The sequence below is a fragment of the Bos grunniens genome, chromosome 2 (assembly GCF_055505025.1).
Source record: "Bos grunniens cultivar Pamir isolate PY7600 chromosome 2, Bosgru_T2T1.0, whole genome shotgun sequence".
In the NCBI taxonomy this organism is placed as follows: domain Eukaryota; kingdom Metazoa; phylum Chordata; class Mammalia; order Artiodactyla; family Bovidae; genus Bos; species Bos grunniens.
In genome coordinates, this window is record NC_141166.1 from 109,646,877 (window position 1) to 109,791,055 (window position 144,179).

General features: G+C 39.7%; 2 protein-coding genes across 5 annotated transcripts; one reads left to right on the forward strand and one right to left on the reverse strand.

The window, feature by feature from the left end:
- The first annotated feature begins 8,564 nt into the window (after nucleotides 1-8,564).
- On the forward strand, nucleotides 8,565-15,278 carry G6PC2 (glucose-6-phosphatase catalytic subunit 2). The gene is made up of 5 exons (XM_086363727.1): nucleotides 8,565-8,782; nucleotides 9,355-9,464; nucleotides 11,594-11,705; nucleotides 13,698-13,813; nucleotides 14,767-15,278. The coding sequence occupies exons 1-5, from the start codon at nucleotides 8,565-8,567 to the stop codon at nucleotides 15,276-15,278; spliced, it is 1,068 nt and encodes a 355-aa protein (XP_086219853.1).
- Nucleotides 15,279-28,901: 13,623 nt separating this feature from the next.
- ABCB11 (ATP binding cassette subfamily B member 11) lies at nucleotides 28,902-113,097 on the reverse strand. 4 transcript variants are annotated; one of them, XM_086370828.1, is made up of 27 exons: nucleotides 112,976-113,097; nucleotides 111,467-111,488; nucleotides 108,203-108,254; nucleotides 107,186-107,424; nucleotides 96,215-96,302; nucleotides 94,819-94,952; nucleotides 91,797-91,968; nucleotides 88,013-88,137; nucleotides 85,629-85,803; nucleotides 77,845-77,958; nucleotides 75,289-75,399; nucleotides 72,924-73,049; nucleotides 71,012-71,215; nucleotides 68,997-69,167; nucleotides 68,312-68,513; nucleotides 67,053-67,128; nucleotides 62,855-62,957; nucleotides 55,355-55,519; nucleotides 48,975-49,079; nucleotides 48,726-48,887; nucleotides 45,331-45,534; nucleotides 43,358-43,599; nucleotides 39,481-39,637; nucleotides 38,177-38,374; nucleotides 34,092-34,298; nucleotides 32,177-32,323; nucleotides 28,902-31,343 (listed from the first exon to the last, which is right to left on the reverse strand). In XM_086370828.1, the coding sequence occupies exons 1-27, from the start codon at nucleotides 113,049-113,051 to the stop codon at nucleotides 31,143-31,145; spliced, it is 3,978 nt and encodes a 1,325-aa protein (XP_086226954.1). In that variant the 5' UTR covers nucleotides 113,052-113,097; the 3' UTR covers nucleotides 28,902-31,142. The 4 variants fall into 4 exon arrangements, with proteins under 4 accessions (XP_086226954.1, XP_086226962.1, XP_086226973.1 ...); XM_086370836.1 differs by lacking the exon at nucleotides 111,467-111,488 and having other exon boundaries at nucleotides 112,976-113,085; XM_086370847.1 differs by lacking the exons at nucleotides 111,467-111,488; nucleotides 112,976-113,097 and having other exon boundaries at nucleotides 107,186-107,452.
- Between the last annotated feature and the right edge of the window lie 31,082 nt (nucleotides 113,098-144,179).

Below are 144,179 nucleotides of genomic sequence, written 5' to 3' on the forward strand. Positions count from 1 at the left end.
TCTTTTTCATTATAGGTGATTACAAACTACTGAGTTTAGTTCCCTGTACTATACAATTTGTTTATCCTTATTTATCCCTGTACTATACAATTTGTTTATCCTTGTTTATCCCTGTACTATACAGTTTGTTTATCCTTGTTGTCTATTTTTTTATATACAGTATTGTGTATATGTTCGGAGAAGGCGATGGCACCCCACTCCAGTACTCTTGCCTGGAAGATCCCATGGACGGGGGAGCCGGGTGGGCTGCAGTCCATGGGGTCGCTAAGGGTCGGACACGACTGAGCGACTTCACTTTCACTTTTCACTTTCATGCATTGGAGAAGGAAATGGCAACCCACTCCAGTGTTCTTGCCTGGAGAATCCCAGGGACGGGGGAGCCTGGTGGGCTGCCGTCTATGGGGTCGCACAGAGTCGGACACAACTGAAGCGACTTAGCAGCAGCAGCATTGTGTATATGTTAATCCCAAACTTGTAATTTATCTCTGCCCCCAACAAAAAGAAATGTTTTCAATCTAGACATTAAGAGGAAAAATGTTATCAGGACAAATTGTGCTAAGGAGACTGAAAGATTGACGATAACTCTGAAGAGACGGAGGAAATGAAGGGTCCTGGGCATAAGCACCATGGACAGCCACAGGATGGGATTCCTGTGAATTGTCTTAGAAATGGCTTTTCTGGGCTTCACTGATGGCTCAGTGGTAAAAAATTTTCCTGCCAATGTGAGAGACACAGGTTCGATTCCCAATTTGGATTCCAAATGCCATGGAGCAACTAAGCCTGGGGGCCACAACTATTGAGCCTGTGCTCTAGAGCTCTGGAGCTGCAACTACTGAAGCCTTGGAGCCCATGCTCTGCAACAAGAGAAGCAACTGCAACGAGAAGCTCTCATACCACAACGAAGAGGAGCCCTAGATCACCTAGAGAAAAGTCCATGCAGCAATGAAGACCCAACACAGCCAAAAATAAGTAAACAAACAAACAAACAAATAAATAATGTGAATCTTATTTGGTGAATCAATTTGGGAGAAGCCTTGAACTCTACTATCTTTGACTTTGAAATGACCCAGTTTATCAAGAAGACTCTGTTATTGGTGGGAAAAGATACATTTGAAGATCATTAGTAGTGAAAAGAACCAACCTCCTGCATCTCCCTCCTGCTATGACCCACACGGGGTAAGTTCTGGGGAGCATCTCCACCCCAAGCAACTGGTGGCAGATGGCAAACTGAGGAGGACTAAGGAAATGCTTGAAAAGAGATTTCCCATAGGAACAAAATCATAAATACATATACGTGCTGTACAGCTGGAAGCAAATGCTTTACAGGTATAACGGGTCAAGCAAGCATTGTTTTCCTTTTCATCATTTGTCCCATTTGAAATTTTTTTGCAAGAACTGGTTTTAAAATTCCATTAAATTTTATAATTACGTAAGCTATTTACATGATTTCAAATTCAAATCTAAAAAATAAGAGTATTTAAAGAAATCAAGTGTTTCCCACTCCCTACACTGTATTCCCTTCGTTTCTTTATAGATAACCTTAAAACATTTTAAACTGCTTATTTTCCTATTATCTTTAAGCATAAGCAGATGCGTACGTATATTACTTTTTTCTTAGATAAACATTGTCTGTAATTTTCTTTACCTTAAAGAAGCTTTCTTGATCTGGCAACTTTATAATATCATCTCTAAGAAAATGTATTTGGGTTTAGATTAACTGCCTCTTTATAAGTTAGCAGTCACATCAAGTTTTGTTCAATAATCTATTCATTTAAGAAACGTTTGCATGCATGCTTAGCCACTCAGTTGTGTCTGACTCTTTGCAACCCTATGGACGTAGCCTGCTGGTTTCCTCTGTCCATGGGATTTTCCAGGAAAGAATACTGAGGTGGGTTGCCCTTTCCTCCTTGAAGGGATCTTCCTGATTCAGGAATCGAATCTTCATCTCCTGAATTGGCAGGCAGGTTCTTTACCACTGAGTCACTTGAGAAGCCCCAAAAAATATTTACTAAATAACAATAATAGACCTAGGATTAGTTCCAGATTTTGTGGGCTTTAAAACTCCTGTAATGTTGGATCCTCTCTTTGAGAAAAAGAATAAAAAATTGGTATTATTACAACTCGCATCATCACTCAGTAATAAACTGCCATGGCAGGGACCCATGCAAGCTTCTCCAGCATCATGGAAAATCAGATCCTGCATGGGTTTGTGCTAGGGACTGTATTGGTGGTTCACACACACAGAAAACATGATCCCTTATTTTATGGAACTTGTACTGTGCAAGAGGTGCCGGAGAGAGAGATTAAACACAGACGCTCAAGACGAATATACAGTCACACATTGTAATCATGTCTCTGTTAATGGGCTGAATTGCATCCCCCACCCCCACCTCTCTGAAGTCTTATGTTGAATTCCTAAACCACTATAACTAGCAAATGTGACTGTTTCGGAATTAGGGTCTTTAAAGTGGTAAGTAACTAAGTTAAAATGAGGACATTAGAGTTGGGCATTAATGCATTGTGACTCATGTCCTTATAAAAAGAGATTAGGACAGAGTTTCACAGCAGGAAGACCATGTGAGCACACAAGGAGAAGACGCCACCTGCAAGCCAAGGACGGAGGCCACTGAAGAAACCAACCCTGTGACACCTTTATCTTGGACTGGCGGACTCCAATTTCTGTTATCTAAACCACCCAGTCTGATACTGCATATATTAGCTCTAGCAGAGGAATAAAATCCCTACAAGAAAAGAGCGTTGGAGAGAAAGCACTATTAAAGGAATGGTGAGGGAGCTGGTTGGAGAAGCCAATGCCGAGACGTATATATAAGCTAAAATAAGAAAAGATAAAAAGTGATGAACTATGGGAAAGAAACAGATTTAGCAGTTCCTGTTAAGAGGTGAAAGACATCAAGGTGTTTTGCTGTGGTTAATTATCCCATAGTCTACAGAAGCAGAGAGTCCTCAGGAGACAGTCTTTTTAAATTATCCACCTAAGATGAAAAGCTAATGTGCAACCAACTTCCTTACAGTCCACAGACTCTGAAGTACTGAATGAGTAAAGTTAAATTTTTAATTGTAAGACAAAATGTATTTGATATCATTCACATTATAATTTAAGGAAGTTTCTGAAGAAAGAATATGATAAAATTTATGGCTCAAACACATCTTAGAAAAAGAATAAAGCAAAGTAATGTCTTTCTTCATGGTTCATTAAAGAGATTATGGGAATTATAGAAAGTGATTATGCAAAAACAAAAAGGCCAAGAGTACAGACTCTGATTAGTCAAGGCCAATGCCTCACAGAGTCATGATATACCTGAATAAATTGATTTGTCCTTGGCAAGCAAGCACATATCCTCATTTTAACTCAATTAATAATAAGAATTATAGGGACTTTCCTGGTGGTCCAGTGGCTAGAACTTTGCACTCTCAATGCAGGGGGCCCAGGTTCCATCCTTGGTCAAGGAACTAGATCCCACATGCCACAACTAAGTTTGCAACTAAGAATCTCACATGTCACAACTGATGATCCTCCAAACTGCAACGAAGATAGAAGATCCCAAGTACCGCAACTGAGACCCAGCACAGCCAAAGAAATAAATATTAATAAATAAGAATTACAGACTCAGAATCACAGGGAGTCCCTTATTTCTTGGTGGGATGCTGCATAAATTGCTTCTGACATATGCTTATTCAATTTGTCTTGTGAAAGACAGAGTATACAAATGGACAATGGCCAGACCAAATGTAACAACAGAACTCTGATCCATAACATCTGAAGCAAAATGCCCAGAGTGCTCAGAACTTGGTCAATGACGGCCAGTTTTTTTGCCCCTGCCTTCAACTCAGGACCAACCAGAGAAAGCCAAATGGTTTCCCAAACCGATCACCTAAGATGCTCTACTTCTAGAAGCTCATCTCCAGATTACACACGCCACCAACCACCTTTTATCAGAGCAACCCTGAGGCCTGCCTTCCTTTTTTTTTTATAAAGTGTTTCCAATCCTCTGTCCACTTTTGTGTTTTTGTCAGATGCATGAGATGGTGGCTGGTCCTTGCTATAGCAAGCAGAATAAATAATCTCTGTTTGCTCTCATCTGAGTAAATTTAATTTATTTGGTGGTGCTAGTCTTAAAGATGGAGAAGGCAATGGCACCCCACTCCAGTACTCTTGCCTGGAAAATCCCATGGATGGAGGAGCCTGGTAGGCTGTGGTCCACGGGGTCGTTAAGAGTTGGACACAATTGAGCGAATTCACTTTCATGTTTCACTTTCATGCGTTGGAGAAGGAAATGGCAACCCACTCCAGTGTTCTTGCCTGGAGAATCCCAGGGATGGGGGAGCCTGGTGGGTTGCAGTCTATGGGGTCGCACAGAGTTGGACATGACTGAAGTGACTTAGCAGTCTTAAAGAACCTGCCTGGCAATGCAGGAGACATAAGAGATACAGGTTTGATTCCTGGGTCAGAAAGATCCCCTGGAGATGGAAATGGCAACCCACTCCTGTATTCTTGCCTGGAGAATCCAATGGACAGTGGAGCCTGGCAGGCTGTGGTCCATAGGGTCACAACGAGTCAGACACGACTGAAGCAACTTAGCACAGCACAATTTATTTCAATGCATGACTATTCCCAGAGAAGAAAACATATGCTGGGTCCCAGGACCATCAGCAGCAGATGGGCATCAGCGCTCCCCATAAGCTCTGGAGGGACCCATCTTTGTGCCACTTTATATTTTCTCCAGGGAAGATGTCAGCAACTGGGAAGTTAACAGTAGCCACTGAGTACCCACAACTGTGTCCCTGTTGTCAAATGATGGGATGAGCCATCCAACAATTCCAAGTGGTGACTGTATCTGTGAAGTCCTCTTAGTGATCAAGCAGCTGACCAGATGTGGTTCAGTGCCAACAAATCAGGATACAGGGAAACTGGAGGTCTGGGTGGTTGAAAACATTTGAAACGAGCTGGTTATAGCATTCAGTTCAGTTGCTCAGTCGTGTCTGACTCTTTGTGACCCCATGAATCGCAGCATTCCAGGCCTCCCTGTCCCTCACCAACTCCCGGAGTTCACTCAGACTCACGTTCATCGAGTCAGTGATGCCATCCAGCCATCTCATCCTCTGTCGTCCACTTTTCCTCCTGCCCCCAATCCCTCCCAGCATCAGAGTCTTTTCCAATGAGTCAACTCTTCACATGAGGTGGCCAAAGTACTGGAGTTTCAGCTTTAGCATCATTCCTTCCAAAGAAATCCCAGAGCTGATCTTCTTCAGAATGGACTAGTTGGATCTCCTTGCAGTCTAAGGGACTCTCAAGAGTCTTCTCCAACACCACAGTTCAAAAGCATCAATTCTTCGGCGCTCAGCCTTCTTCACAGTCCAATTCTCACATCCATACATGACCACTGGAAAAACCATAGCCTTGACTAGACGGACCTTTGTTGGCAAAGTAATGTCTCTGCTTTTGAATATGCTATCTAGGTTGGTCATAACTTTCCTTCCAAAGAGTAAGCATCTTTTAATTTCATGGCTGCAATCACCATCTGCAGTGATTTTGGAGCCCCCAAAATAAAGTCTGACACTATTTCCACTGTTTCCCCATCTATTTCCCATAAAGTGATGGGACCAGATGCCCAATAGCATTAGCTATTATTTATTTTGCAGCTGTTTAAAAATTTCATCAATATTGGCCTTAAGAAGCCAAGACAAGGCTTAGATTGAGAAAAATATTGCTCTGGAAACAAAATTTCATTTCCAAGCAGGCCTCCCATACTAAAAAAATTGACCTGGGCAGTTACTTGTTCATTTCCTCATCCCTAAAATGAAGACCTCTGTGAAGTTAAAATTGGGTAATAAGATGGAGTAGTTTTTTTATTATGATTTTTTATTAATTTGGCTGTGCCAGGTCTTAGTTGCAGCATGTGGGATCTAGTTCACTGACCAGAGATTGAACCAGGCCCCCTGCCTCGGGAGCACAGAGTCTTGGCCACTGGATCACCAGCAAAGTCCCCAGATGGAGTATTTTTAAAGGTAAATAACTGGCAGATCATAAATGCAAGACATTCTAAAGCACAACTGAGTTTTCAGCACAATTAATTGTATCCCAAACATCCCTCAGATCAGATTAGCACAGTAGTGGGAGAATGAGAGTGAATATAATTCATAGTCTGTAGTCTGCCCGAGGGGAGAGCAAAACCTGGGGAGAGCCAGTGCTGGCAGACTACTTCCTGGCTCTCCTCCCACTGCAGTAGAAATATTAAAGGAGACTGTGAGGTTCTCACCATGGACAGAGATTAATACTCATTTCCTGGAAGACATTTAAAGACACTTTCTGAAAAGTGATCTGATGCCATTTGCAGTCCTGCTTAGTGACTGTCAGACCCAAGTTCTCACACATAGAAGCCAGGCTGTATTTTAAGCTCTTTTTGGGAGAGAAGCACAGAAAACCCAGTGAGCAAAGTTGCCATTACTATGCCCTATTTCATGAGAAGTGCGCTTCAATTACCTCCACTGCTTTACCTCTTCTGGAGATTAGGGTTTTCTTTCATTCTAGAGATAGAGTCTCCGAAGACTTGACAAGATACATCACTTAGTGCAAAAATCTAATGTAATGGGAAATCCAATTAAGCCCAATAGTTGACATATTAAATGTCAGTGCAGCTTCTTTCAGGTAGACTTTTGGCAGAGGGAGGGGTTTAAGGCCAAAAGGAGAACAAGCTATGTATGAATTGCTTTATATCAGTGATTTCAACCCTAACTGCACATTGCAATCATTTGGAAAGTATTTTTAAAATGCTAATGCCTAACTTCCATAACCAGAAATTTAATTTATCTGGGAAAGGCATAGAATTTTTTAAAAAGCACCCCAAAAGACTGGTCAGTCAAAACATTTCCTCCAAGAGAAGCAAAGAGTCTAGGGAGGTACCTGTAGACACTGGATCCCCATAATAAGGTGCCATTAAATGATGGGGCCAGTCCTGGGGCCACGGCTGAGTTTTCTAAATTTGCTGGCGTATTGAATGCTTATTTAACTTTTATGCAGAGTTGCTGCTGCTAAGTCACTTCAGTTGTGTCTGACTCTGTGCGACTCCATAGATGGCAGCCCACCAGGCTCCCCCGTCCCTGGGATTGTCCAGGCAAGAACACTTGAGTGGGTTGCCATCTCCTTCTCCAATGCACGAAAGTGAAAAGTGAAAGTGAAGTCACCGTCACTGTCACACGCTCAGTTTTGTCCAACTCAGGCTCCTCCATCTGTGGGATTTTCCAGGCAAGAGTACTGGAGTGGGATGGAGTACATCATGTGAAATGGTAGGCTGGATGAAGCACAAACTGGAATCAAGATTACCAGGAGAGATATCAATTACCTCAGATATGCAGGGCTTCCCTGATAGCTCAGTTGGTAAAGAATCTGCCTGCAATGCAGGAGACCTGGGTTCAATCCCTGGGTTGGGAGGATCCCCTGGAGAAGGGAAGGCTACCCACTCCAGTATTCTGGCCTGGAGAATTCCATGGACTATATAGTCCATGGGGTTGTAAAGAGTCGGACATGACTGAGCAACTTTCACTTTCACTTTTCAGATATGCAGATGACACCATCCTTATGGCAGAAAGTGAAGAGGAACTAAAGAGCCTCTTCATGAAGGTAAAAGAGGGGAGTGAAAAAGCTGGCTTCAAACTCAACATTCAAAAACTAAAATCATGGCATGCAGTCCCATCACTTCATGGCATATAGATGGGAAAACAATGGAAACAGTGACTGACTTTATTTTCTTGGGCTCTGTCATACGAGCAACTCTCCCATGCTCTCAATTGTTTTTGCTAGCCAATAAAAATATGCCTCATTCCTAACAGTTCTACCATCTAGTAGACCTACTACTCAGTAATCTCCATATCTGCTTTCTGGCCTCACAGTCGAAAAATAACACATTTCCTTCCAGATTTCATAAACTCCATGTATTTTCTTCTCTGTTCCACATCTCTCATATTATTCTCTTTGCTAATAAGGAAATAGTAAAATATTTTTATTTAAACATCTGCAATCAGAAAATACTGTCATATCATATAAACTTTTCATGCCTAGATATTTACTCATCTGTTTTCCTGAAAGACCCAATAAAATAGTCAAAGAGCCACAGTCTATTTTAAATTAAAATGCATTGCTTTAAGGGCTATTTGACATGCAGTAATTATTTACATAGTCTTCTAGTGAAGCACAGAAATTGCTAATGTCTCTGCCCTTGAAGGAAATGAACCGTGCAAAAATTTCAAGCAAACATGATCCAACTGTTCACACAAAAGACAGACTGCATAAGAAATGCATTGTGTCTCTACCCAAATTTCCCCTCGACTTGCCACCGATCCGCATTTACTTCACCTCTTTAGCATCAATTAAAATCATAAAGTAGTTGAACTTTTCAGCAGAGGACAGACATGCCCTCTCCACAGATGGTCAGTATCACATGTCACAGTAATGGCTGGACACGCCAAGAGAGAAACGCATAAAAATGGTAGAACTCAGAGCACTTCAGCTCCGCTCACTCTATGTTTAGAACTGCCTCTCTTTCAAGATGGATTTCCTTCATAGGAATGGAGTGCTCGTTATTCAGCATTTGCAGAAGGACTACCGAGCTTACTACAATTTTCTAAATTTTATGTCCAATGTTGGAGATCCCCGGAATATCTTTTCTATTTATTTTCCACTTTGGTTTCAACTTAATCAGACAGTTGGAACTAAGATGATATGGGTAGCAGTCATTGGGGATTGGTTCAATCTTATTTTTAAATGGTAAGCCTTCTGTTTTGTTTCATTCTTCATAAAGCTTCTTCTTAAATTTGTAGCTTTGGCTTAATGATCACATTTCAGATGTGTACAGTTTTACTTGGATGATCTTTCAAACATACTGGTTAACTTGAAACACCTATTCGTAAACAGAACTTACAAAAAAGCATAGAAGTCTATACTTTATCTGACTTAGAAGTAAATTCCAAAAGCCTATAACATATATGGTATGATTAACCAAGAAGTGAATTAAACGAATTGCACCATAATGAACAGATTAATAATTCCAAGGACCACTTTGATATTTTCAGTCTAAGTATCCAAAGCACTGAAAGACTTCCCTTGCAAGGAAGAAAGTCCCTGTTTTTATTGGAAACTAGGATCCCAAACTCCATATGACTCATCCTCTATAATGAGACACAGACCAGAACTTAAATTCTTTCAAAGTCTCTCAATAATGAGCTTTCCTCATCAACAGTCTGCTTGAGTCATTTTTATAGGAGAGAATAGCTAGTCTCCAATTAAGTAACAACTGTGTGTTTAAATATATATGCATATTTATATTTCTTTAAATACAGGATATTATTTGGTCATCGGCCTTACTGGTGGGTCCAAGAAACTCAGATTTACCCAAATCACTCAAGTCCATGCCTTGAACAGTTCCCCACTACATGCGAAACAGGTCCAGGTAAGCTGTTAAAGCAGCCTCAGGTTACTAAAGATATTCCAACAGATAGCCATTGTACATGATTATCATCTAATAACTGTACAATATCATAGAGGGTTTTAAAGAAAATGGCATGGGTGAGGATGCTAAAAGTTCATAAACAAAAATTGCTAGTGAAAAGGGTAAAACTTTTATGAGTAAGAAAATTTCATTTTTAAAAAATTTGTAAAAGGATAAGTTAAAAGAATATTCCCCAAATGATTTTATTCTTGGCATTTTTTTTTTTTTTTTGGAAGGAGGTCATGGTCTGATATAGAAACAAACAAAAGACAATTAACTAGAACACATTTTTTAAAAACTATATTAAAATACTGGAAATGCTGATTTATCTGCTGCTGTGCACCTTTCAAAGTTATTGTAGATCTGAGAATCACATAAATGAGACAACAGACAGGGTTTCTGTAAGAAAGGTAAGGACTTCCTGGTATTACTATTGCCTGCCGAAATTCTCTTTAATCGTAGAGTTACTTCTTTCCACTTTGCTTTTTCTCTTGTGTATACAGTACATCAGTAGACTTCTGGGTCCACTCTCTCATAAGTAAGATTTTGTATGAGTATAAAATCTTTACTATGAGAGTTGAATTTAAGATTATAAAAAGTTTTAAATATATATATATAAGGTAAATTGCATATTGTTTTACTTTGTAAGATTGTGTTATATTGTACCTCCACACAGTTTTGTTACATAGCCTCAAATTATTGGCATTTGACATCCTGAGACTAACCTTGAATACAGTGAATGTGTAAGTTCCTAATAAGTTTTTGGAATATCTTTTTTTTTTTTTTAACTACCAAAAAAGTAGGCATCCATCTGTTATAGTACTTATCACTCTATAGTATTATTAATATTATTATTAATACTACTAATATTACATAATTATTATGGTATTATTGGTATTAGTAGTAGTAGTAGTAGTAGTAGTTATTTAATATCTGACTCCTCCAATAGACTGTGCATTCCATCATGTCAGGGATGCTATGTATTTTATCTTTGTGAAAACAATGCAGGATGGATGGATGGATGGATAGTATCTGGGACAATTGAAATGCTGCTGCTGCTGCTAAGTCACTTCAGTCGTGTCCAACTCTGTGTGACTCCATAGACGGCAGCCCATCAGGCTCCCCCATCCCTGGGATTCTCCAGGCAAGAACACTGGAGTGGGTTGCCATTCAATTGAAATGCTACTTTGGTTTATCCCAGAACGTCCCAGCACATGCTCTGTCTTATGAGACATTTTCTGGAAAAGAAAAAAAGAAATACTACATTTTACATTCATTCCTTGAAGTTTTCCAATACATGAAACATATAAAAAGCCCTGATAATTTCTGTTTAAGAAATCAATTTGAAAGAAAGAGATCCATAAGTCATAGATTTGTCTTTATTTAAACTGGTGTTTTTCAAAAAGAGACTCAATGAATTAAGCTCAATGAATCTCCACTTGGTAAAAACTCAAGGAGTACATCAAAACAAAGTGATTTTTTAAAAAAAGATCTAGTGACATGGGAAAGACATTCTGGGAGTAGAAAGGCTTTCTGTCTGCAGATTTATTCTGCCAGGATTGATGCCACTTTGTAGCTTCCCTTTTCCATTTAATGACAAAGACTCCTAGTGCAGCAACCAGTCACAAGATGGGCATGGGGCTAGCTAGTACATAGCAGTTAGTTGGGAAATCAGACACAGCAGTGATAGCTTTAATATGTTTGACTTTTCAGCCCAAAGAAAATAAGCTGATTCAAGATTCAATCCAAGTACTTCAATTTTGTCATCAGTTAAAAACAATTAGATATGAAGAATGACTAAGGATGTGGCAGATTTTTTGATGCAACAGCCCGAGTTCTTAATTAGACTTGAACATTTTGATTTCTGGACTTCAATGAACTTGAATAACCTGGGGAAATTTTTTGAAATGGTATTTGACTCAATTTTCTTTATTTCTACCCATTACTAAACAGTACATACAGCCTATGTCCTATGGCTTTTTTCTGAGTTATTTGTAATATTCATGGCTAATATGCTATTCTATTGTCCATTTCTGATAGTTGTACTCTATTAACCACCTTTCAAATGGATTGCCACTTTCTTGTTGCAGGAAGTCCATCTGGCCATGCGATGGGTTCATCATGTGTCTGGTATGTCATGGTGACAGCGGCCCTGAGCCACACCGACAGTCAGATGGATAAGTCTTTTATCACTCTGCACAGGTCAGCTTTGCTCCAATCTCTGTAGCCCTGGAACATGACAGTTTTAAACACAGAAAGTCTTTTTAAAAATTCAGTTTAGTGTAATTTTAGTTATTAAAATGTGCTTATTCAATTCTATCATAGCCAACTTAGCAAAATGAATAGGAGATTAATATTTTGCTTTTAAGATAATATCCTAATTAGCTCACAATGATTACCACATTACAGGGTTGGAAATGTTTAATTGATTAATGACTTTTTAAATGTGCTTTTGGGGTCCCCATAATACTATACTCACTTTAGTAGTTCATAAATAAGTCATCTGAAATTATATAAGGAAGTATTTTTCCATGCACATTCCCTTACTTTAAACAAATTTTTGAGAAGCCTCATTCCCCTCGAATACATTGGTTACTTTAGTATAATTATGCTTTCTTCTTTGACTAACTAGTGATTTTGACATAAATAACATATATTCTAGCTTTAAATATTATGCAATCTTTTAATTTAAAACATCCAGAAGCAAACTTAAATTCTAATGTTAGTAGATTTAATGTTAGTAGATTCATAACATTCTGAAAGGCCTAGACCTTTAAATTATTCAAAATTTTTATACTTTTTCCTTCTTTTCTTTCCTGATATACTTTAACTATCATTAAAATAATTTTGAGCATCACTTTAATCATAAATTATTAGGCAGTCTGAGATAAGATTCTCCAGTTAATTGCATAAAAGCTACTATAAGATACACCATTACATTAAAGTTCTTTATAATAAAGAATTTCCAAGTTCCATCTCATATTCCACTTTTCAGAGTAATATTGGGTAATATACAAAACAAATAACCAAAGGAATTTGGGCATCTTTAAAGTTTATCCTAATGAGACTGTGACCTGTATGCCTTAAGGTATTCATTATCCAATCCAAAACAACAATGGTAAAAAACGTGTTGTCATCTTTAAAAATTAGCATTTTCTATCCATAGACAATTTTTCAAAGTAGGAATCTAGATAAGCCTTTCCTTTTCTCTGTAGCTCATTTTCTCCTCCAGTTCCTGGAAAATTATTTGTTTGTTCTCAAAAAAAAAATTCTCAACTCTTCTTTGATTCTTATAACTGCATCATTTCGTTGATCCATCAAAACATACTGAGTGCCCACACCTTACCTAAATATTACTACATCCTTGTTGATTCTTCTTCCATGTGGATACACCCTGCTTATTTTCTCTTTGAAAGTCTTGTTTCTCTCTATTCCTTAACTTTTCAATATCCAAAATTTAGTCCAATTATCAGGGACAAATCATTCAGAACCATCAAGGATTCCTAGAACTCATTATTGCTAATATTTTTTATTAAAATGATGAACATTGCTTGGACTTAAATATTTTTATAAGTTTTCTGCATACTACTGCTTCTAACTCAACATATATAACCCATAGGTCACTTTCTGTTTATTATTTTCTACGTGTCAAAAACCAAGGAACCAGGACTCTTGAGAGCTTGAGAGTCTTGAAATTAAACCCAATGAAAACTTGCCCTTGATGGAATGCCTGTGTGCTTTTCATCAGATTGGCAGCTGCCTCTTCTGTGAGTTTTCTTCAAGCAAAGAGACGTTGAGAGAGGAAAGAGGAGGCACATATGACAGGGAGTAAAAATATATATAATTTATTCTAGACCACTGTAAATATTAATAATTCCCCCAAGCTTGAATTTCCCTTCATTAGAATAATTATCAGGATGCCAAGTCGGTTTCTTTTTACAGCATTTATTAAAATTTCACAATATAGCCTAGCACTGGTTCAGTTTAATGCATCAATAAATATAGAAACATCTGTTAAAACATTTGAAATCCTATGGAGTGCAAACAAAATTGAAAGACCCTCTAGAATTATGATATTACATCACAGCTAGAAGATTCCTCTATGAAAGATCATCTGGTGTCAACCCCCCGCCCATTTTTATGAGTGATACAATTTCTTTGCTTTTTATGCTTGTCTCTATTTTTCCATCGTAGACTGACTTGGTCATTTCTTTGGAGTCTCTTTTGGTTGATTCAAATCAGTGTCTGCATCTCCAGAGTATTCATAGCAACACATTTTCCTCATCAAGTTATTCTTGGAGTAATTGGTGGTAAATATGGTCACCTACCTTTTGTTGTATCATTGAAAGCTTTAGTGTCCTTTGTTTTATGTTGTCAGATTCTCCCTGCTAACTGATTCCCCAAACTCAGGTAATTCTATCAAGCCACTGATATTTAATGCTGCCCTAGGAGCTTAAGTGGTTCTTCATATCTCTCAAATTCTCCATACAGGCAATGGTACACATTCTCACTCAAAAGTATAAGCACATAATCTCTTGGTGACACGGTTGGGTTTCTCTAAAGTGTGACTAGTGCTGAGTCCAACTCCCGAACCACCACGAAGGACAGTGTGCTTGTGTCTTGGTTTGGGAGACTTAATAATGGCCTTCCAACCTGCACACCGTGTCACTCCCTCAGAAACACCTGCAGTGATTATTACCTAACTGTGGACTTCATTCAGCAGCTGCTTTGTATTTCCACCAGCATTCACAATGATCGAGTTTCCGCTTTTCAACTCCACATATCTTTCAAAGGCTCTCTACATTAACTGGCTGTGGCAATTGAAATATTAATTGCAAGCACCTAGATCAGTTCTCCAGAGAAGGCAATGGCAACCTACTCCAGTGTTCTTGCCTGGAGAATCCCATGGACAGGGGAGCCTGGTGGGCTGCTGTCTATGGGGTCAGACAGAGTCGGACATGACTGAAGTGACTTAGCAGCAGCAGCAGCAGATCAGTGCTCTGCCTATAAAGTGGGTTGTCACTCAGTGCCCTGGACTCCTGAAAATCCCCCCTGTGCTAATGCGGTTGGGTAAAAGACCATGGGAAAAGTGAGGTTTCAGTTACTGCCTTAAAAAAACAGGTTTTGGAAAATAGATAGAATCTAGGTTTCTACAGCCCTTTATCATTGAAAACTGTGGCTAAATTCTTTAACGCAGAGAGGAATGATTCCTGAGAGTCTCAAAGGCACACAGTTCTGCTCAGTGTTGCTTTCCAATCCCCAGGCGTCCTGGTAGCGGAGGTCTTTGAATACACTCCAGGTATCCAAACAGCCAGCCTGAGCGTATACCTGAAGACCAACCTGTTCCTCTTCCTGTTTACACTTGGCTTTTACCTGCTGCTCAGACGTCTTGACATTGACCTGCTGTGGTCCGTGCCCATAGCCAAGAAGTGGTGCGCCAACCCCGACTGGATCCACATTGACACCACACCTTTTGCCGGACTTGTGAGAAACCTCGGGGTCCTCTTTGGCCTGGGCTTTGCAATTAACTCAGAGATGTTCCTCAGGAGCTGTCGAGGAGAAAACGGCTACAGGCTGAGCTTCCGGCTGCTCTGTGCCCTGGTCTCGCTGACCACCCTGCAGCTCTACCACTTCATCAAGATCCCCACTGACACCGAGTATTTGTTTTACGTGCTGTCTTTCTGTAAAAGTGCGTCCATCCCACTGACCGTGGTTGCCCTGATTCCCTACTGTATTCATATGTTAATGAAACCAAGTGCCAAAAAGCTTAATTAGAATTGTGTGGAGGGCTGGTGCCTGTGGCCCCAGGATGACACTACCCATGCTCACATAGGACCAGCAGAGCAGAGAGAAACTGGAGGCTTCCAGCTGGAGGTCACAAATGGCAGCCATAAGACCCAGTCCATTCACATATATGTTTAGTCTGGCCTTCAGAGTTACCTGTGTTCCCCCGTCTTTTAGAGTGTATGTTAGTCAATCATTCCTGTTTGGCTTTTTGTGACCCCTACATCCCCCACAGGGATGGTAGCCTGCTAGGCTCCTCTGTCCATGGAATTCTTCAGGCAAGAATACTGGAGTGGGTAGCCATTCCCTTCTCCAGGGGATCTTCCCCACCTAGGGTTTAAACCCTGGAACTCCTGCACTGCAAGCAGATCCTTTACCCCTGAGCCCCCAGAGAAGCCCTAAATTTAGATTAGCTGCCAATATTTTAAAACCAGGATATTTGACATAAAAGTTTGAATTTCTGTATTTTCCTGAATAATATGACTGTCTGGTCACACAGGGCCTGCATTCCCACCCGGAGACAGTCCACTGCAGCTGACTGTCACCAGAAGGAGACATGCACTCTGCATGCTGTCACTGTTTTCAGTACCTTAGAGAACCACCAGTATCTGAAAACTATCATCGTAAAGTCAGGTTGCTTCTGGCTCCTGTGGGCATTTTAATGGCAGTCAGATCTGATCCCCTCAGTGATTAGATAAGGAAATGGAGATTCATTCAGGTGAAAAAACTCACTGGTATCACACCACCATCAGAACATTAGAACCCAATCTTCTGACACGTATTTACATGACACTGTATTTTGTTTCTTCAAGAGGTAAAAATCTATAGGAATGAATGCTTTTACATAGGTTCTATGATGTTTGCCATGCAAGTTGGTAATTTTTCCAGAAATGACCTTAAAATATCGTATCCTGTTTGACTTATATCAGGTATGCTGGGTACGGATGGGGCCAGCAGTAGCTCTAGTTATGGTTACATATCCACAGGGAAGGAAATAGGCTGGGTTACTTTCTGGACTTGAATCTCTTCTTAACTCTTGGTCTCTGTTTTATGGGAGTACTTTCCAACATTTTAATAAACTCTTCTGAAGACTCTCTGCTGAGAACATTATTTACTCCACCCCAAAGGTTTATCTCTTCATTACATCATCCTTATATGTTATTTTTAGGAGCTAATCTTTCAAAACCAGGGAAATCGAGTGCCTTCCTGTAGGTCATGCTCTAACCCAGGAAAATTGTGAAATGCTTATATTTATTAGTTGAGTTCTGCATATACTGAACTGTGATGAAAATATACAGCTTTACTTTAGAAAGTTATTATTGATGGAATGCTAACATACTAAAAGTTTTTCAGTAAATTTGTTTCCCCTTCATTGGACCTAGTAATTCTAAACTTTAAGTTGATAACTATTTCATTTCAATCAAGTACATTCTGAGTCAGATTTTGCTACATATTGTAGTGACCTGTGATCTGCCACAATGCTTTATGTAACTCTTCTGAAGAATACCAATATATGAATTATTTTAGATATTATATTAAATAATCCATAAATATGTATGAAAACACCAGTTCCAGCAAGTGCTATTTGACAAAATATTATTTGAGGCTAACAAAACCTCTCAAAATCAAAGTAATTATTTGTCCCTTTCTAAGTGTGAAGATCCAACCAGTCCATTCTGAAGGAGATCAGCCCTGGGATTTCTTTGGAAGGAATGATGCTAAAGCTGAAACTCCAGTACTTTGGCCACCTCATGTGAAGAGTTGACTCATTGGAAAAGACTCTGATGCTGGGAGGGATTGGGGGCAGGAGGAAAAGGGGACGACAGAGGATGAGACGGCTGGATGGCGTCACTGACTCGATGGACGTGAGTCTGAGTGAACTCCGGGAGTTGGTGATGGACAGGGAGGCCTGGCGTGCTGCGATTCATGGGGTCGCAAAGAGTCGGACACGACTGAGCGACTGATCTGATCTGATCTGAAGTGTACTTACAAAGTATAAGCTGTTACTTTTACAAGACACAATTTGTGATAGCTTTTGTTAAAAAAGGTAACTGAACTTGGTTTCGGAGGTTGAGTGATTCCTAAGCAAGAAGGTGAGGATGATGAATGATTATGTTAAGAATGAAATTTTTCTCATGTCTATGGGGCCTTTGGATGAAAGAGATATGATACTAAAGGTGTTGCCCCTTGTTCATTAGTTCAATCCCTCCCACCTCACCCCACACTTGGTCAGTAGAAAGTCACACCAATCCTTTAATCCTTTATGAAGCACAGGTTCAATCCCTGAGTCAGTAAGATTTCCTGGAGAAGGAATTGGCAACCGACTCCAGTATTCTTGCCTGGAGAATCTCATGGACAGAGGAGCCTGGCAGACTGCAGTCCATGGGTAGTGCACAGTCAGACACGACTGAAGTGACTAAGCACAAATGCCTCATTCCCTATACCTCTGCACTTGTCAGAGATCTCATTCCTGTCTGAGAGCCCTCTATCAAAGTTTCATTTGAAATTAGTAATGTTTGTTTTGAAGAATCACCCATCCCGACACAGCATCAGCCTGCTGTCACCAAGGCCTGAGGAAAGTGGGATGCTGATACCCAGTGGGATTCTGCTGCAATGTTTGACTCCACCGTAAATCCCTTCTTGATTCTCACAGAGAAGTTCTCTTCAGCCACCACATTCCAAGTCCTGTCTGTGGGGTGATGCATGATCCTCAGAAGGGGAATAGGATGAGGTATGGGCTCATTTTCTATAATTAATCCCCAACAACTCAAACCCCATCTGCCGTAAAGTCCTAAAGTCCCCATGTGATGAAATTCCCCTCTTTGCTCTAGTTGAGGTCTCCTGGAGGGATTCATATGGTGGCGAGCTGTTTTTGCAAATTGAAACTGCTTAGACAGCTAGAGGAAGAGCTTCTCACCGCCTTGGAGAAAATGCCTGCCTTTAATCCTGATGGAAAAGACTCTACTGGTTCCAAATTATTTGCTGAAAGTAAGGGAAATTGAGTGCATTTGACTTACTGTATAACCATATATTCAAAATGTCTACATAGCTACATTTTCAGAAGAAAAGTGTCAATATGAGTTTTCAAGATGAGAAATCTAGACAGGGGACTTAAGAAACTGTCTAATCAAGAATACATTTGAGAGGAATGCAAATTAATTTATTATTGCTGAAACTAGCTACCAAGAAGAGTGTTGAATCTCTTTCCTTTGACAACCCATTGAAAGGATGTCTGCCTCATAGGGTTAAGTTGGTGTATTCTCTATGCCTATTTCAGTATAACAGATGGATAATTTTTAAAATTCTTATAAGATGCCCTTGAAGCTCAAAGTTGTATCTCTCAATGCTTTATATTTATTCACACCCTGTAAATAAGTTTGGTGCATAAAAAAAAAACAAACACCAAAATACCTTGGTATAAGAGAAAGTCAAAAGACTTGTTTTTTAAGAAGTAATTCATTTCTTAAGGATATGAAGTCTGTATATTCCATATTCCAGCACTTCAATTGAACTTTATACAGTAATGGAAATGTTCTATGTCTGTACTGTCCAATGTTGTAGCCACTAGCCATGTATGGCTATTAAAATGCATTTCATTACTTTCTTAAAATGCAGCTAACATAACTGAGAAATTGCATTTTAAAATTTTATTTATTTTTAATTAAAGTTAAATAGTTATGTGCATCTGTGGCTACTGAATTGGATAACACAGATCAAATCACACAGTGCTTTTCCCTGAAAAAAAAAAAATTTTGTTTTTTCTTTTTAATTTATTTTTTAATTGAAGGATAGTTGCTTTACAGAATTTTGTTGTTTTCTGTCATACCTCAACATGAATCAGCCATCGGTTCGGTTCGGTTCAGTCACTCAGTCGTGTCTGACTCTTTGCAACCCCATGAATCGCAGCACACCATGCCTCCCTGTCCATCACCAACTCCCGGAGTTCACTCAAATTCATGTCTATCGAGTCGGTGATGCCATCCAGCCATCTCATCCTCTGTCGTCCCCTTCTCCTCCTGCCCCTAATCCCTCCCAGCATCAGAGTCTTTTCCAATGAGTCAACTCTTCGCATGAGGTGGCCAGAGTACTGGAGTTTCAGCCTTAGCATCATTCCTTCCAAAGAAATCCTAGGGCTGATCTCCTTCAGAATGGACTGGTTGGATCTCCTTGCAGTCCAAGGGACTCTCAAGAGTCTTCTCCAACACCACAGTTCAAAAGCATCAATTCTTCAGCACTCGGTTTTCTTCACAGTCCTAGGTATACATATACCCTCCCTTTTGAACCTCCCTCCCATCTCCCTCCCCAGCCCATTCCTCTAGGTTGATAGAGAGCCCCTGTTTGAGTTTCCTGAGCCATATAGCAAATTCTCATTGGCTATCTATTTTATATGTGGTAATGTAAGTTTCCATGTTACTCTTTCCATACATCTCACCCTCTCCTCCCCTCTCCCCATGTCCATAAGTCTATTCTCTATGTCTGTTTCTCCATTGCTGCCCTGTAAATAAGTTCTTCAGCACCAGTCTTCTAGATTCCTTAAATATGTGTTAGAATATGATATTTACCTTTCTTTTTTTGACTTGCTTCATTCTGTATAATAGGTTCTGGGTTCATCCACCTCATCAGAACTGATTCAAAGGCGTTCCTTTTTTTGGCCTAGTAATATTCCACTGTGTATATGTATCACAACTTCTTTATCCATTCATCTGTCGATGGACATCTAGGTTGCTTCCATGTTCTAGCTATTGTAAATAGTGCTTCAATGAACAATGGGATACATGTGTCCTTTTCAATTTTGGTTTCCTCAGGGTATACACATAGGAGTGGGATTGCTGGGTCATATGGTGGTTTTATTCCTAGTTTTTAAAGGAATCTCCATACCGTCTTCCATTGTGGCTGTATCAATTTACATTCCCACCAACAGTGCAAGAGCATTCCCTTTTCTCCACACCCTCTCCAGCATTTATTGTTTGTAGACTTTTTGATAATGGCCATTCTGACTGTTGTGAGGTACTATCTCATTGTGGTTTTGATTTGCATTTCTCTAATAATAAGCGATGTTGAGCATCTTTTCATGTGTTTGTTAGCCATCTGTATGTCTTCTTTGGAGAAATTTCTGTTTAGGTCTTTTCCCCACTTTTTGATGGGTTGTTTGTTTTCCTGGCATTGAGTTGTATGAACTGCTTGTGTATTTTGGAAATGAATCCTTTGTCAGTTGTTTCATTTGCTATTATTTTCTCCCAGTCCAAGGGTTGTCTTTTCACCTTGCTTATAGTTTCCTTTGCTGTGAAGAAGCTTTTAAGTTTAATCAGGTCCCACTTATTTACTTTTGTTTTTATTTCTGTTACTTTAGGAGGTAGGTCATAGGGGATCTTGCTTTGATTTATGTCATCGAGAGTTCTGCCTATGTTTTCCTCTAAGAGTTTTATAGTTTCTGGTCTTACATTTAGTTCTTTAATCCATTCTGAGTTTATCTTTGTGTATGGTGTTAGGAAGTGTTCTAACTTCGTTCTTTCACATGTAGCTGTCCAATTTTCCCAGCACCATTTATTGAAGAGGCTGCCTTTGCCCCATTGTATATTCTTGCCTCCTTTGTCAAAAATAAGGTACCCATAGGTGCATGGATTTATTCCTGGGCTTTCTATCTTGTTCCATTGGTCTATATTTCTGTTTTTGTGCCAGTACCATACTGTCTTGATGACTGTAGCTTTGTAGTATAACCTGAAGTCAGGAAGGTTGATTCTTCTAGCTCCATTCTTCTTTCTCAGGACTACTTTGGCTATTCAGGGTCTTATGTGTTTCCATGTGAATTGTGAAATTTTTTTGTTCTAGTTCTGTGAAAAATGCCATTGGTAATTTGATAGGGATCACAATGAATCTCTAGATTGCATTTGGTAGTACAGTCATTTTCACAATATTGTTTCTTCCTACCCAGGAACATGGAATATCTCTCCATCTGTTTATGTCATCTTTGATTTCTTTCATTAGTGTCTTATAATTTTCTGTGTACAGTTCTTTTGTCTCCTTAGGTAAGTTTATTGCTAGATATTTAATTCTTTTTGTTGCCATGGTGAATGGGATTGATTTCTTAACTTTTCTAATTTTTCATTGTTAGCATATAGAAATGCAAGTGATTTCTGTGTATTGATTGTGTATCTTGCAACTTTGCTGAATTCACTGATTAGCTTTAGTAATTTTCTGATACTATCTTTAGGATTTTCTATGTACAGTATCATGTCATCTGCAAACACTGAGAGCTTTACTTCTTTTCCAATTTGGATTCCTTTCATTTCCTTTTTTTCTCTGATTGCTGTATCTAGGACTTCCAAAACTATGTTGAATATTAGTGGTGAAAGTGGACACAGTTGTCTTGTTCCTGATCTCAGGGGGAATGCTTTCAGTTTTTCACCATTGAGAATAATGTTTGCTGTAGGCTTATCATATATGGCCTTTACTATGTTGAGGTAGGTTCCTTCTATGCCCATTTTTTGAAGAGTTTTAGTTATAAATGGGTGCTGAATTTTGTCAGAGGCTTTTTCTGTATCTATTGAGATTATCATATGATTTTTATCTTTCAGTTTGTTAATATGGTGTATCACATTGATTAATTTGCATGTATTGAAGAATCCTTGTATTCTAGGAATAAACCCAACTTGATCATGGTGTATGAGCTTTTTGATGTGTTTGCTAAAATTTTGAGGATTTTTGCATCTATGTTCATCAGTGATATTGGTGTTCTTTTTTTGTGTTGTGGTTGTCTGGTTTTGGTACCAGGGTGATGGTAGCCTCATAGAATGAGTTTGGAGGTGTTCCTTCCTCTGCAATTTTTTTAGAGTTTTAGAAGGATAGGCATTAGCTCTTCTCCAAATGTTTGATGGAATTCTCCTGTGAAGTCAAAAATAGTTTTTTATATTGTCACCTGTACCACATGCCTGTGAGACAATGTAAATTGATATTAACTGCTTTATTTCATGTAGAAAAATTTGCTGGTGGAACATGGACAAGGTGTGTTTATTCCAGTCTGGAGATCTTCTGATTAGCTCAGGGATGTTACTTTTCAGATGAAAAAAAAAAAAAATAGCTACTGTCAACAAGGTATAAAACATGTATGTGTATGCATGCTAAATTGCTTCAGTCATGTCTGACTCTGTGACCTCATGGATTGTAGCCCACTAGGCTCCTCTGTCTATGGGGATTCTTAAGGCAAGATATCGGAGTGGGTTGCCATGCCCTTCTCCAGGGGATCTTCCCAACCCAGGGGTCAAACACACATCTCTTAAGTCTCCTGCATTGTCAGGCAGGTTCTTTACCGCTAGCGCCACCTGTGAAGCCCACAAAACGTGCATGGTGATAAGTAAATCCCATTGTGATATTTACACATTTGAAAGGAAATTTTTAAAAGCTAATAGTAAATTGCTGTGATTTTGAGGAAAATCCTCTGCAGATCTGAAAGTCTCTCTGTGGAGCTCTCTTGTCTTACTCTGTTCTATGGACTGGAACCACCTTGGTCTCCCAGGACTCTTAGCTCTGTTGCCTCAGACCAGAGAGTCTGGGTTTTTCCTCGCTCTGTGCCCCAGAAACCTTTGAAGGGTCACAAAACTGAGTGGAGCTTTATCCAATATTCCTATGGATGGATGACATCCTGACCAAGTTTTCCTGCTTGGCTGGGTCTGTCATACCTATACTCTGGATACCAGTACTTCTGAAGACATTCAGAAACTGTTTAAAAAGAATCGCCAATGTCTAGTTGCACCTGAGGATTTGGCCCTCATTGACTGACTGTCCAAGCCTCTCTGGAAATTGCAAACAGCCTCCTGGAAAAATGGACCTCAAAGTTTCCAAGAAACTAAGGTAGTGTTCCTAATTTTTCCTTCCCCTTGTAATGCTTTCTGAGGCTGATTCCATACTGAAGGTAAAGCAGTGGTACTTGTTTTTTTAAATCTTCATTTTGTTTTTTCTTTTAAAAAATGCTAATGGCAAGCAAGGTCTATAAGAAGCAATATTTCAGAAACTTCTGCCAAATGACAGCAACTCATTAGAAAACTCTAAGAAATATAAGTGCTTCCTTTTAGTTCTGCAGAGGACAAATGCAATTTATGTCAAATCTGTGGCTGATTTGGTGTGGAGTACTAATTATTGTCTTTGCTATTCTTTGATGGTGATCACAGTGATGACCTGGAAGAAATTACGTCTTGTTTCTTTTGGCAGCACAGATGTGATTGCACTCAAAGAGGGAAGAAAATCAAAGATTGAGGTTATAAAGGTTAATGTAAGACCGATTAATTATTTTCTGTTTGAATTTTTAAATTTCTTCGAATCTTTTTTTGAAGATTTTGCCACAAGATTTCTGAATTTGTCTGCAGCTCAAAACCTGTGATATTTTCCCTGAAGACCACTGTGTTCTAAAGAAGCTGCTGGGGACCAGGGACGGTAAGGAGAGAAGGGTGGCAGCTGTGTTCCTGCCTAGCGGGGTTTGTGGCACAGACCAGGGGCTGCCCCCAGGAGCGATCAGTCCCACCCTCCTCGGCCCATCTCCAGTGCTGGCGCACGTGGGAGCCGCAACCTCTGCCCTTGGACAGCCTGGGCACTCTTCAGGAGGAGCAGGCTCATGTGTGCTGAGAAAGAAACCCAGAGCTGGTTAAGAGGAAGAGCTTCCTTTCTCCTCCAGCTCCCTGCTGCCCTTCATATCAAGTGGGCCAATCACACCCCAACTTCTGGTCAAGGACTTGACTTCTCCTTGGATTCAGTCTGTATCTGAGGAACAGTACAGGCCAGAATGTGATGTCTCCTCACATACCCTGCCATGGATGGAAGAGGTTTTCTAAAGGTACACATTGCATTCACCCATCACTGCCTTTCTTAGACACCACCATTGCCCTCAAGCTCAACAATTGTGCATTGAAAGCATCTGATCCTTGAGATCTCTTTTTCTTCAGAATCATTCCGAACTCTGCCTTTTTATAATTTCTTTTTGAGTGAAAGAAATCATAGAGGCCTTGCTGTCTTTATATTTAAAGATTGCATTGACTTAACAAGGGGGAAGTAAATATTCCTGTCTGAGTTTGTGAAATTTTTGTGTGAGTCTAACTCTTTTAGCATTGAGGTGTTGACGCCCTGCTCCTGCTGGCCAATCAAAAAGTGGTACCACATGTCCCTGTATAAATCCCCAAAGGTGTCAGAACTCAAGAAGGCAGGTGTTAGCAGATTCACAGACAGATAGATGTACGAAAGACTTTGTGGAGCTTGGCAGCAAGTACCCTGGATCAAGTTCTTTGACTAGGTTCTAACATGTCTCTGTGTTTAACTCCTGGGATGCTGGGAGTCCTTTTAATGTTGGTGGATTCAATTGACCAGTTTCTCAAATGAGAGACTTAAAATGGACTTAGGATGAAAGGTTCCTTCTAGTTCTGAAATTCTGCAACTCTAAGGATCTCATTCCATAAAACTGGAAGAAGAGGCAATTACATTAAATGTTGTGTGTGTGCTGCCGCTCAGTCGTATCTGACTTTTTGTGGCCCTATGGTAGTCCACCAGGCTCCTCTGTCAGTGGAATTTTCCAGGCGAGTGTACTGGAGTCGGTTGCCATTTCCTGCTCTAGGACATCTTCCCCATCCAAGGATCACCTGTGTCTCCTGCATTACAGGCAGATTCTTTACCACTGAGCCATCTGGGAAGCCCTCACATTAAATTTTACTTACTTGCAATGAACAAGGCTGTAAATTCTAAAATGTGCTCCATTTTGTAATATGATACTTTAATAAACAGGTTTAGATTTATATAATACATTTTGGTCTTTAAAACATCCTATTCCAATTAGAATCTGAACTGTATCACTAAGAAAAGAGATGCATAGAGATGTGAAATAATGTAACTGATGTTTGAGGCCAAAAATAGTCACATGAAAATATTCACAGACTTCCTACTTGCTTATCTTACATAAGGAAGAAAGTATTAGTCTCTCAGTTCTGTCTGACTCTCTGTGACCCCATGGACTATAACCCACCAGGCTCCTCTGTCCATGGAATTCTCCAGGCATGAATACTAGAATGGGTAGCCATTCCCTTCTCCAGGGGATCTTCCCAACCCAGGGATCAAACCTGGGTCTCCTTCATTGCAGGCAGATTTTTTATCATCTGAACCACCAGGAAAGCCCCTTTCTCTCTGTATCAACCTAGTGGGGTAGGATGGGGGGAGAGATAGGAGGGAGGGTCAAAAGGGAGGGGATATATGTACACCTATGGTTGATTCATGTTGGGGTTTGACAGAAAACAACAAAATTCTGCAAAGCAATTATCTTTCAATAAAAAATAAATTAATTAACAAAAAAGAAAAGAAAGAAAGAAAGCCCCTATCTTACAAAAGAGATTCTGTAACTAAATCACCAGCTCCATTTCCCTTTCCTTAACATCCTAAAGAGGATATTCTACTTGCTGGAAGAAATCCTAGTGGGATGTGTATGGTAACAGGCTGACTGAGAAGAAGGGGAAGGACAAAAAAAGTCTGCTTTGTGTGAAGAAGGCTTGGAAGTACTTAACCAACTCTGCTATATGAGGAAAGTGATTAGAACTTTGAAATAGCATTTTAGTAAGTTTGTTGTGAACTAATTATGGTTCTCTCAAAGACATAAGGGGCTTCCCTGGTAACTCAGCTGGTGAAGAATCCACCTGTACTGCAGGAGACCCTGGTTTGATTCCTGGGTCAGGAAGTTTCCCTGAAGAAGGGATAGGCTACCCACTCCAGTATTCTTAGGATTCCCTGGGGGCTCAGATGGTAAAGAATCCACCTGCAATGCAGGAGGCCTGGGTTCTATCCCTGGGTTGGGAAGATCCCCTGGAGGAGGGCATGGCCCAACTCACCCCAGTATTATTGCCTGGAGAATCCCCATGGACAGAGGAGCTTGGTGGGCTCCAGTCCATAGGGTCACAGAGTCAGATGACTGAGTGACTAAGCACAGCACAGCATAAAAACAAAAAGATAATGTTTACTTTATAATTCTTTATGGCTGTTGAAATGTACTTCTTGACTACAACACAACTCTAACATCAAATTATATGATGTCAAGACTTTTGAGGATGACCACACTAATTTAAATTAGAGGTTCAGTTCCACATAGCTTCAAAAATCTTCTCAAGCTCAAACAGGGCTCCTTCTGTCTTTTTTTTTTTCCTAACTTCCCCACCCACCCCCAACATCTGACAAACACTTATTAAATTCCTTTCAGTGATAGAGATACAAAGTTGAGTTCAATATAGGCCTTTCCTGGGGGCAATTCCAGGGGGTCCAGGCTCGGAATAGCCTGGACTATGTCCAGCCTGTGGGCTTGGAAGAATTGGGTTGAGACTGTCTCCAGCTACAAATTAGCTGGTGACTTGATTCCCCATCTATTCTAGTCCATTCTGTTTCAAATTCATCCTCTTCTTGAATTACTTTCTTTTCAAGTCTGGCTATATCCCGCCCATGGAAGCCAGGCCATTCCCAGTCTGGCACCAATTTTATATTAATAATGTGAGAGGATGAGAAAGCATAGTCACAAAGCACCAAGTGTTTAAGTAAATGTCTCCTTTGCTTTAAGCGTAATGAAGCAGGGTACGTGAAATGTTTCTAGAAAACAACTAGAATGAGCTGCAAAGGACATCCATCCAGTGACATTTCCTTCTCATAGCAGTGACATTTGCAAAAAGACATATTAATTCTTTCTTTCACTTAATGTTTGTGGAATACCTCTGGATTTAAAGGTCATATTTTGAGGTCATCTGTGAATACATCAATATTTCAACATTGCTTTATTTATTTAAATGTATGTTCCAACATTTTTTATTAATAAAAATCTTACTCTATCTACTGAGTGTGTTACTCTATAATTGACAACAACAATTACAACTACAACAAACCATTTCAGTGCTTAAACAAGTGAAAGGTGTTTTGTGTGTGTTTAACAGGATGGCTGGGGGTAGGCAGTCTAGGTTGCAATAGCTACTCAACGGTGTCCAAGAATCAGGCTCAGTCTGTCTTCCTGCTCTGCCATCCACAGTGTATGGCTTCTGTCCAGGTGGCCACAGCATGGTCACTGTGCATCCAGGAAAGAAGAAAGGGGGAAAGCAAATGTGTTTTCTTCAACCCAGGCTTTATTCCAGAAGGGAAAGCCTCCACAGAGACTTGTGCCTGAATTTCATTGACCACAGCAGTCACATGGTCTCCTCTAGCTGCAAGAGTCTGGGAAGGTAAGTATTTTACTTTCCAACCTCTGAAACAAGCATGCAAGGGGAGAGGGTGTAGGATTGGGTGTCAACTTAACTCCCTATGTATATAACAACGAATGCAACTTAGAGCTGCCTTCCTCCTCTGCAACCTATGAAATGGTTTCACAATAACAAAAATTATGAAGGCAACGTGGCTTCTAAATTATGAAATGCTTTGTGAATGTTATTACAGGGTATATTTACATAATCCATTGAATTTTGAACTTCTAAGGAATTTTATGAAAATATTGTTCATCTGTTATGTTGATTCCATACTTGATCTATCAGAAGTATATACTCTCATACCTATGATATAATCTCATAGCCTGATTCATGTTGATGTCTGGCAGAAATCAACAAAATTCCATAAAGCAATTATCCTTCAATTAAAAAATAAATAAATATTATAAGAAGAAAAGAAAAGAAATACATACTCTCAACCAATAAGATAGCACAACTTTCTTTCTTGTCTATAATCATTCTTAATTATTATATACTCATTTGGGGTCACCTTGAGTGAACAGTTCCCTTTCTATTCCCAGCTGCTCTGTTGTCCTCCCGTTTATCTCTTTGTATCTGAGAGTAGAGGCTATCCTTGTATTATAGGAAGAAAGAAATTGCCGACTCACTGTCTGGCTGTGTATTCTTCTTGCTTTTCCTACTGCACATTCTGTCTTAGTGATGGTTTATGGAGTTTAGTAGCTGCATCCAGACAGCTACATGCCAGTCACGTGTACCCTGATGACTCATTATGAGCCTTAGGATCCCATATAACTCACTAATGAGCACATTATAATGCTGGCCAGTTCTAATTAGATGATAATCATGTGCATTGCTTTATTTACAGTCTATCCATTTAAATTAATTGGGTATTTAACTGAACACAGTGTGAAAGAAATTGGAATTGGATTTCAGTTAATTTCACCTGCCATCTCTTATAGGCAGGTGAGATTGTTCATTTGACTTGGAAAGTTACAGCAATACAAATGGACATAATGCTTATTTTATAATGGTACACACGCATATGTAAATATATCTCAAAACATGTTTGGAAAGAGCAGCCAAATTTGCAATTTTTTATCTTCACTAATATCCTTATTGATCTGATTGCAGAGAGATTCTACATGCATAAGACATATTAATAAATCCAACTCATTAGCTGGAAATATAATGTGTGATCCTGAAACAGACTGATGAGAATATTCTGATATTTTCTTAGGATAGGAAACTTACCTTTAATGCATTAAAAAATATGTGGTGAACTATATCTAATTATGATCCTATGTATTTTCCTCTTTAAGAACATAACATCAAAATATTACTGGATTTACATTTTTAAATGAGTGTACGATTGCCAAAAATTGTATGCATGTCTGCATTATTAAATTCAAAGTGTCTTTTTATTGAAATAATTTCCCAAGAGCACAGGTAGAATAGACCGAGAGTAACTACACGAAAAAGTGTTTCTAGACAAAAAGTTGGAGGTCAACTCTTCTATTTTTTTTCTCAAATAGTAACATTTCTGGTTTATAGGCACCTGCTTCCATACAATTTTGAAAATCTTACACGGCAGAATTTCTTTAGGTGTCTCTCATTCTTGAGACTAGCTTGCTGGGAATAAAATTCCAGAACAGAAATAATTTTCCCCTCAGAATTCTGAAGGCAAATTTTTATGTCTTCTCACTTTCAGTGTCACAGTCAAGAGGTCCTATGTCATTATGCTTCTTTATTACATGTTCCCCTTCTCTCGCAAGCTTTTAGTATCTTCTCCTTTGCCTCAGTTTTCCAAAATTGCATAATGGTGTGCCCAGGTAAGATCTTTATTTATTATATTTGACACTTTGTGAACGCTTTCAAGTTGGAAATTCATATCCTTCAACTATAGGACATATTCTTGGACTATTTAATCATGTTTCCCATCAGTTTTCTCTGAATTTTCTTTCCGGAACTGCTGTTAGCTAATTATTGCATCTCCTGAATTGTTCCTCTAAGTCTTTTTATACTTTTCAGGTCTTTTTGTCCTACCCTCAGAAAAATTTTCCCAACTTTATCTTCCAATCCTTGTATTTTTTTCTTCCATAAAGTTTTATTAACTGGGGTTATGGAAAAAGTTTGAACACAGCAGAACCCATCCTGAAAACATTAGAAATTACAGAAAGACTTGAGATCGTGTCAGTCACAACAGATTAAGCAAGTCTTTCCATCATCTGAGAAACAATAATATAAAATTTTAGAAACCAAATCTTCATGAGTGGTACAGGATACATGACAAAAATGAAGACATTGGCAGTCCCTGACATTGTAAAATAAACTTGCAACTTTATTTACTTCTGTATTTTTGAAGTTGTAATTCAAGTGTTTTCCCAAATCATTTCAAACCCTCTCCAGTCAAGCTCTTCCCTCTCATCAAAAACTTCCAAGTATCTTATTTAAAAAATAATTTAATCATCCATTCTATTCCAGGAAACTGGCATCCTCCCAGCACATAGCTTATGTTCTTCCTCTGAAACAAAAACTTAAAACAAATGGATGTTGGTCTTTTTTCTTTAGTATTACAGGATAAGCACGTGTTTCCTACAAAGCTTAATTCCTTCTCAAAGGCATCTTTATTCTGCAACTTATCACTGCCATTTGTCATAAGTAGAATGCTGCCCTCTACCCTCTCCCTTTTTGACTTCACAACCATCAGTTCTTCTGTTGTAACTAGTTAACCTGCTAAACCACCTGCGTGGTTATTCACCAGGAAACACTAGACCAGAGACAGACATAATATACCTTGATATAATAGCCCAGGCTTACTTTGTAGGCAGAATTTCATTTGTTGTCCATGGGAAGAAAAGACTTACACAAGGTAAAATCCACTATTTTCACTTCATGCTGGGACTTGGGGAAACAAAGGACAGCAACCAATGTGGACAGGGGTGAAGAGGAGTACAAGGCCCAGGATAGAGTGCCCTGCTCCAGCCACACGGCAGAACCTAGTCCAGAAAATGAGGACTTCACCACCCACGTTCTACACCTTGAATCTATAAATCAACATTCCTGACTGGTAAACCCTTTTTAATACCTGTCTTTTTCTGCCCCTTTCAGTCTGAGAGTGTCCTCCTTTCTCTCCTCATCCTTAGAGATGGATGAATCTGCTTTCACATGCAAGAAAACTTTAATCAAAAAACAGCCGGTCTTCAGTCCTTCTGTTCTTCTCCATATGACCTTGGTCCAGCTCAGTAGATATTTGTCAAGTGTCTAGTCTAGACCAGGCTCTGTGTACCTCAAGCGTTCAAAATGCAAGGGATGGTTCTCTGCCCCTGGGGAACTCCAAGTCTTATTTTCTCCACATCACGACGTCTCGCTAATTCCCATGGAGTAACTGGGACTGGTGAAAGCACCGGATGATGGCTGCTTGACATTGAATTCTTACCGCCAATGACCCTGGTTTCTTTCATTTTCTATATACAGACATTTAAAACTAAATTATTGTTGAAGGTAAACTAGCTCAGGTCCAATGTATGTCTGTAAAAGTAAAATATCATTATTTCTGCTTAAAGAAAAAAAAAAAAAAACAGTCCGTGGCACTCCCTGTAATTGGTGTACCATCTGTGCATGAATCTCACAAGTCAGGTCAGCTGATGGGCGCTCCTGTGGTAACAAGTTTGTAATAGGCCCCTTTCTGAGCCATCAGTTCTTCATGGGTCCCCTTTTCAATTACTATCCCCTGTGACATGACAGCAATGATATCTGAGTTCCGGATGGTGGACAAACGATGGGCAATGACAATGCAGGTTCGACCTTCTCTGGCTTTGTCCAGGGCAACTTGCACTGTCTACAAAGAGAAGATGGAAAGTTGGTGCAAAGACATATGTTTGTTCTGTAGTCCACTACTGTCTGAGTTCTGCTTCATACCACCTGAGTAAATCACTATATTCAGGGCTTGATATGAGAGAGAGGTTTAAAGAAATACTTGCTGAATGCAATGCATCAATGACTTAAATTGCAGTCCACAGGCTGAAAAATTTCACTGAACCTGTAATGAACCAAACTACAAGACCATGAAGTAGTTTTACATTACTCAATGGTCTAGTTTACTATTAATAAAATAAAACCAGGGAAACAATGTAAGATAGCAGTTAGGTGGTCATTCCCTACCATTCTTCATTGAGGACAATTTAGCTGTCTCCAAAATGGAATCCTAATTTTTAAGGAGTTAATTATAAATGGTAAATTTCATAATTGTGTTTTGCCCAATTGCATCTACTTTTATGCAAAATGCATGTCAGAAACCACCTCTTACTTTGTTTTGTATGCTTCCCATCTGCTCTGCCACAGAACTTTAGAACTGTAAAATATGAAATGCCTAACAGATGGCCAGGATTATTTTATTTTACTTAAGATAGCTAATCATTTGCCCTTGAAAAAAAAGTCACCTAACCTAAACAATTTAAAAACAATTCTTATTTTAAAGTTAAATTTTTTTTTATTTGAAGCAATCCTATTTTAAATCCTTTCTCTAAACTATTGTCTTTTGGTTCCGCAAAGGAGTAGCCATTTCTATGGTTAATGAATCAGAAAATTAACAATACTACCATTTTATAAGGACAAATATTACAGCAAGAGACTCATTCACAATGGTCTAAGGCTTAGAAAATCAATACCTACCTTTTCACTTTCTGTGTCTAAGGCAGAAGTGGCTTCATCTAGTAGCAAGATTTTCGGATCCCGTACGATGGCCCGAGCAATAGCAATGCGTTGTTTCTCTCCTCGAGAGAGTTGAGACCCCTGGGACCCAACATTAGTTTCATATTTCTGGAAAACATATGGTAAATTTGAGAACCAGAAGCATGCTCCTGTGCTTTACGGAGCCCCCATCAATGACTCCTCAGGATTGAAACAATTTGTTGTTTTATGAAATTGTGAATCATTTCTATAAAGGACTTCAAATCCATCTAGGATCTAAAAAAAAAATATGGCATTTGTAACCTTTCATGCTGGAAAACAAGGGGACTTTGTATGCTTTTCTGTGTATTTATTTTTTAATCTCTTTCTCCTTAGTATGAGATCCTCCCTGATGTAAGATTCCCTGATTTCCAATCTCCTGTCTGGAAGATCTTTCCAAGACAGAATCGTCCTAGAATGTCAGGACCTTTGGGAGATCTTCTCATCCATTCCCTTGTTGAGGTGGCATTGTTCTGGAATGCAAGCCTTGCTTTGAATTTTACTCTTGCTGTATACTAGCTCTGTGATCATAAACAAATTATTTAAATTTCTGTGAGCTGCAAACTCACCTGAAAATGCAGATATTAATAACCTATTCACATATTTGTCACTTTTATGACATTATGGAACAGCATCCCTCGCTGAATGCTTGTGTAAAAAAAGTTACATTCACAGAATATTTCCTGTGTATCAGGTATGGTGCTAACTACTCTAGCCAGATTATTATTTAATGTTCACAGAAATCATTTTCTCCCTATTACCTATTTTTCAGTTTCTTTTTTGAAAATTTTTCAGTTTCCATGTTTTCATTTTTTTGTGCGATCAAACACCAAGAAAGACCATTGGTGGATGGAAAAATTTAGGGTCAATGTTACACTGCATTCAGACTTGGCTCTGGAAAGTAAGACTTACTCCAAACCAAGTGCAACTTACTCTACATGTATAATAGTTGCTGCCAAGAAATGGAATGACAATGACAGTAACAACAGAAGCAGCTTTCTTTGTGTGGCTATTTTGTATACTCTTTCATTCTAAGTTACCTTTTACCTTTTTGTAGATGACTGAGTCTCAGAAAAGAAAAGTAGTTATCCTACAGTTACAGAAGTAACTTTACACTAGAAAGTGACCTCACTTGGATTCAAATCAACGTCTGCTCCAAATCTCAGGATTTTTTTTTTTTTTCAATTATGCTAAGCTGATACACAGGGCTTTCCTAGTGGTTCAGACTATAAAGAATCTGCCTGCAATGCAGGAGATCTGGGTTCAATCCCTGGGTCAGAAAGATCCCTTGGAGAAGGGAACAGCCACCCACTCCAGTATTCTTGCCCGAAGAATTCCATGAACAGAGCCTGGAAGTCTACAGTCCATGGAGTCGCAAAGAGCTGGACACAAACAAGTGACTAAGCACACACATGCAAGCTGATGCTCAATGTGGTATTACTTTTTGTACAACGAGTTCTATAACATACCTTGCATTGGATAATATAATACTGTTCAAAACTAATGATCAGGGACTTTCCTGGCAATTCAGTGGTTAAGACTTCACTTTCCAATAAAGGGATTGTGGGTTCGGTCAAGGTCAAAAAACCAGAACACAAACAACAGAAGCAATATTGTAACAAATTCAATAAAGACTTTAAAAATGGTCCACATCAAAAAAAATTGCATAAAGCCCTAAAGATTATGTTGATGGAGGACATTTATTTTGCTTAAAAGGCTGAGACAATCCCAGGGCACTGGGGAATAAGTTGCATTGCCTTTGACCTTCTCCTTGAGCCACAGTCATAATGACTTTCTGGTCGTTCTACCTGTCTCCCTCCCTGTCTCCCATCAGGAATGACTCTGACTGTGTACCTACCTCTGGGAGGGACATGACAAAGTCATGCAGCTGAGCCTGCTTCGCAGCTTCTATAACCTTTTCCATAGGGATTTCTTTGGTGTTGTCTCCATACTTGATGTTGTCCATTATGCTACAGGCAAACAACACTGGTTCCTGGGAAACGATTCCAATGTTTGAGCGGAGGAAGTGGATGTTTACATTTTTGCTGTCATGCCCATCTATCATCTGCCAACAGAGGTGACAACCAGGGCACTGAATTTTAGAATTTCAGCAGTGAGGAAAGTTCATATTCTAGAGTTAGTGTTATGCAAGATGCGTGCTTTGCTTAAGAGACAACAAGCTCAGGATTCTTGGAAATAAATTATGCTGCCTTTGACCTCTGGAGATGGTGTCTGCCAGAAGCGGTGTCAAAGCTGTGATCAGACATGGTTTTGTTTGTTTGTTTCCCAAACTCTAGCTCTACAGGTGGTATCAAACAAGAAAGGCACTCAAGACATTTTCTAGTTTAAAAAACAAAAACTTCCCTTATCATCCTCTCCAAGTACACATAATTGCTCAACTTTGAGACTCCATGGGTTATGAAATGGGGTTTCCTATGTAAAGCTACTGGACAATATAAGAATCAAACCCGTTGATTTCAATGATACTAACCTCTGAATGATTGAAGATAATGAATCCCAATAAGAAAGGTGTATATTTATTCACTTGGTCAACCAACAGACATATACAGAATAACCTGCCACAAAGGCACCATGCTAGGCAGTCTTTGGTATGCTATAGAAAAAAAAAATTCTATTTTCTAGGAACTCATGATCTATTTTTATGATTGCATAGCATCATGGACTCAATGGACATGAACTTGGGCAAACTCCAGGAGATAATGAGGGGCAGGGGGGCCTGGTGAGCTGCAGTTCATGTGGTTGCAAAGAGTAGGACACAACTTAGTGACTGAACAACAACAACACGATTTATTTAGGCAGTTGAGTACAGGAATTCAAATATCTACCATTTGAGCTCTTTCACTTAAACGACCTAGAACAGTAAAAGGACAGTATGTCTAACATACTACTATAAAGTATTTGGCCCCATGATTTCAGAAAAAGACTATGTTAAGTGGTATGGATAGACTATATTTTAGATAATTTTTTGACAGCATAAAACACAAACACTACTAGAAAAAGTATATGGCATTCCTCAACAATTAGCCCTTGCTCCTCTTCCTTCATGCATTTTCCATAGTACTTATACACTGCTGCTGCTGCTGCTAAGTCGCTTCAGTCGTGTCCGACTCTGTGCGACCCCATAGACAGCAGCCCACCAGGCTCCCCCGTCCCTAGGATTCTCCAGGCAAGAACACTGGAGTGGGTTGCCATTTCCTCCTCCAATGCATGAAAGTGAAAAGTGAAAGTGAAGTTGTTCAGTCGTGTCCGACTCTTCTCGACCCCACAGACTGCAGCCCACCAGGCTCCTCCATCCATGGGATTTTCCAGGCAAGAGTACTGGAGTGGGGTGCCATTGCCTTCTCTGACTTATACACTGCAAAGCACTAATACTTAATTAAGTACTGGAACTGTTTGCTAATTGTTGTCTATGTGCGAGTATTGTAAGCTCCCAGAAGACAGAAGACAGGCTTCATGCTCCTTAGAATTTCCCACAGGAACTAATCTGGGCACATCACAGGCACCCAATTAAACACTAAAAACATTGAATGCCTGCATTTGTTAGCTTCCTTAAGAGCAAAGAGGATTTTTAAAAATTGCATTAAAGGTGGTATTTTTCTAAATGAAAAATGTCTGTAATAACATTTTACAATGATATAATAAAATACATTGTGTTTATGAAATGCAAGGAAACATATTGATTTTTTCCATAGGCATTGCTTTTTGCCTGTGACCAGAACATTCACTGAGTACATTCAGAGAAATATGCTTAATATGCATGTTAATGTTAAAGAAGTTGAACATGAAGAATTCGAATTCCTGTATGTCATGTAGTTAGTTCACAGTCTACACAGGTGATAGTCATGAAAGATCTGACGTTTGGTTAAACTGGATCCTCTCCTTTGCAGAGATCAGACCCCCCAGTGCCATGTACTTCTAGAGCCATCAATCACCAAATAATTTCAAACAAATAAAATCTCTATACCTAAAATTAATAAGTGATTATAATCTTCAGATAATCAACTCTTACTCCTTATTTTCATAATTTCCTGGATTTTACCACTATCGGTTTGCTTGTTTCCCTGTTTTGCTTTATGCAAAGGAAACTTTAGTTACCTCTTTCAAATTTCCCTCAGCATTTCTCCTCATCATGTTATCTATCCTCAATTGCAATGACAATTATGTTATTCAGGGATATCAGAAAGTCCTTTTTCAAAATATGTGGATTCAATCAGACCCACACCTCTGAATCATTTCTTAGAAAAATGCTTACAGATGCACTCCAACAAAATAAGAGGGGAAACTAAAGAAAGAGGAAAATACATGAATTAGGAAATAATGGACCGAATCCAAAAGCTACTGCAGGAAACTCATAGACTGACAATTGCTTAACAGATACAGGATGCAATTAGTCCAGGCTGTGGCAGAAATAAAGGAAAGAAGCAGGCTCCTCAGAATAAGTATCGATATAGAACATGGGAAGAACCTAAAGATTTTATAAAGGCAGAGAATACAAGAAAAAAAGAAAGTCTTTCAGAAAAGCAAGAAAGGAAACTGTGATGCTAATGTACCTCACTCCTTAACTATGAGATGAACAATATTTCCATAGCCATAATAAAAGTTAATAGATTTTCAACTTTTAGAATCAGCCTAGAGGAAAAGCATGGAAGACAGTAAATAGTATAAACAAAATGCAAGCATTTTATATTCTTGATAAAGTAAAAGTGTAGCTATTAGGGATTGAGAGGCAAAAAAAAAAAAAAAAAGGGAGGGGGAGGAAAAAGTGAAAATAGAGGTAGAATTGCTAATCTCATCTTAGAAAATGAGGATTCAAGAGATGTTATCTGCAGGTGATGGAAAAGAAACAGAGCTGTATTGATTAAATTTCCAAAAAGAGAAGCTTTTAAAAGTAATATAACCATATTGGGAGGAGGTGGGTCAAAGGAGGGGGGAGGAGGAGGGGAATCTAAATTTCCATCTCTTGCGAATAAATCAACAGAGGGTCTAAATTTCTTAAGTAATGAAATAGTAACATGAGCATATTACTTAGGGACACTGAGGTAATTGTTGGGAGATCTAAAAACATCAAGCGATTAAAAATAGTTGCCTTTGAACAGAAAAAGGGGGGTGGGGTAGAAATGGTGGAATAAAAGGTTGATTTTGTTTTGTTTTGCTTTAACAAATATTTCTTATTTTACTTTGTACTCCTCTGCATATATTATTTGGAAAGATAGAAAGGAAAAAGAAAAGAGAAATAAATTCTGTGGAAAATAAGCAACAAAGCAAGCCACCAATTTTTCAAATATCTTTACCAAAGATGTAAGGCACATGACTTACATTATTATTTAGACTTTAGCTTCTTGAACCAGGATTGTCTCCGATTTTTCATATTAAATTCCCTTTCTGGGGAGGGAGGAGGGAGGAGGGTTCAGGATGGGGAACACATGTATACCTGTGGCGGATTCATTTTGATATTTGGCAAAACTAATACAATTATGTAAAGTTTAAAAATAAAATCAATCAATGCAAAAAAAAATAATAAAACAAAGAAAAAAAAGAAAAATTCCCTTTCTTACTCATTTATCATTGTGTTTCTCATCGCCCCCACTTTTTCTGTTCCCACTCATTAGTCTCCTGATTAGTCTGCACTTTCTGCCCCATTTACAGGTAAGTGAATGCTTCTATTAAGTACACTCATCTCCAGCTTTGCAGTTTTCTTTGCCTATCTGGTCAGGAGACCATCTGGAACTGGGAAGAATGAATCTAACATTAGAAATTGTGAGGTAGAATCCGGTCAAGCAGCAAATGACTGGACCTAGAGAATAGAGACCAAGGCAAGCGCTGCAGAATGAGAATGGTAAGGCACAACCTTAAAGACCCCCTTTAAGAAGTTGGAGATCCTCTGCAGAAAGCTGAATTCTCAAAGGCATTTGCATTGCTTACCACCTTCCCTTGGTCAGGATCATAGAAACGTTCCAACAGCTGAATGCTGGTGCTTTTACCACATCCACTGCTCCCAACAAATGCCAGGGTTTTCCCTGGACCAACAGACACTGAAAGACCATTCAGAACTTGTACATCAGGGCGGGAAGGATATGTAAATTTACAGTCAACAAAGTCAATCTGTCCCCGGAAGTTGTCCTGTGGATGGAGAGATTAGAATTATATATTCTCCTACTAGAATCTAGACTGTTGAGAATGCACCTGAGTTTTAAATCCTTGCTTAAGATACCTTCAACACCAAGCTGCCAAAATGTAAAGTATAAAGACAGCAACTTAATGAAACAGCATTCTATTCCCTATTTTAACAGATGTAGAATAAACGGAGGGTGGGGCATTGAGTTTAAAGATATTTGATTCCTGTTATAACCTAAGGGGACTTCTTTTCAGTCATTCTGCATGGAAGAGAAGAAATGATTATATCACAGAAGCCAGTAACTATGCAAACTCCTACAGTTCTGTTCCCCCAAAGATTTAAAATAATAACTTTACACTTGAAATGACCTCCACAGAAAGTTACTTGAACCCTGAATTGCAAAGGTGAAAACCTTCAGTTGTACTATCTGACATGTGAACTCTAGAAATGGATAGACATTTAATAAACCACACAGAGACTTGCCTTTTACTGAGCTGGAGGAGAAATGGGGCATTTGACCAATTTCAAGATTTCTGAATTTAGTTAACTTTACTGGAGTTTAGGTTGTTTTCCTCTCTTGAACATACTGGGATATTAAAAATCAAGCAAGGAAGATTTAAAAAGACACCTGTAGGGACTATCAATTAGAAAAAGTGATATTTCATTGAGATCAAATTGATTTTCTGAGAGTCCACATGAAGGCATGTGGAACTAAGATAAACATGAAATAAGTCAGTATTACTGGACAGGAGAAACTGGTTTTTCTACATTCCATAGCAGAACATCAGTAAAATCACGGTGATTGAGCAAGTCTCAAAGACTTATAGCTTCATTCATTCTGGAACTAAGTGTGTTTTATAGTAACTGTGTATTATAAAACAAGTATTCACTGAATAGAATTGCCTTATTCAAATGCCAGCTCCATGAATAATTTTAATGCTAATGTACATCATTCTTTTACATTGGTAAATCTACTATCTGCTCATTCTGAGTGCCTATGAATGCACCCATATACTGCAGAATTTCAAAACTAACTGGTCTTAAATAACCAGCCCCAATGGCTGTCCAGCAGACACACCCTGCACTCCTTACCCCCACCTCCAATACCTACCCATCTTTCACCTGCACTGCTGTACACATTGATTGCGGGTCGTCGGTCCAGCAGTTGGAAAAAGCGTGCAGCTGAGATTTTGGCTTTGGCATAACTTGGTGTGTAAGAGGAGGCTCTCCCAAGAGCTGTTGCACTCAGTACAACTGAAGAGATCACCCTGCAATCAGACAGACACCCAGCTAGAAAGGGGGCAGTGTGGTTGGTGTGGTGGCCTAAGAGGCCAGAGTTTGGGGGGTCTAGCCTTGGCAATGGCACCCCACTCCAGTACTCCTGCCTGGAAAATCCCATGGACAGAGGGCCTGGTGGGCTGTAGTCCATGGGGTCGCTAAGAGTCGGACAGGACTGAGCCACTTCACTTTCACTTTTCACTTTCATGCATTGGAGAGGGAAATGGCAACCCACTCCAGTGTTCTTGCCTGGAGAATCCCAAGGACAGGGGAGCCTCGTGGGCTGCCATCTATGGGGTTGCACAGAGTCAGACATGACTGAAGCAACTTAGCAGCAGCAGCCTCAGCCTTGGAAAGGACCGAACAGCCTTGAACAGGTCTCTTTAGACTTATCTGGGAATGGGAAGATGGGGAGATGAATGGTGTTTAAGTTGTGTTCTAACAAGAAAGCGTGAGGGGAGGATTGCACAAGGGGCTTCAAATCTCCAAACCCAGCTTCAAGTAGAGCGGCCTTTAAAAAAAAGTTGTTTGAGAAAAAGACTTCTTGGGGGAAAAAAGAGAGTAGTTGAAAGATCACCAGATTGCCTTGGACTTTTTTACTGGGGGTGGTGAAAAAGTTCATTGGAACATTTTCAAAGTTGTTATGGAAAAACCCAAATGAACCTTTTGGTCAGTCCAATCCAATGTTAACATTCTATGAATCTATACATCAGTGTGTGAAAGACAATGATTGGTGATATAAGCATCAATTCTGTACCAAGCAGGCATGTAATTCATGCTTCAGAGAAGCATGAGGAAGATGTGATTGCCTGAATCCTTCTACTCGTCCCAGCTTATGCACATTGTGTGTGCTTGTGCTCAGCTGCTTAGTCGCTCAGTTGCATCCGACTCTTTGTATGTTTTACTGCTCAGTTTATAAGCAGAAACAGTTTTAGGGCAGACCTGCAAACCCAAACATCTCCAGGATCCCAGTCCAAAGCTTAAAGCAATGACAAGCACCTGGAATAAAACAGGAAGTGATAGGAGGTCATCTTTCAGTTTTTAAAGAGAAGCCAGAAATTGAGAGTTTTCTATAGTCTCTGATTTTTGCATGTTGGCAAATAATTCTTCAAAAATCTTATCTAAACTAAATAAGTCAACAGTTTGTGATTTCCAATTTGGGGTTAGTAGCTCTAAATGTCAGAAAAGGCAATGGCACCCCACTCCAGTACTCGTGCCTGGAAAATCCCACGGACGGAGGAGCCTGGAAGGCTGCAGTCTATGGGGTCGCTGAGGGTTGGACACGACTGAGCGACTTCACTTTCACTTTTCACTTTCATGCATTGGAGAAGGAAATGGCAACCCACTCCAGTGTTCTTGCCTGGAGAATCCCAGGGATGGGGGAGCCTGGTAGGCTGCCGTCTATGGGGTCGCACAGAGTCAGACACGACTGAAGCGACTTAGCAGCAGCAGCAGCAGCTCTAAATATGCAAAAATTTAGAAAAGAGAACTTTCTGGTGGGTGGAGGGTGTAGTGGGGCAGGAGAAAAATTTTCTTTTATTTCTAGGAGAAGATAGAAGGCAGGAAGACAGAACTGGTTCATGACTTGAGAACAGACTTTTAATAGGGCTGATTTTCCTAATGTCCTCCAGGGTTTTCTCAGACCATCTCCCCCCTCATCCTTCCAAGGTCCCCCACCCCATCACACCACACTCATATACATGTACACCCAGTTCCTTTGTACCCTGACACCCTCAGGCTCTGGAAATGTGAGAAACTGGACTCAAAGCTAATCTTAGAAGAGCAGACTCCAGCTATAAGAAAGGAACATGATTCCCCTGACTGGGTCTTTGCTATCTCCACCTAGGAAGAGTCAGCTGGAGACTTCCCTTCTTAGCGAGAAGTAGAGTTCAAATAAAGTAGATCTATGAACCATCTTATTTTAGGCTTCTAGGTTTTCTCAGCATTAACCAGTATGGTAGACTGTGAAAATGCTTAATTAATCTTATTACTCTATACACATCCCTTTGCAATACGACTTTTTACTCCTCTGATATTGGGACTTCTAGTAAGAAATATATATTTGGTTTTCTGTCATTTTCTGGCTTGGAGCTTCTGAACCTGTGGAATTCTCCAAATTTTGAGAGGATCAATGTGTCTTTTGTTATGTTAAGAAACCGGCTTTTCTAAAAACTCTGGATAACCTAAGGATGGGCTTCCCAGGTGGCACAGGGGAAAAGAATCCACCTGCCAATGCAGGAGATGCAAAAGATGTGGGCAAGAGATTCAGGTTTGATCCCAGGGTCGGGAAAATCCCCTGGAGTAGGAAATGGCAATACATTCCAGTATTCTTCCAGGAAAATTCCATGGACAGAGGCATGTGACAGGATACAGCCCATGGGGTCCCAAAGAGTCAGACATGACTGAGCGACCTAAGGATGGGGGCACGTCACACACACGTGTTGCACAGCACACACACTCAACTTAAGGATGGGGCCCAGTTGCCAGGAGAGTCAACCGTGTGATTAAGATGGAACTTCAGTCCCTTCTCAGACCTCAGGGAAGGGAAGAGGCTGGATATTGACTTTGATTGATGGTCAATGATTTAATTAATCAGGTCTAACAAGATGAAGCCTCCATAAAAACCCCAAAGACAGAGTTCATAGAGCCTCTGGTTTGGAGAAGATGTGGAGATTTGGGGAGAGTGGCATTCCTGGAGAGAGTATGAAAGCGCCAAGCCCTTCCCACACAGCACACCCACTGGGTCTCTTCCAGCTGGCTGTTTCTGAGCTCTGCTGTGTGTGCTCAGTCATGTCGGACTCTTTGTGGCCCTGTGAACTGTAGCCTGCCAGGCTCCTCTGTCCATGGAATTTTCCAGGCAAAAGTACTGGAGTTGCGTGCCAATTCCTACTCCAGGGGATCTTCCCACCTGGGTATTGAACCCACATCTCTTGCATCTTCCTGCATTGGCAGGCAGATTCTTTATAACTACGCCACCTGGGAGGCCCAGTGAACTGGTAATCTAGGAAGTAAAATGTTCCTCTGAGTTCTATGAAACACTCTAGCACATAAATCAAAGCTGAAGAGGATGTCATGGGAACCTTGGGTCTCTAGCTGGTTGGTGAGAAGCACAGGTGATGACCTAGACTCGCCTTCGTAGGGAGGATTGAGGGAGAGGCGGTCCTGTAGGACCGAGTCCTTAACCTGTGAGAGGATCCAGTGCTCCCTCCAGGTAAACAGTGTCAGTATGAACTGAACTGTGGGACATCCACCCAGTGTCAGTGCTGTGTGACAGCAGTGTGGGCAGGAAGGAGAAACATTTATCAGACCCTCTCATCAAAAGATGGGTTACATTCCTCTTTCCTTTGAATCTGGGCTTTGTCATATAGAACACTCTTTGGCTAAAGAGATATTAGAAAATGTGATGCATGCAGAGACGTGGCAAGCACGTGCACATTGGGGCTGGCAATCCTCTGTCTTCCAAGAGCACAAAGCGAAGAAAATAGGCTGCTAGCAGCCCACATGGACACAAGGCCACTCAGAAGCCTAACTGAATCAGTCCAGAACTGTCTACCACCCTGAAAACCCACAGAATCTTTAAGAAATAATAAATCTCAGCTGTTTAAGACACCAAGTTTGGGATGGTTTAAATGGCAGCCACTAACAAATCAGATCAGACTATTCCTCCCTTGAATGTTGATCTTTTATGATTTTAGCCAGATATTCCTCACCTGAACACATAGCTGAAATGGAGCCCTTCATTGGGAATTAAGTAACCTCCATATCTGTAGGAAGCAGAATTAGCAACAAACACGATGCACTGGGAAAAACCAAAGCAGAGTCCGTAAATATTCGCTTTTCGGAGGGCTGTCTTGTATGGCTTCTCCAGTTCTGCCTCAAATGCTTCTATAAACTGCCTCTCCTTTCCAATCCCAGCCACAGTACGGATATTACTGAGGGCTTCATTTGTAATCTGAAGAAGGAAAAAGAGCTTTAGAAATAAAAGAGCAGAGGTAACTACTTTCATGACATCTTCACTGGTTACATGGATTAGATCCAGTGAAAATGGCAGAAGGCGATACACATCACATCTTCTGGGAACAAAAAGAAGTTGCTGGAAATCAACTTGACTAGACCCTGAGACATCCTATCAGTTCAAGTTCTACTCACTATTAACAAGGGTCTGTCTAGTTAAGGCTATGGCTTTTCCAGTAGTCATGTACGGATGTGAGAGTTGGATTATAAAGAAAGCTGAGCGTCGAAGAATTGATGCTTTTGAACTGTGCTTTTGGAGAAGACTCTTGAGAGTCCCTTGGACTGCAAGGAGATCCAACCAGTCCATCCTAAAGCAGATCAGTCTTGGGTGTTCATTGGAAGGACTGATGTTGAAGCTGAAACTCCAATACTTTGGCCACCTGATGCGAAGTGCTGACTCATCTGAAAAGACCCTGACACTGGGAAAGATTGAGGGCAGGAGGAGAAGGGGACGACAGACGATGAGATAGTTGGATGGCATCACCGACTCAATGGACATGGGTTTGGGTGGACTCCGGGAGTTGGTGATGGACAGGGAGGCTTGGCGTCCTATGGTTCATGGGGTTGCAAAGAGTCGGACACGACAGAGTGACTGAACTGAACTGAACTGAACATGGCTTCATTGCCTCTAATTGTTGAGGAAGAGAGGAGAGGGAGAAAAATGGTACAGAAGGCTCTCTTTATGAATTCATTTGAAATGTCCAAAATGGTTTCTTTAGATGTGTCTGAAACAGAAGATTGTTTCCATAATATAAATTTAAAATATTAGATTCTATTTCTTAAAAATTATTCTGACAACATATTACGTAAGAAAAATTAAGTATAAAGCTTAGTTTTTAGTCTATACTATGAATTTGTATTTGTTTCAATCCCTACTCTAGGGTAAATAATTACTATTTCTGAATTAGGGTCCTATCCTAAAAAAGGTAGGCAAGTGGGTTATTTTCTACCATTGGCATACAAAATTCTTCTGGCTTCTGCCTACTTGGGCTATGTTAACTTTTCCTCTTCAAAGAGACAAACCTTAGTTGATAGTAAATTTATTAAAAGGGGAGGGTGTATATATGTGTGTGTGGATGATTTCTTGTCCCTGATAAATGTCTATGCCATCATCTCTTCACTTATCTCTGATAACCAGATTTAATTAGAACAGTCTTAAAAGTGCATAGCTGCAGCCTAAGTGTATTCAGGATCTAAGCTCTATGTATTTCATGGTTCTCTTTGGGAAAGATACTTGCCACAAGTCTAGCAGACACTGAAGTGTGAAAGTTAAAAGTGTGTGCCAAAAAGATGGTAATTCCTTTCTATGTTGGTAGTATGACCAGGAGAAACCATTAAGCTTAAAAAAAAAAAGAAGAAGAAGAAGAACAGACAATAAAGGTAACTATCCACTCCTGCAAAGGAGGATACTATGCCAAATTGGGATGTGGGAAAAGCTAACTGTCTGGGAGTAAACTGAACATGTAACCTCTGTGTTTGCCCCACTATTTCTCCACATCTGCTCAATCTCATAGCATCAGAGGCATATATGAAAAAGGCTAATGGGAAGTTTCTAATCATGAGTGATTGCAGGCTAACAGCTTCCTTAGGCCTATTTGCGCTACTCCTTCTTAACAGTTTGACAGCCACTCAGCCATAAGCAGCCTGAACAGTGATTGTGGGAGATTACCTGTCCCGCTACTTCCAGAGACTCCTTGTCATGAGTGGCAAATCCCATCAACATTCTGGTCTGTATGGCTCCCGATAAAGCCAAGAAAGGGAAGAAGCACACTATAACCAGGCTTAGCTTCCAGCTAAACAAGAAGGCAATGATCATAGCCACAGCGATGTTAGTGAAGGCATTGACCATCATCCCGATCTGAGAGCCAGTAGCCTGCAAACCAAAAGCAATCAAACAATCTCAGATATGCAGTGTCTGATTAAACATTATGAGAAGGTTGTTTTCTAACAAAAAGATTGTTTAAATTATTATGATAAAATTGTAATATATAATATATATAAAACATAATGTTTATCATTTTAGCCATTCCTAAAAGTATAAACCAGTGGTATTAAATACCTTCACAATGTCATGTAACCATCACCATATCTATTCCCAAAGTTTTTTCATCATCCCTAACAAAAACTCTATACCCAATCAATATTAACACCCCTTCCTCCCTCTCTCCAGCTCCTGTTAATCTCTATTCTATTTTCTGTCTCTGTGACTTTGTCAGTTCTAGGCACCACATACAAGTGAAACCATACAACATTTATCCCTCTATGTCTAGCTGACTTTACAAAGCATAATATTTTCAAGGTTCATCCATGTTAGAGCAGGTATCAGAACTTTATTTATTTTAAAGCTGAACAATATTCCTTAGTGAGTATATACCATATTTTGTTTATTCATTGCTGTTGATAAACACTTGAGTAGCTTTCAGCTTTGACCATAATGAATAATGGTGACATGAGCATGGGTGTACAAGGATTTGTTTGTGTCCCTGCTTTCAATTCTTTCAGGTATATATACTTAGGAATGAAATCACTGATCATAGAGTAGTAGTTCTATGTTTAAAAAAGGGAGAATCTTCTACATAATGAGACCCCCGTAGAGCATTTGAACACTGGATTAATAAAAGTATTACATCTTATTCACAGCTTCTTGGGAGCTCATCTATTGACTAATCTCATTTCATGGGTATCAGAGCTAGAGCAGTCAGTGAGAGATTAATTCTAGTGATAATGAATAACCTATAAAACTCCTTGAAGATGGAAGGTTGTAAAAATAGTAGAAATGAGCTTATGGCTTATTTATTTAGTCTAAGGTCAAGAATAAGGTGAACTAGATACTAGAAAAGTCAGATGATAAGAGTAAAATTGGTATAAACTCTTTAAGCAGCAAGATAATGCATATTAAAACCTTTCAAAATGATTATACATTTTGATCCAATGATTATATTTTAAGAACTAAAAAAATAATCAAGAATATGCCAAGCCTGATGTAAAATGATATACATTACTTACAAGGAGGAGACCTAAATGGGAAATTCTTTAAGAAATTGTGATATATAAAAATAATGAATTATGTAGTTATTAAAAATTTATCATAGAAGAATATATAAGGGCAAAAATATGCTCACATCAGGTTGCTTGACAGAAAAAAAGAAAGATTACAAAATAATATGCAGAGTGTAACCCAAAGACTGTGAGAAACACATTTCCACAGAAAAAACCTATGTAAACACGTGTTAGTCACTCAGTCATGTCCAACTGTTTGCAATCCCATGGCCTGTAGCCTGTCAGTCTCCTCTGTCCGTGGAATTTTCCAAGCAAGGATACTGCAGTGGGTAGCCATTCCCTTCTCCAGGGAATCTTTCTGACCCAGGAATCAAACCTGGGTCTCCTGCATTCCAGGCAGATTCTTTATCGTCTGAGCCACTAGGGAAGCCCCAGAGAAAAAGCCTAGAATGATCAACATGAAAAAATTTACAGGGACTTTCCTCTCAGTAAAAGGATTCTATGCTCCTTTGAAAATCTCCATGTCATTGTCCATGTTGTTGGTTGAACTGGTAGGAGTTGAGATATACATACAGTAAGGCATCGGCAATCCAGCAAGTTTTTTCTTCCAGGAAGAGCCTCACAGACAATCCATGACTTTTTCCCTCTTTGCCTTTTTATAATGGAAAGCGAGTAGAGGTGTTGGGAGGCAAGCTCTCATCACTTTAATCCAAATGCTTGATTTTATAAAGGTGTAGACTCACCTTTACATGTGGGTAAGTCTCCTGAACAAGGCAACAGGTTCTGGGGTTAAGAAACCACAGCTTAGTCTCCATTATTCAGATACACAGGCTTTGGAATGTGTCAAGATTATAGATAGCGATCATTTCCATCTTTCCCTTGATTTCCTGGGCTGCTCAGAACAACTTCTCTTTTCCTAAAACTAATTTATAACCCTGAGCACGTGTGGAAGAGGCTTTTATCCATACGCCCTCTTGGGGGCGCTATTAGGTCCCATGGAATCGGAGCCTCTGGGCCTAAAAATAATCTGAGAAAGGAGACCTGGAAAAGTTCTCAATTACTAAACTTGCAGGAAATCCGAAACCCTGACAGATTTTGATTCATGCTGTAACACTGATTCTCGGCACTGCCGAGGAGATGGTTTGTTCTCACTGCTGTTTGTCAGCTTTGGAAACGAGAGAAAATGTGGCTCTGGGGTACCCTAGTCCCACGAGTTCCCATTTCATAGGAAATACCTACCTAATTCTAAAAGAACCTCTTGATGAAAGTGAAAGAGGAGGGGAAAAGCTGGCTTAAAACTCAACATTCAAAAAACTAAAATCATGGCATCCAGTCCCATCACTTCTTGGCAAATAGATAGGGAAATGTTGGAAACAGTGACAGACTTTATTTTCTTGGGCTCCAAAATCACTGTAGATGGTGACTACAGCCATGAAATTAAAAGATGCTTGCTCCTTGGAAGAAAAGCTATGACAAATCTTGACAGTGTATTAAAAAAACAGAGACATTACTTTGCCAGCAAAGGTTCGTATAGTCAAAGCTATGGTTTTTCCAGTAGTCATATATGGATGTGAGAGTTGGACTATATAGAAGGCTGAGCACTGAAGAATTGATGCTTTTGAGCTGTGGTGTTGGAGAAGACTCTTCAGAGTCCCTTGGACTGCAAGGAGATCAAACCAGTCAATCCTAAGGGGAATCAGTCCTGAATATTCACTGGAAGGACTGATGCTAAAGCTGAAACTCCAGTGCTTCGGCCATCTGATGCAAACAGCTGACTCATTTGAAAAGACCCTGATGCTGGGAAAGATTGAAGGTGGGAGGAGAAGGGGACCACAGAGGACGAGTTGGTTGAATGGCATTACCAACTCAATAGACATGAGTTTGAGCAAGCTCTGGGAGATGGTGAAGGAAAGGGAAGCCTGGTGTGCTGCTGTCCATGGGGTCACAGAGTTCAGACATGACTGAGTGACTGAACAGCAACAACAACGTATGTAATTATCAGAATACGCAAAGGAAAGAAAGTCTACTCCAGTTGCTACATCCCTGGTTTCCCCCATGGCTTACCCCTTGAACTTGGGAAGCATCTGTAGCAAGCCTTGTTGTCAGGGCTCCGGGGCTATTTCTGAGGTCATCGAACCAGCCGATGTCTTGCCCTAACATTGCTCTGAAACCCAATTTACGTAGCCTTTTTGTCAGAAGTTCCCCGGATTTGGCAAAAGCGTATCCCTAAAACATAAAGGAATGTTTAGTGATATTTTAACTTGAAATGGCAGAAAATAGCTAAATTGCTTACTGAAAAACAAAATTCCTTACCTGCAAAAACTGAGTGCAAAGAGAGAGACAGCCTATTGCTACAAAGAGCAGGCACACACCATGGATCTGTGATCTTTGTTCTTCTTTATCAGGAATCGAAAAAGTCTTTGCAAGACAGTAAGCAAGGAGGTCACTTTATTATTACAAACAACAGCAAAAGAAATAAATTCAAATATGTTTAAAAGAAATTTCTCTTAGGCATTGGGTTAAAAACAACTTCACTATAAACATACTAGTATTAAACCAAAGTTAACTATGAATATGTGTACTTTATCTGTGGAGAAGGAAGGCTGGTGAATGCAAACCAATAGTTGTGATTTAAAGAATTTTTACCTTGCTTCTTTGCCTGCTGTAGGCAATTTTATTGACTTTTCTTTGATACAGATGAAAAATATGATGAATGCTTCAAATTCTTTACATAATAAGGTAAGGGAAAAGAAAAGAAGAAAGGAAAGAAGTGGGGAAGTTACTTGAGAATTTAAGAATATTATTCTCACCTAGTATTAGTTTTATAGTATTTATATATATACAAATAATAGCATCATTAAAAAAGCAATTGGCATACACCACACCAAAGCAACTAGCTATCAAGGCATTGACTGGGATTGGCCTAGGACAGAAAAGCTTTCATACATCAGAGGCTGAAATTGCTGCCTCTAAATCATCCGAAGTTGAAAACATCCCCCTCAAAAAAAACTATGGAAATTATGAGTGGGTTTTTTCCAGTCTATAATAAGTGGCAAACTATATTCATAAGTATATTCTGAACTTAGAGGCACATGTTCAAGTAACTGACAACAGCCCAAGCTGTTGCAATAAGAAAATGTGAAGAACAGCTGCATACTCTTAATAACATCGCCTTACAGTAGGTTTTAGGTACAACAAAACCTTCCTAATTCAGACTATGTGAGGGAGCTATGAGAGTTCAGAAAGACTATTCATTAGAGAACTGCACAATAAATCTTTATTGATTGCTCTGCATTAATTTGAACAACTAGAACAATGCCAGCAAGCAGTTGCTCAAAGGAAACCATTTATTCAATAAATATTGGAGTGACTGCTGTATGCCAAATAAATCTCCTGAAAGCAATGTTTACTTCTCCATTAACAAGCCCTTTTTTGTAAAGCAGAAGTAACCCATTGAAATCATCACAAATTTCAATTTGGGAGGAGGTGTTCTAAATTAATGAGATGTATTGTTTCCAGGACAGAGTTTCTGGGGCCTTTATAGCTCTTAGTAATAAAAGATACATTTATTCTTAATGAATGAAGTGGGTTCAGAAGATGCCACAGTCATTCATCCCAGCATGGAATAACTCTTGTAAGTTTATTTTACAGTTTATAAATAAAAGAACTTATATTTCAGTTTGGTTTTAGAAAACACTATACAAATCCCCCCAAACCCCAAACTGTGATGCCATAATTCTCATTCCTCCCTATGGTTCTCTATTATAATCATGGACTATAGCACAACAGATTAACCAGTTTAACTTTTATTTTACAGATGGGAAACTAAAGCCCACAAGCTCAAGTCCTCTGTCCAGGTTTGTTTAGCTGATGGTTATTGCTCTGTTCTGTTCTGTTCTGTTGCTCAGTCGTGTTTGACTCTTTGCAACCGCATGGACTGCAGCATGCCAGGCTTCCCTGTACATCACCAACTCCCGGAGCTCGTTCAAACTCATGTCAATTGAGTTGGTGATGCCATCCAACCATCTCATCCTCTGTCGTCCCCTTCTCCTCCCACCTTCAATCTTTCCCAGCATCAGGGTCTTTTCAAATGAGTCAGCTGTTTGCATCAGGTGGCCAAAGTATTGGAATTTTAGCTTCGGCATCAGTCCTTCCAATGAATATTTAGGACTGATCTCCTTTAGGATGGACTGGCTGGATCTCCTTGCAGTCCAAGAGACCCTCAAGAGTCTTCTCCAGCATCATAGTTCAAAAGCATCAATTCTTCAGCGCTCAGGCTTCTTTATAGTCCAACTCTCACATCCATACATGACCACTGGAAAAACCATAGCTTTGACTAGATGAACCTTTGTTGGCAAAGTAATGTCTCTGCTTTTTAATATGCTATCTAGGTTGGTCATAACTTTACTTCCAAGGAACAAGTGTTTTTTAATTTCATGGCTGCAGTCACCATCTGTAGTGATTTTGGAGCCTCCAAAAATAGTTTCTCACTGTTTCCATTGTTTCCCCATCTGTTTGCCATGAAGTGATGGGACCAGATGCCATGCTTTTAGATTTTTGAATGTTGAGTTTTAAGCCAGCTTTTCACTCTCCTCTTTCACTTTCATCAAGAGGCTCTTTAGTTCTTCTTCGCTTTTGCCATAAGGGTGGTGTCATCTGCATATCCGAGGTTATTGATACTTCTTGCAATCTTGATTTCAGCTTGTGCTTCTTCCAGTCCAGCATTTCACATGATGTACTCTGCACGTTAAGTTAAGTAAGCAGGGTGACAACACACAGCCTTGACGTACTCCTTTCCCAATTTGGAACCAGTCCGTTGTTCCATATCTGGTTCTAACTGTTGCTTCCTGACCTGCATACAGATTTCTCAGGAGGCAGGTCAGGTGGTCTGGTATTCCCATTTCTTGAAGAATTTCCCACAATTTGTTGTGATCCACACAGTCAAAGGCTTTGGCATAGTCAACAAAGCAGAAATAGATGTTTTTCTGGAACTCTCTTGCTTTTCCAATGATCCAACAGATGTTGGCAATTTGATGTCTGGTTTCTCTACCTTTTCTAAATCCAGCTTGACCATCTGGAAGTTCACGGTCCACATACTGTTGTAGCCTGGCTTGGAGAATTTTGAGCATTACTTTGCTAGCGTGTGAGATGAGTGCCATTATGTGATAGTTTGAACATTCTTTGGCATTGCCTTTCTTTGGTATTGGAATGAAAACTGACCTTTTCCAGTCCGGTTGCCACTGAGTTTTCCAAATTTGCTGGCATATTGAGCACAGCACTTTCACAGCATCATCTTTTATGATTTGAAATAGCTCAACTAGAATTTCATCACCTCCACTAGCTTTGTTCGTAGTGATGATTCCTAAGACCCACTTGACTTCGAATTCTAGTACGTCTGACTCTTGGTGAGTAATCACACCATCGTGGTTATCTTGGTCATGAAGCTCTTTTTTGTATAGCTCTTCTGTGTATTCTTGCCATCTCTACTTAATCTCTTCTGCTTTTGTTAGGTCCATACCATTTCTGTCCTTTATTTTGCCCATCTTTACATGAAATAGTCCCTTGGTATCTCTAATTTTCTTGAAGAGATCTCTAGTCTTTCCCAAACTACTGTTTTCCTCTATTTCTTTGCATTGATCACTGAGGAAGACTTTCTTTTCTCTCCTTACTATTCTTTGGAACTCTGCATTCAGATGGGTATATCTTTCTTTTTCTCCTTTGCTTTTCACTTCTCTTCTTTTCTCAGCTATTTGTAAGGTCTCCTCAGATAACCATTTTGTCTTTTTGCATTTCCTTATCTTGGGGATAGTCTTGATCACCACCTCCTATACAATGTTACGAACGTCCATCCATAATTCTTCAAGGCACTCTGAAGGAAATGCCTGTTTTCCAGATTCCAGTGCAATGGTTTTTTTTTTTTTTTTTCTGGGCACAACTCTGTTGGTTCTGGGTAATATCCATCTTCTCAGTATTAAAAAAAAAAAAAGAATATTTGGCTAACACTAAATTCAAGATTGGGCATCATCTATCTGTAATATTTACCCCTAAACTCTACTGGATGAGTCCTTTGTACATTCTTACTGAAATGCACCCCAAAGGGCTGCCCATCCATAGGTTTCTCTGTTTTTAGAGCAGCTATAGTTTGCGCACACATCTATACCATCTTGTAAAGGTGAGTTTAGGGAGAAAATGAAATTTCATTAGATTCTTGCTATTTACTAGATACAAATGTATTACTTAATCTACTTTAATTTAAATGAGGATTTCCTTAAAATTGGGATTCTTAAAACAACCCAGTAAGGTAGATTTTCTTGTCCCATATTACAGATAAAAAAACTAAGACTCATCAAGAAGAAGCCACTTGCCTAAACACACACAAACAGTGCAGAGCAGAGAAGGCAGCAAATCCAAGGCTGGCTGATTCCAACATTCATGCTTTTCCGCAGCATGGGTGTGTGCTGCGTGCTAAGTCGCTTCAGTCGTGTCTGACCCTTTGTGACCCTATGGAGCCTGCCAGGCTCCTCTGTCCATGGGATTCTCTTGGCAAGAATACTGGAGTGGGTTGCCATGCCCTCCTCCAGGGGTTCTTCCCAACCCAGGGATCAAACCCGCATCTCTTACATCTCCTACATTGGCAGGGAGATTCTTTACCATTAGTGCCATCTGGGAATCCCTTGCATGCTACATCCAAGCTACTGTTCCAAGTCAAACAGAGCCAGTGAAAGTGAACCAGAGAAAGTAAGCCTTACGTGTACATTGAGGCTTCACTAGATTAGCAACCAGGCTCCTAATGCCCACTTTTTTTTTGCTGTGTCCTTGTTACAAACTATGGTCTCAATACCAAATGTGAATATCGTGCCCTTTAGATGTGTCAGAATGACAATAGCACAATTAAAACCAGACTATTATCTGACTCAATTATACCCTATGAGATGAAACCATCATGAACCCACTGATGAATCTGTGATAATTATGCTAAGAGACAAAAACAACCGTGTTTATCAAAGAAGAAAAATAATAAAGCTTTATTCTCTTAGCAAACTTAACCCTGTGGGAACATCAAAGATGAACAGATTTGGGATTTCATCCTGCTACTCTGATCCTTTGGTCCTTAGGTGAAAACCCCAATTGCTTAGGCTAGGATTTTCTGGTTGTGACCAGAAGAGTCACAGAGAATATTCTCACCATCAGTAACCAAGTGGGTGCTGTTGGAGGGCAGGTGTTATAGTTTGAACTCTATTGGTCTTTCTGTATAACTCGTGACTGCTGGGACAATTTTCTGGTCAGGATCTCTGCCAGAGAGACCATAAAAGTCAAAGGAAAATAGAGGGGAAAACTGAAACTTGGGACTCTTACACATCCTTTAGGTTAGGCTTCAGAAAAGCAGGGTATAGGGCTGGTCCCACCACCTTCTGTGACCCTGTGTCACCTTAAACAAGTTCATAAGTTCTCCAAGATTCTAGGTTTTCCTCCTTGTTGATCTCATAGGATTCGTGTATGTGTGTGTGAATTTCAACTGAGAAAATATGTCAACATTTTGAGAAGTGACTTCGCAATGATAAGATTTTATTGGAACTCAGCTCTGCAGTCACTCAAATCTGCCTGGATTTGAATCCCAGATCCATCACTTACTCCTCTAAGTTCTTTAGTTTGCTCCTTTGTCAAATAGGAACAATAAGAATACCTACCACAGCTGGTTATAGGAAAGTTTAGTGAACTATTATATATAAAGTTCTTGCTGCTGCTAAGTCACTTCAGTTGTGTCCGACTCTGTGCAACCCCATAGACGGCAGCCCACCAGGCTCCTCCGTCCCTGGGATTCTCCAGGCAAGAATTCTGGAGTGGGTTGCCATTTCCTTCTCCAACGCATGAAAGTGAAAAGTGAAAGGGAAGTCACTCAGTCGTGTCTGACCCTTAGCGACCCCATGGACTGCAGCCTTCCAGGCTCCTCCATCCATGGGATTTTCCAGGCAAGAGTACTGGAGTGGGGTGCCATTGCCTTCTCCTATAAAGTTCTTATATAGTGCCTAATTAATGTTTGTACTTATTATTATCATCAATATTATTATTTTTATAGCAATAATATAAGATGGAGAATATAAAAACTCCTAGGAGATGAAAAACTGAAATAAGTGTATTCTTTGTACATGCCTTATTTTACTTATCTCTTCCTTTTCCTGTTTTCTCCCCCAACTGCCCATTTCAATGGTTCAATGAGCAGAAGAGCAGAGTATTATACAACATGCATGAAGACTTGCTATTACAAATCAAACTTTGTACCTCAGCTGATCAGCAAGATCGAAATGGCCCCCAAATCCTTTTATATCATTCAAAGAACTTGCTTTGCATTCTTATTTGGTTTGCATATGGGTAAACTGCCCTCTTTTGACACTAAGTTTGCAGCCATAGTCTTTTTCTTTCTTTTTTTTTTTTACAGACACAATGACTGTCAGAGTGTGCTGCCAGCCCAAATGAGAGTCTCAGCTTTGTCTTCTCACCTCCTGTTTGATGGAGACTTGAGATATTTTTAATTCTTTAGAGATGAGAGGAGGGGAAAAAGAACTAAAAGAACAACAACAAAAAAAAAAACTTAAAAAAAAGTTAAATACATTACAACCAACTTATCAAAAGTGACAATATCCAGACAAACAAAAGGTAGGAGGAGAATAAAGCTGGTCCAGCTGCTTGCTTACCCCAAGAATCTGGCTGAATAAAAAGGCATACATGGGTGTGACCGTCCCATTGACAGCTGCACCCACAGAGCCTACCAGCATGTAGGGCCATTCTCGAGCATTGAGTCTCAGAATCCTCCTCACTGGGGCTGGTTCAATTTCTTCTTCCACAGGAATGTTCTTGTCCTTGAGGGGAGAGGAGGTTACATTAATTATTTAAATGTTTGCATACACTCTTTTATTATACAGTTGTCCCTTTGGCATATCACAGATGTGAGTCATGGTTTGATTGGTTATGAGTGACCTCAAAGACCTATAAGACAGGGTGATATGATAGCTTGTGAGAGATGGTTTTGAGCTGCTTGCCGCCATGCTATGACTTGGGCTTCCCTGGTAGCTCAGTGGTAAAGAATCTGCCTGCCAGTGCAGGAGACACAGGAGACACAGGCTCAACCCCTGGGTCGAGAAGAACCCCTCGAATAGGAAATGACAACCCACTGCTGTATTCTTGCTAGGCTAGTCCCATGGACAGAGGACTCCTGTGGGCTGTTACTGTCCATGGGGTCACAGAAGAGTCAGACACGATTTAGGGACTAAACAGTACCACGTGCTATGACTTGGATGGGACTGATTTTAGAGTGTCTGCTCATCTGAAGGTGAGCTGGTAGTTCTCATTTCACAATTGCAGAGGTATTAACACTTGGGGAGTGGTAAATAAGTTGGATCTATAAGAAAAATAACTCCCAGTTTAGAAACATTTTTGTGCTATAGTGAGTATGTGGAGTGCTATGTCGCTTCAGTCGTGTCTGACTCTTTGCAACCCTTTGTGCTACAGTGAGTGGTATTTACACATTCAAGGATTTGTGAAATTTTCAAAATATGTCCTTTATAAATGTCAAAGTCTAGTGACTGCCTCAAGCCCCAAGGCAGGCCAGTGTATCTAAACAACACAAAATAATTTTTAAAATGTATTAACTGGTAACAATGGTTATCAATTGCATATTTCTGTGAAGGTTTTCTTTAATTAGTGCCCAGAAGTAAATGGTAATCAATTTGGATTTCTAAATTCTTCATGTTCTTTACAAGGAGTACAAATTATTTTAAAATTTCCCCATTCCAATTTCTTTAATTGCCATTAAAGTGTCAGAGCTAGCAAATTTTTAACCTCTTGAAGGCAAAAATTATATTCAGAACTTCATCATTTTTACAATCATTTTTCCTCGCTAATGATATTCTCCAGTACTTGGTCGTGAGGCCCATTCTTCAATAATTTGCTAAATTTATTGTTCACTTTGTTTGAGAAAAGATTTTAGGTGGATTATATAGATCTGTATTGATTTTTTTTTACTTTTTCTATTAAAATATACTAAAAATGTCTACAGCAAATTGACTACAAAACTGTTAGTGTTCTATTTCATTAACACACAGTTATTTACCCCTTAAGGAGCTGACCATCAGGAACAGACAGCAGTAAGGAACTTCAGATACTATCCTTTTGCTTCCAAAGTCAAAGATTTCATTACCAATTCAATTGAAATAAAAGCCTGGTGTCCTTATTCTAGTTGCAAGCCAAATAGGATGGAGGGAGAGCTTGCTTGGTGATGGATCTGTCAATGCCTCCATTTCAGGTTCTCTCTTGGTCTGCCCTCAATAGTTGCTACACACTCATGCAGCAAATCCTTCAATGATTTCATCTCTGATGTCTTACTCAACTCTAGGAAATCAATGCAGAGAGGAAGAAAGGTGCCTGTGAAAGCGTGAGGGAAACGGGCATGTGGAAAGAATGTGGTTCTTGGATGAGCCCCACGTGGCCACTGATGGAATCTATCACTGAGCACTTCGGCTCTCTGGGGCTCGGTTGCCTTCTCCTCCTCAAAAGGAAAGAAATAGACAAAGTTCTCTATGGCTCTCTTATGTTTCTGCACATCTTGTGAAAAGAGGCACTGACCACCTTTGTTGAGGCTGTTTTCTCAAGAATGTTGGTATAGCAAATAGCCTTGGAGGAGGGGGATAGTGTTTCCATCCTAAGAAAAGGGCTTATTGCTCATTATAAAAACACCAGGTTTCTCAAGCCTAGGATTCCTCTTCCCCTTCCTTTGCTGGTATCACCTACTTCTCTTTCATCAGCTGAGAAGTGGGGGTAGGCCGGGGAGTCAGTGGAAATGCTGTGCACTGGCTCCTGCTCATGCTCTGAGTAGTCTTTCATCTCTGACACAGCTCTTATGTATTCTCCAGAATCCAGAAAATTGTGTCAGGCTAACTTGATAGCTTCTTGGAGAAGGGTGTTTCCTATGACCAGTGCATTCTCTTGGCAAAACTCTGTTAGCCTTTTCCCTGTGTGGATGTGAGAGTTGGGCTGTAAAGAAGGCTAAGCACCAAAAAATTGATGCTTTCAAACTGTGGTGTTGGAGAAAGACTCTTGAAAGTCCCTTGGACTGCAAGGAGATCAAACCAGTCAATCTTAAAGGAAATCAACTCTGAATATTCATTGGAAGGACTGATGTTGAAGCTGAAACTCCAGTACTTTGACCACCTGATGCGAAGAGCTGACTCATTTGAAAAGATCCTGATGCTGGGAAAGATTGAAGGCAGGAGGAGAAGAGGGTGACAGAGGATGAGATGGTTGGATGGCATCACTGACTCAATGGACATGAGTTTGAATAAACTCCGGGAGTTGGTGATGGACAGGGAGGCCTGGCGTGCTGCAGTTCATAGGGTTGCAAAGAGTTGGACATGACTGAGCAACTGAACTGAACTAAAAGTGGTATAAAAACAAAAGAAAATGGAAGTCATTATGTACAGAAGGGTTTTTTCCTCTGGGATTTTGCAAAGACAAAGACAAATTAACTCATCTAAAAAAAGCTAAAAGGCTAAAGATATGTATTACAGTGAAAGTCGCTCAGTCGTGTCCGACTCTTTGCAACCCCATGGACTATACAGTCAATGGAGTTCTCCAGGCCAGAATACTAGAGTGGGTAACTATTCCTTTCTCTAGGGGATCTTCCCAACCCAGGGATCAAATCCAGGTCTTCTGCATTACAGGCGGATTCTTTACCAGCTGAGCCACAAGGGAAACCCAAGAAAACTGGAGTGGGTAGCCTATCCGTTCTCCAGCAGATCTTCCCAACCCAGGAATCAAACTGGGGTCTCCTGCATTGCAGGCTGATTCTTCACCAGCTGACCTATCAGGGAAGCCCTAAAATATAGGTATGTGTGTGTGTGTGTGTGTGTGTGTATATACATACACAAAGATAAGTATATATACATAGATATAATAAATTCACAGCAAACCAGTAACTCACAGATGGACAAAATTATAAAAGTTTATATCCGCTTTCTCACTGCAGTTCCTTCCTCTATTGTGTCAATGATAAGTTGCACAGTGCTCACTTATTTATCATACGTAAAGAAGTCTCCTGCCAGCAGCTCCAGGGAAGGAAGAAGGACAGTGCTCTTACTCATCTTTGCATCCCTAAGTCAATATCTGGCACTTGTTAGGTGTATAATCAATGTTTATTGGATGAAAGAATGAATGAAGCTTTTATGCTCCTGGTGCATAAATGTAAAAAAAAAACATTTATTTAAAAAATACTGTTCACTTACTTACAAGGTAGATGGTTCAGTGCTAAACAAAGGGCTTTTCCCAGCTTCCTTCCATCCATATCCTGTGTAGCTCAGGTAAAAATATAGCTTCCTACTTAAATCTCATGTCCAGATTTCTATACTTTGTTACATCGATTTCTTCATGCCAACCCATAGGCAGTCTCCTGCCTTGATGACAACTTTAAGATATGATGATGGGAAATGGTAACTATGACCAAGAAACAGGGACTTTCCAAATGATCAAATACTAGCAGTCACTTTTATAGATCTTCTGTCCTATCTCCTATGCGTGTGCATGCTCAGTCACTCAGTCGTGTCCACCTCTTTGCAACCCAATGGACCTTGCCCACCAGGCTCCTCTGCCCATGAGATTTTCCAGATTTTTTGAGTGGGTTGTCATTTACTTCTCCTGGGGATCTTCCCAACCCAGGGACTGAACTCACATCGCCTGCATTGGCAGGTGGATTCTTTACCACTGAGCCACCTGGGAAACCCTGTCCTATCTCCTAACCAATGCCTAAACCCTACTATAAGTTAGCTGTGATGAAGTGATGGGTTTTTAATATTTGACCTTGACACAATCTCATACATATTCTACTTTTTAGTTCCTCTAAAAGAGGAAGAAGACTCTTTAGAAACTGGAAGCTTTAGCCTACAGTTTTCCGCTAATCCTAATCTCAATTTTATTAGCATTATAACTGTGATCTGATTTATGAAAGCCAAGAGTATAGCTTGGAGACCAAGAAAAAACAGGCTACAGTCTTGGCTCTGTCACCAGCTAACTATGAAATGTTGGGTCAGACACCCCACTTACACTTTGGAAGCACAGACTTTTGAAACCATCTCAAGTTTTCAGAGTCAAAACCCAAAGAGACCACAAGGTGGAGATAACGCCTTTACAGAAGTAAATCTTTTTGCCTTGCCACACAAAACAGAACATGTCCCAAACAACAGACGGTCAGGTTAGAGCTTGTTCATCAAAATATGAAAAAAAATTTTTTTTACCAGTGTTTTATCTTAAATAATTTAGTTAACTATCAAAATACTTTAAAATTTACTTGGGATTAGAATAACCTAAATATCGAAAATACTTTAAAATTTACTCTGAACAGGAAGTCCTTATATTAAATTCTATCAGTGCTGATTCTGCTGTTTCCTTTTTTAAAATATTTAATTTTTAAATCAAAAAAGTTCTAAGATAATTGTCATAAAATGAGCAGTATTAATATAAGCACAAGGCCTGTTCCACTTCTACCTTTAACAGAATCACATTGGCTCTCTGTCACTTTTTTCACATTGGCTCTCTGTCACTTTTTTCCTTTTCCTTCCTTAACTAAAGAAAGAAATCAAAGTGTTGTCTATTTAAAATTACACTCTCTCTGCTCAGATGCTCTGTCATGACCAACTCTTTGCAACCCCATAGACTGTAGCCCACCAGGCTCTTCTGTCCATGGATTTTCTAGGCGGAGTGTTGGAGTGGGTTGCCATTCCCTTCTCCAAGAGATAGTTCCCCCACCCAGGAACTGAACCTGGGTCTCCTTCATTGCAGGCAGATTCTTGGTTTCCATTTAATTATTTATTATATTCTAGTTGGCAATGCTGATGAGTAGAATACTTAGGGAGTAGTTTTGTTTTCTCTGGAACTACTCTCTGTATTTGATTTACATTTCCTTTTATTTAAATAACTCCCTTCTGAGTTTTCCCTGCATCAGCAGTCTGGGAACCTGATCTTCAGATCTTCAGGAAATCTGATTGTTCTCTCCAACAGTGCTGAGCCATCTACCAGCTTCAACAATAACAAAATTGGATTTTCTTTTCCTTCCTAACTCTCTTGTTTGTGTTGTCAAATATTTTCCCAGAAACTAGGGAAAAAAATAAAAATGCAAAAATTGAATATAATTGGTGCTGTCATGTTTGAAATGTCAATGTAGTGTTTCGTTCTTTCTTCCTTGAAGCTTATTAAACTCCTTGTATAATGCCTCTTGTACTTATGGGTGGCAGTACCACAGATATAAATGAACAAACTATTTCTAGAATGAGAAGAGGTGCTGAGTCCTTAATGGCAAGATGCAGTAAGCAACCACGCTTGCTGAACATTTTCTGTCCTTGGATCCACCCTGCTGTTCCTGAGACAAAGTGTTCCTCTACGAAGTTTATTTAAACCAGCTATATTAGATACTGAGAACACTATCTATTCAGAGTCGAATACCAATTAGCAACTGAACAACTACAACAATAACAATATTAGATAATTAAGAATGCTATTTATTATTAATATCTTAAAACCAAAAGAGAGCCTTAATAATCCTTCCATCATAGTCATAAAATCATACGTAGTACTTTATTCCAAATTTGGCATTGTGAATCGGTGTTTATAATTACTCCCCAAAAGGATTCTCATACTGAAATGTTTTAAACATAATTTGAAATTACATCATGCATAATGGATGTGCTTGTAATTAAAATATTCTCTGACTCGTTTTCTTTGATAAATCTTACGGTTTGGACATTATTTTACTATAAAAAGTTAATTTTTCATCCTAGTTTTAAAAATCGCTTGATGTCCCACCATGTGCAGCTCTGTAACTAAACAGAAAGATGAAAGAGTCTGTAGATTATGAGCAGATTGGAACAGGATTTGGTTGGTTCTAGGTTTACATGTGTCAAATAAACAGAAATGTTTGCTAGGTCTCATGGTAACCAGAACTTCCCTGGTGGCTCAGACAGTAAAGCATCTGCCTACAATGTGGGAGATCTGGGTTCAATCCCTGGATCGGGAAGATCCCCTGGAGAAGGAAATGGCACCCCACTCCAGTACTCTTGCCTGGAAAATCCCATGGACTGAGGAGCCTGGTAGGCTAATGGTAACCAGATAAAGGAGTTTCCAGGCAAAGCAAGATGCCCAAGTTGATACAAACACAAATAACAGTTACTAACTTTAAGAAGCTTGTAATTTAGTAACAGGATAAGACAACATGATCTGAAATAAGCCTCAATAAGAAAATTGCCATGAAAAGACTGAAATGAAGACTAATGGGGGATTGAAAATGAGAGGATCAGGGCTGAAGAATAAAGTTCAGTGATTAAGAAAGGCTCTGAGTAGGAGGGATGGTCACCTTATGTGAAAGTTAGACTGTGCCCACTGCAGCAGTGGACATCCTGATGAATAAAGTTGAATATTGCTATATGTGTTGATTCTTCTCCTATTTCATTTTTATGTTGCTTTGAATAGTGTTAAAATTAATAGTGTTCATTTCAAATGTACCCTAAAACAATTATTATAAAATTGTATTAAGTAAACAAATGTCTGTAAAACCTAATCAGTCCCCATTAATTTAAAATTTGCAGTAACTTGTATTAAACACTTTATAATTATAATTATTTAAGAAGGAGATTTAAAGTTTTACAAAGACAGGTTTTCAGATAGTCTTAAGAGCTTGAAAGGGATTCCTACATAATCAAATAGTCTGCTAAGTACATGTAATTGTGTTTATTAGAATGGCTCACATAAGAATTATCAGTGAACTTTTAATACTTCATCTTAGTTACCATGTATTCTTAAAATATTTTATTATTTATGCTTCTCTTAAAATATTATGTAAAACATGATATAAAATTTAGAGTTTCGTTCACGTCTTAATGGAGCCTCTCATTTAGTTTGACTTAGTGAAACATAGGAGAAGGCAATGGCACCCCAGTCCAGTACTCTTGCCTGGAAAATCCCATGGACGGAGGAGTCTGGTGGGCTGCTGTCTATGGGGTCGCACAGAGTTGGACACGACTGAAGCGACTTAGCGGCAGCAGCAGTGAAACATTACTAGATAAAGGCCTTGAAAACTCAGATTCTAAGCTTAAAGGGCATACGATAGTCTCCAGGAGAGACTTCTTCCATCCCCGCATGAGCCATTGGCGTCTGACCTTTCTGTCTTGTTCATGAGTAGACTTATGATCTACAAGTGCTAGTGACGATTCATGACCCAGGTAAGAAAGCTGAGACTTGGAGCGTTGTCGGATGGAAGCTCTGTAAGTAAAAAGAAAGATGGATTAGTCTGTGGCTTGTGGAACAGGACTCAATTGGTTCCGAGTCTACATCACCTGTCAGGTGCAGGCACTTCCTGAGTGGGTTTGACACAACGTTCAGTCTGGTTGCCATGGTGCCGAGCTAAACCCTGATTCAGAGTACACACACAGAGGGAGGAGGAGAGGGGGCGAAGTCGTTTCACTAGTCCACCAAGAAAAAAAGCGTCCAAGACTCAACTCCATCCCAAACCCACATGGTTCTGCTATTGCTCTAATGGCAATGGCCCGTCACTATTACCTCCCTCAGGACTGTAGGATGAGTTTTGGTATCTCTCTTTCTCTCTTTCCCTGATGTTTGCTTTAGCATAATTCTACCTGGACACAAATAGACTAGTAGGAGGAAACAGGGACCCTAGTGGAAATGTCTCCAGACTATGTACTGCCTTTAGGGATGGATTTAATTAACAAATATATTATTGAAATATAATTTAGCTTGATGTGTTCACTGATTCATTCAACAAAAGATGATTGTGCGCCTACAACATACAGATCAAAGTTAGGTGCTGTGAGGGGACACAAAGACTGGACAATTACAGACTTCTCCCTTAAGGCACTTAAAGTTTTATAGAAGAACAACGCATGTAACCAACCTAATATAAGGAAGAATGTGATAAGTGCTATAGCTGCTAAGCTGCTGCTAAATCACTTCAGTCGTGTCCGACTGTGTGACCCCATAGACAGCAGCCCACCAGGCTCCCCCGTCCCTGGGATTCCCCAGGCAAGAATACTGGAGTGGGTTGCCATAAAGCAGGTTTAAATAAACAGTATGGAAATTTAAAGGATAAAAGAACATATGTCAGGTGCTACCATGAAAAGCTTCATGGAGGAGGTGGCTAAGGTAGGCTGTGGGTATCTGTAGGCTAGAGGAAAGGGCATTGCTGATTGACAGAACGGTATAAAGAGAAGTATGGAGATAGGGTTACTAGTTACATAAACAGTATAGAGCAGATATAAGAAGTGATTCGAGTTGTTTTGTTTCTCCCTGAGGTTTCTGGGAAGGAGACTTCTACTATCTTCTAGGTTAAATTTGAAAGTATGTGACACTGGAAGCCGTTGGCAATTATGTCAAGAAAAGAAGCTTCCTAAAAAATGAATACTGAAAAAAAAAGTAGAGCTGAGAAGGGAAGAAAAAGAAATTGTATGTATATTGACCAAGTCTCTCACTGAAGCCCCAGTCTTGCCTGAAGCCAAAGCCTCTTTGAACTATTTAGTTATGTTGTCATTCTTTCCCTTTAAAGGTTAAACCAGGTTGGCTGAGGTTTTTAGCCATTTGCAAATAAACTGCTAAGTGATAAAGGTAATCCTGAAGACTTGAAAGGATGGAAGTTACATTCTCAAAGCACTTAGCCTGAAGAAATACCGTGTAAAGAGGGAGCTTGTAGTGATGAGGAGATCTGCATCAGCTGTGGTAGTGCGAGCCAGATGGTGTTATTCGTAAGTCTCCTATCATCCGTATTCAGGTTAAGCTAGACTAAAACAAATACCAAGGTGGCACCTGCCTATTATAGATGCTCATCTATCCTTCTTGAGAAAACAGCAATGCATCAACTTCATGACCCTCACTTATTCCTACGTTCATTTGATGGCATCTTTATCCTCTTAGTCACCAGGTTCAACAGGTGCATTTACGTCAAGTCCTCCCTCTTGCTCTTGCTCAAACTCTCATTGTGATCAGGCATGAAACCACACCCAACTCAGACTTCCTGCTACCAAACTGGCTTCTGGGACACCCAAGCCCATCCCGTTTGGCCTGAAACTCTGCAGCAATAGAGTCATTTCTTTAAGTTAGGTAACTGAGGTCAAGAGCTCAACTCCCAGAGATGAGAGGGATAGCTCTGTGTCAGCTAGAGAGAGCTAAGTGCAAGAGAGGGCTGAGACTGAAGGTTATGGGCCTAAAAAAGAAACTCAGAGCATTGGTAGACAAGGTAAGAGTATGTGGAGAAGAGGGCATCAAAATAGTTGACTACCTCCCAGTTCTGAGCAGGGAAGACATCAATCCTTATCCCCTCTACTACTTTAATCTTATGTTTCTTCAATCTCTCTTTCTCTCATTCCCTGTTGCCCATTCATCCAGCATTCTACCTGTCTGGCATAAGCTGCACCAAGGAGACCATGAACAGCATGGGTGCAAGGCAGGGGCCCGACCTGCCCGCTCTGGTCTGCCATAAACACGAGCGTTAGAATTCTGTCACTCCCCTTTTCAGAAACCTGCAACGGCTGCCCCGCCCTTCCTCAGAAGCTGTGCACCACTTCTCATCGGAAGCAAAAACAGCTAATTTGGGAATATATGTTCTCTCTCTCTCAACATTATTACTTAGGAAATTATTGTCATCCATGGAAATTGTTCTTGAATCTAAAATATATTACTAAAGGGAGACTTAGGCATCAGACCGAGGAAATAAGATACAAATTAACATTTCAATTAGTCCTCTTAAAAAAAAAATCTGTCAGCATACACAATAAGATATTTTTAACAGACCTTCTTACTCAAACCTATAAATCTTTCTCTGTAGGAGGTTAATAGCTACTTTCTGTGTACAGGTTGTATTTCTGGGCTTCTCTCCCTAGTCACCAAAATGTAGAATTTGTAAGAACTAATGGCCAAATAAGAAATGTTTATATTAAAACAGTTATCTGGGCCTAATAGTAAACTGTAAGTAAACTATTTAGAATGGGAAAAATTCTGTTCATCTGAAAAATTAAGAAAATATTTATTTTCTTTTGACCTCACCATGAGATACATTCCTCTTTGCAACCTTTAACTTAGTGATCAAAAGAGATGCCTAGTCATTTTCTGGGTTTAAGAAGTTAGTATATATCTTCAAACTGTGATTCCGATGATCTTTATAATTTTTTTCTTCCAATCAGAAAAAACATGGTGAAATAATTCATGCCAGATGTCCTTAAAAATTACCCAATAATTTTGGCAATTTTTATAGCTTTTACATTTGAACTATTGCTTTATTACCTGAAAAAATTCAATGAAACTAGCATTTCTTGAAATTTTCTGAATAGACCTGTCCTTAAAAAGAAAAATAAAACCCCTAAGCATAAAACCCAGTTAACTAGTCTTTGAACATTAAAAGTAAATAAATCTGTGTTTGAACTACTTGGAGTTGTTTCTAGAATATTATATTTTAAGCCTCTTTAACCATTTTTCAATAAACAATTAGCTATCTTGAATGAGCAAGTCATAAATTGAGCCTTTGTTTAGAGCACAGCCTTGAATCAAATATACTAGAAATATGATAAGGGATTGGGTAGAGAAATGTCAGTCTATTGCCTACAAATAGTCTCCGAACTTAAGAAAAAAAGATCTTGAATAACATTTTCACAAATACACACAAATACTCTCGGGCAGAATTTTTCTTAATATACAGACTTTTAACATTAAAGGAACTATTTTTTTTAAACTTTTAAACCAGAATGAAATATTAAATTTATAGTCTTGCTACAATATGCTCCAAAAATATGCTTTGGAAGTCAATACCCACAGATTGACCCAGAAAAAAAAAAGTTCATGTTTAGAAAATATGCTTTAAGTGTTAGATGACACATCTCATATTTCGTCTAGTTAAAGAATGATTTCACCTTGGATGGGGAGCTCTGGGAGCAGAAATATTTGTAATTCAATTGCAGCTCAGTAGGTTAAAGAATGGAGCTAAAGGCATGAATCTGACTTCCATTTAAGACAGTGCTTCATACCACAGTTAACTCTGGGAGACAAGTCTAAACACAGATTTTTAAAAATCCCCTTTCTAAGCTCAGCAAACAACATTTTAACTACAGAGCATCTTTATCATGACCCCGTACCCTCAATAAAATGAGAAGCCAAATTTTAAAAACTTCTATGGATTGGAGACAGAAATGTCAATACGGCAACCTATGATTCATTTGCATGTTCGTATTACACAAGACCTAGGGCTGTATTTAGGGCTTTCCAAGTGTACCTGAGATATTGCCAGAAGATCTTAGCTGCAGAGGGTTCCTGAAAACATCTGAAAACTTAAAAATCTGCCCCGATGCCTGAGCTTACCTTAAGCTAGCCTGGTAGCTCCCTCTGCTAAAGGTCTGTTTTCTCTCAAGTAAGGCATCTTCGGTTTCATCTTTTCCTATTCAATACAACACGAGTGATCCCTTAGTGTATACAATAAGCAGAATCAAAGCAAAATAACATTATTTACTATATTTGCATAGCATATCGTTACTATGTCTGATCTCAAACAACCTGTTAACACTTGTCCAGCACATTCTAACAACAAAAAAATTAAAAATACTCAGCAAGATTAAATCTTTTGAATTATATGATAGCCTGTGTTATCACCACAGAAATAGATACCTATAGCTATAGCTGATATGAATGACAAAAAAATCTTGTGAGAAACCCACTGAAAAGAAAAGTGAAAGCATTAGTTGCTCAGTTGTGTCCAACTCTTTTTGATACCAGGGACTGTAGCCATGGAATTCTCCAGCAAGAATACTGGAGTGGGTTGCCATTCCCTTCTTCAGGGCATCTTCCCAACCTAGGGATCAAACCCAGGACTCTTGCATTTCAGGCAGGTTCTTTACTGTCTGAGCCACCAGGGAAGTCTGAGAAATCCACTAGGTGGCAAAAAAAAAAAAAAAAAAAGTAGATGAACCAAATTAAAAAAAAAATCTTTTCAGAATAAATCACATGTTCAATGTATACAGTCATTTTACCCAATAGTATTAACAAATCCAGATTTGATATGGGAGAGAAAGTTTGTAATGGATGCTTAACATGGGTTTAGGTAAACCACCAAATCCGGAGGTTAAGACTCCATGCTTCCACTGCAGGGCCCATGGGTTTGATCCCTTGTCAGAGAATTGGATCCCACATGTCACATGATGTGGCCAAAAAAAAAAAGAAAATTCAGATTGAAATGGAGAAAGTACATTAGGACCTGAAGTATCTACCTACATTAATGAAAATATGCATAAAAGTTTTTAGTCATTGTTTAATTCACTCAACCAACAAGAAGAGAGCTCATACTGAGTGCAGGACATTCTAGGAAGACCCTCTTATTTGCAAAGTGTGAGGGGGAAAAGGGGGATGGAATTGAAGTTTCTTCCACAGGAGACCTGGGTTTTAGCACTATGACTTGATCAATAACTAAGCCCCCTGAGCATCTGTTCTTTCCTTTATCATCTGTGTTATGTCCCCCAGGGCTTTGAGGAGAACAACTAAGACAATATATATTAAAATGCATAGAAATCCAAAAACATCATATATGTTAATTATTTAACATAATGTATAACTGAAAAGGCACTTGCCTTTTATGTCTTTTTCATTAAAGGCTTGGTCTCCTTGACTTTGCAGAGTCATTAGTGTGAAGTAAACGCCTTTCCTTTCCAACAGTTCTTCATGGGTGCCTCTTTCCACTGCTGTACCATGTTCAAAACCAATAATGACGTCTGCAGTTCTGATTGTAGATAGGCGATGAGCGACAGAGATGATTGTGTGCCCGTGCTGAACCTGTGAGAGTGTACAGTGCACTGAGTCAGACTGCAAGACAAAGCTGACGGTGCCATTTGGACTGTCTCAGAATCCACAAGTAAGTCAGGCTCGATCCCTAAATTCTTGAATAGGCTAAACAGACATTAGAAAATGTCAGCGTACTTTCCTGTGGCTAATAAACACATCACACGTTGCTCCAGTTGCTGCCATTAATCAACATCTTACATCCAAAATGTAAATTTTTAAAATCACATATTGTGAGTTAGACTTAACAAATTTTACATGTGCCGCCTTTAGAAGCAAATGATATGTCTTCTGTTCAACTGTGCAGAACATTGTGGTGAACCAATATTTTCCAAACAGATACAATGACTCATGTAGTCCTTCTCTCTCTGTCTCTCGATGTCTCTCTTTCTCTTTCTCCTCTCTTCACAGAGGCCTTTCCTACAACACAAGAATTCCCACACAGACTTATGAAAGGAACCTAGACTCTCAACAAACCTTACTCAGTGCTTCTTGCACCATGGCTTCGCTCTCATTGTCCAGTGCCGAGGTGGCCATGTCCAAAAGCAGGATCTTTGGGTTTCGAACAAGGGCTCTGGCAATGGCTATTCTTTGTTTCTGGCCGCCACTCATCTGGCCTCCTCCTTCCCCGACAAGAGTGTCAAATTGCTAGGAAGAAAGCAACATCAGCAATGAAGAGCAAGAATTTGATGGATCCTGACAGTGATCCATTCATTACAAAGGTCCCTTCTAGCTTCCTCCTCAAGCAGGAGTTTTCACACATCCATCTTTCACTTTTTAAAAAAACCCTTTCCTGAAACAGGTTATTATCTAATCAATATTTGTGTGTAAAATAAAGATATTGATTTATTCTTTTATTCTGGATGATTAAAGTGTTTCTTTTTAGCTCAACTTCAATTAAAATGTTTCCACCACAATAAAAGTTAATCAGCATCCTGAAAATCCATCTTAGAGGATTAAAGCATATGTCAATTCCTTGTCTCTTTCTTCTAGCTAGACAACACAGAAAAGCACAACACTAAAGTTGTCTATATATTATGAATGAAGGATCAAAGTAGCTTTATAATCACTACCATGAACAGTGAAGTTACTATCCTGCATGCCCAGTATTACACTGGAATCTCAGAAGGGGGCGATGTGGTCAGTGTCTTATCTCACTTACATTAGCAACATGAGTTGAGAATCTACCATGTAGAAAGCGTGGATCTGAGCTCTTTACACATATCATCTCATTTAGTCCTGACTGATAGGCCGTGAGGCAGGTACTACTATTCTCCTTAACGGATGGATAAAGTAACGCTGCAGTTTGAGGGGGTAAAGTAACTTGCCCAAGTTCATAAATCTTACAAGTGCAGAAGATTTGTCCGGAGGTGGTCTGATTCTGAAGCTGTATATTGTTTCACCACTAGACTATGTCATACACACAGCTGCAATCCTATTCATACAGGCATTTTGGAAGGCTGAGAAGGACGTATTCTAGAGCACAGGCTGTGTAACCAGGACCACCTTGGATGAGAACCTTGCCTTGAGCAAGTGATTTGACCTTTTGGAAACTCAATTCTCCATCTGTAGATGGAGATAATAATATAGCTGCCTGACAGGATGATTGGGAGAGTTAAATGAACTAATAGCTGTGAAGTGCTTATAAAAGTACCTGATATGTAGTAAGCACTGCTGCTGCTAAGTCGTTTCAGTTGTGTCCGACTCTGTGCGACCCCATAGACGGCAGCCCACCAGGCTCCCCGGTCCCTGGGATTCTCCAGGCAAGAACACTGGAGTGGGTTGCCATTTCCTCCTCCAGTGCATGAAAGTGAAAAGTGAAAGTGAAATCGCTCAGCCGTGTCCGACTCTTCTCGCCCCCATGGACTGCAGCCTACCAGGCTCCTCCGTCCATGGGATTTCCCAGGCAAGAGTACTGGAGTGGGGTGCCATTGCCTTCTCTGGGAGTAAGCGCTATATATGTGTTAAATAGTAATAATAATTCTTCTTTGATTTAGCAGACCATTGGCCAAGAAATCCATACAAGTATAACACTGAGTTGGTTTTTGTCACTGCTATCATATGAAATGAAGATAAATGAGGAAATTTTGAATATGTGAGACATAGTACTGAAGAGACAGTATTTGCAGCCCAAACACAAGAAAATTTGAGAACAGTAACAGTTGCAGACATCAAAAGAGCATTGTGAAAGTTATCACCACACAACAAATTTATCATCTGCTTAGACAAATGTTTAAATAGATGAAATAAGGAAACTGTATCTATGTTAAAGCCAGCTTCTAAAAGAAGGTGCTGCAGTTTGGCAGATTTTAATGTATTAATAACATCATATTTTCAGACAAAGAGGGGAATTCAAAGTACATTTCCAGGCACAAAATGAAAACATGACATTGATCATTTAGAAAGTAAATGAAAAACAATGCATATTACCATGTAAATTTTTTCCCTCTGTGAATTCTGGGTTTCCCTCTGGAATGAGAGGCCAGGGGTACCTGTGGCAGGTCCATGATGAAGTTGTAGGCATTGGCTTCCTTGGCTGCTCGGACTATATCTTCCATTGTTGCACCTCTTCTGCCATAGCGAATGTTCTCTGCAATGGTGGTGGAAAACAGAACAGGCTCTTGCTCCACCATCCCAATCTGAGCTCTGAGCCACTGGATGTTAAGAGAGCGAATGTCATGGCCATCCAAGGTCACCTAGAGGACAAAACCCACAACATCACTTCTCTTGGAATCCTTCAAGATTCTGAATACTACTACTGTGCTGTACTTGATCTATGAGGAGAAAAAATGAGACCCACACGACTGTGCAAAACAATTCCTCTTATAATGTGGTTAATATAAGGATGACAATATAAATTGAAATCAAGTATAGCTGTAGGACAGTTCATTGTAGAAACACAATTGATATAAAGGTTACTTAGTTTAGCTCAGTTGGCCCAAGAATAGAAAAAATTTTAATTTCTCAATAAAGAGTACAGTTATTCATCATACTTTAAATATTTCTATCTTTTGACTTGAAGCCAAAATGAACTTCAAAAGATACAAAGAAAATGACCAGTGGTCTCTATCTTGCATATGTGTGTATGTTTTAGAATAAAATCTTACTTTCTGGCCTGATTCATCAAATGACACTCAGGTGTTCAAATGCAATTGAAACTATAAATGGGATAAGTAAATAAACATTACTATTAGCAAAAATATAAACATTTTATATAAAAAACATGATATCTATATATTCAGAGTATAATTATAGTGGTATGTAGCAAAGAATACCCAATCAGAGAATAAAGTGTCTGTGAAAAAAGAAAACCTTATCACATTTGCCGTGTCACTCTGACAGTACCTGCATTATATAGAGCTCATTGCATGGAAGAAGTCATTTAATATACAGTCAAGTGATTCTATCTCAAGGCATCAAGGAGATGTTAACAAGAATGATTATGAGACAGAGTGAAAAGAGTCTTTGACATCCAACAGATCTGGGTTCAAATCTGAGGCAACTCTCAATTTCTCTGCTTCCTTATTTGTAAAATGGGAATATTTATCTTTGGAAGTTGCTGTGAAAATAAGTAATGATCTCTATAAAGTACTTGACATATAATGTGTGATAAGTAGCAATTATTAATATTTTTTTAGTTTCAGTCTATATTTACAGTCAGACAAAAACAAGGAGAAAGAGACTAAGTAGTTTGCAAAAATAATGTAATTATTTTTAGACCTAACATCTCAGAGTAACAATCAAGAACTGTTCTCTGTTAATGCTGGCCATGTAAGCTTTCTTATACTTAGTGTTTGGAAAACTTTAGGGAATAATAACAATTTTGTTATAATATGAAGAAAGAAATGGAAATTTTCCCTCACTGAAAAGGCAGCAATACCATTTTGAATGTATCTGTACATTCAGTTACATCACTGAGCAGATGGACTGATTATTCATTGAACACAACTACTATGGAGAGAATTCGTCCATTTGGTTTAGTCAAAAAAAAAATCATTAAGTCAGACTTTGATCCCTGGGAAGATCCCACATGCCGCAGGTTACAGCCAAAAAACCAAACCAAACAAATCATTAACTGAACTACGCAGATGTCAAAGTGCTGTCAGTGTTCGCTAGGTGTTTGTATTTGACCAATATATCACCATTTTCAACCTCCTATCCCCAGGTGGCTCACTGATAAAGAATCTGTCTGCCAATGCGGGAGAGGCAGAAGACACAGGTTCCATCCCTGGGTCAGAAAGATCCTCGGAGGAGGAAATGGCACCCCACTCCAATATTCTTGCCTCGAAAATTCCATGGACAGAGGAGCCGGTGGGCTAGTCCATGGGGTTGCAAAGAGTTGGACATGACTGAGAATCCATGCACACATCCCCATGTATTAAGAAGTTTCTAGAAGATACACACCATGCCTTCAGTGGGGTCATAGAATCGCTGAATGAGCTGCAGTGCTGTGCTTTTCCCAGCTCCACTGGATCCTACCATAGCTGTCACTTCCCCTGATTTAATGACCGTGCTAAGTTTATTTAAAATCTGCAGAGAAAATAAAAGAACAATGTTCAGATCATCATCAATTAGGCTACAAGTTAGAACACTTTGTTAGGAGACTGTGTTTGTGTTTACTTATGCCCTCATAGCAACAGCCATTGATTTTCATTAATAACCAGAAAAATTAGTAAACAGTGCTAGGATGTGGTTTTAGCATTTAGCACACTACTTAGTCATAAACTAATAGCCATAGCCAACAAATAACATGACGTGTGGTAACACTGTTGAAGTAAATAAGCCAGGCCAACCTCGAAAACTATGTTCCAAAATCTAATTTAAAACATTTCTGACATGCCAGGATACCTCAAGGAGACTGTCCCAATTAGCTTAGGGGAGAAAGTCACTTAGCAGTAAGACTTTGTTAAAGCAAACTACTGGCATTGAGAATAGAAGATAAAACAGAAATGAAATAAATATGTTTCAGTTCTACTGGTATTTGTTGAACAGCTGTCTCTAAACAGATATTATAAAGTGAGTTTTTAGCCTTTTATTCAGAAGTGTTTACTGAGTAAGTACTACCTTGTTATTTATATTTCACTAGGCACTTTTACATTTGATGTTTATATATGTATGTGTGTTGTAATCAAGAATATACTTCAGAAATATCAGAATATACATGTACCTATCTTATATACGTATATAAGTATGTATGTATGATGTATATTTGTTTCTATGTGTATATATATAAATTTACTTATGTTACAACTATGTAGTGTTAAAATTAAGTTACATTTCCATGACCTCTGTGGGGACATAGAAATATTAAGGAAGGGTAGCTAACTATGGAAAACAGTCAAAGTTTCCTCAAAATATTAAAAATGGAACTGCCAAATGATCCTGAAATTTCACTTCTGTGTATTTATCAGAAAAAAAACAGAAACATTAATTTGAAAAGATACATGCATACCAGTGTTCATTGCAGTATTATTTACAATAGCCAAGATATGGAAGCAATCTAAATAGATCAATAGATGAATGAGTAAATAAAATGTGGTATATATAGAGAGACATCTTCTATACTCATTTATCTACTGATGAATATATATATGTATACATATGCATATGTATACACACATACACACAAAGGAATTTACTCATACATAAAAAATTAAATATTGGTGTTTGTGACAACATGGATGAATCTAGAAAGTATTATGCTAGGTGAACTATCAGAGAAGGACAAATACTGTATGATCTCACTTATATGTAGAATCTAAAAAATAAAAGAAGCAAACAAGCAAAACAAAATGAAAACAGACTCAGAGATACAGAGAACAAATGAGTGATTGCCAGAAGGGGAAATATGTGAAGGGGTTAAGGAGGTAGAAGCCTGAATTTATAAAATAAATAAGGCACGTGGACATAATATACAGCATAAGGAATATGGTCAATAATATTGTAATGATTTTGGGTAGGGGCAGATGATAGCTAGACTTACCACAGTGATCATTTCATGATGTATGCAAGTATCTAATTGCTATGTAGTACACCTGAAAGTTGTGCAATATTGTGCATCAATTATTTTTCAATTAAAAGTAAATAAATGAAAAGAAAAAGATACTCTGTTAAAAATGAGGAATTAGTCTCCTCTCCTTCCAAAGCCAGTTCTTTTAGAGAAGTAGATTCTGTTTCCTGTAGGGTAAATTGCCTCTAAAGACACTTGCTCAGTAGGCGTGGGAACAGTGTAAATTTTCTTCACCTTGTGCCCAGAACAATTGCATAGTACAAGACAGTGATTATAAGATTACAAAATTACCTTTCCTCTAAGGACTGATCTAATGATCCTTGTAAACATGGATAGGAAGTAAAAAATTTCAGAGAGCAGCTTTCCTTTGCCACTTCCTGCCCCACCCAGGCAGAGTTCGACCTTCTGCAGCCTCTAAAGAGATACTTGGCACGGCTGTCCTGGATTGTTCTGATTGCCTTGCAGTTTGTTTAGCCTGCTCTCACAGTGACAGGACCTGCCACTCGTTTCAACAGGGTGTCACTCAGCTGACTTAACCTGAATGTGCTACCAAACTGTTCCTACCAAAGAGATTCGTATATTATTATTATTAGCACAAGGAATGTGGTTAGTGGCCTAAGGAACAAGACCTGAGGACACTTCCAGAGAAACATGCCTCTGTGCCTTGTTCCTGGAAAATGAGTCATGCTTCAGAAAAATAATCTGTGGCTCTGGAAATGAATCATCAAAGAAGAAAATTGGGAAAAGATTGGCACATACCTTCACCTCTGGTCTGGAAGGATAGTGGAAGGTCACATTATGGAATTCAATTTCACCCTTAATTCGATCCAGCTTGTAACCATCTTCTGACATACAGTCAATGAGGGGTTTCTTAAGTGGAATGGAAAAGGGATAGAGCAACGGCATGTATAACACGCATTTACTGTCCATCTCAGTTTGAATTTATTCATAATACAGAACAGCAATCAGGCTAAACATTGCCAAAGATAAGCTGCTTCTACATTAAATTGTATTAATAATAGTAATAATATTCACTAACACTTATTGGGAAATTAATGTTGAGATGTATACTATGTAATTACTATTGCTATATAATTGTATTAAAATATATTATATATTATGTATATTATGTAGATTTATATATAACCAAACTTACATAAATAACATATAATTAATTATAATTAAAACTGCCAATAATTATATAATTGGTATAAAACATTATCACATTAATTTAATTTAATTAGTATTTTTATTTTCTATTACTATGACATATTTTATATAGTGAAAATATCACAATATAATATATGGTATTAATCTGTAATTAATATATTGGTATATAATATATTGATATTATTATGGAGTACTATAATATTGAGATACCCAGAAGACAATCTACAGGTGTTTTAATGTTTTTTCTTTTATGTGATCATCACCATAACCTAACTTGACAGATGATACACATTTGTTCATTGAGGAAGTAGAGGAGTCTCAAGTGGTCAAGATCCAATAATATCCTACATTTGACTATTGTAGATGATGATAGACACTAACTGAATGTTCTCAAGTGGTGTCTTCAAATGCCACCAACTTTTAATCAACATGCTGAATTTCACCTCCATGGCTGTTAGTAGTGAGCCTAATTCAGAACTTAACCATGGTGGATAATCAGACCAGAGTGAGGGTTATCTCCTGCTACCAGAACACTCAGGGCCAACTTCTTCCTTCTCTTACTCTAGTGAGAGAAACTCATCATCCTATCTCTTTTTGGGGCTACAGTGTCATCTATTTCTCCTTCTTTATTCTTAAATTTTTAAGTGCCTTAATTTTTTGTAATAGTTTCAAGGGAGTTTTAGACACATCTTATTTGAGCATACAACAATGCCAAGAATGAGGTAGAATTTGGATAGCTCTACATGGTTTTCAACTATCTTTCTATAAAGCCCCATAAATGAAACCCCAAAATATAAAACAGATAAAGTGATGGACAGTTTCCTCAGGCAGATTCTAATCTCACCAACACTAACAATGTAGGGACACAACGCACGTCTGGATTTCCAGGGCTTCTGACTCAGTCCTGGGCATCTTCTCAGAGATGTTTGTAGATTTTGACCTTTCTATCTTGATGTCCAATGTGCTCCACTAGATTAATCAGGAAACTCTTAGCTAGGCTACCAGGGTCAAAGCCTGTAGACTTTCTGTCACATTTAGAAGTTAATCTAATCTTATGAACTGGGTTTTAAAGTCCTGTGTGATCTGGCCGCTTCCCATCTCTTCATCTTATCTCTTGCTCACTCTGTTCAGTCACACTGACTTTGTTTTATTTCCTTACACTCACCAAGCCCTGTTCCAACCTGAATATGCTCCCTGCTCTTACCTCCCAGGCATCACTCCTCTCCTAAGTACTTTTTTGTATGGCTGACTCACCTGCTTTGGTTCTCAGTTCATAACTGGTGTCACTGTCACTCAATATAAAGTCTCCTTCCCCTACCCCAACTGCTATTGCAGTGACCTGTTTTATTTCCATTACTGTACTTGCTGCTGCTTCTTAGTCGCTCAGTTGTGTCCAGCTCATTGCAACCACATAGACTGTAGCCCGCCAGGCTCCTCTGTCCATGGGGATTCTCCAGGCAAGAATACTGGAGTGGATTTCCATGCCCTCCTGCAGGGGATCTTCCCAAGCCAGGATCGAACCACATCTCCCTAATTGCAGGCAGATTCTTTACCTTCTGAGGCACCATTGCACTTATCACTGTCTAATATTATCCTATCTTTGGATATGTCTACTTCGTTAATGCTATTTCAAATCCTGAAAGATGATTTCAGAGTACCTCTAGTACTTTGGCCACCTCATGCGAAGAGTTGACTCATTGGAAAAGACTCTGATGCTGGGAGGGTTTGGGGGCAGGAGGAGAAGGGGACGACAGAGGATGAGATGGCTGGATGGCATCACTGACTTGATGGACGTGAGTCTCAGTGAACTCCGGGAGTTGGTGATGGACAGGGAGGCCTGGCATGCTGCGATTCATGGGGTCGCAAAGAGTCGGACACCACTGAGCGACTGAACTGACTGACTGACTTCGTTAATGCCTATTTCCCATATGATATGAGAGGAGGGGCTTTATTTGCTGTATTTCATTCTAGCACTCCCATCTCATACTGTGGTCTGGCTCATGACAGTACTTATTAAGTATTGCTGAATTAAGAGCATTGTGATAGTTCCTTATATTTTTTAACACTGAGGATAAATTCCTCATGAGTTCATTTCTCTCCCTGCCCTCAACTTGCTAATGGCCTTTACTTTTGGCTTTTACATACCCGGTCTATTGTCTCAAAGATGCTGGCGGCTGCAGCACGCCCAGCTGCAAAGGCTTCCAAACAGGAAGAGGCATTGCCAAGATTTAAAGCTCCTACTATGACACTGAGGAAAATCTGAAATAAAAAGAGATAAACATAGTTTTCATAAGTTTGTAAATAGTGTTCATTGTCATTTGGGCTATCCAAGTGAACTCAAAAATTTCTCAGAAATATTCTTCCATGGGAGTTTTGTGTGTGTGTGTGTGTGTGTGTGTTTTTTAATGGCTGTGAGCAGACCACCTTAGGTCTTTGTTGGTCAGAGACATGCAGTCCTTATCACTTGGTCCTCTCCATAGGACAGCTCACAACATGGCTTTTTTAAATTTATTTATTTATTTTAATTGATTAATTTTGTTGTTGCACTTGGTCTTCATTGCTGCATGCAGGCTTTCTCTAGATGCGTCTCTTCAATTTGATGTGCAGGCTTCTCATTGCAGTGGCTTCTCTTGTGGCGCATAGGCTTTAGCTGTGAGGGCTTCAGCAGTTGCAGCACATGGGCTCATAGTTGCAGCTCTTGGGCTCTAGAGCATGGGCTCGTAGTTGTGGCACATGGGCTTAGCTGCTCCTCAACATGTGGAATATTTCTGGACCAGGGATCAAACTAATGTCCCCTACATTGGCAGGCAGATTCCTATTCATTGCACCACCAGGGAAGTTCCTTCTGTGGGAGTTTGAAAGCTAAATAACTCTTTGGAAACACTTGGGATAGCTTTTGTTCTGTCAAGTATCTCCAGTTTTTCTACTGTTATTATTTAAAAGAATACATTATTTTTTATTGAACATAACTATTCTACAAAGAATAACATGTTTTTAGGTCAATAAGAGGTGTATAAGGCAGCATATGGACACTGAGTGAGTTAGAGTCATGACACAAGAATTTGATTCATTATATAAACAGCCTTACAATAGTTTTCTGATGAAAGGGTTACTGAAACAATAGAGACATTATTATTAGCTTGACTATCCTAGAGTTCGTTACATGTAATATGTGCTTACTGCTACTGCTGTATTCCTGCTACTAGTGAACTAATTTTTAGGATAACTACTGCTATACCTGGCTTCCCAGGTGATGCTAGTGGTGAAAAACCCACCTGCCAATGCAGGTAGACGTAAGAGATGAGGGTTTGATCCCTGGGTTGGGAAGATCCCATGGAGGAGGGCTCGACAACCCACTCTAGTATTCTTGCCTGGAGAATTCTGTGAACACAGGATCCTGGCAGGCTGCAGTCCATAGGGTCGCAAAGGGTTGGACACGACGGAAGCTACTTCCCACTCATGCATGCACAGTTATACCACTACCACCAGTAATAATAACAATAATAATCAGGTATGTTTCTAAGTGCTTTACTTGTATTATTTCATTTAATCCTTACAATAATAGAGAAAATAGAGGTGTATAGAGGCTGCCTAACTTACTTAATGTCTCAGTGTATATTAAGTGGTAGAGCACTATTTGAGACAGGACTTCCCTGACAGTTCAGTTGGTTAGGAATCCACCTGCAATGCAGGAGACCCCGGTTTGATTCCTGGGTTGGGAAGATCCCCTGGAGAAGGGAAATGCTACCCACTCCAGTATTCTGGCCTGGAGAATTCCATAGACTGTACAGTCCATGGGGTCACAAAAAGTCAGACATGACTGAGTGACTTTCAATTTCTCCATTCACATTTTGTTCAGCTCTCAGGCTCATCTGCTGCTATTGCACACAAGCGGAGTAGCCAACTTCCTGGGTAGAGCTGGGGAAGACGTTCTTTGACTCATAAACCTGGCCATCTCACTAAGTTAGGGGAAGGCTACCTGATCACGATCAGTTGTTCCTAGCTAACAGCACTGTTTTTATCAGTGCTATTTGTAAAGGAAGAGGCAATTCCTCATGCTGGCCTCTAGGATGAGCACACGATTCTTTCTCTCTACTCTTTCAACCAAAGAATGATTGTTTGTCTCGTGACTCACATGGAGGCTGTTTCCTTGGTCTCCGTCTATTGAGGATTGGGGTTATTTGCTGAGCTAAAATAAAGGTTGACTCCTGCTTGAATGTAGTCTTTTTCAGGTAATCAAGTGATCCTAGTCTGTGGTAGTTCCATGAGCTGGATTCTTCCCATGGATTATATCACATCAGAACAAAATGCCCCAGAATTCTTCCCCACTCTCTTTTTCCCTTATGGCTAGGCCATGGGGCTTCTCAGAGCCTGCTATCCATCTCCTCTCTCTCCAATATCCTCTCTGATCTATATATCATGATGCTGTGGGCCAGCTTCTTGACGTCTCCCTGAATTCCCTAGGCTATGCATGAGATAAACATACTCTCTTCATCTGTTCTCCATCTGTCCATCTGTCCTTTTCCTTAATTATGGCAGGTATTCCTCCCATGGGCAGATTACTTAATCTCTCAAGCCCTGATTTCATTATTGATAACATGAGGAAAACGACTGCATATACGTTAAGGAGTTTTTACAGGGATTAAATGATAATGTGATGATGGTGATGAAAGAAGTGAGATTCCACATAGGAAGTGATAAGATGAACAGACAGAAAGTACTTGTTCTTGGTTTAATTTTCCATATATCCTGGTTCAAGAGTTGGTAAACATTTTCCATAAAGGACCTGTTAGTAAAGATTTTAGGTTTTTCAGGCCATATGGGCAGAAAGCAGTTATTCAACTCAATTCCTCAACTATGTAGGACAAAAGCATTCATAGACAGTAGGAAAAAAGTGACTGTGGCTATGTTCCAATAAAATGTCATTTACAAAAACAGGCCACAGTCTCGATTTGATTTGTGGACCATTGTTTGCTGACCCTTGGTCTAGATTCTAGACCAATTCACTAGTGGCCTAAATTGAAGTTTGAAGTCAAACCCTTAATCAGCCTGGTTTTTGCAAGCATTACCTGAAATGAATGTCTCTCTTGAGGTTCTTAGGTGAAGAGTGAGTGAGACAGACGGAAAGTAAAAGTGTTCGTTGCTCAGTTGTGTCTGACTCTTTGGTACACCGCCCCCACCCCCCTCCACCCACCACCAGGTGCCTCTGTCCATGGAATTCTCCAGATGAGAATACTGGAGCGGGTTGCCACTCCCCTCTCCAGGGGATCCTCCCAACCCAGGGATCCGATCTGGGTCTCCTGCATTGCATGCACTAATACCATTGCAGGAGCTAGCACATCTCCTGGTAGACCACCATCTCTCATTCCAAATATCACAGTCTTTAGCCCTGTAAACATTAGTATGGGAAGAAGGTGGGCAAAAGAAGCCTCTGAGGAACAGTGTATCTGTGAGTGTGCTATGCTGGAGAGGGGATCTGTGCACAGAAAACAAACTTGTGGTTACCAAGGAGAGGGGAGTAGGGGAGGGATGAATTGGGAGTTTGGGACTAGCAGATGCAAACTATTATATATAGAATGATAAACAACAAGGACCTACTGCATAGCACAGGGAACTATCAATGTATTCAATATTTTATAATAACCTATAATGGAAAAGTATCTGAAAAAGAATATATATATATATATATGTATACATGTAAAACTGAATCACTCTCCTGTATACCTGAAACTAAAACAACATGGTAAATCAACTGTACTTCAATTAAATAAATAAAATGAAATCTGTGGCGCTTTGGAAGAGATTCAGAAACAGGAAAACAGTGCTTAATGGGTTGGGTCCCAGAATCACAGAAATCTGGGCTCAGATCCCACCCTCTGCTACTTGGCATATAATTCTCACCTCGTGGCTCCATCTCATTTTTAAGTGGTGGCATAATGGCATCAGTTACAGAATGAAGTTGTGACTATTACACATGGTAATTATATTAAATACTTCACTCAGTGCTTGACACCTTGTATACACTAAATAATGCTCCTCTCTATTACTGCTGTTACTTTTTCATTACCGAGTCCTGAAACTTAAAAGGGGCATGAAAGAGCAGACTTCAGCACCATTCAGTTCCCTTTTATCTTTTTTTTGTAATAGATCACAGAGTGCGGTTTTTGTCTATGTACAAGTGATACTAATTACAGCCATTTATGTGAACTACTTACCATTTAGGCCCAATTACCATGCAGCCAATAATGATTTTGTGCATCACAAAATGTGTTAGATTAACCTAATTGTTAATTAGTTTAGTGGATTAAAAACACTCAGCTCATGCAAACTCAGCCTTAATAGTTCACAGCTCAGAGCATGGCCAATAAAGTGCATGCACATGCAAGACAGAGAAAGAGAAAGAACCAGAAAGGGAATGCTTACCAACAATCATACTGTTAAAGAATGTTTCTCCTCTTCCCAAAGAAAAATTTCTTAAGATATAAATGGTGGCTTACAAGGAGTAAGAGGTGAGGTTAGTAACTGATGATTAAAAGTTAAGAGACATATTACATATCATGTCTGCACATAGTAAGTACTCAAAAAATATCCATTGACAGAAGGAATTCTTATAGAAGGTATACAGTAGCCTATAATTCCCTGGGCAGGAAACTTGAAGGTGAAAACTTGTTAAATGAGTTAAACAAGGTTGCCATTAGACTGAGGTAGCCTTAATGCCTTAGCAGGTTATGTAAGCCACCAAAACCTAAGCCTGAATGCCTCAAGGCTAAGAAATCAAAACCTAAGGACAAAGCTAAATCACAAACAGCCAAAGAGGCTTTCCAAAATAAGGCAACTACCTCCCAGAGTTAGGTAAAATTAATGTCCGTTGAGCCGCTGATGCTATCTAGCCACCTGGTATGCTGCATGCAGTCCATGGGGTCACAAAGAGTAGGACACAACTTAGCAACTAAAATAACAACAAAATAAGGCAATTGCTTAAGCTACAGCCAGCCAAATAATTTCCTGGCTTTGCTTCTTGCTCTTCTCTTCTCTGTTTGTCTTTTCCCTAACTTCTATTAATAGAACCCCTCTAGCTACTCCTGGTGGGCCCAACTGGAATTATTTTTGCTCAAATAAACTCCTAAAAATTTTAATATGCCTGAATTTATCTTTTAACAAAACCATAAAATTGGATCTTTTCTAAAGAGATTCAATAAGGATTTTTTTTTTTAATCCAATGGTTCCAACCAGAATTGTGTATTTTCAATTTACCATTTTCTCATTATTCCCTCTGAAACTGTTATTTGTGAACACTTCTCTCCTCTACTCACAGTCAAGGAATCATAAGAAGAATCTCTTTTCTCAGTGAATGCCTTTCTGCAGAATGAGCAGATACAAGCTGCTGAGACTGAAGTCAACTACAGGTATTTTTGGTTTGATAAAGTTGAAAGTTCTTAAGAGTCATTAGGTCAATAAAGAAAAAGACTTTACAGTCAGATTTTAGAACTGCAGTAGCTTCACTGGCTTTTCAAATGTGCAAAGCTGTATTAAAGTTATTAAGTGTTTAAATTATAATAGTAACACTTTCCATCTATGCTATCCCTTTCAGGTTTACAAAACATTTTAACATGATTCATCATATTTAATTTTTTTAAACAAAGTTCAAGTGATGCCAACTGTTTATCTTTAAAAGAAAAACTAAAATTATAAAGTCCTTCTTAATGGCACTTCCATGGTGGTCGAGTGGATAAGACTCCAAGCTCCCAATGCAGGAGGCCTGGGTTCAACCCCTGGTTAGGGAACCAGATCCCACATGCTGCAGCTAAGAGTCCACGTGCCACAGCTGAAGATCCCATGTGCCGCAAAGAAGACCCAGTGCAGCGAAATAATAAATAAACACATTTAAAAAAAATCATTCTTAGTGTATTATCAGGTTCTTATGAAATAAAGTCAGTGGCTTAGAATGATTATAGCCTGGCCTCTAATAATCATTTCTATTTGCAAATAAAATTTCTTTTTTTTTTTTTTGCAAATAAAATTTCTATTCAACTTTCCCTGCTGCTGCTGCTAAGTCGCTTCACTCATGTCCGACCTTGTGTGACCCCATAGATGGCAGCCCACCAGGCTCCCCAGTCCCTGGGATTCTCCAGGCAAGAACACTGGAGTGGGTTGCCATTTCCTTCTCCAATGCATGAAAGTGAAAAGTGAAAGTGAAGTCGCTCAGTCGTGTCCAACTCCTAGAGACCCTCTGGACTGCAGCCTACCAGGCTACTCCATCCATGTGATTTTCCAGGCAAGAGTACTGGAGTGGGTTGCTAGTGCCTTCTCTGTCAACTTTCCCTAAATATGTATTTATATAAAAGCAGTAGGTCTCAAATTGCAGTCTTCTGGCTAGCAAATTTCTGGTATATGAGATTTTGGTATTTTGTGTTATTTAATTTATGCCTGTCCTACAAGAATCTGGAGCCAATTTGTTTTAAATCTTATATGAAACCACTTGCATGCCTTTAAAATTAATATAATTTATTGAATAATCAATAGACCAAATGAAACATATATTTCTTGTTTTACCTCCCTGACCTCATGGAGCTTACTGTGTGAAGTTGGGAACGATTGGAACAAATATAAGTAAATGCAAGTGTTCGGATGCATTCAAGGACTCTAAAGGAAAAGTTCAGCAGGACATGCAAGAGAATAAAAGATAGGATGACGGGACTTCCCTGGTGTTCTAGTGGTTAAGACTCTGAGCTCCCATTGCAAGGAACTTAAGTTCTATCCCTGGTCAGGAAACTAAGATTCTACATGCAACAGGGCACAGCCAAAAAATGATAATAATAAATAAAAGCCTTGTAAACTAAAGATCCCATACAGTCCCAGGGACTGCAGCCTGCCAGGCTCCTCTGTCCTTGGCATTTCCTAAACAAGAACACTGGAGTGGGTTGCCATTCCCTTCTCCAGGGGATCTTCCCGACCTAGGATCAAACCCAGGTCTCCTGCATTGGCAGGCAGATTCTTTACCACAGAGCCACCATGGAAGCCCCAAGAAAAGGAAAAAAAAAAGATTGGATGATCATGGAACACCTGACTGGGGGAGTGCCATCCAGTTAAGAACTTGAACAAGGACAGGAGCTATAAAGGTGGCAGCGGGGGGAGATTTGGGGATAGCAAGCAAGAGGAAGAGCTTTCCCTGACCCCAGCCACACCTGGTTACCCTGCTCTTCACAGTTGAGGGTCCTGTCCTCTGTAGCATATAACACCATTGTCATTACACAGTGATGTGATTATTTAGTTATTGCTCACCTTCCCCCACTAAACTGTAAATTCCTTCAAGGCAAAGATCACACTTCTTTTGCTCACTACTGAATCCTCTGCACTTTGTATTAATCTGGCATATAGTAGATGTCCAATAATTAATTCTTGAAAGAACAACTGAAAAGATATTGGAAATTAAAGTAGCCAAGGCATTAGCTATAGCTTGGCTACACTGCAAGTGAGAAATAAAATATGCCTGTATTATCTGTTCAGTTGAGGGTATTATTGACTTCATATTTTAGTAACTCATTTTATTTCACAACTATGTCCAGCACATATCTCATGCTATTATTAAGCTCAATCACATAAACTATTAATTTTTAGCTGAGAGATCTCTGACTTTCCATTTTCATGGCATATTATGTTTTGGACTCGGTTAGAAAAATCATTGTTTTACAGCTAGAAAATCTTCCATTGATTGAAAAGCATTAAATTGCAAATCTTATCAACTCAAATGCTCAACATCCCTTTACTATGAAAGTCGCAAGTATTGCTTGTATCTGCAGATGGACTCCATCAAATCACTGAGGCCATCCTCTCTCAGACACTAATGGAATAAACCAAATGCCTTCTCTGTGGACTTGTCCTACATACAGGCAGGAAATGTTCTGTCTAGGTCATCAAGATGGAAGTACCTGGACAAGAACTCCTGGTGTATATTCTTCGTCATCCAGGACAAGTTTGGAGCCATACCAGAAGGCCAGCGCGTAACACAGGAAGATGAGACACCACATGAATCCAGTAAAGAATCCCATCACTATCCCTTTTCTAATTCCCCAGCGCTGGGCAAACACAAGATTTTTCTCATACCTGTGAAGAGAAAACATTTGAGTCTATTTTAGCAACAGCAGCTTAAGTTAAAATGTTTAAAACAGGCCACAATGCAGTGGTTTTAATCAATGATAATAAAATCACTCCAAACACAGAGCAGCTGTAGGGAAAGAAAACAACAATCACATCTGTGTAGTTGCTTAAAATTTGTTTCAAGCTGGCATTGACAACGTATTGATGCCTAAGAAAGTCTCATAGTTGATGACTTCTTGGATGAGTACGATGGGGCAAGTTTTGCCCCCAGGAGAAAAGAATTTTCAACAAAAAGATTTGGACATAAGAGATCCAGTACTGTTGTTGCTGGCCAAAATCGTCACTTTATCTGCCAACTGGGGCTGAATAAGAAAATACAGAGACGGAGTTTGGAGGAAATAGAAAGCTGCCTTTAATTCTCAGCCAGCAGAGAGAGTAACACAGTAGGCTCATGCCTCAAGAACTGTGACCCCCTCCATGAGGAGTCTAGGGGCTTATATAAGATGAGGGCTTGCAGTCAGGAGCCAGTGATGAGAAACAAAGGTGTTAGGATCTTGTTCAAAAACATAAGCTAGTGTCAATAACCCAGTAATTGAGTTTGGCAGTTCCCTGGCTCTGTGGCCTTCCTCCTGATACAAGAGCTACAAGGGGAAGAGGCTGTTGCGAAGGTAAGCAAAGGATAGTAGGTGCCATATGTAACTCTTGCAGAGTAAGGGGGCAGAAAAGCAAACTTAGTTATAGATATGCAGAGTTTGGAGCAGTTAAAGTAAAAAAAAAACTAGGATTGTTCAGGTCTTCTCACTGTTCTCTTTATCTTCTTGTCCTCAGGAAAGAAAAAGAAAAAAACTCCTTCCTTTTCTTTACTTTTCACTGCAACACTATGTGAGTTTGAATTCTTTTATTAAGTCATATGGTATGAAAGATAATATCTCTCATAGTGGAGGAAATGGGCTACTGAAATTTTTTATGAGAAATAAGGTAAAAAACCAAAGAAGCAAAAGAGAAAAAAGAAAAGAGGATAATTAGATAGTGTGTAAGTTGCTTCAGTCATGTCCGACTCTGTGTGACCCCATAGATGGCAGCCCACCCGGCTCCCTCGTCCCTGGGATTCTCCAGGCAAGAACACTGGAGTGAGTTGCCATTTCCTTCTCCAGTGCATGAAAGTGAAAAGTGAAAGTGAAGTCGCTCAGTTGTGTCTGACTCTTAGCGCCCCCATGGACTGCAGCCTACCAGGCTCCTCTGTCCATGGATTTTCCAGGCAAGAGTACTGGAGTGGGGTGCCATTGCCTTCTCCGAATTAGATAGTGTAAATCCTATTTTATTTTTCATTTGGTGAATTTGGTAGCAACTGAGAATGTGATCATGCTAGATCTATAACATATGAAATAAGAGTTTAATTAAGTTGGTGGCTATTTTATAGAATCAGTACCTAGAACCTGATAAACACTCAATAAATACTAAATAAATGGAAAAATAAACAAAATCAAAGTTTTAACAGTTGTGTTGTTTTGGCCATTTAGGTTTTGATATGTATTAACAGTTATCTCCTAGAATGATGGTCTGTAATATATCAATGTCAAATTTTGTTTGATTGAATGGAAATCTTGGACTTCAAATGAGCCTACGGTAGCTAAGTAAAACACATTGAATAAAATGCTATTCAATAAAAATGTGCAGAATTGCATTTTAAATCTTGTAAGTTTTTCCTTAATGGCAGAAGACAGTGGTTTAGATTGGCATGAAGTGTGTGTGGGGTGTATACACACACATCATCAGAGTTTGATGTAAGTATCCAAACTAAAATCACTTTTTAAAAACCACCAACTACATCATCTTCGAAAACACAGAGCTAAAGGTTTGGGAGTCTTTTGTAAGTGTTTTCACCAATCTCATTACTTTGCTTAGCTATTTCTTGAACAAAAGCTCCCTCCGGGTACCCTAGCAAGGTGAATCTGCCACTTTATACAAAATGGGGGAAGATTCAGGGTAGTGTGCAGATCAACAAACTCCAAGGAAGTGTCAGACATTTCAATTAACTAGCTTTTCTTTCTTTCTTTTTATTTCTTACTCCCTTTTTATTTTACTTTTTGGCTTTGCTACGAGTCACGTGGGATCTCAGTTCCCTGACCAGGGATGGATAGAATGCACAGCCCCAGCATTGGAAGCTCGGAGTTTTAACCACTGATTCACCAGGGAAGTCCCTCAATTAACTAACCTTTCAACCTCTTTTTTCTCACCACCAAAAGCAGCCACTGTTCGGATAGATGATATGACTTCATCAGCAACTGAGCCAGCTTTGGCATAGGCCCTTAATTCATAGTCGGTAAATCTGGACACACTCTGAAATCCAAAAGAAGAAAACAAAATGTGAAGACCAGATAAGTCACCTTGTCACTCAGTGGTGTATTTAGCAGAGTAAACACGTGGTATGGCTTAAGACAAAACTAGATTCCCACGGGGACAGTGTTTACGAAAGAAAGAATTTGGTCCAAGTTTGAGCCATGTTAAGCCTCATCTGGGCTTCCCTGGGCTTTCCAGCTTCATCTGGGCTTTCCTGGTGGCTCAGTCGGTAAAGAATCTGCCTGCAGTGCAGACCACCTGCAATGCCTGAGACCACCAGCAATGCCAGAGACCACGTGCAATGCCAGAGACCACTTGCAATGTAGGAGACTCGGGTTCAATCCCTGTATTGGGAAGATCCTCTGGAGAAGGAAATGGCAACCCACCCCCATATTCTTGCCTGGGAAATCCCAGGAGCAGAGGAGCCTGGCAGACGATAGTCTACCGCGTTACAAAAGAGTCAGATAAGGCTTAGCAACTAAACCACTGCCACCACCAAGCCTCATTCATGGATGTTTGTTGACATATCAAAATAATTCCATTAAAAGTCAGCTTCAAAAAAACTCTCACAGATTAAGTCCCAGATAGGGCATTTTGTGGGACCATAGTGTTTCAGTCATCATATTAATGATGTTTTCAAGTCAAATTGTCACATTTCATTACTATTGGCCAAAGGCCATGTTATAGTTTACAAACACCAGATACAAAGACCAAGGACCATGCAGGCATCATATTGATTAGAATATAGAATAAGAAAGAGGTTCTGAGCAGCCAAAAACATGATATGATACACAGAGGCAATTCCAAAGGAGAAAACTTACACCACTTTGACTCTACTGTAGGGGTTCAACTAACGAGGTTTGCTTTTCACAAAAGGAAAGAAAAAGACATTGCACTTAATAGTAAACAAGTTACTTCTTCTAAAATTGGACTTGAATGGAGTCCTAGTTAGAATCAACCACCAAAAGAATTCCCTGACACAGGTTAAGAAACAAGAAGGGGAGAAAACAAATGTTGTGAAAGATTAACTGACTCAGAAATCTAAAAATATATATAGTACCCAGACTAAGGGAGTTTATATTCCAAGTTTTTCCAAATTTTTAGCAGCAAGAATCTTATCAAACAAAATCTTAGAATTTTAGCATACAAGTAGTATTTTATTCCAGTATATTTATTTCACAAGATTGAAAAGTCAACAATAAAGGAAAGTGAGAATATTTTTGTCAACATTAAAATATGAATTTGGTTAGTATGGATGCCATTGCAGTTTTTACCACAATCCTCTTCTAATGTACTTCTGAAATATATAGAGGTGGCATGTTGTTGTTTAGTTGCTAAGTTGTGTCCAACTCTTTTGAGACCCCATGGACTGTAGCCTGCCATGGGATTTTCCAGGCAAGAAAAATGGATTGGTTTGCCATTTCCTTCTCCAGGGGATTTTCCCAACACAGGTATTGTGCTCGTGTTTCCTGCATTGGTAGGTGGATTCTTTAACACTGAGCCACCAGAGAAGCTGATAGGTAGCATAGTAATGAGAAAATTAAGTAGTTGCAAATGTTATCAGTTTTTATTGTAAAATGAAAAGTGAAAATGTTAGTCGCTCAGTTCTGTCCAACTCTTTGCGACCCCATGGACCCCATGGAGCCCGCCAGGCTCCTCTGTCCATGGAATTCTCCAGGCAAGAATACTAGAGTGGGTGGCCATTCCCTTCTACAGGAGGTCTTCCCAACCCAGGGATCAAACCCTGGTCTCCTGCATTGCAGGCAGATTCTTTACCATCTGACCCACCAGGGAGTCACATTAAAGAATCTCTTAATACCCCAGCTAAACTGATATAGAAGCTTAAAAGATGCATATTGGCAATATCATGTTTCCTACAGTAAATATAAAAGTCAGAAAAGGCATACAAGACCCACAATCATTTCTTATATGTCATACATTGCCCCCTCCACCTTTTTCTCTTCTGCTTGTGAATTGAGCTTTGTAAAATTGCTCACATCATTTTACATAAACATGCACAGACCTGAATTCAAGAAGAAACCAGTGCAGAACTACAACATTCCAAATTGGTGACACATTTACAAGAAGTTGAAATATAGACACTGAGATGACAAGAGAAACTGTGCTTTGAGCCTATTTGAGACCAAGTAAGCCAGGCCATGTTATTGGTCTCCAACATGTTAAAATGTGACACATGAGCCATTTAAGGGTGATTATTAATCTATGGTGGGTTTGAAGTAAGAGATTAAATATATTTAGGGGGGAAAATGCTGAATCAAATGTTTGCAGAGTCCCCAACAACCTGCTGGAAAAGTTGAAGCTTTCCTGGAGTGCCACTGGAAAGCATTTGATAGGAAAAACTGTTGTAAAGCTTGCATGACTCAGTAGATTGAGAAAAAAAATAAAAGCTAATATCTCTTTAGCAATTAGTTCTGTGCCTGCTGCTGTGCTAAGTACATAACATGGATAATGCCTTGAGTCATCACAATGACTTTGGGGGGTATTAACTTTATTTTAACAAGGAGGAAACTGACATTTGACAGGTTAAACATATTTTTCTTGAGCCAAGTGATAGAGCCAGGTGGTGACCTACTTAAGTAGAGTGAGCTCTTTGCTATTGTCACTCTGTATTACCTGGGATGTGTTTGAGTAATATAGCCAGTGGAGGGTAAAGAATATTTTGCTAGAAAATATAGTCATGGAGATTGGTACCTGTTGCTCAGTGATGTGAATATGTGTGCGGTTTTTCACTTAAACCCTATTCTCATTTACAGCAAATTATTAGTGTGCCAGATCCCATGATGTGTTATCTCAAAGGACTGCTCTGAAAGTAAAATGAAATAATTTCTCAATCTTTGGGAGTATTTTTGGGGGGATGACCCCAAGTTCCTACACCTACACTTTTTCCTGACTTGCATACCTGGGGAATGGAAACTGATAGGGATACTTCTCTGAATGGGTCAGATACCTCTCTGAAACTGATCACACGGGATGGAGAACACAGCGTGATTGCAGAAATCTCTTGTATGTGCTTGCTACTGATCCAGGTGTATTTGCTGGGTCTTTCTGAGGGAAGCATCTAAACCTGGGAGACCACGGAAGCCATATGTACACTAGACAGTGGGTGGGGATTTGGAATCAGGCTTCCTCGAATTCGAATCCCGTTCTGTCTCTTGCTGGCTGTGCAGTTCTGTAAAAGTCCCTTTACCTCTCTTAGCCTCTGTTTCTTATATTTAAAATGGCATTAATACTTTATAAGATTGTTGTAAAATTATAGATCATGTCCATGAAGCTCCTAATAATGCCTGGCAAAATCGTAAATGTCCAGTTAATACAGTTATTATTGGAGGAGAGCATAGCAACCTACTCCAGTATCCTTGCCTGGAGAATCCACATGGACAGAGGAGCCTGGCAGACTTCAGTCCTTGGGGTCACAAAGAGTCAGACATGACTGAGTGACTAAGCACATTTTTACTATTACTAATATGATAATATATGTGCATGTTATTTGATACTGAGTAATAATCAAATAAAATAAATCAATGTAGTGATAATGATGTTAACTAAACACACTCAGGAGAAGGAAAACAAGTTTCACATTTTTGGCTGTTTCTCAGTGCAAAAGTCTTCCAAGGACAGAAGTGAGAAGACATTCTTACCAGACCAATGATGGCTGCTCCAATCCCAATGAGAGGGCTGACAGAGATAATAACCAAGGTCAGTTTCCAACCCTGGTAAAATCCCATCAGGAACCCAAAGATGCTCGTGGTCATGCGCTGAATGAAAATACCCATTTGGTCAGCAATGGCATCATTGACCTTGTTAATATCACTAGAAACAAAAGAGGCTTTGATCACTAAAACTGAATTTGGTCAATTCAAATATCTTTCCCAGAAAGTTTAACCTTTTTTTTTCTAAATGCTCCCATTTCTGTATCCCATTACCCTCGGGAAACTTAGTAGCTTCTCATGTCTTGGAAAATTTGCCGTAGTGTGGGAGGTCATTAAGTCTCTCCCCTCATAGCCAAGGGAGTTTGCCTTTAATCCAATTTTCCCAACTGATGTTTACTCAAAATAGGCAAAGGCTTTTGGAAACCATCTTATTTGTCTCTTTTAAACTAAGATCATGGCATCCGGTCCTATCACTTCATGGCAAATAGATGGGGAAACAATGGAAACAGTGAGAGACTTTATTTTCTTGAGTTCCAAAATCACTGCAGATGGTGACTGCAGCCATGAAATTAAAAGACACTTGCTCCTTGGAAAAAAAGTTATGACCAACCTAGACAGCATATTAAAAACCAGAGACATTGCTTTGCCAACAAAGCTATGGTTTTTCCAGTAGTCATGTATGGATGTGAGAGTTGGGCTTATAAAGAAAGCTGAGCACCAAAGAATTGATGCTTTTGAACTGTGGTGTTGGAGAAGACTATTGAGAGTCCCTTGGACAGCAAGGACATCCAACCAGTCCATCCTAAAGGAAATCAGTCCTGAATATTCATTGGAAGGACTGATGCTAAAGCTGAAACTCCAATACTTTGGCCACCTGATGCAAAGAACTGACTCATTGGAAAAGACCCTGATACTGGGAAAGATTGAAGGTAGGAGGAGAAGGGGATGACAGAGGATGAGGTGGTTGGATGGTATCACCAACTCGATGGACATGAGTTTGAGCAAGCTCTGGGAGTTGGTGATGGACAGGGAAGCCTGGCGTGCTGCAGTCCATGGGGTTGCAAAGAGTTGGGCATGACTGAGTGACTGAACTGAACTGAACTGAAAGCTAACATCCCGGTCTGACATGAAGAACGCTTCTTTCCTTTATATATGCTAAATCTTTTCAGTCTCAAAGTTCTACTCACATACCACCTATTTCATAAAAATTTATATAATCCTGCAGGGAGAAGTATTATCTTCTTCCCGGTGTTTCCATAGCAATGTGATTAATCTCTGTGTGTGTGCTTAGTGGTTTAGTCATATCTGACCCTTTGCAACCCACTGAACTATAGCCCGCCAGGTTCCTCTGTCCATGGGGTTTTTCAGGCAAGAAATACTAGAATGGGTTGCCATTTACTCCTGCACGGGATCTTCCTGACCCAGAGATTTAACCTGTGTCTCCTGCGTCTCCTGCATTGCAGGCAGATTCTTTACCTGGTGAGCCATCAGGGAAGCCTCCAATTAATCCATATACATGTTTTCGTGTATGTGTATGTAATTATTGCTTCCTACTTATAGGTAGTATAGGAGAGTGGTTAACAGTCCTGACTCTGGAGCCAGACTCTGAATTTAAACACAAGGTCTTCTTAGGCAAGTTACTTAATCTTTCTGTGTCTCAGTTTCCTCATCTATAAAATGGGGATAATAACAGAACCTACCTCAATAGGTAGCAATGAGTATTAGTTAATATATGTCAAGTATGTAGAACAGTGTCTAGCATATTGTAAGCGATCAATATCTCTTAGCTCTGATTATTTGCTATGTAAGTTCCTTGAGATCAGGAGTTCTGTGGTATACCTTAATGCCTTGCACAGGGTAAGTGCTCCAGAGTATTGGTTGACAATAATTACATTAAATTCATATTCCTGCAAACCTTCCATAATCTCTTGTCCAGATGGAGCAAACAAGGGTCAGGACTTAATAGCAAAAGGATCTAAGATATTACATAGAGATTAGACAATTGTATTCTAACAAGGATGAGTATCTATTCAAAGTCAAAATAAGTAAAGGCAGAATCAGTGCTGGAGACTAGGACTCCCAATATTCAGTCTTCTTTTATTGTCACTACACTGCTAACTGTCTTTCATGGGACCTCAAATTTCAATAAGGTTCAACAGTTCTCATTAATCAGGGCTTGGCTCATTCAAAAATTACATGGGGTTGGGGGGGATACTATTAATGACTCAAACTAATATTTAGGTATGGGCTTTGTGGGTGGCTTAGTGGTAAAGAATTCACCTGCCAATACAGGAGATACAGGTTCAATCCCTGGATCAGGAAGATCCCCTGGAGAAGGGCTTGGTAACCCACTCCAGTACTTTACCTAGGAAATCCCATGGACAGAGGAGCCTGGCGGGCTGCAGTCCATGGGGGTCACATAGAGTCGGACATGACTTAGTGACTAAACTACAACAAAGTATTTAGAAATAAACTGGATTTAAATCCAGTTTTCAGTTTAAATCTTTCTCAAACTATTTTGAATTTTTTGCTTTTGTTTTTATGTGCAGAAATTACATCAACAGACAAAGCAAGATATTAATAATTCATTCTGATTATATTGTTTTCCTTATGGGGACATAGATTGTGACATCCCTCAGTTTCTCCTTTCAAGGCCAAATAACCCTACTTCTTTTAAACTGTCTTCTATAATACATAATAATTTGATAAACCATTACCTATAAAAAAGTCATGCTACCTATAAAAGCCCAACTTAAGAGACGAAATGTAGCAAAAAGAACTGAAAATGTTTCAGCAATTGTCATTAATTTAGAAACAAAAGTTTCATTAGAGAAAAATCACGTGTCCATTAAAACATCCTACCAGGGATTTACCTGGCAGTCCAGTGGTTAAGACTCATGCTTCCACTGCACGGTGCATAGGTTCAATCCCTGGTCAGGGAACTGGATCTCACGTGCCCTGTGGTGCAGACCAAAAAAAGAAAAAGAAAAAAATCCTACCAGCCACTTACTCAGAAAATCTTGTATTCAGCTCTCCCACTGAATTGCAGTCAAACCATCCAATTTCCATCCTCATTATGCTCCTAAAGTAAAATTTTCTCATTTTCTGTATCTGACGAGCTGCAGCAATTACCCAAAAGCATATCTGGAAATGGAGCAAGGAATGTTTAGCATTGTGATAAGAACAGGCATTAATTCCTTCTCTTTTCATTAGAAAATACTTTCACTAGAATAGCTGAAAAAAAGAGGAAATTAATTCACAACATGCCTCTTGTTCAGAACTAAGGTGTGATCTCTGACATCTGCAGCTGAGAGTGGAGACAAGTGGAACCCTGTGAACAGGGAAGCCAGAGACTTGGGTTTGAATCCAGCTTGACCACTTCCAGAGTTAACCTTACTAACTGTCACTCTCCTCATATGTAAAAGAAGGCTCATCACACCACAAATAAATTTTTGCTCTTAAATCACTACTTTTGCATGCCACTTCCAAGTAAAGTTTTCTCTTGAGAGGCCTGCCAATAAACATGCATGCAGAGTTTTCAACCCTGGAGGAGGACGTGGCAATCCATTCCAGTATTCTTGCCTGGAGAATCCCATGGACAGAGGAGCCTGGTAGGCTATGGTCCAAAGGGTCACAACAAGTCAGACACAACTGAAATGACTTAACATGAATGCTTGTAGTTTTCAAGCTCTTGGACAATGATTTTCAGAAAAAAGTAAGACAAAAATTATGACATAAGCAGGGAATCTTGCCTACAGTTTCCCTCCCAAGCAAAAGAAGCCTGTCATTAAAGCTTTAGTGCCAGGATGGTTGGGGGGACAGGGGGAGGTAGGGGATGAGGATTAACTCATTTCTCTTTATAACTAAAACTAACTTCCTGGAATTCATAAGTGAATGGAGAGTAGGGGGAATTTATTATTTCTCTACATGAGAAGGCAAAAGATAAAATGTTTTTCTTCCTTAGTAAGAGTTAAATAACACCAAGCCCGCCCATAACTGAAATCTAGAATATGGGTTCAGTTTACAGAATTTGGGTTGGAATTCAAGAGAAAAAAGAAAGTCAAGCTTGCTTTCCTCCAATTCCCCACATCCACTTTCCACAGGGACTCAGTCTCCCTGTATGAAAACATCCACCACTATTTCTGAGTTTAGAAGAGAGAGTGAAGCAGGGAGGGCAGGAGAGGACAAGACACTGAAGCTGAATGTCTATTCTCTACCTGTCTATGCAAGTGCCCATATCCTCCTCCCCAGCTGAGAGGAAAAATTCTTTCCATCCTCTTCATCCCCTGAAATAAAACTGTAGTCCTTGGGGCTTCTGAATAACTTTAAAGAACACATTTTGTATTTCATTGTCATGTCTTTGAACCCAGATGTTGATCTATAAATAAAATGCAGGTGTCACTAACTTGAAAATATCCTGTGACAAGCACTCCGACAGCGACGCCAGCATAGTAACTGGCAAAGTTGACCATTTCGGATTCAATGTCCAGAAACCTTCAAAAGAGGGGAAAAAATGGTAAGACTCACAGGTAGGATTTAGCTACCAAAGATTGCCTTTGTTCATACAGAGGATTTTAAAATACACATATTATATATTTAAAATATACACATTATATGTTACATACATATTGTAAATAAAATGGACAAAGCATTTTATCTGTGTAGAATTACAATCAATCCAAATCCCCAAACAGACCTCATGGTACCCATCGTAGCAAACGTGCCTACCTCCTTCATGTTTATGGTAGAGAGGTGAGGGTTGTTTAGTAATTAATAGGCAGTTGTGGGAAGACAGGGGACCCTAGATGGCAGCCTAGAGCTCTGTCCACTGAGGCTCCTTTCACTTGTGGTCATTACTAGTGAAAGCACAGTCACAGCTGGAGAAAGATTTCAAAAAGCCAGACCAGTGTCTGCAAAGGCACTGGTATAGAGATGTGTGCTATAAATCAGGAGGCTTATGTTACCTACTCTAAGTAACAACTTACGTTACTGCCAGGAGCCAAAGTGAGGAGCTCCACCCGTGGCAAAGGTCATGAGGAAGGAGGCTCGGCATACGCAAAGGCGGGATCAAGCCTCAGGAGTCCCCCAGGATATTCTCGAGCATCTACCCCGCAAAAACCAGTCTGCCTACTTTACTGCTTTGTGCTCTCACTTCTGACTTTACTGGGGGCTGTCCCCCACCACCATCTCCCTCTCTCTGATAAAGAGTTAACTTACAGCTCCAGTTAATAAAGTTCCTGGGCATTAGGAGTGTTTAAATCTAAACCCCTTAGATAGCTCTCTAACTCGCCTGACAGGTTTACCCGGACTCTTACAGCTATGCAGATTGTTTACAGTCTCTCAGTCTCGAGAGGCACAGGAAGCTTAAGATATTCAAATAGCTTAGAGCCTCTCAGAGAGTTAGAAACTGTCAGAATAAAACTAGTAAAAGATTTCATTGATGAGCCAATGCTTGCTGCCAAGTTTCCACATCCCCTGTATTGTATCCTTGAATGTGTATTAATTAATATAGTTGGTATGTAGAAAAAATAAGTAATGGCCTTGGTGTTAGCAACTTTAGACCCTTAAGGTAATAAATTTTTTCCTTTGTTGTAAACCCACTGTACCTCTGCCCTATAGGAATGCAACTTTATCTAACACCTTCGGAGGATGGCACCAAACCTTAAAATAATTACTCTTAGAGAAAATAAGTCTTACAGTTGACAAACCTTTGTCAAGAGTCATAAAATGTTAATAGGCCTTCTGGCCAAAAGATGATGTAAATCACCTAAACCATTTGTATAATAAGTTTGTAGAAAAGAAACCCTGGTTTCGATAAGGATCAAAAACTGACTTTGTATGATTTCACATCCCCTATTATCCTCTATGTGCAACTTAGGGTATAAAAGCTCCTGTTGAAAATAAAGCTACGGGCCTTGCTCACTGAAGCTTGGTCTCCCCATGTCATTCTTTTTCTCAATTTCTGGCTGAAGTTTCCATCTGGAGCATGGAGGTCCTCTGTGACCATTTATTTGCCTGGGCTTCTAAGACCCACTCGAGAAGGTGCCTAAGGTGGAGCACCTTCTGCTATTCGAGAGGGCGCCTGCGGCCTCCGTGGTCAGAGCTAACCTGATGTCACAGGTTATACTGATTTCCCGTGTAAACCAAGCTACTCAGCCTCTTTTCTCCACTGAATTTTCCTGCTGAGCTATCCTCATTCTATTACTCTTTATATCTCTAATGAATATTTAAATAAAGCTATTGTATCCAGTGAACTCGTCGAAGCTGTCTCCCCTTCAAATACCCTGAATCAGCTGGGGCTGGACCCCGGCATGTTACCTACTCTAGGTAACAACTTTTCAACTCCTTCCTCTCAGAGTAACAGTGGGAGAAATGTGTGTGTCATCCTTCCCATTGTTTTGCTGTTGTTTAGTCTTTAAGTTGTGTCTGACTCTTTGTGACCCCATGGACTGTAGCCCACCAGGCTCTTTTGACCATGAAATTTTCCAGGCAGGAATACTGGAATAGGTTGCCATTTCCTTCTCCAAAGGATCTTTCTAACCAAGGGATTGAACCCATGTCTCCTGCATTGGCAGGCAGATTTTTTACTACTGAGCCATAAGGGAAGCCCCTGTTACCTTCCCATAGAAAGAGAAAAACAATTTCTTCACCAAGTCTTTCTGCTGACCACAGCCCAGAAAGCTTTGCTCTCCTGGACAATCTCTAAGGCTGAAGTCAAAGAACTTGTGAGGAAGCAAGGAAGCTATACAGCATTTTCCCATCACAGCTATCACATTGTGACACAGGGTTTGGAATTGGCAGGGGCAGGAAGGGAAGAAAAAAATGATTCTTAAATTGCTTTCGGGAAATAAGAAGTTTTGTCACTGGGAAATTAACACATTGGTTGATGATACATCTGAGCCACAGAGACAAGCTAGATATCCATTTCTTTAGATAATCAGAAAGTAGCATCTTTAGCCTAGATGTTCTCATTCTACCAGCTTTCTGCTTCTATCAGCCTTTCTTTTGTGACCCAAGTTTGAATTGTTCTCTCCCTCTACTGAATTCAGACCAAGTATTTAATTATAATTTATTTAATTCAGAACAAACTATTATTCCATGGCAGATTTTTATTGCCATTTCGCACTATTATTCAATATTTTTATTGAATATATTTATTTCGAGTATATTCATGTTTCTCTTGCTAGTAAACCGCAAGTGACTTGAGAGCAAAGACTGCTTGCTTTCACTGCCGAGGCCTGATACAATACATTACACATAGTAGGTACTCAATTGTTTCTAGAATTTTCTTTCACTTGAAAAATACTAAAGAGGAAGGAAACAACTGCCCTTCTGACAGTCTCCAAACGAGCTAATATGTCTGTGTTTACCACATTCCTAGTTTTTCTTGATGATTTAAGGGGACCCCTAGAGTGAACAAGATCTAGAAAATCATAAACTTATATACAAGTATCCACAATCAGAGAGACCTTTTCAAAACCTAAATTCTTACAAAGATAGAGTGTATAAGGTAGTATTATGAGTATTATGTATATTGTCACCCTGTTTATTTAACTTATATGCAGAGTACATCATGAGAAATGCTGAGCTGGAGGAAGCACAAGCTGGAATCAATATTGCCAGGAGAAATCTCAATAACCTCAGATATGCAGATGACACCACCCTTATGGCAGAAAGTAAAGAAGAACTAAAGAGCCTCTTGATGAAAGTGAAAGAAGAGAGTGAAAAAGTTGGCTTAAAGCTCTATATTCAGAAAAATAAGATCATGACATGCAGCCCCATCACTTCATGGCAAATAGATGGGGAAACAGTGGAAACAGTGGCTGACTTTATTTTTCTGGGCTTCAAAATCACTGCAGGTGGTGATTTCAGCCATGAAATTAAAAGACACTTACTCCTGGGAAGGAAAGTTATGACCAACCTAGACAGCATATTCAAAAGCAGAGACATTACTTTGTCAACAAAGGTCCATCTAGTCAAGGCTATGGTTTTTCCAGTGGTCATGTATGGATGTGAGAGTTGGACTATAAAGAAAGCTGAACGCCAAAGAATTGGTGCTTTTGAACTGCGGTGTTGGAGAAGACTCTTGAGAGTCCCTTGGACTGCAAGGAGATCCAACCAGTCCATCCTAAAGGAGATCAGTCCTGGATGTTCATTGGAAGGACTGATGCTGAGGCTGAAACTCCAATGCTTTGGCCACCTCATGTGAAGAGGTGACTCATTTGAAAAGACCCTGATGCTGGGAAAGATTGAGGGCAGGAGGAGAAGGAGGCAACAGAGGATGAGATAGTTGGATGGCATCACCGACTCAATGGACATGGGTTTGGGTGGACTCCGGGAGTTGGTGATGGACAGGGAGGCCTGGCGTGCTGCAGTTCATGGGGTCACAAAGAGTCGGACACGACTGAACGACTGAACTGAACTGATGAGTAAAGATTTCTAATGTACAAATGAGTGCATGCTCTTGGTTTTCTGTTTGTGAAATAAAATTTGTGTGTCCCCAAAACAGAAAACTATGAGCATTTGTCAGAAAGTTTTACTTAGATTCCCTGGGATGTATTTACTCTATAGACTATGGAAGCAGAGGTGAAAGAGTGCCTGTCATGAAAAATGCAGTGCCAGTCATGGATGAAGGACCCATTGACTCAGCTGTGGGATTTAATGGGGCAAAGTTCAGGAGAACTGCATCACTGTTGGGGGGTGTGGATAGGAACATGTGTGGTTTGTGGTTCTTCTCACTCATGAGGCACCCCAGAGATGAATCATTAACTCAGTTTTATTTATTCCGGGAAGAATCATTAGAGTTTTAAAGACTACTTGGGAATATTTCTGGGACAATAGGGCAAGCCTATCAGAAGAACTGTTAGGAAGGAAAACAGGAGATTGACTTCGATCCTTTGACTGCACATTAGACTCTTTATCATCTGCATGGTGGAAAATTATTGTGATTATAAAATCCTAGAAAGTATTCTATAAACTTTATAGGTGATTTGAGTGTCTTTCTTTTTAACACCAAACTGACATACGCCTTCTTGAGTAAATTAAGATTGCCCTGGCACATTTGTCAAAGAGAGAAGAGGGGAGAAAAATATCATTTAGAGGGAAAAGGTAAAATAGATGATATGAGGATTCTTGCCTTGCTTTGTATGAAAAATAAGATAAATAAAATTGAATCACTCAATGATATGAGTTTGAGCAAACTCCAGGAAATAGTGAAAGATAAGAAAGCCTGGTGCACTGTAGTCCATGGGGTCACAAAAAATCAGACATGACTTAGTGACTGGACAACAGCAATGTATACCAAGGTTTCAGATGTACTAAAGACTTAGGTTTCTCATTGAAGATACCTAGGAGGTCTTTATGACAAGAGGCATTGACTCACCAGAAGCTCTCTTTTCACTAGGGTTTTTATGAACTGTAGGGGTTCATAGGGGTTCTTATGCACTGTAGACTCAGTAGCATTGACACCTTAGAGCAGGTCCCCAACCTCTGGGCCACATACAGGTACCTCCCATTAGCTCAGTGGCAGAATTAGGTTAGAAACAAAGTGTACAATAAATGCAATGCACTTGAATCATCTTGAAACCATCCTCCCCACACCCAATCCATGGGGAAAAAGTGTCTTCCACAAAATCAGTCCCTGCTGCCAAGAAGGTTGTGGACCATTGCATTAGAGTGCATATCAGTGGCAACCCAGCTGGTAGAAATGTATCCATATCCTACTTCCAAAATAGCAAGGGTCCATATTCCTCAATGCGTGGGACATTGACCTATGGACAAATGATTTATTACTAGGTAAAGATGCTTTATAGAATACCCTCACACTATGCTAGCACATTGCCAGAATGGCTAATGCAATTGTGAGATATATTACAGAGAGATTATGCATGCCCTTTATCTAGTTTTCCCCCAGTGGTAACATCTTGCAAAACTATTGGACATTATCACAACCAGGATGTTGACTTGGATACAATGAAGAGCAGAATATTTTCTTTATTCAAAGATTCCTTATGTCACCCTTTGATATCTACACATATTTCCATCTTTCTCACATTTCTGGAGACCAGAAGTCTGAGATCAGCTTCACAGGATTGAAATCAAGGTGCCGGCGGGGGTGCACTTTCTCCAAAGGCTCTAGAGGAGAATCTGTTTCTTCCTCTTCCAGCTTCAGGTAGCTACAGGTGTTCCTGAGCTTGGGACCTCACTTCAGGCCCTTATAGGCACCTTTTGTCTCTTTCTCTCTCTAAAGTCAGATCTCCTTCTGCCTCTTTTTAGTAACCGTCTTTTTAAAAAATACTCATGATTGCAGTTAGGGCTCACCTGGGTAATCCAGTATACTCTCCCCAATCCCAAGATATTTTAGTTAATTATATCTGCATAGACTCTTTTTCCCATACAAGGTAACATTCACAGAAATATCGTAGATATCTTTGGGGGCCGTTATTCAGCCTACTGGAGCTACAGTCAGGGCTTCCCAGGTGGCTCAGTGGTAAGGAATCCACTTGCCAATGCAAGGAGTTACAGGAGATTCAGATTCAATCCCTGGGTCAGAAGATCCCCTGGAGGAGGAAATGGCAACCCACTCCAGTATCCTTGCCTGGAAATCTCAGTCCATACGGTGGCAAAGAGTCAGACACAACTGAGCACGCATGCATGCATGGAGAAACAGTCAAGATACAGATAATAACAAGCATTGGTGTGAGTGTGAAGAAACTGGAACCCTCACACATGTTAAGTGTCAGTCACTCAGTCATGTCCGGCTGTTTGTGACCCCATGGACTGTAGCCCACCAGGCTCCTCTGTCCATGGAATTCTCCACACAAGAATACTGGAGTGGATTGCCATTTCCTTCTCAGGGGATCTTCCCAACCCAGGAATCGAACCCAAGTCTCCCGCATTACAGGCAAATTTTTTACCGTCTGAGCCACTTGGGAAGCTCATAAAATGGTACAGCCATTTTGAAAAACAGTCTGGAAATTCTGCAATTATATGTTAAACATATAATTAACATCTGACCCAGTAATCCCCTTTCTAGGTATCTACTCAAGAAAAATGAAAACATGTGTCCATAGGAAACCATGTACACAAACGTTCATAGCAGCATTTGTAATAACTGAAAAGAGGAAACAACTCAAATGTCCATCAACTGATGAATGGATAAATCCACACATTATATCCACACAATAAATGTATTATATTCATACAATGAAATATTATTCAGCAATTAAAATAAATGAAGTATTGATTTATGCTATTAATACCACATGGAAGAACCTTGGAAACATTAGGCTAAGTTGAAGAACCTGGTCACAAAGGCCCACATATTGTATGATTCCATTTACATGAAATGTCCAGAATAAGCAAATCTACAGAGATGGAAAGTAGATTAGTGGTTGTCTAGGGCTGAGGGGAGGATGGGGAACTGGGGAGTGAAATTTAAGTGATAATAAAATAACAAACGGAGGAGGCAATGGCACCCCAGTCCAGTACTCTTGCCTGGAAAATCCCGTAGATGGAGGAGACTGGTGGGCTCCAGTCCATGGGGTAGCTAAGAGTCGGACACGACTGAGCAACTTCACTTTCACTTTTCACTTTCATGCATTGGAGAAGGAAATGGCAACCCACTCCAGTGTTCTTGCCTGGAGAATCCCAGGGACAGCAGAGCCTGATGGGTTGCCGTCATGGGGTCGCACGGAGTTGGACACGACTGAAGCGACTTAGCAGCAGCAGCAAAATAACAAAAATGTTCTAAAATTGATTGCGGTGATGAATGCATAGCTCTGTGAATATACTAAAAGCCACTGAGCTGTATACTTTAAGTGGGTTAATTTTATGGTATATGAATTAAATCCTGATAAAACTGTTTTTCAAAGTACGTGATCTTCAGTGTCTAACTTCAAAATAGTACCTGAGTGCATAAGATAAATGTATATTGCTAAGAACATAGACTGAAATCCAAGAGGAAGTACAGACTTAGATTTCTGCATCAACACATCCATGTTGAGTAGGGAAGGACGAACATCCCAGTGGTCGTGGGCCATTCCCCAAGGAGCCCCTTATTATTTTTGCCTCCTGGCATTCACGCTCCTGTGTAGTCCTCTCCCAAATTACACCAGAGTTGGTCTGTGTGACCAACAGAAAACAGCAGAAATGATGGTATGTCACTTCCACAATTAAGTTATAAGGCCTTGTAGCTTCCATTTGAGTTTTACATTTTAATTGGATTTAAAAAAAAAAAGTAAACTGCATCGTGATTTTTTTTTCTTTCTTCTTTCATTCTGTTACCTTATTATTTGACTACTCTGAGAAAACAAATTCTGAGAAGCTAATCAGAAGGCCTAATGTTCTGCCATCCTTCTCAGCCTTATTCACTCAGCCATTTGGAAGCCTCCAGCCCAAAATTCCATCGAATGGATGATAACTAATATGTCGAAATCAATATAATGAAAGAGAAAAGCCAGCTCCTACATTGTACATGCATGTTTATGTTGATAAGATCACTGAGTTGCTTGTATAGTCCAAGACTAGCACACTGATTAGAGTAGGTGGAGACATTGTACTTTTAATGTTGTACTTTTTCCAAGAAAGAAATCTGTGAAAGAGTTGGGTAATTTTGGAGGCACATTCACTACTTCCTGGTAAGAAAACATCCCCTGCCTCTCTTCTGTCCCACCCAAGTTCATTTTCACAATGATCTCATCACATGAAAGCTAAACAAACATTTATTCAGAATACTGCTTATTAGCAGTATTCTTGTCAGTGACCATAATAACTCACATTTAAAATATTTAGCTCTTCTGTGTGAGCTCCTAGTAAAGGCCTAAGAAAGGTGTGGTCTACACAATTTCAAATAGCCTTATGAAAAAAAATTTTTTTAATAAGACAGATATCTATTTACATGCTTGGTATCATGTGAATTCAGCCAAAGCCAAGGAATTTCTGAAAGCCCTTATTTGCTTTGAACAATTTGCTCACCTTCAAGTATATGACCCAGTAAGAATCAATAAAGTGTGAATAATGGGTATGTGCTAAGTTTCCCCAGTTGTGTCCAACTCTGCCACCCAATGGACTGTAACCCATCAGGTTCCTCTGTCCATGAGCTTCTCCAGACAAGAATACTGGAGTGGGATGCCATTCCCTCCTCCAGAGGATCTTCCTGACCCAGGGATTGAACCCACATCTTTTATGTCTCCTTTGGCATAAGAGACAGGTGGGTTCTTTACTGCTAGTGCCAGCTGGGAAGCCCAGTGAGTAATGGGTAGGCAGCCTTTCTAATGGATGCCAGTGATGCAGACATTAAGGGCATATTCATTCTTCAGTTTATCTAGTAAATATTTATGAGCACTTGTTATCTTGAATATGTCTCAAATACTGCTCCCTCTAACATTTATTTCCAATTTTTAAGGCATTATAGGATATACTTTCAGGATTTTTCACTTGAAGTGTTTGTTTTCATGAGTGTTATTAATTTATTGTTTTCCAGTTGCTCAGTTGTGTCTGACTCTTTGTGACCCATGGACTACAGCATGTCAGGCTTCCCTCTCCTTCACTATCTCCCAGAGTTTGCTCAAACTCATGTCTATTGAGTTGATGATGCCATCCAACTATCTCATCCTTCATCACCCTCTTCTCTTCCTGCCCTCAATATTTCCCAGTATCAGGGTCTTTTCCAATGAGTCAACTCTTCTCGTAGGATGGCCAAAGTTTTGGAGCTTCAGCTTCAACATCAGTCCTTCCAATGAATATTCAGGGTTGATTTCCTTTAGGATGGACTGATGTTATTAACAACTGGGGTCTTTTTACATATGTAAGTCTGAATGGATTTTTTTTTCAAAGGGGGAAGTGATTAGTTCACATTTTGTAGTCATATCACTCTGTAAATATCAGTTCAAGTCCTCTGTTCTCCAACATAAATGAAAGAAAATAAAAGATTGTCATTGTGAATCCCCTGCGTGTCCAGTGGTTAGGACTCTGCAGTTACACTGCAGAGGACTCAGTTTCAATCCCTGGTTGGGGAACTAAGATCTTGCAAGCCACATGGTGCAAGTGAAAATATTTTAAAGACTGTCATTGAAGACAGTCTCTCTTTTATACAAATTGTTATGTTACTTCCAAATTTAGAAGAGAAATATACACATTTATATGTTGGAAATTTATTTCTTATGAGTAGGCTTATTTTTTTAAGGATAATTCTGTACATTGTATGTTGTCCTGTACTTTTCTGTCAAGTGCTAACCAGTTTATAACTACATACTTATCTGCATGGTCATTGATTTCATGATGGTCTCACCAATTAGACGTGAGCTCCACAAAGATAAGGACCATTACTCATAAGCCACCACTGTAGCCTTTATGCTTACACATTTTCCTGGTACATAACTGGTGTTCCAAAAATTTTGGTTGAATGAGTAGATGAATGAAAGATGCTAACAACAAATATTATAGAAGAACATCAGCAGTTTAGAAGGATTTGTCATAATCTGGAGTCAAGCCTATAGAAAAAATTTTAAATGGTGGAGAAAAATATGAATCACTTGAGGGAGCCATTCCGAGTACCTCTCTAGCCAGGATGTGCCCTGCTTTTGATTCTTGAACCTGAGTGAATTTATATGTGAAAATGATCTTGTTCTGGCCCTGAGGCAGCATGAGGCAGGCTGCAAAGTCCATGCTGTGACAGTGAGTCAACCCTGTGTATACTGCAGACTCACTGATTACGTGGCAGCCTATCAGGCTTATCACAGACAGAACAGGGACACAGTGAGCTCTGGCTAACTCTGCATGGCTGTCTTCTGTTCTTAGCACCACACCACTCTTTCACAGCAACTCAACTGCTAGTTGAGGCCAGTGACCCCTACTCCAAGTCCGAAAGCACAGGAATGATGAAATTCCCATTGTAGAGAGAAGACTAGTGTCAAGTGGGTCATCAGCCACAGCCACAGAAGTTGGGGGACAAAAGAGAAGAGAGGAAGGAAGGAAAGAGGGGAGGATGGAAGAAAGAGGAAGGGAAGGAAAAGGAGGTCTCAGATATGAGGAATGACAAGGACTCAAGTAAAATTTATGAGTCACCTTCCAATGATATTAAGTATCGATAATGTCATTCTCGAGCCTACGGTCTACAAAGTGTGAAATTTGGGTACATATTTAATGAGTAATTTCCAATTCTGTGTTTTGTTGCTGTTGTTGGGATTTTAAAACCCAGTGGAATAAGAACATCAGGGCAGAGTAATTTATAGAAATATGTGTAAATATGTTTCTGTTCACTCCATGTTAGATACCACTCCAGGTCCTTCCATAAGGTTCTCTTTACACATTTTGAATTACAATCTAAGATATGAGCAAAAAAAAAAAAAAAAAAGTAAAAACAAATAGCAGCCTACCCGCAGCGTGTCCCATTTGTCATGTTCTGGTTGAGGGAGTCATTGGTCCACACTATGGTGTTATTCACACATGCTTTTCCAGGGATACTGAGTTCTTGTAATTCCATGTCATACTCAATAAAAACATCTGTCATTGTGCCAAAAATGAGTAGCACGCCTGGATAGGCTACTCCATGGAGAAGTGCACATAAACTCCCCACAGACATCAGGCAAATGTCAATCTTTGAAGAAAATCGAAACTTGAAAAACAAAGGATTCAGAGATCATCTATGGGTGAAAAGCAGGAGAGGTAGGAGGACTATTTAATTTTAGTTACTAGATTCTGATAAATAGTGTTCAACACCAAGTCTTAAGGGAATCGTTTTAATTGAAATGTAGAGTTTTACTAACACTGAAATAAACGATGCATCAATTATCCAAGTCATTAAACTGTTACCCTGTTAACTCATGTTCTTTCTTTTCTAGCCTCTTAATTCATTCTCTTTACCCCAAGAGCTGACTTTAGTTCTTAGCTTTTCATCCCCAACTTAGAGGGAAAAAAATCACTGACGCTGATGCTATTGCCGTGTAGATGCTCCATATGGCTTATTCAGCAATAGTAGAAATTGGCTCCCAGAACTGATATTGATCATGAAGAGCATCTGCTTGTGCCCCGAAATGTCTCCATTTTGCAAATTTGAAGAAAATACCTACACTATGGAACTTCTAAAGGCATCATAAGAAAAAATATGCATAACATGATTACTGTGACAATTTTCCTCACTAAAATGATCATTAGGGACTTAGAGATTATCTTCTAGAACACTTTTCTGATCTACCAGATAGAATGTGTGTTTAATCAGCAATAGTTTCTAATTACTAATCCACATGTTGTCACATAGACAAAGTTTATGACTGAAACAAGTGATCACTATAGTTAAGCACCTGCCAATATGACTAAAAAATTAACATTTTCTCCATGATCTGAACAACTCATAGTTGCAAAACCTATGCCATTAATCAGCATAGTTTTATTACCAATCGAAAGAAGCCAACTTGACTGCTACCACCTTTCTTCTCATCTTGTAACCTGAGGAGAAAAACAGGGATTTACAGACCATCCTTTCCAAAACAATGAGAAATTCTCCCTAAATCGTCACTTCATGAGTCATTCTTTAGTAAGAATGAAAGTCCCCACTGGCTGTGAAATTCTTTCCAAAACTGATATCTTAAAAACTGGCTATTACTTTTAGATTTACCTCTTCTAGCAATTTCAATATAGCTGTGTCTCTTGTTCAGTAGAGATTCACTGAGGTTTTTTCAGAGAGGTTTTTTCTCTCTTTGAGAGAAAGCAAAAAGTACTCTGCACCCCCAGTTGCAGTAACAAATAACTGTGGAACCTCAGTGTTGACCCTCAATTTATACCTACCTTCATTTCCTTGTGAGTAAATTTTGGTGGTTGTATTATCTAATTTATTGCTTCTAGCTCTTACTTGCAGCTACATCAAATAGTGCTGATATGAAACATTCAAACACTCCCATACTTCCCTTAAAACCACATTTACTTACTATTTCTTATTCAATTTATTGCTCAGAAAATTGTACTTAACCCATTCTTGAACTTTCTAATGCCAAAGAGGTCTAATTCACCTAGGTTATCTACCCACGAATACACCTTAGGTCTTATTTTCACCTGGAACCGCTCTACTCCATTGGCTCTTTGGGAATACCCATGCATCTTGTTTTCTCACCTCCTTCCTCCTTCCATACCTATTTGTCATCTCAGTTGAGACCCACAGTTCTTTGTGTGTTAGCTGCTCAGTCATGTCCCACTCTCCCAACAGGCTCCTCTATCTCTGGAATTTCCCAAGGCAAGAATACTGGAGTGGGCTGCCATTTCTTCCTCCAGAGGATCTTTTCAACCCAGGGATCAAACCTGGGTCTCCTGCATTGCAGATGGATTCTTTACCATCTGAGCCACCAGGGAAGCCCAGTTCTTTAAACCTTCCATTTACTTACAGTCACTAAACACCATCAAGATTCTCCTTCCTTGGACTTGCCTGGTGATACACTGGATAAGAATCTGCCTGCCAATGCAGGGGACAGGAGTTCAACCTCTGTCTGGGAAGTTTCCACATGCCTTGGAGCAACTAAGCCCATGCGTCACAACTACTGAGCCAGTGCTCTAGAGTCCACAAGCAGCAACTACTGAAGCCATGCACCTGGAGCCTGTGCTCTGAAACAGGAGAAACCACTGCAATGAGAAGCCCAGATGGAGAGTAGCCCCACTCTCTGCAACTAGAGAAAGCTAGAGCAAAGCAACAAAGACCTGTCACAACCAAAGATAAAGTTAAAAAAAAAAAAAAAGATTCTCCCTCCTCCAGGCATTCTAGGTCCCATTGCCAGCCATTTGGACCATGCTTTCACCATCATCCTCAATCCTTTTTTCCAAATTCATCTTTGGAAACTCCATCTCTGCATTTCGCTGTTCCCCCTTCTCCTTCTGAAGCCAGGCTGTTTGGCCTGCTGAAGACAACCTCTCCACCATCTAAACAGATATCAACACATGTTGTGCTTAGTGCTCAGCTGCCCTAAGCTTCCCTTCCAGCTCAGGGTGGAATCACAAACCATTGCTGACACGTCCAAAGCCCTCTGTGATCTGGCCAGTTGACTCTCTTACCTTGTTTCTTCCTGCTTCACTCCACCCGAGCCGCCTGGCCTTTCTGCTGACTTTCATCCGCACCAAATCTGTTCCCACCTCTGAGTGTTTGCACTTGCTATTTCCTCTCACCAAAGTGTTCTTTCTTTGGATAATAGAGTGGAGAACTCCCTCACCTCCTTCATACCTTCTCTCAAAAGCTGCCTTTTCAAGGGGGCCATCCATGGTCAAAGTCTTTATAATTTCAACTGTCCCCCCACATCATTTCAAATCTCCATTTCCATGTTTGTTGTTTTTTCTTAGAAAGGGGATGATAAATTTTCATTATCTACCATGCTATATATTTTATTTATTTATGGTGTTTATTATGTCTCCCTCACTAAAGGGGCGAACTCTTCAAAGGCATGTTAAGTTCCTCAAGACAGAGATTTTTGCCTATTTTTTTTCTTTTCTATATCCTCAGCACCTAAACCAGTGGCTGATACCCAATATGTGTGTATGTGTATTAGTTGCTCAGTTGTGTCCGACTCTTTGCAACCCCATGGACTGTAGCCCACCAGGCTCCTCTGCTCATGGAATTCTCTAGGCGAGAATACTGTAGTGGGTTGCCATTTCCTTCTCCAGGGGATCTTCCCAGCCCAGGGATTGAACCCATGTCTCCTGGATTGCAGGCACATGCTTTACCAGGCAGATGATACCCAAGAAGTCCTCAATTAATATTTGTGAAATGAATAGATGAATATGGTCTCCAACCTCAACTCAACCCAAGGTACTATACTTAATTCCTCTACAGATTGTTCCCACTCCCCTCAGCGGCTTTATCAAACTTTCACTGTGATCTTCTCACTCTTCATTACCACATCTATGCAGCCATAGGTTCATTTTCTCTAAAAACCAAAGTACTCACTCAACCTTCCTGCTCATCCTCTCACTGAAGCTCATTTATCTGCATCCTTCATTTCTCTGCATCCATGCCCTTTTCCATCTGTTTCCCACCCAATGAGACAAGAGTGGTTCTTCTGTCCTCAACTGACCCTACCATTCCAAGTAAAATACTACTGTTACCACAACCACCAGCTCTCTTTGTCATGCAGTATTAACACTTAAAATGTTTTACACATCTTCAGCCTTTACCTTTCCACCACCTCCATTTCAGAAACTTAGCTGGCATCCTTATCTCCTAAATCAGACTCCATTAATCCTGTCCTCAAGTCAAATTAGGATAAACTGATATTTGGTTTCTAAGAGAATTTTAACTCTTAAAGAGAAATATCTAGTCACTACATTTTAGGTTTCTACAATTTGCTTTTGGGAAGAATTGGGATTTTCTTCTGTAAAAAGAACTTCCTCTGCAACCATGAAATCTTACATATCCAAAATTTCCTCTGCTTGTTTAAGTCAGAAATTCTGTGGGGTTCCTGGACATATAGGGGATATTTGAACCTAATCCAGAAGGAATATTCCCAAAGATTTTTGAAATCAAATTATAGTAATGTTTTAAAGAGAAAAAGAATGGATTATATACACCATTTGTAGGCAGTGCAACATATATAAAACATATATTACTTCTGCTTTGTGCCTTTGATATGAATATTAGGGGAATTATTTTGAAAATGTGTTGCATTGTTGAAGCAGTCACTTACTTTGATTTTTTATCATTGTTATCTGTCAGGATAAAAACAATACATAAAGCAGTTAATCATAATGACAAAATGAAACATAATCATTAACAATTTTGCTCTGGAAAAACATTTCTATGATTATTTTATTCATGGAACAATACAAAATAATTATTTGCTTTTTCACCTTTCTCTCTCTTCCTCCGTATTATAGAAGAAAACACCCTTTCACATATAGGACTGCTTCCTTGACTACATTTTCTCCAGAAAATGAAATCTTTTTATCTTCTGAATGCTAACTAAAGACCAATATTTGTAAATTAGTTACAGAAAAATCTGATTTTTTTTGAACTACCAAATAAAATGAATACTTATTTATTGTTTGTTTTTTTAGAAACATCAGAATTTATCTACTTAAAATACAGACCATAAATCTACTTAAAATACAGACCATAAAATACAGACAATACGATGTCATTGACACCCCTGTGCCAGTAGAAGCCATAGAATTGAGGCATATATTATTTTCCCCAGCATAGGTCAGAGCAGATGGAAGGGAAGAAGTGAAAGTGGGGGTTCAGGGTCATGGGCATAGGGAAGCCACAGTGAAAGGAACCCAGGATTTTAATGTCAACCATCATCATGGGACAGCACATCCTGGTTCCCCTGGCATTTTCATTTCATTTCATACAGAGTAAAGAGGCATTATAGTGTAGACAAAGATTAACTTCTCATATTTGGGAATCAGAACTGGGTTAGGATTACGGCTCCTTTAATCAATAGCCATGCAATCTTTGTCAAGCTTAAGGTAATGTATCTAAGTCTCAGTTTCCTTTTCTATAAAATGTCAAATCATAGGACTTTTGAAAATAATGATAGCATAGAATCACCTGCCTTACCACACTCTAGGTGCTGGTGCTGTGGATCCCCATCCACTTCACCTCTCTCTGGCCAGCAGTGTCTTTGTACCATTCCTCTCAGAGGGCAATGCTCACTAAATGCATATTACTATAATCAATTATAGCAATATATGAATAAAGGTAATAATAATGAAAGTATTGAAAGTGTTAGTCACTCAGTCATGTCTGACTTTTTGCGACTCCATGGACTGTAGCCCACCAGGCTCCTCTGTCCATGGAATTCTCCAGCCAAGAATACTGGAGTGGATAGCCATTCCCTTCTCCAGGGGATCTTCTTGACCCAGGGATCAAACCCAGCTCTCCTGCATTTCAGGCAGATTCTTTACCATCTGAGCAAGTGCTAAAACAACCCCAGTCTATCCAGGGAAAAAATATTTATAGTGAGATGCTTTCACTCTCCCAGGATTTATGCGTTCTTACCTAGCACTCTCAGCAGTTACATTACATGGATTCTTGGGAGAAATACCCAGGTTGTGCAAGAAGAATATGAGGTAATAATTCTACTTATTGTTGCTGAATTTTCTCTGCTCCTTGAATATCTTCACTAGTTTGTTCCACTTTTGTTTTCACCTTTTTTTTTGTATAAGAGACAATAAGATAAAAGGCCACTTACATGAGCTGTCTGACTCAAAACCATGATTGTCCTCTCCAAATTTCTTCACACTGCGAAGAATTACTGAGTCAGACATAACAATTGCAGTTCACAGCAAAAAAAAAAAAACCTAGAAAATAAAAGAAAAGAGTGACTGCAGAGGAAGACAAGATGGCAAAAGAGTAGCCAGATGTGCAGTACATCTCTCTCTGTGGATACATCAGGAATACACCTTCAGATGCAGAAGATCTCGCAGAACACCAGCTGAGAGCAGACAGGAGTCCCTGATCACTGGAAAGGAATACATAGATCCAAAACTCAGCAGGACAAAGGAAGGAAGGGGAAAGAGGAGGATGAGCAGGACCGGACCTGCACCTGGGGTTAGGGGAACTGCAGGGGTCAGATCCCCAAATTGAAGCAATCGTTGGAGACACAGGGGAAGTTATTTGAGGCTGTTGGAGAGTGAAGCAGCTGATCTGGGACTGTCTGAATGGAGTGAGAACCAGACAATCCTTGCTGCAGCCGTGTGTACCCTGGTCAGGGACCCAAGTCTCCTGAAATACACAGTGTCTGGGAGCTGGAGCGTAGGGACTGAAGAGCAATCCCAGGGTGAGGGTTGCTGATGACTGCTGGGAGACAGCCCAGAGGGACATGAGGGAGGAGTCATGGTGGAGAATATCTTCGGAGAAATGCTGAGTAGCCACTGAAGCAAAGCGGTACTGCTGAGTCATGTGCAGGGGGAGGAGCCATCACTGTAGCTTCTCTCCCCCCACACGCTAGTGCTGGCAACTGACCAATAGAGAAAGACCCCAGAGAGGGTCACCCTATGAGTGTCTGAGGCAAGAGCAATAGAGAAGGACCCCAGCCAGTAGAGACCTTTAAGTGCCTGCTGCACCAAGCAACAGAGAAGAACTAGCCAGAGAGGCCTTTTGAATGCCAGCTGCCAGAGGCTAGAAAAAGACTGTAATAGTGCCATAGCTCCTGTGCCTGAGGCCACCAGCATCTGTGCACACTTGGCACCACCAAGGTCCCTGTGATCCAAGCAACTGAGCCACCTCCACACCCGGTCCTCACTAAGGCAGACCTAAGTCTGCCAGGGCAGCCTCAGGAGCAAACTCCTGTGGATGACCCACACGCAGAGGTGGGGATAAAACCAATTGAACTCCAAGGGCAGTGTGGCTAAGGAAGAGGATCAAAAGCCTTTCCACCAGCTGTACAAGGTGCAGATTAAATCCACATGATCAGTTAGGAAGACTGTGTCTATGGAATATATAAAAGGACAGTGAGAGCTATCACAAAAGAAAACACACTAGCTCTAGTAGCTGTGGACATTGTGGGCAAGAACATGGCAGGAATAGGGCCAGATCAGTCTGAGCTGTTCCCACAGCAGGTCCAGACATCAGGCCGGTATTGGAGGGCATCCCAGGGAGGCAGAGGTGGACTGTGACTCACAGTGAAGGAAAGGACACTGGCAGCTGAGATCCAAGAAAAACACGTATTATTGTTCATATATTTTAATTTGTTCCATAGTTGATCCTAGTTTTTTTTATCTTCTTTTTTTTTCTTCTTTGTTGCTATGGTTGTTGATTTTATTATTACTATTAACTCTAAGTTTTTGAGAATTTTTTTAATCACTTTTGGTTTCCTTTATATACTTATACCTTTTCATTGGTTTTTGTGATTCTGTGGGGCTTTTTTCTTTTTAAAATTTTGTTTGTTTGTTTGTTTTTCTTACTGTTCTTTTCCTGCTGTAGTTATTCTTTAATATATACAAATATTTTATTTCTTCCTTTTCTTTCGTTATTTCACCCTGTTTGTAAGTTTGTTTGTTTTCTTTGCTTATTCTCCAGTTGACACTCTGCTTTGGTCTTGTTTACCAATTTGTGTTTTAGTTAGTTTTGTTTTTAATTGGTTGGTATCATTTTTGGTTTTCTTTGCTTTCCAAGTCACTCTCTTGAACTTTCTTGTCTTTGGACTATTTTGGGTTTTGTGTGTGTGTGTGTTCCTTTGTTTTTGTTATTATTTGCTTGATTTTGTATTTACCATTTGTCTGGGCTCCTCTTTTATTTATTATTTTGTTTTGTTTTGCTATTTTTGTGTTTTTGTTTTAATCCCCTTTAATGCAATAACAAATGGCTTGTGGAGTGTCAGTTCCCCAGGCAAAGATTGGGCCTGAGCCTTTGGAGTGGAAGCTCTGAATCCAGGACAGTGGACTGCCAGAGACCTACTGACACCAGGGAGTATTGATTATTGAGAACTCCCATGAAGACCTCCACTTGTGTCTAAGACCTGGAATCACCCAACTGCCAGCAGCACCCAGTGCAAGACACCTCACCCAGCCAACAGGTAAGACAAAAACACAAACCCAATCATTAGCGGAGAGGCTTGCCACAGACACCTCAAAACCGACCACCTCACAAATCCTGTCCATCAGAGGGAAAAAAAACTCACCTCCTCCTATCAGAATGCAGACACAAGTACCTCCCAACACAAAGCCGACACAAACCACTGGACCAGCCTCACCCACCGAGGGCAGTAACCAAAAGGAAGAAGGTATATGACTCAAAAGCCTGGGAAAAGAAGACCTCAGACAAAGTAAGTTGGAAAAAAATGAAAAGACAGAGAAATATTACACAAATGAAGGAACAAGGTAAAAATTCACAAGACCAAATAAAAAAGAGGACATATGCAAACTACATGAAAAAGAACTCAAAATGATGATAGTAAAGATGACCCCAAACCTCAAAAATAGAATGGAGCAAATGCAAGGATCAATTAACACATTTAACAAAGACCTAGAAGAAATTAAGAATAAACAGGGACAAGCAACACCATTACTGAAATTAAAAATACTCTACAAGAAATCAATAGCAGAATAACTGAGGCAGAAAAACAGATAAATGAGCTGGAAGACAGAATAGTGGAAATAACTGAAGAACAGAATAAGAGGAGAATGAGAAGAATTGAGGATAGTCTCAGAAACCTCTGGGACAATATTAAAGGTACTAACATTTGAATTATAGGGGTCCTAGAAGAAGACGAGAAAAACAAAGGGTCTGAGAAATTTTTTGAAAAGATTATAGTTGAAAACTTCCCAAAACTTCCCTAATTGACAAAGAAATAGTCAATCGATCCAAGAAGCACAGAGTTCCATAGAGGATAAACCCAAGGAGAAACATGCCAAGACACATACTAATCAAGCTAACAGAGATTAAACACAGAGAAAGAATATTAAAAACAGCAAGGGAAAAGCAGAAAGTAACATACAAAAGGAACCCCATAAGATTAACAATTGATCTTTCAGCAGACACTCTGAAGACCAGAGGAAATGGCAGGATGTATTTAAAGTACTGAAAGAGGAAAATATACAACCAAGATTACTCTACCTGGCAAGGATCTCATTCAAAGTTGATGGAGAAATCAAAAGTTTTACAGACAAACAAAAGTTGAGAGAATATAGCCCTCCTAAACCAGTTTACAACAATGTTAAAGAGATCTATAGGCAAGAAACATAAGAGAAGGAAAAGACCTATAAAAACAATTTTGAAGAATGCCAATAGGAAAGTATATATCAATAATTACTTTAAATGCAAATGGATTAAATGCTCCAACCAAAACATACAGACAGGCTAAATGGATACAAAAACAAGACCCACATATATGCTGTCGACAAGAGACCCACTTCAGACCTAGAGGCACACACAGACTGAACGTGAGAGGATGGAAAAAGATATTCCATGCAAATGGAAATCAAGGGAAAGCCAGAGTAGCAATTTTCATATCAGACAAAATAGACCTTAAAATAAAGAAAACTAAAAGAAATAATGAAGGTCACTACATAATGATCAAGGGATCAATCCAAGAAGAAGACATAACAATTGTAAGTATTTATGCACCCAACATAGGAGCACCACAATACATAAAGCAAACGCTAACAGACATAAAAGGAGAAATGGACAGTAACACAATAGTAGTAGGGGACTTGATATTCTACTTTCACCAATGGAGAGATCATCAAAACAGAAAATTAATAAGGAAACATGGTGTTAAATGACACATTAGACCAGATGGAACCTAATTGATATCTTCAGGACATTTCATCTAAATGCAGAACAATACACTTTCTTCTCAAGTGACACGGAATATTCTCAAGCATAGACCACATCTTGAGTCATAAATCAAACCTCAGTAAAATTTAAGACAATTGAAATTGTATCAAGCATCTTTTATGACCACAATGCTATGAAACTAGATATCAGTTACAGGGGGGAAAAAAACAGTAAAAAAGCAGAAACACATGGAGATTAAACAATACATTTCTAAATAATGACCAGGTTACTGAAGAAATTAAAAGGGAAATAAAAAAATTCCTAGAAACAAATGCAATGAAAACATGATGACTCAAAACCTACGGGATGCAGCAAAAGCTGTTCTAAGAGGCAAGCTTATAGCAATACAGTCCTACCTTAAGAAACAAGAAAAACATCAAATAGACAACCTAATTTTACACCTAACACAACTGGAAAAGAACAAAAACCCTCAAGGTTAATAGAAGGAAATAAATCATAAAGATCAGAGTAGAAATAAAGGAAAAAATAGTAAAGACTAATAAAACTGATGGAGAAGGAAATGGCAACCCACTCCAGTGTTCTTGCCTGGAGAATCCCAGAGACAGGGGAGCCTGGTGGGCTGCCGTCTATGCGGTCGCACAGAGTCAGACACGACTGAAGTGACTTAGCAGAATAAAATTGAAAGTTGGTTCTTTTGAGAAGATAAACAAAATTGACAAACTATTAGCCAGACTCAACAAGGAAAAAGGGAAGAAGAATCAAATCAACAAAATTAGAGATGAAAACGGAGAAGTTACGATAGACAATGCAGACATACAAAGGATCATAAGAGACTATTATGAGCAACTTTATATGCCAATACAATGGACAACCTGGAAGAAATGGACAGATTCTTAGAAAAGTTCAACCTTCCAAAATTGAGCCAGGAAGAAATAGAAACTATGAATAAGCCAATCACAAACACTGAAATCGAAACTGTGGTCAAAAAATCCCTCAAAAAACAAAAGCACAGGGCCAATTGGCTCCACAGGTGAATTCTGTTAGACATTTAGCGACGAGCTAATGCCTATCCTTCTCAAAAAATTGCAGAGGAAAGAACACTTCCAAACTCATTCTACAAGGCCACTATCACCCTGATACCAAAACCAGATAAAGACATCACACAAAAAATAAAATTATAGGCCAATATCACTGATGAACATATATGCAAAAATCCTCAAAAAAATTCTAGCAAACAGAATTCAACAGCATATTAAAAAGGTCATACACCATTATCAAGTTGCGTTTATTCCAGGGATACAAGGCTTCTTCAATATACACAAATCAATCATTGTGATACACTGTATTAACAAACTGAAAGATAAAAACCATACGATAATCATGATAATCTCAATAGATGCAGAAAAAGCTTTTGAATACATTCAGCACCCATTTATGATAAAAAAAACTCATCCAAAAATGGGCATAGAAGAAACCTACCTCAACATAACAAAGGCTGTATATGATAAATTCAGTGCAAACATTATTCTCAATGGTGAAAAACTGAAAGCATTTCTTCTAAGATCAGGAATAAGACAAGGGTGCCCTCTCTCACCACTATTATTCAACATAGTTTTTGAAGACCTATCCAGGGCAATCAGAGAAAGATTATAAAGAAATAAAAGGAATCCAGATTGGAAAAGAAGAAGTAAAACGCTCACTGTTTACAGAAGACATGATACTATACAAAGAAACCCTAAAAATACTATCAGAAAATTACTAGAGCTAGTCAATTTAGTAAAGTTGCAGGATACAAAATCAACATACAGAAATCACTTGCATTCCTATACAGTAACAATGAAAAATCAGAAAGAGAAATTAAGAAATCAATCTCATTTACCCTTGCAACAAAAAGAATAAAATACCTAGGAATAAACCTACCTAAGGACACAAAAGAACTGTATACAGAAAACTATAAGACACTGACAAAAGAAGTCAAAGACAACATAAACAGATGGAGAGATAGTCCATGTTCCTGTGTTGGAAGAATCAGTATTGTAAAAATGACTATACTACTAAAAGCAATCTACAGATTCAGTGCAATCCCTGTCAAATTACCAATGGCATTTTTCACAGAACCAGAACAAGAAATTTCACAATTTGTATGGAAATACAAAAGACTCTGAAGAGCTGAAGCAGTCTTGGGAAAGAAGAATGAAACTGGAGGAATCAACCTGCCTGATTCAGACTATACTACAAAGCTACAGTCATCAAAACAGTATGGTACTTTCACAAAAGCAGAAATATAGAGCAATGGAATAAGATAGAAAGCCCAGAGATAAACCCATGCATCTATGGGCACCTTATCTTTGACAAAGGAAGCAAGAATATACAATGGAGAAAAGATGGTCTCTTCAATAAGTTCTTCTGGGAAAACTGGACAGCTACATGTTAAAAGAATGAAATTAAGACACTTCCTAGCATAAGACACAAAACTAAACTCAAAATGGATTAAAGACCTAAATGTAAGGCCAGAAACTCTTAGAGGAAAACATAGGCAGAACAGTCTATGCCATAAATCACAGCAAGATCCTCTATGTCCCACTTTCCAGAGTAATGGAAATAAAAACAAAAATAAACAAATGGGACCTAATTAAACTTAAAAACTTTGTACAGCAAAGGAAACTATAAACAAGGTGAAAAGACAACCCTCAGAATGGGAGAAAATAATAGCAAATGAAACAACAGACAAAGGATTAATTTTCAAAATATACAAGCAGCTCATGCAACTCAATACCAGAAAAACAAACAACCCAATCAAAAAAGGGGCAGAAGACCTAAACAGACATTTCAATGAAGAAGACATACAGATGGCTAATAAACATATGGAAAGATGCTCAACATCACTCATTAGTAGAGAAATGCAAATCAAAACTGCAATGAGATATCACCTCATACCAGTCAGAATGGCCATCATCCAAAAATCTGTAAACAATAAATGCTGGAATGTGGAAAAAAAGGAACTCTCTTGCACTGTTGAAGGGAATGTAAATTGATACAGCTACTATGGAGAACAGTATGGAGATTCCTTTAAAAAACAAGGAATAAAACTACCATATGACCCAAAAGTCCCACTACTGGAAGACCAGTACCCTGAGAAATATACCCCGAGAAAACCACAACTGAAAAAGACACATGTATCCCAATGTTCATTGCAGCACTATTTACAATAGCTAGAACAAGGAAGCAACCTAGATGTCCATCAACAGATGAATGGAATAAAGAAGCTGTAGTACATATTTACAATGAAATATTACTCATCCATAAAAAGGAATGCATTTGAGTCAGTTCTAAAAAGAAGATGAACCTAGAGTCTATTATACAGAGTGAAGTGAGTCAGAAAGAAAAAAACAAATACCATATATTAATGCATATATATGAAATCTAGAAAGATGGTCCTGATGAACTTATTTGCACGGCAGCAATGGAGACACAGACATAGAGAACAGCTGTGGACATAGCAGTGGGGGGAGGAGGGGTGGGACAAATGGAGAGTGTAGCACGGAGGCATATACACTACCGTATGTAAAATAAATAGCCAGTGTGAATTTGCTGTATGACTCAGGGAGCTCAAACCAGTGCTCTGTAAAAACCTAGAGGGCTGGGATCAGGTGGAGATGGGAGGGAACTTCCAGAGGGAGGGGACATATGTATACCTATGGCTGATTCATGTTGATATATGGCAGATCCAACACAATACTGTAAAGCAATTATCCTCCAATTAAAAATAAATAAAAATGTTTTAAATCATTGCAACTATTATTTATTTTCTCATCTTTAATCAATGTAGCCAAACAGAACAATGTGGTTCAAGAAATTTCCTTAACTAACAATCTCAGACAAAAGCAGGCTTTTTAGTTAGTTGATAATCCCATGAAAGAGTTTAATTATTAGGAAATAATAATCACAAACCATTGACTATGGGTTTCTCTGGTTGATAGGCGGATAGCTGTTTTTCATTTGTTCTTTCTTCTCATCTGCGCTTGCTTGTTTATGTGATTGATTTTTTTAAGTGAGTAAAACTAAAAACCAGTAGAAGGGCACGACCCACTGGTGACATTCTCGGGTCAGTGAAGCTGACCAACGACAGCCAAATACTGTCAAATACTGTGGGTAGGCTTCAGTGCTCCTTTGTAAATGCAGCCACTAGATGCAGAATATAGCAAGTTCAGCATGGGCCAGGAAACTGCTACCTAATTCATTTTGTAACACAAGTATAACCTTGACATCAGAACAAGAAGAAATGCTATAAGGAAAAAAAAAACAGAACTATAATTACTTTGAAAATGGATTTTAAAATACTAAATATATTCAGCATAATTTAGCAGTTTATGAAAAAAATATAGTGAGAAATGCTGATACCAGAAATGCAATGATTATCTAATGTAAACATTTTTGATCATTTTGATAGATGAAAGAGATATTTAATCAGAATTAATTTCCTGAAATTTAAAAGCTCATAAAATTAGAAAAAAACCATTATATTGTAGTCCAATGAATAAATTTGGATACAGATCAATGACAAATACTAAAAAAGCTCACTGAAATACTGGCAAAGATTAAATATCCAGCAGTACAAAGCTTTGGGAAGCTATAAACACATTACATTAAGTTGTGAAATCTCTGTAAGCTTCTCTTAACCATGACAATTTCTTACAACTGTCTTGTTTTTGATGATCTTGACAGTTTTGAGGTGTACTGAGGGGTTGTTTTGTAGAATGTTCCTTAAATTGGGATTTATCTGCTGTTTTTCTCATAATTAGACAAGGGTTGTGTGTTTTGGAGAGGAAGACCATGGAGGTAAAGTATCTTTCTCATTACATCATATCAAAAGTACTATCAAGATAATAGTACCTTTCAACATGATTTATAAAAAAAAATTAAAAATAAATGATAATAAGAAGTAGAGTGAGAAACATTAATTATGTAGTTTATCAGGTCAGTAAAAAAAATACCTAATTCAAAATTCTTTTATCCAACAACAAAATTTCTTTACTATAGCAACAATACATTCAGTCTGCAATGTTTGGTGGTCACACCATTTTTGAAATTTTGACCAAAAACTTTTTCAAGAAGCTAAGAAACTCTTTGATAAGGGGATAATAATAAAACTTTAACAATGGTTATAATATTTCATTTCCTAATTTTAAAATAAGACTTTTATGAAAAAATTCAGTCTCCAATTTTTTTTTCCTGGCTTCATTTAGAAAGATTTCTTTCCAATGGTGTGCAAATATTTGGCAGTGTTTAGAGGCCATTGGTGTAGTGTCTTGTCTGCGAACTTTGGAGTTTCTCAGATTCTGTTACTGCCTACAGCTTCGCTCTGTGTTGTTGGATATGCTTTTAAACCTTTCTCTGGGCCCTGACTTCTCTACCTTTTAAGTCAGGCAATGAAGGTGATGGTGGTATAATTCACCTTGCAGGATAGGTATAAAAATGACAGGAAACTGAGTCTGTACATCAGCTGTCCCAAAAGGAAAAGGCAGAGAAAGCTCCCTTTGCCCTTCAGGCTTGGCAACCAAGTTCCCCCACCCCATCCCCACCTGCCCTCCTCAGATCACCTGTTAAGCAGAAGCTAATAAACCAACCTAGTCTCTCACTCTCTGTCTCTATTTCCCCAGCTGTTCTATACATTAGGGTTCATATGAGGTCTGCTTGCCTTTTACTTCCTTCCGAATATAGTGATTTTTGTGATCTCCATTTTACAATCTGGAGATTTAATGTACAGCACAGTGATGGCAGTCAATACTCTACTGTAGACTTCAAAGTTGCTAGGGGACTAGATTTCAAATGTTCTCACCACAAAACAAATAATAATAATTATGTGATATGATAAAGTTACTAGCTAAAAGTATAGTGGTAATCATATTGTAATAAATATAAATGTGTCAAATCAACATGTCATTATATATATGCCTTAAACTGACATAATGCTATATGCCAACAAATATGTTATATGTCAGCCTTAATTTTTTAAGGCTGAGGAAGGGTGAATTTACCCATTTGCCTTAGCTGGGACATCCAACTTTTTTTGCCCTCCAACATTTGCTCTCCTGGTTCTTGGGCCTTCAGATTCCAACTGAGACTTATGCCAACAGCTCCCTTGGTTCTTAGACCTTTAGATTTGAACTGGAACTATACCCGTGACTTCCCTGGGCCTGCATCTTGCAGACAGCAGATCAATAACTCCTTGGCCTCTGTAGTCGTGTGACTCAATCCCTCACAATAAATCTCTTTCTATGTATCTATATATAATCCCACTGTTTCTGTTACCTTAGAGCACATTGAGCAATACAGTGAGTATTCTATGAAATTATTTCTTTTTTTGGTCCTGATGCTTTTGTTTTTTAATGTTTTGTGTGTGTGTGGTAAAAAGTCACATAATATAAAACATACTATTTTAACCATAATTAACTGTACAGTTCAGAGGCAGTAAGTACATTTATAGTTTTGTGCAACTCTCACCATCATCCATCTCCAGAAACTCTGTCCCCATTAAATACTAACTCCCCCTCAACAAAAGAACAGATAAAGATGTGGTACATAGATACAATGGAATATTATTCAGTCATAAAAAGGAACAAAGTGTGCCATTTTCAGAGACATGGATGGAATTGCCATACAGAGGGAAATAAGTCAGAAAGAGAAAAACAAGTATTGTATATTAATATATACATGTGGAATCTAGAGAAATAGTACAGATGAACCTGCTTGCAAAACAGAGGTAGAGTACATGGGATGTGCATACCAAGGGATGAGTGGAGACATTGAGATTGACATAGATACACTACTTGTGTGGAAGAGATGGCTAATGAGAACACTGTGTAGCACAGAGGAAAAAAGAAAGAAGGTACAACTTGCTTGTATGACGTATATAGTTAACCTTTAAAGGCATTCTGATATACATTATGTACAGAGATCGCTTATTTCTAATAAGCGAATAATACAGTTTAGCTCTGAGTTCCAGGTCAGCGACCAAATATCTGGAGCTGTTCGTCTGTTTGTTTTCTTTCTCAGAGTTCAGTGCATCACTCTGAACTTCGGTAGTCCACTCTAAGGAGCTGTATTTTAAAAGACACACACTCTCCAGTGCTACAAGACATGCCTCAGGTGCTCAGTCAGAAATGAGAGCTAGCTGTCTTCTCTGTGGCCAGCGCTGAAATGGCCATGATGGCTTTTAAAGGTCATTGTGTGGAGAATATTAATTACTTGCATGCATCCACAAAGACAGTGGCAGATTTCTAACACTGCTTTTGGGAAAGTGCAAGGAGACATCAAAATGACTAGAAAGAATCAATGAAGGCTTTGCCCTTGGTATTTTTCAGAGAAAAAAAAAAAAAAGGAACAATGTTTCTGATATTAGATGAATGGCCTCATATCATTGTAAGTGTAGTCTGATGTATCAGTAGACCATGTATTTTCCCACTGATTAATTCCCTTTTTATTAGATTAGATTCCAGGAAACTCATATAGCTGATGCTGGAGAACATCTCTGCTAGTCTATGAAACCCTGAAAAGAGCAGGAACCTAGATTTCAGTGACAAACATTTGTTATACAGGGTAATGAGACTATGCCTCCTCCTCACCTGATTTAAGATTTATGACTTAAGAATGCAAGCTGATATCAAGTCATCTAATTGTACTGTCTCAGCTATTATCTCTAAGCTAACAATTGGTTCTTGAGCTTCCTGAAGTGTGGGGAAGGTACTTGGGTATCATACATTGCAGGAAGTTTTAATTAAGGTTTCTTAATTTGTAATAACAAAATTGTACTTTAACCCACACCAGAGAACTCAGAGTTAAAAGGTATCGAGCTATTTCCTTTTCACACTACCTTTTTTTTTTAAGATTTTTTTTTTCTTTTGATGTGGGCCATTTTTAAAGTCTTTACTGAATTTCTTACAATACAGCTTCTTTTACTTAAATTTTGGGTTTTTGGCCGCTAGGTATGGAGGAATCTTAGCTCCCTGACAGGATAAAACCTGTACCCCTTGCACCAGAAGGCAAAGTTTTAACCACTGGGCCACCAGGGAGGTTCCTCACTCCACCTTCTTATGTAGTAAATTATCCTCATCTCTGAAAAATCTCTTTGAAAACAGACTGAGTTTTTAATGTCTTCCAGAAAAAAATATGGTCTTCTGATAAACTTAAGAGAATCTAGATGCTCAAAGTGGGAAAGCAAGATTTCTAAGCACTGGTCAGCAGATTTTGGCCACCTAATCATGGAATCCTCCAACAATTCTGAATTGCTCATGCCAACACAAATTCCCCCCTCTGCCAAATGGCACATGGTCTATGACTCATATACTACAATGTGCTTCTGTTTAACTATTCAGGGTTGAAGTTTCTTTTTCTTTGATAAAATGTGTAATCTTATCAACACAGAAATCCACATTAGAGAACAGTCTCCTGATCTTTATTGGTAGACATAGTGTTAGTTGCTCAGTCAAGTCTGACTCTTTGAAATCCCATGGACTATAGCCTGCCTGGCTTCTATGCTCATGGGATTCTCCAGGAAAGGATGCTGGAGTGGGCTTCCATTCCCTTCTCCAAGGGATCTTCCCAACCCAGGGATCAAACCCAGGTCTTCTGCCTTGCAGGAGGATTCTCTACTGCCTGAGCCATAAGGGAAACCCTTTGGTAGACACATCAAGGATTTTTCTACCTTAGAACTTTAGCAACAACATTCTGGAAGACCACTGCCAGGGAGGAGAGAGAGTAAGCAGACAGCAGCACCTGAATGGGTCACCTGAGCGAACTGGGAACATTGACAGACCTCAGAGAGAGGGCTAAGGGAGCAGTGGATCCAGGGGTTGAGGCTGTCAAAACTGGAGGAGATCGTTCCACAGGCCGTGCCAGGAGCTAACCAAAGATCCTAAGTGCCCAACGAGGCTGCTGGGGTGACTTCAAGACACCAGTCTGGAGCAACAGATGAGTGGGCTGACCTTCACCGAAGACTGGGTCAACACTAGCAACTGGCTATTGACAGTGTAGGAAAAGGGGGAAAGAAAGGAAGGAAAGAAAGAAGGGAAGGAGGGAGGAGAGAAGAAGGCAAGAGAGAAGGGGAGAAAGAAAGGGAGGGAGCAAGGAAGGAAGGAGGCAGGGAGGGAAAAGAAATGTCAAGGTAAAAATAGTTCTCCTGGGAGCTGGAATCCTTCCAGGCTGAAGGATATGACAATAATAGAGGCCTTCAACCCACTGCCTGTTTTTATACATACAGTTTTACTAGAACTCAGTCACACCCATTTGTTTTTGCTTTGTCCTTGGCTGCTTTGGGGCTACAATGGCAGATCAGAGCTACTGTGACAGAGATGATTCCCACCTTCCCACCGATGCTTAAAATATTCACTGATATATTTGCAGACCCCTGCATTATTAGGTCAGTTCAGAACAGCCTGAAGCCTGGGGGAGAAACCTTTGAGAACCTGATTTAACCAACCTAAAAACCTAATGGAGCACAGGCCCTCCAACCTACCTGTCCTCATGGAGCTCACATCGTGCAGGGAAGACAGATGACACATGAGAAATAAACCCCATGACATGGAGGAAAGGAGAAGTGCAGGCATCTCCAAGACCCTCAAGCAGGGCCCTGTCCCCACCTGGAGAGTTGGGGAAGGCTTTGCAACCAGTGCTTTTAAGATGAGACCTTGAAAACAGGGCAAGTTAGCCAAGGAAACAGGAGAAGAGGAGTTCCAGGCTCATGCAAAGGCCCGGACTTGAGAGACAATACATAAGGACCCAAGGGTGTCCAGTGAGTCTGAAGGACAGTGGATGGAACAGCTCTGGACAATGTGGCTGCCTCATTCCTCAGGAGATCAAAATCCTTAATAATGTTGAGGACTTAGGCCTTTAATAAGGACTTTCAGGCAAAGAAAGCATATAATCATATTTATACTTTCAAAAAAACCCACAACACTCTGATAAGTCCATACTCTTAGAGTAAGAGACCAGGTTGGGAAGGATAGAAATCCCCCAGACCCAGCAGTGGTGCCCCCCATTTACCAGGCCAAGAGCATACACAGGTCACCTCACTCCCGGGCAACCTGGCCTGAGGTGACCAAAGGAAACGGCTGTGTGATGGGACAGCCAAGCCAACGGGGCCCGGCTCTTGTCAATTTAGGACATGGCTCCTCAAGTCTACCACTCTTCTTGGCTTTGAATTTTCTTCAGGGAGATTTGTTCTGCGTTCATTTTCTTCAGAATACTATTTTTGAAACATGTTGATCTTGCCTAGACTGAGTTCAGGAGGAAAAAGCAAAGGTTTTTCCACATTTAGGCTTCAATGGTTAGGAAGATCTACACACACTTGCAGCCATGGAGAGCTGAGGTGTGGGGTGATGGGGAGTGAGGAGATGTGAGACATGGCCTCCTTCACCCCATATCCCAGCATGAATATTTTCAAGTTCCTTTTGAAACCACAAATTCTAATTTTTTTTAAAGAGCCTTTGAAATGTCTTTCACTGCTGACACGTAGTGATGTAGGAAGGGCACCCTTTGTTATTATCAAACCCAGCCAATGATTTCTTTCTCCCAAGGATCATCAGAGGAGGAAAGAAATACTGATTTATACTAAAAAGCAAGAAAAATAGAAAAATACTGCCTTGCAGATAAAAAAGTTGTGGGGTGACAGTGTGTGTCAATAAAGTAAGACACTGTCCAGGGATAATGAAACTGAGGCCCTTCAGCCCTGGAGACTACAGCCCATGGAGAAGGGAAAGAAATACACAGTGATTCTTGAGGTGCACACCGGTAGCCCTGCTTCACAGAGTCACAGTTCAGATGGAGAACTAATGAACTGCACTTGAGGAAAATAGGATTTAACGCCAAAGTTCCTCCCAGCACTTCAACTCTACATGCATAGTTCTTTCACCTTCATAAAGCAACATAACCCTAACACTTGATTACCGAAATAGGACTTGGCATTTTCTAACAATTTCAAGGTCTTCGAAAACCACAAAGTGGGCAATGTTTTCTTCCTAAATTGCTTCCAAGTCCACTTCCAGCATTCATCAGCAAATATTTGTCACTGTCGCTCTTCGTAGTAGGATACACAAATTATTCAAGGGCTTACAACTGAGTGGGGTGGGGAGGGGAGCATAATCCCCTAGGCAGGGAGATGGAAGCTTAAAACAGGAGTGTTACAGGGCAGAGTATAAGTCTGGAGTTTGCAGGGTAGGGATGAGGGTGGATATACACTAAAGAACTTCTATTAAGCATAAGCCTGTAAATAAGTCAATACTTTAAAAGTTTAATAATAACCACTATCAGTTTCCAATATTAAGAGTTCTAAGGACAATCATTATAATTTGTCTCTAAAATGTCTAGAAGGCTCTTCCCCCCTCAAAATGTTTAGAAATGCCTCACTTCATACTCAGTCTTAAAGTAAATGATATTTGATCAATGTGTTCAAATCATCAGCAACATGTGATTTCTACTGGCTAGGGAAACTGAAAAATGGAAGTTAGATTCTAGAATCCAACTTTTCCCCTTCTAGCCATGAATCCAGAGCTCAGTATCTAAATTATTGAAAACTAGGAGAATGGAGTTAGTATAGTTCTGTATTAAAGCAGCAGCAGCTTTCCGGGGTAAGATTTTGTGGTGGTCAGTGAAAACCACAACTGCGCTCTCATAAAGCCAAGTTTAAAAAGTTTGCTAGCATTTATACTTTGGACAGATTATTCAATCTGTTCACCCATTCGCACCATATGCTCCTATACACCAACCCCCAACACACACACACACACACACACACACACACATTCTCAAGAGAATTGATGCATAAAAAAAGCATTACTATAAATGAGATAAAAAACAATAGTCATCTGTATCATACATATTATGAAATCATTAATGTATTCTGCAAGTTCCTATCCAAGCCTTGTAGCATTGTTCTTGTATAACAAGATGCCAGCCTTTATGAGTCAGAAACACAACACCCCACAAAGTAAGACTTAAAGGAAATGGACTTGCAGACATAGTCTTCCAATCCTCTAGACAGTATAAGTCACTTACCTGGGGACATGAACTTGAAGAAACCAGAAGAAATAATGGACTCCACTGTAGAGAGTCAAAAGGTTTTCCAACCTGTTCCAACTCCAGTTTTCCTCATTTAAAGCCCTGAACAGAATTCAAGCTTTTTTGAGAACACTATCTATTTGCTTAAGGGTCAATGCCCCGAAGGCCAGACTGAGCAGAGTTCAGTGACACCTGAGGAAAAGTTGAATGCATTCAAAATAATAACAGCAAACACGATGTTCTTGGGAAGCTCTCTGACAGTGTCAACTGGCTTTGGACTGTGTTGACTTGGCTTCGAAGGAAGGGAGCTGGAGTGCCCGGGGAGAGTACTGATTCTGGCTGTGTCCAATTCTTCTCTTATAGACCATTATTTTTGAAAAGTTACTTAAAAATGTAACAAGGCAGACAAAAAAAAATACCTTGAAACTTTTCCTCCTCAATTTGAAAGATCACTCTTGGAAAATCCTTGTGCAGGGCCCTGATATTACTGTCCCCCAAGCCCAGAGTTTCGTGGAAACAGATAATCTCAAAGAACACCTGAAACAGACTTTTGCTCAAAACTCTGAGTGCTCAGATGACCCTTGCACCCTGGTCTGAAGAGTCAATAACCTCAGGCTGTACCTGCCAAAGGAAGCCCTGTGTAAGGCTTTCTTTTTAAAAGTTTTAAATGAATAGAAAACCAAGTCAAATCAATACATATAGCTTCTCCAACAGCTTTGTGCTGCCACTCATATCTGTTCCTCTCCCTTCTTGTTGGTCCTTCCATCTTCTCAAAGGCTCCCATTTCTTCTCTCTCCCTCTCCTGAGCAAACCCTTTCCTAAACACGTCTCACTATGACCTTCAGCAATGAATAGTAACAGCCAACGTTAGTCATCCCCTTATTGAGTACCTGGCTCGGTTTAAGAGTTTAAGAGTACCACCTTATTTGGACTTCTCCACAACCATGGGAGTTAGGTGCTGTCATCGGCATCCCCATTTCATAGTGGAGGAAACTGAAACTCAGAGAGGTGAATAGTCCACACAAGTTCTTATAACCAGTGGCTTCGGAACCTACGCTCCTCACCCTTCTAAGCTAACCCTCTTCCACCCCATACTCTGAAATGCTGTGGACCAACCAGTGCTTCTCAGTTTGAAGAAAGTAAGATCAACTTAAATGATAATATCGAAATTTTTAAATTACAAATTTTTCTGCCATAAGGCTTCCTTTGTAATTCAGCTTCCACTACTGTTTGTCTCTACTGGATTCTATATATAAGACAGTTTGTGATTTAGCCCCAAATTTTGTGGGTTATTATATTTAGGTGTTAAAGTCTCAATATATCAAGGTCAGCAAAGATGAGAAAGATTTCTTGATGGTCCCCTATCTGAACTGGTTTGAGAATCCCAGGAGTGGGTTGACTTCTGAGGCAATGAAGCTAGAATAATGTTGGGTGTGGCACCAATTAGGACACAGGACAAAGAACTTGACACAAAACCAAAAAGGCAGCACTGCTGTGGGATCATCCTTTTGATTGGGAGAAGAGTCTCAGCAGAATTTTGCTAACTTTGTTTTGGTGAAATTGTTGACAATAGCCAAAGGATGAAAATGCTCAGGAGAAAACTGAGCAGAGCTTCTCACTGGTCCTGTCCTAAGCTTCCCTTTGTGGGGCATGTAGACCTGGAGGAAGACGAAGCCTGGAGTTTTAGAGCAGGAAACAAGATTGTAGACACTTCATCCAACCCCCTTATCCTGTAGAAGAGAAGTAAGGACAGGACAGTGACCTGTCCAGGGCCTCTGGGAGGGCTAATGGTGTCTTCCTTTGCTCCTTCAACTCCAGCCCCTCGACTGAGTCAGCCCAGGCAGAGTGAATGCCATGTTAATCATTCCTGTTTTGTTTCAGCAGTAGGAGTGTTTTCTTTATGGTTCATGGTCTGAAGACAATAGGGTTATAGTCCCTGCTGGCCTCCAGTTAAAACATCAACTACTGTTTGAGTGCTTACTATGTGCCAAACACTGTTCATTCCTCTGAGACACAGGAATGAATGAGAATCCTTGTCCTCAGGAATCTTTGTTCTGGTGTGGACAGGAGGTAGACAGTAAACAAAGAAAACATATATGTCAGGTTGTGATAAACCCTATGGAGGAAAACATCAGGAAAGGGATTTGATAAGGAGTATGTATGTGTGAGCGTGTGTGTGTGAATGTGTGCATATGTATATGTATGTGGCAGGTGGGAGAGGGGGTGGAAAGTGTTGTCATTAGAAATCAGGTGAATGGAAAGATGACATATAAGGAATGACCTGAGATAAGGAAGAAAGTCTAGGAGTATCTGGGAAAACAGTAAACGCAAAAGCCCTGGAGCAGGGGACCATGTGGAGTAGAGTAAGCAGGGGAGCATGTGGAGTAGAGTAAGCAGGGGGAACATGTGGAGTAGAGTAAGCAGGGGAGCATGTGGAGTAGAGTAAGCAGGGAAAGCATGTGGAGTAGAGTAAGCAGGGGAAACATGTGGAGTAGAGTAAGCAGGGGGAACATGTGGAGTAGAGTAAGCAGGGGAGCATGTGGAGTAGAGTAAGCAGGGAAAGCATGTGGAGTAGAGTAAGCAGGGGAAACATGTGGAGTAGAGTAAGCAGGGGAAACATGTGGAGTAGAGTAAGCAGGGAAAGCATGTGGAGTAGAGTAAGCAGGGGAAACATGTGGAGTAGAGTAAGCAGGGGAAACGTGGAGTAGAGTAAGCAGGGGAGCATGTGGAGTAGAGTAAGCAGGGAAGCATGTGGAGTAGAGTAAGCAGGGGAAATGTGGAGTAGAGTAAGCAGGGAAAGCATGTGGAGTAGAGTAAGCAGGGGAGCATGTGGAGTAGAGTAAGCAGGGAAAGCATGTGGAGTAGAGTAAGCAGGGAAGCAGTAGTAGATGGTATCAGTGTGGTGGAAGTAGGGCAGAGCTTCTCAAGCTGCGATGACTAGACCACCAGCAGCAGCATCTGTTAGAAATAGAAAATCTGGGCTCGACTCAGGCCTACTGAATCAGAAATTCTGGGGGTGGTCCCTGGCATACTGAAGCTTGAGAACCCCTATTGTAGAGCCTCAGAAGTCACAGTAGACCAATTTGGACATTTCAAAATCATGCCTCAAAATGCCTCAAGGAAGAATTTGGCCAGTGATTGTTTAAAAACTTGTATTGCAGATCATTATGGGCACTCACTATGGAAGAAACAAAAGAAGCTGCATTACTTTCCTTCCTTACACCATTCAAAACAAATTATTGGGATTCCCTGGTAATCCAGTGGTTAAAAATCTGCCTTGCAATGCAAGACACCAGTTTAATCCCTGGTCTGGGAGGACCGCACACACTGCAGGGCAACTAAGCCAGTACACCACAGCTCCTGAGCCTGGGCTCTGGAGCCCATGAGCCACAACTACTGAGCCCACAGGCAGCAAATATGGAAGCTCGAGTGCCTAGAGCCCATGCTCCACAACAAGAGGAGCCACTACGATGAGAAGCCCGTGCACCACAACTAAACGGTAGTCCCCAGTCTTTGCAACTAGAGAAAGTCTGTGCACAGCAATGAAGACTCAGCACAGCCAAAAATAAATAAATACATAATTTTAAAAAATTATTTACGTGACACCATGTTGGGTGTTATGCTGATTTCCAACTTATATGCAGAGTACATCATGACAAACGCTGGGCTGGATGAAGCACAAGCTGGAATCAAGATTGCCGGGAGAAATATCAATAACCTCAGATATGCAGATGACACCACCCTTATGGCAGAGAGTGAAGAAGAACTAAAGAGCCTCTTGATGGAAGTGAAAGAGGAGAGTGAAAAAGTCTGCTTAGAGCTCAACATTCAGAAAATGAAGATCATGGCATCCGGTCCCATCACTTCATGGCAAATAGATGGGGAAACAGTGGAAACAGTGGCTGACTATTTTTCTGGGCTCCAAAATCACTGCAGATGGTGATTGCAATGAAATTAAAAGACATTTACTCCTTGGAAGGAAAGTTATGACCAACCTAGATAGCATATTAAAAAGCAGAGACATTACTTTGTCAACAAAGGTCCATCTAGTCAAGGCTATGGTTTTTCCAGTAGTCATGTATGGATGTGAGAGTTGGATTATAAAGAAACCTGAGCACCGAAGAATTAATACTTTTGAACGGTGGTGTTGGAGAAGACTCTTGAGAGTCCCTTGGACTGCAAGGAGATCCAGCCAGTCCATCCTAAAGGAGATCAGTCCTGGGTGTTCATTGGAAGGACTGATGTTGAAGCTGAAACTCCAATATTTTAGCCACCTCATGCGAAGAGCTGACTCATTTGAAAAGACCCTGATGTTGGGAAAGATTAAAGGCAGGAGAAGAGAATGACAGAGGATGAGATGGCTGGATGGCATCACTGACTTAATGGACTTGAGTTTGGGTAAACTCCGGGAGCTGGTGATGGACAGGGAGGCCTGGTGTGCTATGGTTCATGGAGTCACAAAAAGTCGGACACAACTGAGTGACTGAACCGAACTGAACTGAATGACAGCTGCTAATGATATGTGGACTCACATGAAGTCCAATAGGTCTCGAGTGAAGGAAAATTGGTGGCAGGGGAAGGTGCTCTGCTCCACAAGTCGTTCAGGGCCCTAAGCTGACAAGGTACCACCATCCTCCATGTGTGGATTCCAAGGTCTCCTTGTACATTGGCATCCAGCCATCACACAACGGGAAGAGAAAATGTGGAACATTATGTGTGGGCAGTTGCCATGGACAAACCTGGAGGAGGCATCCATCAATTCCACCACACTTCATTGGCCAGGGCTCTCTGTCACATGGCCATACCTACCTGCCAGAGAGACTGGGAGACGAGGCCTAGCTGTGGGCACGGGAGATTTGGTTAAAAGTTAACCAATCTCAATACATAGGCTTTGGCAACACAATGATTTGAGTTCACACACTAGCTGAGTGACTTTGGGCACATTATTTAATCTCTATTAGCCTCAGTTTCTTCATCGGTAGAATGGGAGTGGTAATACCACCTTCATAAGGTGACAAAGCCTGTCTGAACTTCCCTGTGCCATAGATCCTGAACAAATATGCTGGGCTTTGAAAAGAAAGTGTTTTGGATCTAGGGGCAGAGCAGTTTCTCCTCCAGCATAGGTACCACCAAGTTTATCTGACTCCTAGAGATTACACTTTAAGATTAGGAAATTTTTAGTTTAGAGCCTGAGATGTTAATCTCTCTGGCTGGCATGTGGATGTAGACACCAACATCCCCCAAGCCACCAATTAGGCACCCTCCTTAATCACATCCTACACCTAGCTGTGCCATGAAAAATATATGTTTAAAAATTTTTAATGAAGTTTCTCAATCCTATTTTGTCTAGTCAAGGGTTCCCATGATTGGTACCCAGATATGGTATTGATAGTCATGGAGTAGAAGCCCTTCCCAAGAAGTCAAGATATCCATGGCTATGCGGGGATGATTAGAGATCAGCATGAAAGCATAACACTGTGAACCAGTAACCCATCCATTTTTCCTCTTCCACTTCTTTTATCCTATGACTCACCCCCAGGCAGGCAGTGAGGTAAACTTTGTATCTATCCAAATTAGTATATTCCTAATTTTGTTTTATAGACATATAAAACTGACCAGGAGAAAATACAAGAAAATATAAAAGTGATTATCTGTAAGCTATAAAAATGTGAACATGGGTGAGTTTTAGATTCTGCCTTGTGCTTTTCTGTATCTTCTGAACTGTATACAATAAGAGAAAACTATTCCTATTTGTAATATGCAAGTTATTATATATAGAGAATAAAGTATATGGCAAGAGGCAATGTCTAAAAGGATGTTTAATAAAATGTATACTAAGAATGATGTGTTAAAAATATATCTAGAAAGTCTGGGTGCTCTCCAAATACTAGTTGCAGTTCAGTCTTTACTTCTCTGCCCTAGAGACTCTAGCCTCTGCAGAAAAATGGGGGCCTTCATCTGGATATCACAGGCAAGGGTTCTGTGGATTCTAGGTCTTTGTCTGCATTGCAATCTTGGTTTATCCTTATGTAGACTAGCCCAGTGTGGTGGTGTCTGAAGCTGTTACTCGGTAGTATGACCTAATGGTCTTAAACCTGTAGGTAGCTCCAACCCCCTCCAGACCTCTGATCTGGACCCACTTCTCCCACAAGCTGGCTCTAATCTGAACAATGCTTGGCATGCCCTTTGGCCCCGTGGACAGCCTGTCCCAACCATCTGGCACATCTGGCCTTGGCTCCTGGAACTCCTTCAGGCCCTACCTGTTTGATCATTTAGAGTAATATACTTGACACATACAACATTTCAGGATGGCCTTCAAATCATGCTTCCTTTAAGATGATCATGGGAACCAAAAGCAGTGAGTTGAGTAGCCTCAACATATTTTTAGATGTTTTATGCTCCCCCTATAGAATCAACAGTACTAAATAAGACTGTTTAATCATAGTTTAAACAAGTTGTAACTTACAATTATCTGAAAGAAATTCATTGAATTTCACAGATATTTATCCTTTCAGCACTCAGTACTTGGTCAGAATTTCTGTTTCCCTTACTAATGAAGAAAGCTGGCAGAAAAAAATACAGACTTCATTCACGAGCACATCTTTTTTCATGCTTTTGAGTATGGTAGTTCTTGCCTTTCCCCAAAGGCTCATCATTGCACACATAGTTATAAAAATTACAAGGGAAAATCAGCAATTGGAAAAGAGAGAAGAATAGCTAAAATTAACAAAGAAGAAAAAGGGACTTCTCTGGCAGTCTAGTGGTCAAGATTCTGCCTTACAATGCAAGGAGGTACAAGTTTGATCCCCGGTTAGGGAACTAGTAACTCACATGCCAAGAGATGTGGCCGAAAATGTTTTAAAAACAAAACAACAACAAAAAACAAGCATTAAACAAGCAGGTCAATCTCAATAATCATTAAATAAATGAAAACAGAGGGTTTTTTAAAAATAAAGAAGAAAGATATCAGAAAGATTTCTTCTACAGAACAAAAATCTTAAACAAGTGGCTGTGCCTTTGGTGCTGAGTAGTCACTTCAACTGTTAAATGAATGAACTGTTAAATGAATGTGTTTCTCACTGGAGAGGGGCAAGACTGCCTGAAGATTGGGTGAATTGGCTTTTCCTGTCTTGACTTCACATGGGACAGCTCTCTTCTTAAAGTGATCTATCAGTCCTGAAAACCATTCCTTTGCTGGGATCTAAAGGGGGTGAGGTTGGTAAGGTATGGGTAGTGGGTAATCATCAGTCATAGTTCACAGTAATCTATGCCAAGCGGTTATAAATAAGGTGTGAGTGGTTATCTACTACTCCCTAGCTTAAAGCAAGGCAATTCATTCTTCAGGTAGCATACCTTGGCAACAAGGAACCAGTCTTACCAAATCAGTCAATCATGCCTTTGGACAGCAATCCAATAGACTCATATGACCAAGATACAGTTCTCTATATAAGCTTTTCAATCCTGGTGGATGTTGTAAACTAGTATTCTTATCAGTGAAAGAGTGAAGGCAGGAACATTATTTTTATTGCTATGTTGTAAATTACTGTTGAAGGCTCCCCAGTTCCATTCTTACTGACTCTAGGCAATGCCTTATACAACAGGAAACTTAGCTTTGAAACACTTCTCTAAAGCAATGAGCTATCTAGACCTGATTCACCAGTTCATGGCTTCTCGATGACACTTGTCCAGGTACATGTTCAGTTCAGTTCAGTTCAATTCAGTCACTCAGTCATGTCCGACTCTTTGCGACCCCATGAATTGCAGCATGCCAGGCCTCCCTGTCCATCACCAACTCCCGGAGTTCACTCAAACTCATGTCCATCGAGTCGGTGATGCCACCAAGCCATCTCATCCTCTGTCGTCCCCTTCTCCTCCTGCCTCCAATCCCTCCCAGCATCAGAGTCTTTTTCAATGAGTCAACTCTTTGCATCAGGTGGCCAAATTATTGGAGTTTCAGCTTCAGCATCAGTCCTTCCAATGAACACCCAGGACTGATTTCCTTTAGAATGGACTGGTTGGATCTCCTTGCAGTCCAAGGGACTCTCAAGAGTCTTCTCCAACACCACAGTTCAAAAGCATCAATTCTATGGCACTCAGCTTTCTTCACAGTCCAACTCTCACATCCATACATGACCACTGGAAAAACCATAGCCTTGACAAGACAGACCTTTGTTGGCAAAGCAATGTCTCTGTTTTTGAATATGCTATCTAGGTTGGTCATAACTTTCCTTCCAAGGAGTAAGCGTCTTTTAATTTCATGGCTGCAATCACCATCTGCAGTGATTTTGAAGCCCCCAAAAATAAAGTCTGACACTGTTTCCACTATTTCCCCATCTATTTCCCATGAAGTGATGGGACCAGATGCCATGATCTTAGTTTTCTGAACGTTGAGCTTTAAGCCAACTTTTTCACTCTCCTCTTTCACTTCCATCAAGAGTCTCTTTAGTTCTTCTTCACTTTCTGCCATAAGGGTGGTGTCATCTGTATATCTAAGGTTATTGGTATTTCTCCCGGCAATCTTGATTCCAGCTTGTGCTTCTTCCAGTCCAGCGTTTCTTATGATGTACTCTGCATAGAAGTTAAATAAGCAGGGTGACAATATACAGCCTTGACGTACTCCTTTTCCTATTTGGAAACAGTCTGTTGTTCCACGTCCAGTTCTAACTGTTGCTTCCTGACCTGCATATAGGTTTCTCAAGAGGCAGGTCAGGTGGTCTGGTAGTCCCATCTCTTTCAGAATTTTCCACAGTTTATTGGGATCCACACAGTCAAAGGCTTTGGCATAGTCAATAAAGCAGAAATAGATGTTTTTCTGGAACTCTCTTGCTTTCTCCATGATCCAGCAGATGTTGGCAATTTGATCTCTGGTTCCTCTGCCTTTTCTAAAACCAGCTTGAACATCTGGAATTTCACAGTTCACATATTGCTGAAGCTTGGCTTGGAGAATTTTGAGCATTACCTTACTCGCATGTGAGATGAGTGCAATTGTGTGGTAGTTTGAGCATTCCTTGGCATTGCCTTTCTTTGGGATTGGAATGAAAACTGACCTTTTCCAGTCCTGTGGCCACTGCTGAGTTTTCCAAATTTGCTGGCATATTGAGTGCAGCACTTTCACAGCATCATGTTTCAGGATTTGAAATAGCTCCACTGGAATTCCATCACCTCCACTAGCTTTGTTCATAGTGATGCTTTCTAAGGCCCACTTGACTTCACATTCCAGGGTGTCTGGTTCTAGGTGAATGATCACACCATCGTGATTATGTTGGTCATGATGATCTTTTTTGTACAGTTCTTCTGTGTATTCTTGCCACCTCTTCTTAATATCTTCTGCTTCTGTTAGGTCCATACCATTTCTCTCCTTTATCGAGCTCATCTTTGCATGAAATGTTCCCTTGGTATCTCTAATTTTCTTGAAGAGATCTCTAGTCTTTCACATTCTGTTGTTTTCCTCTATTTCTTTGCATTGATCGCTGAGGAAGTCTTTCTTATCTCTCCTTGCTATTCTTTGGAACTCTGTCACAATTTTAAACAGCAGTGATTAAGAGTGATTAACTAGGGGCCCCTGGTCATGATCATCAAACCTCAAACTGAGATGCGGCCAAATAGAGGACTTGCAGCCAAGTTCAACTTGTAGCCAACTCTGACGGAGAAGTAGAGTCAGCTGCCATCACTCTAGAGACTGTCTTCTCATCCAACCCAAGGGTTTCAGCAGACCTCTATCCTGAGTTGTAGTCAGGTGTCCTTCTCTTTAAACCACAGCCCATCCCACACTTGCTGATTTGCCACATCCTCATTTCTTTATCCCCTGGACTGGGAAATGGCAACTCACTCCAGTATTCTTACTAGGAGAATCCCATGGACAGAAGAGCCTTGTGGGCTACAGTACATGGGGTCACAAAGAGTCGGACACAACTGAAATGATTGAGCATGAACTTCTTTATCGGGATCCCCATGTGGCTCAGTTGTAAAGATACCACCTGCCAGTGCAGGAGATGTGGGTTCGATCCCTGGGTTGGGAAGGTCCCCTGGAGAAAGAAGTGGCAACCCACTCCAGTATTCTTGCCTGGGAAATCTCATGGACAGAGGAGCCTGGCTGGCTATAGTCCATGGGCTTGCAAAGAGTCAGACGTGACTGAGCGCACACATACTTCTTTATTGGGCGTGGAGGGGTGATTGCTTGCCTTCTCAGGAATTCATTTCAAGATTTCACATGTTCCTTATGGGCATATTCTAAGGACAGTCACTAGTTGTTTCCACCACCACCCCCTCCAGGGACTGCTCTTTAAATCTTTATTTTTAGTATAAATGAATGTGTGTGTGTGTGCCTGCACACATGTATGCCAAGCAGAAACAAAACTCACAATGTATCATATTCTAAGTTGGAGCTTTTTGCCTCTAAGTCAGAACTTAGGAAATTATATCTGGTGATCATGAGATGCATGACATGCTTTAAAAAAAATGAAGAGTCACATGCTGGGACAACAGGGTGGAGAGATAAAAAGAGTCTGGGCTTTGATGACATAATTGAACCACTGAACCAACCCTGGAACCAAATACCTCCAGATTTCATGTACTGTGACATCATTGCTCTTATTATTTAAGCCACTACTACCAGGATATTCTTTCACATGCAGCTAGACACAAGCTAACAGATCCTCTTACATTCCTAGATAGCTCCAGAAATTAAACTGCATTATTATTTTTCAAGGAGATATAGGCAAATACACATAGACACAGGTATACCATTTTATATATTCTGAAGATTTGATCAGAGGGAATTCAGAAAATGGCACAAGAAAATAAGAAGAAGGAAAAAAAAAAAAACAGGAAGAGACAGCCCAACTAAGTGATTCTGCAATGACTCATCTCAAATCTTCATTCCAACAACCTCTCATGGCCTCTCTGAGTGATCCCCCACCTAAATGATTACTGACTTCCCTCTCCTCCCTCAGACCTATTCCTGACATGTCACTGCCAGCTCAGATACACTGGCAAAGCATTAAGCTCTGCTCTCCTCCACACTTCTGCTTCCTGGATCCCTTTATTCTTATCAGCCTTGTAAACTACCTATACCTAATTCAGTCAACTGTTAAAGGTGACAATTTGTCTATAATCTCACTGAGAAGGCTCTAGTGCTAATAAATGGTGCTATGACTTGCTCAAAGCCTGGATTAGCCATATCTTGGCCTCAGACCTTATGATGAAGCTGGGTTCTCCAACCTCTGCTGAGATTTCTATAACTACTTAGAACCTGAAAAAATCATCAGCAGTGCTCAAACTGGTCGCAGCAAATAGCTCACAGTTAAGGAGACTGTGCCAAATAGCTCAGTGGCTAGTGAGGTATGGCCATGGCTTTATATCAGTGAAATCACAGGCAAGCCTGGCATGATTGGCTACAATGTTTAAGGACTGATCTTTAACATCTGATTATATTTGGTTTATTATTTGAATATTCTTGGGTCATGTGTGATCAGACTGGTATTTCAATGAAAAGATAATGTATAGAAGTGGCAACCCACTCCAGTATTCTTGCCAGGAAATCCCATGGAGGAGCCTGGTGGGCTACAGCCCACGGGGTAGCAAAGAGTCAGATGTGACTTAGCAACTAACAACAACTAAACAATGATTAAAAACACCTACACCCTTTCCAAGCATGAAACTCCATTTGTCATTTCTGATATCTCCTACAATATCCTAAGTTTCAAAGCATTCATATTTAACTTTTACAATCAGGCTAAAATTCACAGCAATATTAAAGTATATATATATCTTTCTTCATAATTTCCAATGTTGCCTCTCAATTTTCACCTTGAAATCTCTAAGCCCCTGAACTACTTTTAACTCCCAACAGTGAGAACCCACTTCCTCTTTTCTTCACAATCCACTGGATTCACATTTTTAAATTTCCCCTTGGAAGGGCCTGCAGCTGTGTTTTTTGACACAGTTGTTAGATTTTACCGTAACTCCAATGTCTTTTGCCCTCATTTTTGTTTTATTTATATCATCATAACATTTATGAGAAATATGTCTTCATGAACTAATGGCCTTTTGAACTTCTTGAACAATCTAACAAGTTTAAAAGGGGAAAGATGGGGGAAGGGGTAAATTAGGAGTTTGAGATCAGCACACACACTACTGAGTATAGTAGTGTGTAATGTGACCGACAAGGACCTACTATATAGCATAGGGAACTATACTATTTTGTAATTACATTATTTTGTAATAACCTATAAGGGGAAAGACTCTGTAAAAGAATATATATATACATACACACACACACACACACATATATATGCCTACATATACACATATATGTGTGTGTGTATAAATAGAACTGAATCACTTTGCTATGATTAACCCAACATTGTAAACCAACTTCAATTGTAAATACTTTAATTAAAAAAATGTTTTTTTTTTTAATCTAATGGGTTTAGCTTCTCTCCTTCTTCATTGGTAATTCCTAGTTCATCTTGAGCATAAAAATTCCGCTCTTGCCCCTGGCTCATCTTGGCATTCAGTTCCTCCATCCCAGAGCAGTCCTCGAACAAACTGGATCATATTCCTGACACATATAAGGGGGCAAAGAACAAGGGAAAAAGAGAGTTTGCTCCCATTGCTAGTATGTAGACAGGTGGTACCCAGGAAACACTTAATGCTGTTACCCCCTGGGAAAAATCACAATAGACTGCTTCTGATCCCAAATCTACTCATTCTTTCATTTATTAATTCAACAAATATTCATTTATCATTGACTATTAGCCCAGTATCATGATAGGCACTATGGATAGAGATGATGAGCAAAATAGACATAGTCTCATGAAGGTTATAATCCAAAGGAGAACCAATAATAAATAAATAATTACACAAGTAACCATAGAAATGATGACAAATTTCATAAAGTCTATTATGGAAATGTTCAAGAGGTTTTTGAGAAGAGGGATTTAACTTAGACTGAAGCTTTGGAGAGGCTGGCCTAAGAAAGGGAGAGAGTGGTGTGGCCTGTGGCTGGATGGGTAGGGGAAGGTTGATCGTGCAGGACCTTGAAAACCATTCATGAGTTCTGATCCAGCAAAGGAATAATGGGATCTAATTTTCATTTTTAAACATTTACTCATTTACTCGGGGGTCAGAGGAGTGGAAACTAAGGGTCCTGTAAGGATCAACCTTATTGGAACTCTGGAAGATAAGCAAAGCTTTACAGCAACCCACTAAACATTTAACCAGAAGGCCACTAAAACATAATAAGAGAATCTGTAACATTTTAACTTAGCTTTACCACCCCCCCCACACACACACACATGGTATTCTTCAAGATGGCAATTTGAATTCCAAGTATGAATGCATGATATTGGAGAGAGTAGAGAAAACCTTGTTCCCAAGGAATCATACTTGTTTTGACATGTCTGTGAGTTCCCTGGAGAAGCACCACAAGGAGCTTGCCTTTGTTTCACCTGTCTTGCAATGCCCTCAGGGTGAAGGATGTTCCTGAAAAATATTGGCAGCCAAAGGAACAAGCTGCTGCCACCTGGGATGAAAACCAACAGTTGAAGGAAGCAATAAACATGATAAAAGGAAGAAAAGGCTGTGTAGTGAGATTCTGGGGAATAAAGGCTTTGAAAAACTCCTAAGTGTGCCAGGGAATCTAGAAAGCCGAGCACATGCCCAGAGCAACATGAATGCTCGGAAAAGATTTAAAGACTATAAGCTTTCACTTTTTTTTTTTGGCCTGTCAAGGCATATGGGATCTTAGGTCCCCAACCAGGGATCAAAGCCATGCCCCCCTGAAGTGGAAGCCCAGAGTCCTAATCACATTAGTCCCAATCACTATAGGCTCTGCATAAGCAGGTAGGCTTCATTAACAATATTGCCATTCCCATCACATGATACTTTGAATTCCAATTAGTTTATCACAGTTGCTTTCAAGCTAATAATTCACGTTTTAAAATAAGCAACCATCAAAATGCCAGGTTTACTTCATTGTATTCAAGCGGAACATGAACATTATATTCAGAAAAGCAGAAAGGCTAGCAAATATTTCACAGATTTCAGTCAATGTAATGGTATCACTATATCTTGCAAACTAAATTAATCCAGATGCATCTAGATGATAAAGATATTTATGTTTAAAAACAATGATTGTTCCAGACATCGCAAACTTGTTGATGGTCAGGTTTGTGTTCCGTATTATTAATATTCATATTTCCCATAACAGCTGGAAAAGCATTTTGCATAAGAAATACATGAGGCCAGATTGATTTCCTTGATTAATATCAAAAACATTTGAATTGACATTGGGTGCTGTTGCCTAGCAAATACAGGCTCAAGTCCATTATAGGGAAAGCTTTTGATACATTTTGTAAAATAGTAATGAGGTATCTTACTTTTTAACATTATGACAAAGGAGCAGAGAAAATTTGAAATCACATTTAGAATGTAAAAAGCCTACAACAAAACTATACTTTCCAATAGGTGGGCAGTCTGTTCTTAACAAGATATTCATCTCAGGCACAGGTTATAAAACCAGAAGCTAATCTCAGTATGGTCCCATTTTCTGCAACGCTTTAATTCAGTTTTGAACTTTAATTCATGGAAACACTGATAAAAGAGATTGTTATATATCTCAAAGTCAATCTTACTTTTTAATTTGCTTAATTTCCCTTAAAAATTTGCCAAAAAACTTTATATAAATAACAAAATGTGGTTATATCATGTTTTCAACTTTTTATAATGGGGTATTTCAAACATACATAAAAGTAGACAAATTAGTATCCTGAAGGCCCACGTACCCATCACTCACTCCACCATCAACTTACAACTACTGGCCCGGCCACACCCTCATTCACTCCTTCCATGGTATTTTGAAACAACTCCCAGACATCATATTATTTCATCCATTAAAATTCAGTAATTAACATAAATGATATGAGCTCCTGTATTGATAACTCTAATACCATATCATATCTGTGAAATTAATAAAAACTATGTACCATAATCAACTATTGATTATTTAAATTTCCAACTGTTCCATAAAAATTGCCATAAATGGATTTATTGTTGTTTTAAAGTATGTTCCTTCAGGATACAAATAAGGCCTGCATACT

Bases quoted from the DNA above. Each gene is read 5' to 3' on its own strand.
- G6PC2 (XM_086363727.1), top strand. From the start codon at position 8,565: ATGGATTTCCTTCATAGGAATGGAGTGCTCGTTATTCAGCATTTGCAG. The intron at 9,465-11,593 runs GTAAGCTGTTAA...TTCTTGTTGCAG, and splicing joins TACATGCGAAACAGGTCCAG to GAAGTCCATCTGGCCATGCG. The intron at 11,706-13,697 runs GTCAGCTTTGCT...TTTCCATCGTAG, and splicing joins TCTTTTATCACTCTGCACAG to ACTGACTTGGTCATTTCTTT.
- ABCB11 (XM_086370828.1), bottom strand. From the start codon at position 113,051: ATGTCTGACTCAGTAATTCTTCGCAGTGTGAAGAAATTTGGAGAGGAC. The intron at 49,080-55,354 runs GTAAGCAAGCAG...TGTCTTGCAAAG, and splicing joins TATTCAGCCAGATTCTTGGG to ACTTTTTCGATTCCTGATAA. The intron at 39,638-43,357 runs GTGAGGAATATC...GTCTGATTGCAG, and splicing joins CATTTCAGCTATGTGTTCAG to GGTGATCTCTTCAGTTGTAC.